General features: G+C 38.5%; 1 protein-coding gene, 1 long non-coding RNA gene and 4 pseudogenes across 2 annotated transcripts; all 6 read left to right on the top strand.

Annotated features, from left to right (window-relative positions):
* OR13H1 (olfactory receptor family 13 subfamily H member 1) lies at positions 8877–9803 on the top strand. The gene has a single exon (NM_001004486.1). It carries the CDS (start codon positions 8877–8879, stop codon positions 9801–9803), a length of 927 nt encoding a protein of 308 aa, NP_001004486.1.
* On the top strand, positions 27533–28616 carry OR13K1P (olfactory receptor family 13 subfamily K member 1 pseudogene; annotated as a pseudogene).
* Positions 52342–76666, top strand: LOC124905218 (uncharacterized). The gene is made up of 2 exons (XR_007068336.1): positions 52342–54069; positions 75847–76666. It is a non-coding gene; the product is annotated as an uncharacterized LOC124905218 (long non-coding RNA).
* Positions 60925–62007, top strand: OR7L1P (olfactory receptor family 7 subfamily L member 1 pseudogene; annotated as a pseudogene).
* Positions 83850–84739, top strand: OR2AF1P (olfactory receptor family 2 subfamily AF member 1 pseudogene; annotated as a pseudogene).
* HDGFP1 (heparin binding growth factor pseudogene 1) lies at positions 111443–113040 on the top strand (annotated as a pseudogene).

A 121896-nucleotide genomic window follows, 5' to 3' on the forward strand; every position in this document is an offset into this window, starting at 1 on the left:
ATTTGTTGCAACTCTTGTGTCAAAGACACAAAAAGCTTTGGAAACTAAATCACATTGCTTGGCTTCTGTTTGCTTAGAACATTTTTTTTTTCACTGTTTTTAAGTCTTTAAAGTTCCTTCACTTTCATCTTAAGGAAGTGTTCTACTTTTTCCCTACTGTTTACAATTAATACATCATTATGGGGCTGGAAGTTTCAGGTGAAGTTAACTGCCAAGTCTGCCAACTTCTTAACAATGCCCAATGTGTCATCTTTGGGGGTTTGCAAGAAACAGTTTTTAATTGCTCAACTTTGAGCAGTGCACTAAAGCTAATCATGCCCCTAGAGCCTGGAAGAATCTCTGAGATACAAAGCTATCAGAAGTGTTCTGTTTGTCCAGCACCAACTAAAAGCAAGGCAGGCAGGAAGAACATTATTTCAACTTAACAGGGGAAACATCATTTTTCAATGTTGAGACAAATTTTTTTAAAAATCTGTTTAAAGGCTGTTAGGAGATGCTTGGCTGGTTAGTCCTCTCCAGCACCTCATCTCCCATTTTTTTTTTCTGCTAACCCATAGATCAGGACTACCTCATAATAGAAGGGCAGACTTGTCACTTGCTACTTTAGGATTATGAATTTGTGCATAACTCCATACAGGCACTCAAAGACTATGACAAGGAATTGTTTAGAGCACAGTTAGACCTTTGGAATAAATTGCACACTCTCTTTTTTGCTCACCCTCTAATAATTTTTCAAGAGTTCACCAAAAGCACATTTATTGAAGGAGATCTTCTACTAGTCACAGTCTTTCCAAACCAGTAAAATATATTCCCACCAGCTGGGTCCCCAACTTCTGCCACTTTCCCTTTGCCCACAGTGCTTCCTCCTATTCAGCATCCTAAGGCCTTAATTTGACTGTTAGGATACATCCCTGCACTAAGCTGAAGAATTCATTAGTGTTTCCGTTTTCCTCTTACTCAGATCTGCTCTAGCACCTTTTAGCTAGGTCCTAACACAACTTCCTTAGTTGTCTTCCATATACAAAAAAGATATTTATGATCTGCTTTCAATAGAAACAATTTCTCTAGAATTACGAATAAAGTAATTGGAATGGGCCTCAGAGATAGTCTATACAGCAAAAGAAACTGAAGCCCAAAAATTTGAAGTGACTTTCCCAAAGCCAGACAGTTTGTGAAGAGTTCATGCTCTCCTTACGTCCTCCCTTCTGGCAAATATGAGAAATGACATATTAGAGATGCATTTAGTGACCATGAGGCTGACTGAAGCTAAGCTATTCTCATAGGAACCAATCCTATATCTTAAATATTACTGTGTTATGATTGGCAGTGAAACAAGCCTTAGCTAAAGACAGATGTCTTAATGTGGTACCCATATCATGTCACTTTGAGTTATCCAAGGACCTGAACAAAATCTTGCTGAGTACAAAATCTGAGAAATTTGTCCTCAAAGCAAGTATCAAGCAAAAGACCATATGTATAATTTCCCAAAAGGCACTGGTCTGGAAGTAAGAAAATGAGTTTTCTATCCATCTCTGTTTCTAATTAATTATGTGACATTTGGCCAACTCACTTGATTGCTTTAGGCTTCAGTTTTCTCAGCTATAAAAACTGTAGGTACTAATTTATGTGAATGCATTGGGAAAAGTAAAAATAGCTAACATGCTAATATTTATTGAGATTTACCATGTGCCAGGCACTGTCCTGGGCATTTTATATGTATTTCCTCACTTCATAAACAAGGAAAATTAGGCCCAGATTATTCAGATTACCTAAAAAAAACTCCACAGAGTTAGTAAGTCCCTGAGTACACAACCTTAGCCATTACCCCAGACTGCCTCTCCTTACCCTATATTGTGTCTACTGCCACTACCACTAAAAGTGTTAAAAAGGCCAGGCATGGTGTCTCACACCTGTAATCCCAGTGCTTTAGGAGGCTAAAGCAGGAGGATCGCTTGAGACCAGGAGTTCAAGACCAGCCTGGGTAACACAGTGAAACCCAAGCTCTACAAAAAAAATAAAATAAAATAATTAATTAGCCAGGTGTGGTGGTGCGTGCCTATAGTCCTAGCTACTTGGGAGGCTAAGGCAGGAGGATCCCTTGAGCCCAGGAATTTGAAGTTGCAGTGAGCTATGATCATGCCACTGCACACTAGCTTGAGCAATAGAGCAAGACACTGTCTCTAAAATTAAAAAAAAAAAAGAGTTGAAGAAGTATAAAAACAATTATCTGTGCGCAGATTACTTATGATATAGTTTAAGGTTCGGGTAACATTGAAACACAAAAGAACCAAAGAATTAAGCTGAGCCTTGAAAGACAGATTGGGTAAGCTTTAGCTTTACAAATTAGTAGAACATTAGAAGCACTGGTGCAAAAGAAGTGGGAGTGAGCATGGGGGTACTCATGGAGCAATGAAGAAACTAACCTGACTCAAGTAGAGAGATTGTATTGAGGAGCCATGGAGACAGGGGCGAACATGGGAATCAATAAAACCCTTTATCACCATATAGTTTGCTTACATAGCACTTATCACAGGTGCATATTTGTATTTTTTTTTTAATTTTTGTGTTTGTACATAGTAGTTGTATATATTTATGGGGTACATGAGATACTTTGATATAGGCATGAAATGCATAATAATCACATCATGGGAAATGGGATATCCATCTCCTCAAGCATTTATCCTTTGTATTACAAACAATTCAATATATTCTTTCAGTTACTTTTAAAGGTACAATTAAATTATTTCGATTATAGTGTGCTAGCAAATACTAGGTTTTAATAATCACATCATAGAGAATGGCATAGGATATATTCTTGATTGTTAGTTAATGTTAATATCAATTTCCCCCAAAAACAGTAAGCTTCCTGAAGGTAAGAACCACTTTATTCAGCATAACACTGGAAGTCCTAGCTAGAGCAATCAGACAAGAGAAAGAAATAAAGGGCATTCAAATTTGAAGAGAAGACGAATGGTTTGTTGTTGTTGTTGTTGTTGTTGTTGTTGTTGTTTTGCACCATTGTATCCTCAGTGCCAAATACATTGCCAGACACATTGTAGGTGCTCATTAAATACTTGTTGAATAAATGTATTCATGTGTGAATGAATGAATGTTAAATAATAGATGAGGAATTGTCATACTTGACCTTGCATGTCAGATGAGGAAATATAGCCTTGACAGAGACTTTGATCAGGCTGGGGTGCTGGAAGTGGAACTGAAAAGCCAAACATAAAGGCTGTTTTAACATGGGGATCAATAACACAGTTGCTCTCTGTTGTGCACTCTCTATACCAGCTGTCCCCTGATAGACATTTCTCTACCAGTTGCAGGCTCTGTCATGACATCAGTTTCATACAGAAAGAATGTGAAGAAACTGTAGGCCAAAATAAAAAAAGAATTATTTCTTAGTTCTCTGGAAAGGCCAGTAGTGGTATACAAAAGTCCCACAGTCTCAAAGGTCTCCTTTCTCTTTTCTTTACTTGTTTTCCCTACACAAAATGCCACTTTGTGTTTTGTTTTGTTTTTCAAACAGCTCTGATTTGGCAAAACTTCATTGCCTGTTTGGGATGAGGTCCCTGAAGCTCTCAGAAGATAATTATTTCTTTCTGGTAAAGATCAGAAACTTTGAACTCTACTTGTGAGATAAATGGTCTGGTGGCACTTTGAAACTTCAACTTATTTAAGTTACTGAGCAGCTCATCAACTTACTTCCTGCATTTGGAATTGAATCTGAAAGAGAATTAGACCCCAGACATCTTGAGTAGGCCAAGTAGGTACAATTTATAGATTTTGTTCAGAGCCAAACATGCTCCCAGAGATAGAGGCCTGGTGACAGCTTCCAGATAAACATATAGATTGATGGAATCTACAAACCAAACTGCTCAATGAAAGGCAGGTTCTGGTCAGTTATATTTTCTAGGTAAATGAGGGGTATCCAGACATTTTTTGTTTCAACTCCATTATAATGCTTTTGAAATGCTGGAGTCTATTCTCCAGCCTTAGTGGGCAGGTAGAGTGACTGATATTCGATCTTTTTGCTGATTGAGGGATGCACAGGACCTTGTGGGTATGAAATTATACATTTTTACTACTGAGCACTGAGAAGAGGTTGTGGAGAAAGAGTAGGAAACTGGTAGGGTATGTACAGAGCCCAGGACCTTTCCTAGGCATCATCCAATTTAGTTTAAAGCCCTGGGTGCAGAATGTTTTGTTATTGTTTTCCTTTTTTTAAGAAAGTGACAATTTGGTTTAGTTGGATTCCATTTCACCAAGATAAGATAATACATAGATAAATATTGCCAAGAGGCAATGGATGTCTAAACTAGAAGGTTGCAAATTGAAATAACCTAAGGGTCTTGATGCAGAGCATTCAAATGACCTCAATCCTGTATATGTCATAACTTTTCTAGGGAAGATTGAATAAGGTTGTATGTAGGTCAAATGCCATTGAAAGAAATGTTTGTCTAAGACATTAAATAATTTAATTAGATACCATTACCAAGGGCTGCAGATCAAAGGGTTTGTTGATTGAGATTTGACCTAATCTAAAAGAATTTTCTTTCTTCAGGGGTTTCTAGGCATTTGTGAGTTTGAGAAGCTGGGAAGGCTTTTGAAATATTGCCAGGAAGTTTGCAGGGAGATCGTCACAGTGCTAAACCTGGCAACTCTTGGAGAATTGTTCTTTTGGGCAGCCCATTCTGTTCCATCTACTGATACTTGAGAGGGACCTCCACTGGTGAGTAGGTAACAGAACAGGTTTTAATTTATTTTCTTTTCTCCTTTCCTCCTCTTCTTGGGTCTTTAACCATCTATCTGGGATGGACAATCTCCAGGAAGACAAGAGGCAGCCATTAGTTAAAAGGAAAGTTATGCTATATCAATAAATAATTGCAGGTAACAGGACTAAGATGGGAAACATGCTGGGTTCAGTTTGCCAGAAATTTTTAATGGTAATTCTAGGATGAGGCAATCAGCACTGTCTCTGGAGGCCAGGGCCTAGACTAAATGAAAAATAGCCCCCCCAATTTAGATGCTGAGTAGCCTTTAAGTGTGAGAGGGAAATTGTCATCAATTTTAGTTCTATGGGTCCAAACATGGTACTAATGGGGGCAAGGTCATGAGTTCAACCCCAATCTCTATCAGCAAGTTTAACCCCATTTAAAAAATAAGTCGATCTCACAGCCATAGACTGATCACCAATTTTTAGTCAAATGGCTCATCAATTTATTCTACTGGGCTCATGAGGGACTGAGGGATAGAAACTTTATAAACCCTCCTTCAATACTGGAAAAACAAAATACATCCTGTGGCTCACTGGGAATGATAGATTCATATAAGGAGGAAAAACGTCTATTTTATCAATATTTAATATTTGACAGCAAAAGCAGTGTGTTTTATAGAGTTCTAGGAGGAACATATAGTTTTAAATGGCATAATAATCAGCCATCCACTTCAATGCAAAATCAGTTCACTCTCCCATCTGTGGCCGGCCCATTATCTCATTAAATATTCCACTGTGAAAGACCCATATGTAGATAATTGGGAGCTAAATATACTCCCAAATATTCAAAAAAAATTTAAGATATGACTATACCAACTTAAATATAAGAGGCTGCGGGTCATTGTTTCATGTAGCCATTTGACTCATATATTTGTATGTTCTCACTCTGTAGAGATGATTTTCTCTATTTTCACTTGGAAAGGTGGAGGCAGGCCAAGGCAAAATCTCTTTCTCGGGGTCCTATGATAAATGAAGACAGCGGCAGCGTTAGGTCTCTCAAGCTCTGAGGGCACTCCTGTGAAGCCAGGTCACCACCACCCTCTCCATCCCTTACATTTGTTTCCCTCTTCACAAATAGCAAACACTTTCCTGGATATATGGATTTACCTTTGTTGTGCACCTAGCCTATCTGATAGGCTGAAAAAGGTAGACAATGTGACACAGGGATAGCTTACTAGAAGGCCATGACATGGAAGGGAAACGTTAGGAAATTTTCTTTCTTAAAGACTTTTAAGGGCCAGGAGCCGTGTCTTACGCCTGTAATCCCAGCACTTTGGGAGGCTGAGGCGGGCGGATCACCTGAGGTCAGGAGTTTGAGACCAGCCTGGCCAACATGGTGAAATCCCGTCTCTACTAAAAATACAAAAATTAGCTGGGCATGGTGTCGGGCACCTGTAATCCCAGCTGCTTGGGAGGCTGAGGCAGGAGAATCACTGGAACCCAGGAGACGGAGGTTGCAGTGAGCCAAGACTGCGCCACTGCACTCCAGCCTGGGTGACAGAGTGAGAATCTATCTAAAAAAAAAAAAAAAAAAAGATACTTTTTAGGACAAGACAAGTGAGAGAGTTTCCCATTTCAGAGATGATTAGGGATACTTCATTTCTTAGAAAACCGCTTCTGTAGCCTACATGTCTCTCCAACAAAGGAGAAAAATGTAACACATTTCAATACTCTGCGGAGTGAGTTCTTTTTTTCTTTATCTGAGGGAAGTCGAGAATCCTAGCTTGTTAAAACTAGACGGGACCTTAGAGATAATTTAGTTTAACAAGATTGGAAATAAAAATTCAGGCACGTAAGGGGAAGAAACTTGTCTAGAGACATAGCAAGTGAGTAGCGGAAGCTGCAAGGAGGGGATTAGAAAGAAAATGGGAGTTAGTCTCATGGAGAAACACATATACATCAAAGGGGTGCTTAGCATAGAAACAGTAATGTCAAGGGAAGAGGCAGATGGAAAAAGAGAGGTTGCCTTTCAATAAGGAACAGCAAAAGAACTCCATTCACACATTCCTTCAGCAAATAATTATTGAGCTCCTATCTAGGTACTATTCTATATTTTGGGCACACAGCAATGAAGAAAACAGAAAAACCCTGACCTCACTGAGCATACATTCTAGTTGATAGAGACAAGCAATAAACATAATTAATAGATAAGCTATACAGTATGCTAGATGTAGTTCTAAGGAGAAAATAATGCAGGAAAGGGGGATATAAAATTTCAATGGCTAGAAATGAACTCCCAGACGAGGTGACCCAGAAAGGATGTAATGCAATTTCAGGGGCTGGAGATGAATTCCTAGATGACGTGACCCAGGAAGGATACACTGAAAAGATGCCTTGTAAGTAAAAACCTGAGGGAATTGAGAAGGTGAGCTGTGCAAGGATCTGGGTTTCATAAATATGGAGCAGAAAGTTTTTACAAATATAGAACAGCAGGATCAAAGGCTCTGTGAAAGGGATGGGCTTTGAGTATTTGAGGAATGGTGAGGAGGCTAGTGTGACTGGAGCAAAGTGAGCAAGGGAAAGGGTGGTAGGAGATGCGTTCAGAGAGGAGGTGATTGGGAGGCAAACCATATAGGGCCTCGTAGGTCATAGTAAGGAGATTGGTGTTTAGAGAGGCTGAAATGAGAATCTATAGTTAACAATATGATACTGTATACTTAAAATTTTATTAAGAGAGTAGGTCTTATGTTAAGTGTTCTTATTACAAAGATAAAAGAGAGAAGGAGGAAACTTTTAGGGATGTTTGTTATATTTACGGCATTATTTATGGTGGCCGTTTCATGAGTATATACTTATCTTCAAACTCAAGATGTATACATAAAATATGTGTACCTTTTTGTATATCAGTCATACCTCAATAAAAATAGAATAAATTTTTTAATGGAAGAGTGACCTGATTTCACTTACAGTTCAACTGAATCATCTGAACTGGATGGGAAGAAGACTAGAAACAGGAAAACCAATGACGAAGTTACTGGAAAAATCCAGGTGAATGATGATGATGCCTTGGAATAAAGAATGGCAGTGCAGGTGGCAAGAGGAGTAGGTAGATTCTGAATAACAGCTCTGAATGCTTAGGACTTTATATATTCATTTACTACCTATTGGGTTCTTGTGATCCCCCAGGTACTGTTCTATGTTCTAGGAATACACCAGTAAACAGCAGACAAGGGCCCTGTTATTAAATTCACATTTGAGTGAAAGACAAATAATAAGCAAGTAATCAAATTATTAATATAACTTCAGGTATTAGAATGTGTTATAAAAAATGAAGCAGGGCTAGGGGAAAGAGATGGGTGAGGATGGGATAAGAGAGCCTTTTCAGTGAGGCTACGTACTCAGACCCTCTCCTTACCACCCACACTTTTAGAAACTTCATGTTCAGTTTTCATACTCCTAACTGGGGCTCAACGACAACAGAATAGAAAATGTAGGAGAAGCTAGAAATGTAACTTCAGCAGGGGATATTAGAAGAGGGTCCTCCCAGACCTCACTACTACATCTACATAATATCAGCTCAGGTCAAAGAGCTACCTTGCACCCACTCTATGTCAGGCACCGTGGTAAATTCTGGAACTATGGAAAAATGAAGGCATGCACAATCTAGGAGTGAGAGACATCCCAAACATAGACAATATTTTAGCTAAGACATGTGTCAGAAGGTACCCTGTTGGTTGAGATTAATAACTCAAGCTAACTGAGATTCAACCATGTCTACATATCAGATTTATCTTGGAAAATGACGTGAGAAAGTCAGGAAGATGGCCTACCTTTCCTGTCTTCTTAGTTAGGAAAAATTATTCAAGAAGACCTCTAGTGGAGGAGGGCTGGAGAAATTTTCATATAACTATTTTCAAAAAGATAAGGAACTTTCCATTTTCTTAGGATTGAGGGAGGATATCTAGCTTTGCCTCTGTTCCCATTATAGATATCTATTCCATTTGTGTCCCATTCTTCTGAAAAGGACAAAGATAATGATCCTGCACACCCTAATTCTTTCCACCTTTCTCACACCCTCCATCTTTATTCCCATTCTTTCAGGTAACACTAAGTAGCCAATTGGCATCCATTTAATGAATAGTGGCAAGAGGGAAAGATGGCCATGGACAATGTCACAGCAGTGTTTCAGTTTCTCCTTATTGGCATTTCTAACTATCCTCAATGGAGAGACACGTTTTTCACATTAGTGCTGATAATTTACCTCAGCACATTGTTGGGGAATGGATTTATGATCTTTCTTATTCACTTTGACCCCAACCTCCACACTCCAATCTACTTCTTCCTTAGTAACCTGTCTTTCTTAGACCTTTGTTATGGAACAGCTTCCATGCCCCAGGCTTTGGTGCATTGTTTCTCTACCCATCCCTACCTCTCTTATCCCCGATGTTTGGCTCAAACGAGTGTCTCCTTGGCTTTGGCCACAGCAGAGTGCCTCCTACTGGCTGCCATGGCCTATGACCGTGTGGTTGCTATCAGCAATCCCCTGCGTTATTCAGTGGTTATGAATGGCCCAGTATGTGTCTGCTTGGTTGCTACCTCATGGGGGACATCACTTGTGCTCACTGCCATGCTCATCCTATCCCTGAGGCTTCACTTCTGTGGGGCTAATGTCATCAACCATTTTGCCTGTGAGATTCTCTCCCTCATTAAGCTGACCTGTTCTGATACCAGCCTCAATGAATTTATGATCCTCATCACCAGTATCTTCACCCTGCTGCTACCATTTGGGTTTGTTCTCCTCTCCTACATACGAATTGCTATGGCTATCATAAGGATTCGCTCACTCCAGGGCAGGCTCAAGGCCTTTACCACATGTGGCTCTCACCTGACCGTGGTGACAATCTTCTATGGGTCAGCCATCTCCATGTATATGAAAACTCAGTCCAAGTCCTACCCTGACCAGGACAAGTTTATCTCAGTGTTTTATGGAGCTTTGACACCCATGTTGAACCCCCTGATATATAGCCTGAGAAAAAAAGATGTTAAACGGGCAATAAGGAAAGTTATGTTGAAAAGGACATGAGCCTTCTTTGCTTCTAAACGTCTAAAATAACACAACGTCCCTGATGGAGAAAATGGTTTAAAGGATCTGACTTTATCTTTGGAAGTGATTGACATATGAGAAGCTTCAGGAAGTGCTCCCACCCCAAATATTATTCCTACTGAGACTTGAATTGCCATTAGAGGTATTATTTTTGCTCTTTCTTTACATAGAATATTGTTAGTGGCTACCCATTAGGTTACTCACCTTCAGGTAAATGAACTTATCAGAGTAATTTTCTCACTGACAGAAGAGACCTATACAGCAAGAGAATCTTCTGTAACTGTTGACAGCAGGTGAGGCATAACTGAAATTGGAAACTAAGACAAAGAATGGTATAATAAAAGGCCAGAAGACAAATGTCAGAAACTTTACAACTTTACTGAGGGTAAGCCCTGTTACGTAAGCACAATCTCCTTGTTTCACTTAATCTTGGAATCATGAGAAAAATTATCATAGCTATTTCCTACATTTGTGTAGAGTGTTTTATTTTTGCTTTTTGTTTTTCAAAACATCTTTCTAATCTATTAGTCTATTTTATATCCCTAATTTTCCTATGGAATTGGTAAAAACACCACCACAATTTCCCTCTGTATTAACAATGAGGAAACAGAGTAGACATTGAGACTCATCTAAAGTCATACATAATTGATAATGGAGTCAAAATTAGAATTTAGATCATATATATGCCACCTCCGAATTTGTAAAAGTAAGTCTGTAAAATTATTTAGAATCATAGAATTATAAATACAGCTACCATTTATTGAGAACTTATGATACGCTAGGGGTTGAGCAAAGCTCTCTATATCTATTATCACATAGAATTCACACAGTGGTTCAATGCCATGGCACTATTTTCCATCCATATTTAGAAGTGTGGAAACTGAGTGATTTGCCCATGGCCACAGAGCCAGTACTTAAATCTAGGTCTGGTTGATTCCAGATCCCACTTACTATATCTAAAGGCATAAGAAACCCTAGAGATGACTAATGTAGTGATATTTTAATCCACTTTATCATGACATAATTTGTATACAATAAACTTTGTCCAATTACAGTGTGCAATTCTATGAGTTTTGACAGATGCTCACAGCATCACCACAACAATCAGCTACCTAACAATTTCATCACCTACAGAAGTTTCCTTTTGCCTTCTTGTAACCCATCCCTTCCTCCCTCTACCCCCAATTCCAACCAGTGATCTGATTTCTTTCACTATATGTTAGTTTTTGTTTTTTTAAATATTGACTATAAATAAAATCATGCAGTCTGTACTCCTTTGTGTCTGGGTTCTCTCACTCAGCCTGCTCTTGAGATTCATCTATATTGTTGCATGTATCCGTAATTTGTTCCTTTTTATTGCTGAATAATATTTCATTGCACACATTTACCGCATCTTAAAACCCATTTTCTGTTGATGGACATAATGCAATGTTTTTCAAATCTTGATTTATATAGTTTTTAGGGACTCAATTGTGGTGCCTGGAGCCTGCTAATGGGGGGTCGTTTCCTGTGAGCTATTTCATTTGAAAAGGGAGTTCTAAAACTAAAAGGAACGGTTTTGATAAACAATGATCTATTACAGGTAACCGATTTTAGATGAGAAATCTAAGGCTCACTGAATGTGGAGTAAATTTCCCAAGATCATGAAACTGTTTGGAAGCAGATCTAGAACGAAGACCCAGATATCCTGTCTCCTGGTCTCACTTTACTTTGGGCCTCCACCACATATGATGAAGTCATCTCCCAAGAAGCCTTTTCTACCTGTTTGTGAGGAACCAGACACAAACAGGTAGAAAAAAATAAAATGCACAGTACCCAGCACTACTGAGCAAACAGATACTCAGTGTGTTCCTCTTACTGTGACTGCTGGGGGGCTGAAGAGACATTGTATGGTGTTGCAAAGGGAGTACCATGGATACAAGGAGACTGTCTTACGTGTTTACTAACTAAATGAAAAATAATTGAGGATGAATAAACTACTTATCAAAACAGCTTAATTTCAAAACAAGTGCAAGATTTATTCAAACCGTATACTTTTTTTTTAATTATTATACTTTAAGTTTTAGGGTACATGTGCACAATGTGCAGGTTAGTTACATATGTATACATGTACCATGCTGGTGTGCTGCACCCATTAACTCGTCATTTAGCATTAGGTATATCTCCTAATGCTATCCCTCCCCCCTCCCCCCACCCCACAACAGTCCCCACAGTGTGATGTTCCCCTTCCTGTGTCCATGTGTTCTCATTGTTCAATTCCCACCTATGAGTGAGAACATGCGGTGTTTGGTTTTTTGTCCTTGTGATAGTTTACTGAGAATGATTTCCAATTTCATCCATGTCCCTACAAAGGACATGAACTCATCATTTTTTATGGCTGCATAGTATTCCATGGTGTGTAAGTGCCACATTTTCTTAATCCAGTCTATCATTGTTGGACTTTTGGATTGGTTCCAAGTCTTTGCTATTGTGAATAGTGCTACAATAAACATATGTGTGCATGTGTCTGTATACATTTTTAAAGGTACATGGTACTCTTCATCTCTGAAATAATGTTTTAATATTGAGAAAGAAAAAAATTCAGAAAAAGGCAAATGAATTCAATCTTTAATTTATCCATTTAACAAACATTAGGTTTGTACTTTAAGGCAGGCACTATGCTAGGTATTAGGGTAAGTCTCATGCTTTGTGCAAAATGTTCCTTACTATCAAGATAAACCTTTCAAGCAAACATTGTGAAATAAACATAAACTGGCACAATCAATGAAATATTAAAAGAATCAAAGAGTGTCTTCGCACAGAGGAAAATTCAGAAATTAGGTGGAATATTAAGAGTATAGGTTTTAATGATTCTGCCTTTGGAGGGAAAAATATTTCACTCTCTATTACAGGTTGGTTTACAGCTTAAAATGGGATGCACATTTTCAATAATGGTCCCTCTACTACAAAATAGTATAGCTATGTCACTAGGTTCTTTCTCCCTTTATTGACTTGTTGGTATGGGCACAGCCTACAGACAGAGTGACATAGTGGAGTCTGGAGATGAAGGTTGTGGAATTGATTCTGCTACTAACAAGCTGTGTAACCTTAGTTATATCTCTCTCTGGCCTTTAAACTTGCTTATCAATATAACAGGAAGATTGTGTTTAGCTACCTAAAGACCTCTCTAGTTCTAACATTCTGCATCCGGGTGTTATTTTATATAGGGCTTGCTCTTATTTTCTTAAAAAATGCAAGCATATCATCAATTTACTCTGCAACTTGCTTTTTCCACTTGACAATATATCATGAACATTCCTCCAGATCAATATATATAGATCTATCTCTCTGACTTTAAATGTTAGCTTTGACTGAAAAAGAAGGCAAACACGGCAGCTAGTTAACACAGCTCTGGCCCTTCCAGCATTAACATTCAGTTTCTAGGCACTAACTCTAGAGGCTATCTAATTTTACATTGATATTAATTTATTTTAAAGATAAAAATGAACTCTGTGAGGGTGTTGTGAAATGAAATCAATGCTGGGCTTTTGAAAATTCCTGAGATTGAGTAGTGCTTCTCTGCCTGATCAATCACAAGGATCCTGTGAAACCTTCCACTGGACTCCTCCCTACTCCCCATCCCCAATGGCTGAGTAGTGAAGCTTACCTTGCTTCACCCTGGAAAGAAAGATGGAAAGACTGTGTTGAAACTAAGATGGTTCTGTCAAAAGTTGAGAAGAAAGTTTACAAACTGAAAAGCAGGCTCCAAATGATCATTTCCATGGAAATATTCATGGAGATTTCAGAAAAAGATACAGTGCCCCATTTATAGGATTTGGGTTTTCAGTTGAAGAGAGGCAGTGGAGTATAACTACTTAGAGCACAAGCCCTGGGGCAAAACTTGTTAGATTCAGTCCTTCCTTCTGCCACTTCTTCACTCAAGTTACCCCCTGCTTAGGTCTCTTCACCTGTAAAGTGTAGCACTCAGTTCGATCAGGCAAACAGAAACTACTCTATAGTTATTTCAGGAAGGCATTTAACACAGAGAATTAGGGGCCTACAAAGCCTTTGGAAGGGCTATGAGAGAAAAGGTAAGGGAACTACCAGCAAAATGAGACAGTTGTAGGAATTGCAGGAATCATGGGAAATTTTAGAGATTGTTAGGAAACTGCTGCTAATGACGTCACTGAAGCAGATGTTTCACAAGAGAATGCTCAGAAATCACTTAAATCTTTTCTGATCAAGCCCACACACCTAAACAAGACGTCAGGAAGAGCAGTGATGGTGTCTACTTCCCTTCTGCTTGCCAAGTTTCCTGCAAGTACCTCTCATGGGTGGAATCCAAAACTGAACTTGACTGACAAATGAGTGTGGGAAATGTAGCTTCCAAGCTTAACAATATAGGTGAGAGCTAGAAAAAGCAGGGATATGACTTAACAATACAGGTGAGAGCTAGAAAAAGCAGGGATATGAATATGACTTCATAGGTTGGTTATAAGAATATATATATGATTCAATTTATGTAAAATAAAACACTTAGAACAATGTTAGCTGTCACGATGGTGTCCAGATTATCTGCACCTAAGATGCCAGGAATTGAAGTGCCTACTTGCTTTTTAAATAGTGCATCCTGAGGCTGCTCCTTCAATTGTCCATTCAAGCATTCATACATATAGCATCCACTGAATACATATTTATCAGCTGTCTACCAGATAGTGGGTACTAAGCTCATCACTAGGGATGCAGTGGTGAAGGAAGGATACTTGTTCCCTTCCCTCAAAGAGTTCACCTCAAAGGTAGAGAGACAAACATGTACACAGGCAACATTATTTTGTAAAGCTATATCTTCCTAATTCTCATGTTGGTAAAGTGCTTTACAAACTTTACAGTTTATTTTATTCTTGAACACGTATTACCTCCTATCCTCAAAATAATTTAATGAGATAAGCAGATCAGATGTTGCTATAAATATTATTAATGTCATTTACAGATGACAAAAAATTTAGAGAGGCAATAATATTATCAAGGTCAACAGTTAGTAACAGGATTGGGGTTGGAATACAATTCTCCTAATACCTAGATTAATGATCTTTCTGATGAGAGCCTGATGCGTTCATGGAGTCCTTGGAAGAGGGGTAGGAAGAAGGCAAGATTGTTGCTGAGCAGAGAGAGGAAGACACTGTAGGTTCAGATTGTCTAGGTTCAAAATAGCTAGGTTCTGACACTTACTAGCTATACGACCTTGGGCAGCTTTCTGCCTCAGTTTCCTCATCTATAACAGGAAGACAATTATAGGACTGACCCTTGTAGGGTTCTTAAGAAGATTAAATCAGTTAATTTATCTAAAATGCTGAGAACTGTGGCTTGGCCATGGTAAGCCCTCAATAAACGTTAACTATTTTTATCATTATTACTGAAGTTGTTGTTATTATTGAATTCCCAATTGACGTAAAAGTAGTTGACCCCCATCTCACTGATCACCTTCTCCCTCTCCTCTTTTTCTCCACTAGTAATGTGCATAGTAACTGTTTCTGGTTAAGTGTGAACAGCAGGTCAAACACTTTTACAGTGCAACATCATGAGAGACTGGGAAAAAAACATGCTCAGGCGTCAGGAAGTCTGGATTCTAGTCTGGGTTCTGCCATTAGTGAGCTATGGAACTCTGAGTGTATCACTTAACCTCTCTGGACTGCATCTGTCATACAGGGGAAAATATATTCCTTAGCCTACCTCACAGAATGGTTGAAAGATCAAATGAGATCATAGATGTTAGATGTTAAAAAGTTAAAAGCACATTACAAATGCTGCATGATGGTATTATCATTATCCTCAGAGTTAATCTCTCCATCTCCTTCTCACTTACCCTTGACAACCACTCACTCACTGAATTTTATTGAGTCTTGTTCTGAAATATTTCCCCAACCCAACCCCTCTTCTCTGTCCTCAATGCGTCTGTCCTAGTTCACTGCTTTATCAATGCTTATCAGGATGACTGTAACACACTCCTAACTATTTTTCTCTAGCCCAGTATTACTTCCTTCTAAACTAGCCATCCAATCACTGTCTCCAGAGTGATTTTTCTAAAGGGAAAATCTCATCAATCTCATCTTGTCACTTCACCCCCTCTATAATCTCACTCCCAGATTAGAAATTTACAGTGGCTCCCTATTGCCTACAGGATATGTGGCATTAATGAAGCCTCTGCTAGTCTCTCCATCCTCATTATCCACCTCATCACCACAGACCCCACGCTCCAGGAAGACAATACTTTCTTTCCCTGAACCTTTTATGTAGCAGTGCTGCTATACACACTGTTCTCTCTGCCTGCAGAACCCTCTCCACTTTCTATGCCTGGGAAAATCTCAGTCCCCCTTCAAGAACAAAATCAAATGTCATTTCCTCAGTGAAGCCCTCCTCAAAGCTCATTCCACCTTGTTTAAGCCTAGGTACATTACGTAATTCCATTTCCTTTGCTTAATAGCATTTTGCTTGACTCGCAATTTGATACATTTCGTGCTGTTTTATAATAATGCTTGTTTTGGAGTGTTTATCCTTAATTAGATCATAAGCTTACTGAGAGCAGGAATTTTGTTTTGTTCATCTCTGTCTCCTTAGCATAGTTCCTGGCACAGAGTGCATGCATAATAAGAATTAATTAAATGTAAGTGCTCACAAATGTTGCTCAAACTATTTGTGGTAAAGGACAGTTTTTTAAAAAATTTCCAAGCTGTTGCAGGCTGATATTTGATAAAATATGATAAACATGTCACAGCAATATCAAATCACTTTGATAGTTACTAAATGTTCACTCTCAATTGTGTCCTTATCTCACTGCAAACATTTTGAGTAGCACTCAGGTAGACTTTTTGCAAAGATGCCTTGCTTCTGCCCCCTAAAATCTGGATAACTAATTTGGGAATTTTAACAAGCATACACATAAAAATAATAAACAAGTGTATCATATATTCAGAGCACAAACTGGGCAAGAAATCAATAAATAAAACTATTGTAATTAGATATATGTATAGATGTAATAAATTAACCGGGCAGTGAATGAAAGGGTGCAGGATTATATTTAGACAGCAACAGTTTGCATGGTACCTCAAAACTAATCTAGGAAAGCTTTAGGAAAAATTGGGATTTCCAGAACCTACTCAAATCAAAGATGGCTGAGATGGAGTGGGGGAAGTTGGGGAAAAGTGGAGAGAAAGAGGAGACCTCCAGTAAACACTGTTTGCAGAATTTTATTTACCTAAATGCTTAATTGAAAGTTTTCATAGAGTCTCAATAGATAGTGGCCACTACACCCACCCCATTCATTTATTACCTTCTTTTTAATTATTATTTCACTTCATGTTCTAGGATACATGTGCAGAATGTGCAGGTTTGTTACATAGGTATACATGTGCCATGGTGGTTTGCTGCACCTATCAACCAGTCATCTAGGTTTTAAGCCCCACATGCATTAGGTATTTGTCCTAATGCTCTCCCTCCACTTGCTGCCCACCCCCCGACAGGCCCCGGTATATGTTGTTCCCTTCCCTGTGTCCATGTGTTCTCATCGTTCAACTCCCACTTATGAGTGAGAACATGTGGTGTTTGGTTTTCTGTTTCTGTGTTAGTTTGTTGAGAACACTCATTACCTTCTTGAGCCATGTTGAGAATGCTCTCAAGAAACAGGGGACTGGGCTGGAGCCAAGATGGCCGAATAGGAACAGCTCTGGTCTACAGCTCCCAGTGTGAGCGACGCAGAAGACGGGTGATTTCTGCATTTCCATCTGAGGTACCGGGTGCATCTCACTAGGGAGTGCCAGACAGTGGGTGCAGGACAGTGGGTGCAGCGCACCGTCCATGAGCCGAAGCAGGGCGAGGCATTGCCTCACTCAGGAAGTGGAAGGGGTCAGGGAGTTCCCTTTCCTAGTCAAAGAAAGAGGTGACAGATGGCACCTGGAAAATCGGGTCACTCCCACCCCAATACTGCGCTTTTCCGACGGGCTTAAAAAATGGTGCACCAGGAGATTATATCCCGCACATGGCTTGGAGGGTCCTACGCCCACGGAGTCTCGCTGATTGCTAGCACAGCAGTCTGAGATCAAACTGCAAGGCGGCAGCGAGGCTGGGGGAGGGGTGCCCGCCATTGCCCAGGCTTGCTTCGGTAAACAAAGCAGCTGGGAAGCTCGAACTGGGTGGAGCCCACCACAGCTCAAGGAGGCCTGCCTGCCTCTGTAGGCTCCACCTCTGGGGGCAGGGCACAGACAAACAAAAAGAGAGCAGTAACCTCTGCAGACTTAAATGTCCCCGTCTGACAGCTTTGAAGAGAGCAATGGTTCTCCCAGCATGCAGCTGGAGATCTGAGAAGGGGCAGACTGCCTCCTCAAGTGGGTCCCTGACCCCTGACCCCTGAGCAGCCTAACTAGGAGGCACCCCCCAGTAGGGGCAGACTAACACCTCACACGGCCGGGTACTCCTGAGACAAAACTTCCAGAGGAATGATCAGACAGCAGCATTCGCGGTTCATGAAAATCCACTGTTCTACAGCCACCGCTGCTGGTACCCAGGCAAACAGGGTCTGGAGGGGACCTCTAGCAAACTCCAACAGACCTGCAGCTGAGGGTCCTGTCTGTTAGAAGGAAAACTAACAAACAGAAAGGACATCCACACCAAAAGCCCATCTGTACATCACCATCATCAAAGACCAAAAGTAGATAAAACCACTAAGATGGGGAAAAAACAGAAACTCTAGAAAAACTGGAAACTCTAAAAAGCAGAGCGCCTCTCCTCCTCCAAAGGAACGCAGTTCCTCACCAGCAACGGAACAAAGCTGGACGGAGAATGACTTTGACGAGCTGAGAGAAGAAGGCTTCAGACGATCAAATTACTCCGAGCTACGGGAGGACATTCAAACCAAAGGCAAAGAAGTTGAAAACTTTGAAAAAAACTTAGAAGAATGTACAACTAGAATAACCAATACAGAGAAGTGCTTAAAGGAGCTGATGGAGCTGAAAACCAAGGCTCGAGAACTACGTGAAGAATGCAGAAGCCTCAGGAGCCAATGCGATCAACTGGAAGAAACGGTACCAGTGATGGAAGATCAAATGAATGAAACGAAGCGAGAAGGGAAGTTTAGAGAAAATAGAATAAAAAGAAATGAGCAAAGCCTCCAAGAAATATGGGACTATGTGAAAAGACCAAATCTACGTCTGATTGGTGTACCTGAAAGTGACAGGGAGAATGGAACCAAGTTGGAAAACACTCTGCAAGATATTATCCAGGAGAACTTCCCCAATCTAGCAAGGCAGGCCAACATTCAGATTCAGGAAATACACAGAATGCCACAAAGATACTCCTTGAGAAGAGCAACTCCAAGACACATAACTGTCAGATTCACCAAAGTTGAAATGAAGGAAAAAACGTTAAGGGCAGCCAGAGAGAAAGGTTGGGTTACCCACAAAGGGAAGCCCATCAGACTAACAGCAGATCTCTTGGCAGAAACTCTACAAGCCAGAAGAGAGTGGGGGCCAATATTCAACATTCTTAAACAAAAGAATTTTCAACCCAGAATTTCATATCCAGCCAAACTAAGCTTCATAAGTGAAGGAGAAATAAAATACTTAACAGACAAGCAAATGCTGAGAGATTTTGTCACCACCAGGCCTGCCCTAAAAGAGCTCCTGAAGGAAGCACTAAACATGGAAAGAAACAACCGGTACCAGCCACTGCAAAATCATGCCAAATTGTAAAGACCATCAAGACTAGGAAGAAACTGCATCAACTAACGAGCAAAATCACCAGCTAACATCATAATGACAGGATCAAATTCACACATAACAATATTAACTTAAATGTAAATGGACTAAATGCTCCTATTAAAAGAAACAGACTGGCAAATTGGATGAAGAGTCAAGACGATCAGTGTGCTGTATTCAGGAAACCCATCTCACGTGCAGAGACACACATAGGCTCAAAATAAAAGGATGGAGGAAGATCTACCAAGCAAATGGAAAACAAAAAAAGGCAGGGGTTGCAATCCTAGTCTCTGATAAAACAGACTTTAAACCAACAAAGATCAAAAGAGACAAAGAAGGCCATTACATAATGGTAAAGGGATCAATTCAACAAGAAGAGCTAACTATCCTAAATATATATGCACCCAATACAGGAGCACCCAGATTCATAAAGCAAGTCCTGAGTGACCTACAAAGAGACTTAGACTCCCACACATTATTAATGGGGGACTTTAACACCCCACTGTCAACATTAGACAGATCAACAAGACAGAAAGTCAACAAGGATACCCAGGAATTGAACTCAGCTCTGCACCAAGCGGACCTAATAGACATCTAGAGAACTCTCCACCCCAAATCAACAGAATATACATTTTTTTCAGCACCACACCACACCTATTCCAAAATTGACCATATAGTTGGAAGTAAAGTTCTCCTCAGCAAATGTAAAAGATCAGAAATTATAACAAACTGTCTCTCAGACCACAGTGCAATCAAACTAGAACTCAGGATTAAGAAACTCCCTCAAAACCACTCAACTACATGGAAACTGAACAACCTGCTCCTGAATGACTGCTGGGTACATAATGAAATGAAGGTAGAAATAAAGATGTTCTTTGAAACCAACGAGAAAAAAGACACAACATACCAGAATCTCTGGGACACATTCAAAGCAGTGTGTAGAGGGAAATTTATAGCACTAAATACCCACAAGAGAAAGCAGGAAAGATCCAAAATTGACACCCTAACATCACAATTAAAAGAACTAGAAAAACAAGAGCAAACACATTCAAAAGCTAGCAGAACACAAGAAATAACTAAAATCAGAGCAGAACTGAAGGAAATAGAGACCAAAAAAACCCTTCAAAAAATCAATGAATCCAGGAGCTGGTTTTTTGAAAGGATCAAGAAAATTGATAGACTGCTAGCAAGACTAATAAAGAAGAAAAGAGAAAAGAATCAAATAGACACAATAAAAAATGATAAAGGGGATATCACCACCAATCCCAAGAAATACAAACTACCATCAGAGAATACTACAAACACCTCTACGCAAATAAACTAGAAAATCTAGAAGAAATGGATAAATTCCTCGACACATACACCCTCCCAAGACTGAACCAGGAAGAAGTTGACTCTCTGAATAGACCAATAACGGGAGTTGAAATTGTGGCAATAATCAATAGCTTACCAACCAAAAAGAGTCCAGGACCAGATGGATTCACAGCCGAATTCTACCAGAGGTACAAGGAGGAACTGGTATCATTCCTTCTGAAACTATTCCAATCAATAGAAAAAGAGGGAATCCTCCCTAACTCATTTTCTGAGGCCAGGATCATCCTGATACCAAAGCCGGGCAGAGACACAACAAAAAAACAGAATTTTAGACCAATATCCTTGAAGAACATTGATGCAAAAATCCTCAATAAAACGCTGGCAAACCGAATCCAGCAGCACATCGAAAAGCTTATCCACCATGATCAAGTGGGCTTCATCCCTGGGATGCAAGGCTGGTTCAATATACGCAAATCAATAAATGTAATCCAGCATATAAACAGAACCAAAGACAAAAACCACATGATTATCTCAATAGATGCAGAAAACACCTTTGACAAAATTCAACAACGCTTCATGCTAAAAACTCTCAATAAATTAGGTATTGATGGGACCTATCTCAAAATAATGAGAGCTATCTGTGACAAACCCACAGCCAATATCATACTGAATGGGCAAAAACTGGAAGCATTCCCTTTGAAAACTGGCACAACACAGGGATGCCCTCTCTCACCACTCCTATTCAACATAGTGTTGGAAGTTCTGGCCAGGGCAATTAGGCAGGAGAAGGAAATAAAGGGTATTCAATTAGGAAAAGAGGAAGTCAAATTGTCCCTGTTTGCAGATGACATGAGAAAAACAAGCAATGGGGAAAGGATTCCCTATTTAATAAATGGTGCTGGGAAAACTGGCTAGCCATATGTAGAAAGCTGAAACTGGATCCCTTCCTTACACCTTATACAAAAATTAATTCAAGATGGATTAAAGACTTAAACGTTGGACCTAAAACCATAAAAACCCTAGAAGAAAACCTAGGCATTACCATTCAGGACATAGGCATGGGCAAGGACTTCATGTCTAAAACACCAAAAGCAATGGCAACAAAAGCCAAAATTGACAAATGGGATCTAATTAAACTAAAGAGCTTCTGCACAGCAAAAGAAACTACCATCAGAGTGAACAGGTAACCTACAAAATGGGAGAAAATTTTCACAACCTACTCATCTGACAAAGGGCTAATATCCAGAGTGTACAATGAACTCAAACAAATTTACAAGAAAAAAACAACCCCATCAAAAAGTGGGCGAAGGATATGAACAGACACTTCTCAAAAGAAGACATTTATGCAATCAAAAAACACATGAAAAAATGCTCATCATCACTGGCCATCAGAGAAATGCAAATCAAAACCACAATGAGATACCATCTCACACCAGTTAGAATGGCAGTCATTAAAAAGTCAGGAAACAACAGGTGCTGGAGAGGATGTGGAGAAACAGGAACACTTTTACACTGTTGGTGGGACTGTAAACTAGTTCAACCCTTGTGGAAGTCAGTGTGGCAATTCCTCGGGGATCTAGAACTAGCAATACCATTTGACCCAGCCATCCCATTACTGGGTATATACCCAAAGGGCTATAAATCATGCTGCTATAAAGACACATGCACACGTATGTTTATTGCGGCACTATTCACAATAGCAAAGACTTGGAACCAGCCCAAATGTCCAATAATGATAGACTGGATTAAGAAAATGTGGCACATATACACCATGGAATACTATGCAGCCATAAAAAATGATGAGTTCGTGTCCTTTGTAGGGACATGGATGAAATTGGAAATCATCATTCTCAGTAAACTATCGCAAGAACGAAAAACCAAACACCGCATGTTCTCACTCATAGGTGGGAATTGAACAATGAGAACACATGGACACAGGAAGGGTAACATCACACTCTGGGGACTGTTGTGGGGTGGGGGGAGGGGGGAGGGATAGATTTAGGAGATATACCTAATGCTAAATGACGAGTTAATGGGTGCAGCACACCAGCATGGCACATGTATACATATGTAACTAACCTGCACATTGTGCACATGTACCCTAAAACTTAAAGTATAATAATAACAAAAAAAAAAAGAAAAAAAAGAAACAGGGTACTCAGTAATTATCCTAGGAATGGCCCTACTCCTTGGTAACTCAAGAGCAGAAACGGAGTTAACAATGTTAGTCAAAAGTTTCATCATATAGTCAGTAATGAAGCCTTGGAATTAGTGAGCAAAAGCTACATGTAATTTAATGACATAAAAATAACACTCCCAAATGAATATACACCTTCAACTCAGTAGTGGGAATTAGTTGCCTTTTAGGGACCTGGTGCCTGAAGTCTCTTCAGTGAAACTGCTTCATTGAAGCCACAATGAATAAACTCAGAAGGTAGCATCAGAAAATGTTTAAGATTGTCCTCGCCTTCCATTGTTCATATTTTGGACCCATTGGTTCCTAAAATGCTGAGCAAAATCAAGACACAATTCACTGTAAAAGCAAGTGAAGAATCGTATGCCCTGGCAAGAAGGAAAGAAGCCATATTTGTTTCTTGGAACAAATCAGCATGAATATGTGGAATGGTCAGTCTTGACATGGATCTCCCACGATGCAACTGCAATTCACTCCCCTTGAAAGACTCTAACACCTCAGTGAGCTGACAATGTTGCAATATACAAAGGGCTATATTAACACAACTCTTAGAGAGCTTAGTAGATTTCGTCATATTTATTTATTTTGCTTTTTGCTATTCAGTTGAGTACAATACATTCAATTCCAAAAATATTTGGTGACTTCCTGCTATGTGCCAGGAAGTGAGCCACGTACTAGAGTTACAGAAATCAATAAAATGTAGGTTCTGCTTTCAGAGGGCTTATAATATAATCTGACCATAGTGCCTTGTTTGTATCCTCATTTATTCTTCTTTCTGCCCTCCAGAAAAGAAAGACAACCAAGGTGTTCACTTTCTCATGAGCGATACTTCCTAAGTGGGGCCTCATTTTAATATAATAATAGATAATACATATATAGCACTAAAATTCTATGATATATATACTGCAATTATCCCAATTTTACAACCGAGGAAACTAAGGTATAAACAAGTGAAACAAACTACCAATGTCACATAGTGTATCAGTGATGGATCCAGGATTCAAACACAGCTGCGGAATCCATTTTCTTAACCACCACTCTATACTGCATGATATGGATAATAGAAATTCCTGCCTGTAAGCACTATCCCTTTCATAAAGTATAGTTTGTGCTTTTGGGAGCTTTCTGAGGAGCTCAGGGAAAAAGGATGATACTCCACATGTCCCTTAATTTTAATATTGAAAATGAATCGAATCCTCCTGGGAAGCACACTCTTGTCTTGCATGGTAGGTGGGACGAGGAATGCCTGTTTTGAGAAACCTGTGTGAAGAAAAGCCATGAAGTGTACCCAAAATATTTCTAAAATTTAAAAAGCTGTGAATTTATGTGTGGGTATCTCTACATATGTCTAGTTAGTTTAGAAAGATTGTGGCTCTCACAGTGCTAAAACACTGAATTATTCAATAAAAAAAATATATGGTTAGTCTGGTGAGATGCATTTAAATCATATATATACAAAAATGTGTTATTTTCCCACTATTTATGCTGGCCTTTTTTTAGTTTGTTTTGCGATCTTTAGGGCTATAAGATGATGAGGACTGTAAGCCTAACTAAGGCTTTATGGTTAAATATGTCGTCATTCTAGTATGAAACTTTAGTACCCCTTGAAAAAGTATGTACCCTGAAAGTCCCATTCTTGTAACACTATTTGGAAACCAGAGTTGTGATGTCTAATGCACAAAGGCCAGATCAGCTGACTTTTGTCTCAGTTTCAGTCTAATAACTCTATTTCAAGAACCATTTTCCCTTCATATTTATTCTGTTTTCTGATTCCAAACCTGGGAATATCTACAGAACAAAAAGGAGCATTCTACTTCTCATTAAAGGACACCAAGGCTCTCCTTGTAGGATGACTCTGTAATGAGTAGAAACAACTTCAGTTAGATGTTGCACAGCAGTTAAGTAGTGTTTTTCAGATTGCCTGGCCTTGGTTCTTGATTCCTATTCAGAGTCTCCTTGTTCTGCATCAAATTTTATTGAGGATCCTGTTACAATCTATTACTTTACTTCCTGAATTACTTGTCCATAAAGGTCTTCTGCCTTCTGAGGCTTGGTGTATGTCTTGAGTAGAGAATCCAAAAAGATTATCTATGCCATTAACCTGGATGATACTTCCTGCTGCCCAGCTCCTAAGACAAACCTTTCCATCCACAGCCTGCTCTCACCAAAACCTGATACTTGCCTCATGAGTCTCTGTAACTATATACCATAAAGACCCAATATTCTGATTTGTGACTAGAACTTGATGGATGGATATTACAGAATATCCAGGAAAAAAAATCTTGACTTCAATAATGAGCTGGTCTGTGATAGGATTCATACTTAATAAAACCAGACCAAACAAAGTAAATAAAAATTTGGATGGATGAAAAGGTGTAAAGACACTTTGTTTCTGGCCGGGTGCAGTGGCTTACACCTGTAATCCCAGCACTTTGGAAGGCCAAGGTGGGCGGATCAACTGAGGTCAGGAGTTCAAGACCAGCCTGGCCAACATGGCGAAACCCCAACATGTAATTTTAGTCTCTACTAAAAATACAAAAATTAGCCATGCATGGTGGCACATGCCTGTAATCCCAGCTACATGGGAGGCTGAGGCAGGAGAATTGCTTGAACTGGGGAGGCGGAGGTTGCAGTGAGCTGAGATCGTGCCATTGCACTCCAGCCTGGGTGACAAAGTGACACTCCGTTTCAAAAAAAAAAAACACTTTGTTTCTGTTTCTAAAATAATCTTCATTTCCTCACTTCACTACACCACCTTCCCTCCATGCAAAGGGCAAACTGTAGGATTTTAAAAAGGCAAAGCATTGAAGTTTATTTCTGAGCTACAAGGCATTCATAAAACTGAAAAACATGAGATCCTGTTTCTTATCATAGACTTTTCACCCTCGAACATTTATTTTCTCCAGCCAATTTAATGCACTTTCAGTCAAATCAATTTCTTGACATTAGGTAAGACAGAAGAGTCAAATAACTGGCACTGATTCATTCCACAAACATGTATTAAACCCATATTTTGTGCCAGGCACTGTGTGAGGTGATGGAAATAAGCCAGTGCACAGGACAGTCGGGGCTTCTTCTGTCCCAAAGTTTATAATTTAGTAAGAATACAGAAATTAAATGTTACATCAATACATAAATACAAACAGTGATAAGGGCCATGCAGGACAAGTTCAGGGTGCGATGAACAATTGTAACAAAAAGATCTGATTTTGATTTCAAAGAAGGGGTGGTGTTAAAGAAGACTTTTCTTAAAAACTTCATTTTCAACAGAAAACCAAACGCTGCATGTTCTCACTCATAAGTGGGAGTTGAACAATGAGAACACATGGACACAGGGAGGGGAACAACACACACTGGGGCCTGTCAGGGTGTGGGGGTTGAGGGGAGGGAGAGCATCAGGACAAATAGCTAATGTGTGCAGGGCTTAAAACCCTATCAAACCATGACGGGTTGACAAGTACAGACGTATACCTATGTAACAAACCTGCACATTCTGCACATGTATCCCAGAACTTAAAGTTAAAAAAAAAGGCCCTTTTAAGCTGAGATATAATATCAAGGATTATTAAGAGTTCACAAAGCAAAAAAAGAGTAGGAAGAATATTTCCAGCACAGAGAACACAATGTGCAAAAGTCCTGAAATGTGAACAAGCTTGGAGTGCCTCATAAAGACAGTATGGCTGGAACACGATGAGAAAAGACAGTGCAAGATAAGGTTGGGGTCAGATCATTTAGAGTCTTGTAGGTTTTGGTAATAAGTTAGATTTTATTCTAAGTACAATTAGAAGCCCTCAAGTGGGTTTTAAGCATAGACAGGATATGGTTGTAATTGTGTTTATTTGTTAAAGTTGATTCTGGCTGCTCTGTGGAAAATAGACTATAGAGAGGCATGAATGGAAGTAGGGAGATCTATTAGGCAACTCATCTATTAGTACAGATGAGAGATAATGGTGGCTCTGACTACATAAGCATTATAGGTAGATTTGAAATATACGTAGGAGGAAGAGCCAATTGGACTTGGTGACTGATTGGATATTCAGGGTAAGGAAGAAGTGAGAGTGAACTGGGCACACATTTTATGTCATGGATGTGAATCAGCTAAAGACAAATATCCATAGTGGGAAAGGATAATTAGCAATTCTGTGATTCGGGAATCTGATTACATTTGAACAATAAGATAGCACCTTTTCTTTAAGAGGAGTGTTCAAAAGTAAAGTCCAACCTCCCTCATTTTAAAGATGAAGAAATTAAGACTCATAATGGATGTGCTACTTAGCAAATTAATCTTATGCTGTATATGAATGTTTTATCTCCCAAATTAAAACATAAAGATCCAAATGACATTACTTGTTTTGTAGACATCTCTTCCTAATAGCACCCAATATAGAGATTGAGGATATAGCAAATACTCAATAATTGCCTCTCAAATTAAAATGAATTGAATTCCTTCTTCTTTCTCGGCAGATAGAACAAAATGGATATTCTGGTTATTGATAATGGCAGTGAAGTGACAGAGTTCATCCTGGTGGGTTTGTACAACCATCCAAAATTTCAGATTGCCTTTTATCGCACCATGGTAGTGGTCTACCTGATCACATTTGTTGGTAGCAGTCTCATTATTGTTGTGGTTAAAGTTGATGGGTGGCTTCACACTCCTATGTGTTTTTTCCTAAGCAACCTGTCCTTCCTTGATATCTGCTACTCCAGCAATTCAGTACCTTTTTTGTTGTTCAATGGCTTAAGAGACTACCCCACCATTTCCTATAACAGCTGTTATGCCCAGATGACCAGTGCTTTTTTTCTGGGGATGACAGGGTGTCTTCTCCTTGCTGTCATGGCTTATGAGAGATTTGTTGTGATCTCCAATCCCCTGCGCTACATCATCATTATGAACAATAAGGTCTGCATACAGTTGGCCATGGTGACCTGGGCCAGTGCCTTCCTTATGTCATTAATACAATAATTGCAATAATACATTGCAATAATACATTAATTGCAATGATTGCATTGCAATTCCTGCCCATTTTTGTGGACACAATGTCATCAACCATTTTACCTGTGAGGTGCAGGAATTGTTGAAGCTTGTCTGCTCAGACATCCCAGGCAGCCTCATCCTCGGTCTAGTCATCGGCATATTCACCTTGTCCCTGCCCTTCACCTTGCCCCTGCCCTTCACCTTCATCCTCTTCGCCTATGCTCACATTGTGGTTGCTGTGCTGAGGATCAACTCTGCAGAGGCCAGACTCAAAGCTTTCTCCACCTGTGGATCCCATCTGACTGTGATCATCATATTTTATGGGACAGCCACCTACATGTACTTGAAACCTCAGTCAAGGGAATCCCAAGATGAGGGTAAAGTCATCTCTGTATTTTTTTTGAAAGTATTTTTTATTATACTTTAAGTTCTGGGGTACATGTGCAGAACGTGTAGTTTTGTTACATAGGTATACACATGCCAGAGAAGCAACATCAAAATGATAGCATCTCTGTATTTTATGGTGTTGTGACCCCTATGTTGAACCCCCTCATTTACACCTTGAGAGACAAGGATGCGAAAATGCTCTAAGAAAAATAATTAGGAAGAAAGAGTCCTAAAAGAATGTGAATATCGCATGGAGGCTCATCTAACCAACAGTTTGATATTGACTTGTAAAAATAACAAGGTAGAAATACTAAACAACATTTTATAAGATAATTAAAGTGTTTTCTCTATTTCCAACAGGCATGTAAAATCTTTCCACTGAGAAAAAAAATGTTAAACTTTTATAGTACCACCATTTAAGTAGTACACAGGGCAGCCTTGAAGGAGAGTTTTAAAATAAAATAATAATTAGTACATTGTAATCCTGAGCAGTTTGATTTTATTTTACTAAATTGGAAATATTCTATTATAATATAATAATAATATGCTGAGATTCCCTTTTTTAGGTGAAAAAGAGCAAAGTTGCAAAATCGACAATTCTTATCTCAATGTTTTTGGTGTAAAATGTGTCATAACCCACACTTTGAAGTGATGGAGGTGAGTAGAGAGAAAAAAATTACTTAACTACTACATAAGTGTCTGCATAGAAGGTCCTCTGCTAAAGCAAGGAGGCCTTCAAGACTGTGAACCTACTGAGAACTAGAACTGATAGACATTATGGAAAATGCAATTACATGTCTTGATCAGTAGATAGGGCTATATTTTCTCTATGAGTGTGCACTATTCCTTCCAACTTCCAAAGGTGATCTAAAGGTGTTGACCTTACAAACACAGCAAATTTAACTCAGGAGGAATGTCTTTTAAAAAGCAAATATATACAGTATTTTTAAATTATAATGTTAATTATTTAAAAGTAGATAAAACGGTAGAGAATAAATTTAAAAATCACCTATAATTCCAACACTCAATGAGGCTTGCATCAGTTTGGGGTTCAGATATGCATGTATTTAAGTCTGCTATGCACAATTATTTCAGATTCAGCTCATCACTTTCCATATTTACACCTCAGTTTTCTCATCTATAAAATGGGGATTATAAGAGTGCCTACCTCACAAAAGTGGTTTTGAAAATTAAATGTGATAATACAAGTCACATTTCTATCACAATGTCTAGCATATGGTGGACATTGAATATGTATCAACCAAAAAAATACCTGTCAATTTGCCCTTTAAAATCCACACCCATTGTATGAGTGGTCATTTGCCTATGTCTATACCAATAATGACTGTATCATTTAAAAATATTCCATGACAATATGACAGACTGAAAATTTGTGTTTATTATCTTATTATCTTTGAGGTTGGGTCAAAATGTCAGTGAGTCAGCCCAACTCTGGAAAAAAGAAAATACTAAACTCAGTAACGTATGACTAATAAAAGCTTCCAAACTTGTTTCAATCTAATTGACTCCACCATTGCTTCTGGATACATCCTGGCAGGTACACCCAAAGTTGGATCTATTCTATTTCACTCTGGTAAGCACTCCTGGAATTAATACTTTATCCATCAACAACAGAAGCTGACTGAAGACTATTGTAAGTGCAAACAAAAATGAGAAAAGCATGGGAACCCCAATAAAGAACTCTTTGGAAAAGAAATCTATGGTGCTATACAAATTTTGTCGTAACATTATCAATTTAATCCTGAAAAAATTCTCATGTAAGTTTAATTTCTGATGTTTTCTAATCCTTCTCATCTAACCTAACGCAACCCTGAAACTAGAAGGAAGGTACTATTAACTAACAAGAAGACACAGTGAGCAGATGAAGTCAAACACTAGAGGATGGAAACAAATATGATTTCTCAGATGTAAGGGGGAAAAAGGGAGGAAAACTGCAAGCCTAATACTTATTAGAGTTTGATCATTTTCATTAGGAACTAAGAGGAGGTAGAGAGGAACAAGAAATGAGATGTGCCTTGTGCTGACAGAGAGAAATTTATCGGGGAGAGGCAGGGACCTTTTTAGCTGTGAGAGAAAATTAGACAGGTAAACTAATTTCTTTCCTTTTGATTACCTCAAGGAGAAGTTAGACAAGACTCTCTCTAGAGAAATGTGTTACATCTGGAAGTGGAGAACAAGCTACAGGAAGCTTTCTAACATGAAGTCAAGACTCTGGATGAGTAGAAAATGTAAGAAATTATAAGAACAACTGTTCAGTTATAGTTGAATGTGTTAGGTGCCTTTATATTAAAAGTTTGCTGTGAAATTTGCCTTCTCCAAATCTTCCTTGTATTACAAAATAAACAAGTCTGAGTCATAATAAATAAGCAATACTTTAGAACTACCCTAAGCCTTGGGAAATTTGTTTAAATTTCTTATCTCTGCCAAACAGCAGTTATGACTCGTAGCTGATAATGGACAACTCTGCGTCTCTGCACACCATCTCCTCATAAGGTGTGCCAAAATCACAAAACAACATCTTAGAAGGTTGAACTGACCCCTTAAAAAATCAACATCGCTGAGAAAAGAGCTTCGTGCTGTGTACTGGCAGCAGCAGAGCAAACAAAATGCACTTGAGCACCATAACCACAACTTTTCCAGGAAGTATTTCACAGAAATAAATTTTAAAATTTGAAAAAAATTAAGAAGAAATCATTGAACTTTTAGTGAATTTGTCAACAATGTCAGTACTAAGTAGTAAGAAAATAAAATTAATTACCTACAGAATGGTCCTTTGGTTTTAACAAGTCATGAAAGCAGAACTAGTCAATCTACCATTTTCATCACGTAGAAAGGAGTACATAGAAAAGTGCTCATTTGTTCCTGCAATTTTTTGTTGTCGTTGGCTCAATTAAAATAATCATCAAATAAAGTTTTTCACTAATGCATTTGAGTCATGGCCCTGTATGCCCATATCTGCTTGTCCACATATATACATGGACATATACACACAAGCTTTATTGTCAGAAAGACCTGAACTTGGGCAATATATTTTAACCCCTCTGAAACCCTCATTATCAGCTATGTAGTATAGAATATAATAACCTCTACTTCATAGTGCTGCTTATGAGCATAAGATAAACAGTGTAAAACACTTAGTACAGTACTTGGCAAATAGTAAGCACCTTAAAATACTTTATTACTTTTACTATTCCCATTTTTATTATTTTTAATTGACATAATAATTGTATATATTTATGGGATACAGTGAGTATGTGATAATCAAATAAGGTTAATTTACATATTCATCACTTCAAACATTTATCATTTCTTTGTGTTGGAAACATTCAAAATCTGTTCTTCTAGCTATTTGAAAATATACAATAAATATTGTTGATTTCAGTCCCTCTTTAGTGCTACAGAACACTAGAACTTATTCCTCTTATCTAGCTGTACCTTTGTACCTGTTGACCAAACTTTGGCTATCCTCTCTTCCTCAAACCTTTCCCCATCTCTAGTAACCACAATTCTAGTGTCTACTCGTATGAGATCAACTTTTTTGCATCCACATGTGAGTGAGGACATGTGGTATTTATTCTTCCGTGCCTGGCTTTTTCCATTTTGCATAATGACCTCTAAACTCATCCATGTTGTTGTGAATTACAGAATTTTGTTCTTTTTATGGCTAAATAGTATTCCATTGTGTATCTATGACACATTTTATTTATCTATTCATATTTTGATGGCCACTTAGGTTGATTCCATACTTTGGCTGTTATGAATATTGCTTCAAGAAAACATGGGAGTGTGGATATCTTTATGAGGTGGTGATTTCATTCTCTTCGGGTATATACCCAGAAGTGAGATTGCTGGCTCATACAGTAATTCCATTTCTAGTTTTGTAAGGAATCTTTATACTGTTTTCCATAATGGCTGTTCTTATCATCATCATTAGTATTATATAACTCTAGTACCAGAGATGCCCTTATATTGAAAGGCTTAATTTATTCTATGTGTAGCAAGGTTATCACACTTTTCTTGACTAAAGCTCATACAGGGAATTATAGAGAGCATATACAGGCATGTGTGTGTGTCAGGATGTAAGTGTTGAAGGATGTTTCACACTTTGCCTCTTTTTGCACCTTACTTCACTTATTCAACCAATATTTATTGAATATATTCTATGTGTTAGGTGATTTGCTAGCACTGGGGATCTACAGGAAAAAAAGACAAATTTCTTGCTATTTGTTAGTAGGGACTAAATGTTTTAAAATACAGACATTAAGCAGGCTATCACATTTATAAGCAAAACAATTTGAGAGCATAAGAAGTACTCTGAAGGAAACAAACAGAAAGCTGGAGCAAAGAGCAATGAGTGAGACTTCCTTATGATAGAATTTTCAGGTAAGAGCTCTCAAAAGAAATTATATTTAAACTGAGACTGAAGGATTCACATTAAATGCTTAGTACAAATATTGAAGAGTGAGGAGATGAGTATACTAGAATGAAGGGGGAAAAAAATGTAAAGGCCTGAAAGAAAGGAAGAACTGAGCATGTTTAAGGAACAGGAAGAAGACAAATAAGTGTAAGTTATGTGAGCAAGGGGGTGGGTAGGTGGTATGTCATCCATTCCTTCATTCATCCATTCAACAAAAATAACAACTAAACACAAACACACAAATAACATGTGTGCATGCGCACATGCACTCACATAGTACACAGAGACAGAAAGAGAAGCCACTATGTGTGCCAAGCACTGTTCTTGGCTTTGGGAATACCTCAACAAATAAAAATGTCTCCAGACTAATGAAGTGGTATGTTATTGAGAAAGAGACTTAAACCATAAATATAAACCATATAGTATTTTTTTAAAATAAAAGCAATGGTAAGATATATAAGGAGAAATAGGTTAGGAGCTTCCATTTTAATTAGGATAATTTAAAATTTCCTACATATGTGAATATGTAGGACAATAATATTCCAGGCAAAGGCACTAAGACAAAAGAATGAAAAATGTATTTGAAGAACACCAGGGAAGCCAGTGTGATTGGAGAGGAGGGAGCAAAATAGAAGAAAGCATCAGATGAGCTGAGAGAGGAATGGGGACCAGATTGTTCAGGTACTTCTAGACCATTGTAGGGTACATCATGCAGGTACTTCTAGACCATTGTAAGGGTTTTAGTTTGTTTTATTTAAAAAAATAAAAAAGCTTCATTGAGATATAATTCACATACCATAAAATTCAGTATTTTAAATTGTACAGTTTAGTGACATTTAGAGCATTCACAAAGATGTGCAATCATGTTATAAATATTATTTGTCTATTCTTCAGTTGCTTGTCCCTATATTTTCAGATATAATAAGCTTTAGGATATAAATACAGATGTGTTTGCAAAACTAGAAAAAAAGAGGAATTCACGCCACAGCAATAGATGAAGTTTCCAATTTCTTCACATCCTAGCCAATGTTTATTATTGTTTGTCAAGTTTATTAGAGCCATCTTAGTGAGTGAAAAGTGGTATCTCATTGTAGTTTTGATGAGCATTTTCCTAACACTAATGGTGTTGCATATATTTTCATGTGCTTATTTGCCATTTGTACATCTTTTTTGGAGAAATGTCTTTGCATATCATTTGCCCATATTTAATTGGGTTATTTTTCTTTTTATTATTGAGCTGTAAGAGCTATTTACATCCTCCAAATATAAATTCCTTATGGGATATATGATTTGCAAACATTTTGTTCCACTTCATGGGTTGTCTTTTCAATTTTTTGGTAATGTCCTTTGAAGCACAAAGTTTTTAAATTTGATGATGTCCAGTTTGTGTTCCACTTCCTTTTGTGGCTTATAATTACGTTGTCATATCTAAAAACCATTGCCTAGTCTGATGTCACAAATATTTATCTCTATATTTTCTTTTAAGAATTACAAAATTTTAGCTCTTTCAGTTAGGTCTTTGATCCATTTTGAATTAACTTTTGTATATGATATGAGATAAGGTTCAAACCTCATCCCCTTGCATGAGGGAATGATGCAGTTCTCCCAGTATCATCTGCTGAAAAAACTATTACTTCCCCCATCTACTTGTTTTGGCACCTTGTCATACCATATGTGCATATTTATTTTTGGATATTCAACTCTACTTCACTCACTAATATGTCTGTCTTTAGGCCAGTACCACACAGCTTTGGTTACCCTATTCTTTTAATAAGTTTTGGAGTAGGGGATTGTGACTCCTCCAACTTTATTCTTATTTTTCAAGATAGTTTTGGCTGTTTTAGATCCCTTGCATTTTATATCAATTTTTGGTTTCTTGCATTTCTATATGAATGTTGTAAATTCCAACAGGGAAATAGATAGAGATTGTGTTGAGTCTGGGGATCAATTTGGTAAGTATTGCTATCTTAACAATATTAAGTCTTCTAAGCTATGAAAATGGAAAGTTTTTCCATTTACTTAGGTCTTCTTTACTTTCTTTCAACAATTTTTTGTAGTTTTCATTGTATGTATCTTTCACTTCATGTGTTAATTTTATTCCTATTTTATCCTTTTTGACACTATTATAAATGAAATCGTTTTCTTAGTTTCATTTGCTGGTTGTTTATTGCTGGTGTATAGAAATAACAGTGATTGTGTATATTGATCTTGTATCCCACAACCTTGTTGAATTTATTAATTCTAATAGTTTCTGTGGACTCTTTATGATATTCCATATACAGGATCATGACATCTGTGAATAGACCTAATTGTACTTCTTCCTTTCCAATCTGGATGCTTTTATTTCTTTTTCTTGCCTAATTGCTCTGGCAAAAAATTGTAGTACAATGTCACAAAAAAGTGGCAAAAGTAGAAATGCTGGTCTTCTTGATCTAGAGGGAAAGTCTTCAGTCTTTCACCACTAAGTTGATGTCAGCTGTGTGTTTGTCTATAATAAAAATATTTATCTTAAAGTCTATTTCATCTAATATTAGTTTAGGTCCACCAGCTCTGTTGTGGGTGCTTTCTACATACTATATATTTTTCCAAACTTTTATTCTCAATCTATTTGGGCGTGTGAATCTAAAGTGAGTTTCTTGCAGATAGCATATAGTTGGATCATGTTTTAATATTTTTTAATCCCTTTGGTCAATTTCTGTCCTTTTATGTAATTATTAATGATAGGATTTAAATATGCCATTTTTTCCTTTCTTTTCTGTATGCTTTATATCTCACTTTTTCCTGTATTTCTCCATTATTATCTTCTTTTGTGTTAGAGAGAAATTTTCCAGTATTTCATTTTAATTCCAATATTGTTTATTTTATGATATTTTTGAGCTATATACTCAGTGGTTGCATTAGAGATTACAATTAACATCTTAACATATCACAATCTACTTTGGATAAGTAACACTTAAATTCCAATAGTTATATATAAACTTAGCTTTTATATTACTCAGTTTCTTCCTCATTCCTTTGTCATAATGATGTCAGATGGATTTTATAAACCCATTAACACAGATTTGTAATGATTTCCTTAGGAAATTGTCTTTTAAATCAGGAAGGAGAAGAAAATAGTTAAAAATCATTTATACATTTTTATTCTATATTTATGTATGCAGTCATTTTAACAGTGTTTTTTATTTCTTCACATGGATTTGAGTTACTGTCTAGTGTTCTTTTATTTCAGCATGAAAGACACCCTTTAATATTTCTTGTAAGTCAGGGTTGCTGGCAACAAATTCTGTCAGTTTCTGATTATCTGGAAAATTTTTTATTTTCTCCTTCATTTTCCATCTAGCAAAGGATAGCTCTGCTAGATATAGAATTCTTCATTGACAGCATCTCTTCTGTATATTTTAAATTTGTTAATCCACTGCCTTCTGGGCTACATGATTTCTGATGGGAATTCACTTGTTAATCTTACTGAGAAACTTTTGTACATGATGAGTCACTCTTCCTCTTGCTGCTATTAAAATTCTCTCTTTGCTTTGGCTTTTGACATGTTGATTATGATTTATCTAGGTGTGGATCTCTTTGAATTTATCCTACTCAGGAAATGTTGAGCTTGTTAGATGTATACATTAATGTGTTTGGTCTTATCTGGAGAGTTTTCAGCCATTATTTCTTTAAATATACTTTTTCCTTTTATTTCTTCTTTTGGAACTTCTATTATGCATATATTGGTATGCCTGATGATGTCTCACAGGTCTCTGAGTTTCTGTTCATTTTTTTTGTTATTTCTTCCTGTTTCTCAGACAGTATACTCTCAATTAACACATATTCAAGTTCATTTATTCTGTCACCTGCTTTCTCAAATATGCTATTGAGTCTCTCTTATAAATTTTCTATTTTAGTTATTCTATTTTCAACTCCAAAACCCCTATATGGTTATTTTTAAATTTTCTATCTTGTTATTAATATTGGCTATTGGGTGAGATATTGTTATTACATTTTTCTTAATTCTTTAGACTTTTTTTATTTCTTTGAACATATTTGCAATAGCTAATTTGTAGTATTATCTGGTAAGTCTAACATCCGGGCTTCCTTTGGAACATTTCCTGTTGATTGCTTTTGTTTGTGTGTATAGAACACACTTTCTTATTTTGGAGGGGCTCATAATTTTTTGTTGAAATATGTACATTTTAAGTGATATAATGTAAAATTCTGGAATTCAAATTCCTCTCATTCACCAGGATTTGTTATTACGGTCTATTGCTTTTGTTCTTGCAGCTATTTTATTGTTAGTGACTTTCATGGATTATTTAAAGTCTGTATTATTTGTGCTGTTCAACTACTGAATTGTCTGCTTGGTTAGCTTAGTAGTCAGCTAATGACTGGACAGAGATTTAATTAAATGTCTTGAACTAATAAGTCTCCTAGCCGTGACAGAGGGGCTCTGTTTGCATATTGTGGCACACATTCAATGCTCTCTCAGGCAGTTTACAACTCCGGCTTAACCTTTATACCCTGCTTGCAGAGCTTCAAAGTGAACGACAGGCAAGAAATAGGATCTTCTCAGGGCTTTCCTGGACATTCACATAGTCTACATGTGTCCATGTGTGGCTTTCTAGATCCTATGAGTGTGCTAAAACTTTTCAAAGCTCTTTATGGCCATCTCGTCCACCAGTTTTTCTTTTTAAGTATTTTAGTCAGTCTTTTGTTAGTACCAACTGGTAACAACACCTCAAGTAGCTGCCCTGTTAAACAACTTCCACTGATTCTTTTGGCAAATGTCCTGGGAAAAGGGTTATTTACACAGTGACTTATTAGTCAGCTCAAATAAAAAGAACCCCAGAAAATGTGCTTTTCAACAATCTATTAGAAAAGTCAAATCGTGGCAATTCTGTGGGGAGGTGGTTTTGGGGAAAATTCAAACCTGTTATACCCTCTCCCATGGTGGCTAAGCTTCTGGTTTTCATGGCTGCTATCATTGTGAGGCTGTTGATTTTCAAAGCTATCATGGATTTAGGGAGAACAAATGGGATTCGGGCAAATTAAAACACCATGAAGGCCACTTCTCATTAAGATGATGTTTTCTTTCTTGAATAAATGCTTCTTAGATTATTGTAAATTTTTGATTAATTTCCAGAGTTCTAAAAAAATTTGCTTTGACAATTGTTGTCAGTGTTTCTATTACTTTTATAGAGAAGGAGATTTTTGGAGTTACTTACGTCCCATTTTGGAGGTTCTTCTCAAAGGCTTTAACTTTTACTTTGAAGGAAATGGTAGGTTTTTAAAGGTATTTGAGAAGTGGAGTATCCTGATTCAACTTACATTTTAAAAGGGTTACTCTGACTATTGTATGAAGAATCAACTTTAATGGGTCAAGGGCAGAGGCATAGAGACTACTTAGAAGAATATTTCAACAGCTTAAGTGAAAGTTGATGGTGGCCTAGAACAAGGTGGTAATAAAAAGTGGTGGGAAGTGACAGGATTTTGAAAATAATTTGAAGGAAGAGTCACTAAGATTTAATGATGGATTGGATCAGGTTGTGAAAAAAAAGAGTCAAAGATGACTCAAATGTTTGTGTTCTAAATAACTGGAATAGAGAATGGACATAATGAAGATGGGGCTATCAGAAAATATTTTGGAGAGAGGAGGTACGAAGACAGAGTGAGAGTTAAATTTTTCACGTTAATTTTGAGATATCCATTAAACCAAAAAAGAAGCAATGTTAGTTAAGAATTTGATTATTTGAGTCTGCATTTCAGGGGAGAGATGTGAATTGGAAATATGAATATGAAAATTGTCAACATATAGAGTATATTTAAAGCCACAGGACTGGATGAGGTCACTAAGGGATAAGTAGCTAGAAAAGACAAAAAGTCCAAGAACTGAGGCCTGAGGAATTCCAATCTTAGGAGGTTATGGAGAAAAAACAACCTTAAAAGAATACTGAAATGGAGGGGCTAGTTAGCGTAGGTAAATCAGGAGAGTGTATTGTTTTGCAAAACAAAGGGTATGAAGAAGAGTGATCAAATCTCTCAAATGCTGCCATTAGGCCAAGTAAGGGAAGAACAGAAAATTGACCAGATAAACTAGCATTTCCTATGAAGTAAAATAGGCATAAACATCATATTGTGTTTTGTTAACAGGTTACTGAGAGGCTAAGTGAGATTACATGGCTGTCCCCCATCCTGAGATAGAGTTATATAATATGTGGGGAGCTGCAGATAACTTTGACATCTTCTATTTTTGCTTGCAAACACATCTGCACATTTTATTCTGTGAGATGTGTCATGAAAAGTTTATTTTTTTCTCTTTTGAATGTTTTTTTAAAAGAGAACCAATTTGAGGTCTGGCAATGGCAGAGTGGCTTGTTTTGGACAATCATCTCACAGATTTACAAAACTCTGTACAAAATATTAAAAATGAGCTACAGTCAACTGCTGCATACCAATGTTTCGGTCAACCTGACTGAATATATAATCGTTGTCCTATAAGATTATAATGACACTGAAAAATGTCAGTGATATCAGAGCTGTCATGATGTAGTGCAACAGATTACTCACATAGTCATGGTGATGTATAAACAAATCTTCTGCACTAACAGTCATATAAAAGTCAAGCACATACAATTATGTGTAGTACATAATACTTGTTAATAATAATAAATGACTATGTTACTGATTTATGTATTTACTATACTATACTTAATTATCATTATTTTACAATGTACTCCTTCTATTTATCTTTGTAAGTTAACTGTAAAACAGCCTCAGGTAGATCCTTCAGGAGGTATTCCAGAAGACATTATTTTCATAAGACACGACAACTTCATGCATGGTATTGCCTCTGAAGACCTTCCAGTTGTCCAGCGGGACAAGATGTGGAAGTGAAGATGGTGATATTGATGATCCTAACCCTGTATAGGCCTAAGCTAATGTGTGTTTGTTTGTATCTTATTTTTTTAACAACAAAGTTTAAAGAGATTTTTTAAAAATTAGGTAGAAAAAAACTCATAAAATAAAAATATAAAGAAAATATTTTGTACAGTTGTACAATGTGTTTGTATTTTAAGCTGTGTTATGAGTCAAAAAGTCTAAAACATTTGAAAAGTTTATAAAGTAGAAAAGTTACACCAAATTAAGTTTGATTTACTATTGAAGAAATAAATTTTAAATAAATTTAGTATACTCTAAGTGTACAGTGTCTATAAAGTCTGCAGTAGTAAACAGTAATACCCTAGGCCTTCACATTCACTCAAAACTCAGTCACAGACTCACCCAGAGCAATTTCCAGTCCTACAAGCTCCATTTATGGTAAGTGCCCTATACAAATATACCATTTTTAAACTTTTATGCCATATTTTACTGTACCATGTCTATGTTTAGATATGTTCGTATGATTACCATTGTGTTACAATTGCCTACAGTATTCAGTAGAGTAACATCCTGTACAGGTTTGTAGCCTAGGAACAATAGGCAGTATCACATAGCCTAGGTGTGTAGTAGGCTATACCATCTAGGTTTGTGTAAGTACACTCTATGATGTTGGCACAACAAAAAAATCGCCTAATGATGCATTTCTCAAAATATACCCCCAATGTTAAGTGACCTATGATTGTATTTGAAGGTACTGGAGAGCACCCGAAAGCAGACAGAAACTGGACTGCATTCAACTGCTAATAGAAAGAAACCACACTGAGTAAGGTCCATATCTATGTAGTTTTCTCCTAAGGGCACTACCCAGGAAATTTGATGTGAGGTACCTAGAACGCAAGGAGAAATCTCAAGTCATATTGGTTTGAGGTATTAGAAAATGGGATTGGGACTTGCCAGAGCAGCTAAAAATTGAAGAGGAAAATCCCAGAAAGGGGAGTGTCACAGAGAAGTGAGTTCTAATTTTTATGTAAAATACCCTAACACAAATATGTACAGAAAAAACAATAAGAAAGCTTACAGAAAGCAACAGAAATAAGGCAAAAAAAAAAACTGAAACAGATATTTCAGTGTTTGCTCACCATAGGGAGACAGAGCCTAGTGTGAATTCCATTAATTTAGGAGACCTTGATAAATATCTTAATTGAAACAGGGTCTTGCTCTGTCACCCAGTCTGGAGTGCAGTGGCATAGTCAGAGCTCACTGCAGTCTCAAACTTCCAAGCTCAAGTGATCCTCGCACCTCAGCCTCCTGAGTAGCTGGGACCACAGGCAAGCGCCACCATGCCCGACTAATTTTTGTATTTTTTGTAGAGATGGGATTTTGCCATGTTGCCCAGGTTGGTCTCCAACTCCTGGACCAAAGGGATCCTCCTGCCTTTGCCTCCCAAAGTGCAGGGATTAAACAGGCATAAGCCACTGCGCCCAGCCTATAAATGTATTAGACTTTCTGTTAAAATTCTGGAAAGACCATACCTTAAGAATAAGGACTATCTCCAAAGGTTAAGGATCCCCTGTAAGCAAAACTAGTCAGATCCAGACTAACAAAGTATCAAATGAAGGCTCCAAAAGTTTAAGATAATCAGCCTATGATTTAAAAGTCAGCTGGAGTGAAAATCAAAACACTCTTAGAAGAAAATATAAGAATCAATAATCTCTAAAAAATATTATCAAGTTTCCACTACGCAACCAAATATCACTAGAGATGAATTTTCAAAAACATAAAATCATAAGAAAAAAGTTAATACAATGAATCTGTAATAATCCAGATGTTAAATTAGCAGATGACATTTTAAAAGCTATTATAAATATGTTCAAGAACTTTAAAAAGATAAGGTGGTCAAAACAGGTGGACAAATGGGTATACCAACAGATAAATCAAAATTATAAAAAAGACCAAATGGAAATTCTAGGACTACAACCTATGACATTTAACATGAAAACTGGCTGGCAGATAACAGGGGGAAAAAATTGGTAGTAAACTTGGAGACAGAGTGATACAAATTATCCTATGTGGGAAAAAAGTAAAGAAGATTTTTTAAAACATAATTAACCACATTGACTGAATTCACATTTCTAAAACACTGCTGGGTCATAAAATATGTCTTAAAAATTTCAAATATGGAAATCTAAATAATATGTTTTCTGACCACAAAGGAAATAAAATTAGAAATGAACAGCAGTAGAACATCTCAAAAAAACTCACATATTTGGAATTTAAATCACATACTAATAAGTAACACATGAAGAACTCACAAGAAAGATTAGAGAATACTTCAAACAATGAAAATGAAAATACAATACAAAAATTTGTAGGATACAGCTAAAACAGTGCCTCGAAGAATATTTATCACTTTAAATGCTCATGTTTAAAAAGAAGAAAGGTTTAAAATCAATTATCTACATTTCAACTGTAGAAAAGTAGGAAGAGACAAGCAGATTAAACCCAGTATGAAAAGAAGGGAAGAAATAATCTAAATAAGAATAGATACACATAAACAAGAAAACACAAAATGAGTAAAGCTAAAAGTGTGTTCTTTTAACATATTTATTAAATGGTTAAATCACAAGCAAATCTGATTGATTAGGGGAAAAAGAGACAGAGATGACTTTCACTTTTGGTAATAGCTGAGTAAGATCTTACTAGACCAACACTCCTGCAAGTAACAGCTACAAATTCCAGACATAATACAAAATACAGCCAACTGGAGACACTGGGGAGAAAATAGAAAAGAACAGAATCTAATGAAGAGGCTATACTTGGAAGAGAGGAGTTGCACAAAATGAGTTCCCATTTTCATGGTTTTAGCTTAAGGCTATGTGTAGGTAGCAAGGTGGGCAGAGTGGTAGTGGTTGGGGGAAGGCAGTCTTTCTCTTCTGGGGATACAGAAAACTGAATCTGGAGAAACAACAGTGCTGTAGAAAGAGGGAATATCCCACAAGGAAAACACCAAGGGAATGAATCCCTAAATTCTGTCTGACCATATGTTTGGGTGATGCTGAATCACGCAGCAGGTTTAAAGAAGTTCAGTTGAATATAAAAGATATGAAATAAGACTGAAGATTCCACCCAAAAAGCAGATTTTGCAGTCTGAATATAACTGACATAATTGCCAGTTAAAACAAAAGAAACGCTCATCAGAAAAAAGTAACAGAATTTATATACTCTACAATTTAACATTTATCATGTCTGTGATGCAATCGAAAATCATTCAACGTATAAAGAAACAGGAAAATGTTATACATTCTCAATACAAAAGAAAATCAACTAATACTCATCACTAGCTGACACAAATAACAGAATTGGCAGACGTATTTTAAAGCATTTTTCTAGCTATTCTTAGTGAAGTAAAAAAAAAAATACAGTCATGCATCGCATAATGACGTTTCAGAAAACAACAAACTGCATACATGATGGTGGTCCCATAAGATTATAATGGAGCTATATAATGGGGTAGGCTATACCATCTAGGTTTGTGCAGGTACACTCTGATGTTTGCACAATAAGGAAATGCCTGACAACACATTTCTCAGAATGTATCTCCATCATAAATGGCGTAGGACTATATTTGAAATGAATGTAAAGACAGAAAATCTCGCCAAGAAAAAAAAAGAAACAAAGAAAAAAAAGCCTAAATGGAATTACATAACTGAAAATACAATCTCTGAAATTAAATACACTGGACTTACTTAAAAGCAGAATGGAGGAGCCAAGATGGCCGAATAGGAACAGCTGCGATCTACAGCTCCCAGCGTGAGCGACGCAGAAGACGGGTGATTTCTGCATTTCCATCTGAGGTACCGGGTTCATCTCACTAGGGAGTGCCAGACAGTGGGCGCAGGTCAGTGGGTGCGCGCACCGTCCGCGAGCCGAAGCAGGGCGAGGCATTGCCTCACTCGGGAAGCGCAAGGGGTCAGGGAGTTCCCATTCCTAGTCAAAGAAAGGGGTGACAGACGCACCTGGAAAATCGGGTCACTCCCACCCGAATACTGCGCTTTTCCGACGGGCTTAAAAAACGGCGCACCACGAGATTATATCCCACACCTGGCTCGGAGGGTCCTACGCCCACGGAGTCTCGCTGATTGCTAGCACAGCAGTCTGAGATCAAACTGCAAGGCGGCAGCGAGGCTGGGGGAGGGGCGCCCGCCATTGCCCAGGCTTGATTAGGTAAACGAAGCAGCTGGGAAACTCCAACTGGGTGGAGCCCACCACAGCTCAAGGAGGCCTGCATTCCTCTGTAGGCTCCACCTTTGGGGGCAGGGCACAGACAAACAAAAAGACAGCAGTAACCTCTGCAGACTTAAATGTCCCTGTCTGACAGCTTTGAAGAGAGCAGTGGTTCTCCCAGCACGCAGCTGGAGATCTGAGAACGGGCAGACTGCCTCCTCAAGTGGGTCCCTGACCCCTGACCCCCGAGCAGCCTAACTGGGAGGCACCCCCCAGCAGGGGCACACTGACACCTCACACGGCAGGGTACTCCAACAGACCTGCAGCTGAGGGTCCTGTCTGTTAGAAGGAAAACTAACAAACAGAAAGGACATCCACACCAAAAACCCATCTGTACATCACCATCATCAAAGACCAAAAGTAGATAAAACCACTAAGATGGGGAAAAAACAGAACAGAAAAACTGGAAACTCTAAAAAGCAGAGCGCCTCTCCTCCTCCAAAGGAACGCAGTTCCTCACCAGCAACAGAACAAAGCTGGACAGAGAATGACTTTGACGAGCTGAGAGAAGAAGGCTTCAGACGATCAAATTACTCTGAGCTATGGGAGGACATTCAAACCAAAGGCAAAGAAGTTGAAAACTTTGAAAAAAATTTAGAAGAATGTATAACTAGAATTACCAATACAGAGAAGTGCTTAAAGGAGCTGATGGAGCTGAAAACCAAGGCTCGAGAACTACGTGAAGAATGCAGAAGCCTCAGGAGCCGATGCGATCAACTGGAAGAAAGGGTATCAGCGATGGAAGATGAAATGAATGAAATGAAGCGAGAAGGGAAGTTTAGAGAAAAAAGAATAAAAAGAAATGAGCAAAGCCTCCAAGAAATATGGGACTATGTGAAAAGACCAAATCTACGTCTGATTGGTGTACCTGAAAGTGACGGGGAGAATGGAACCAAGTTGGAAAACACTCTGCAGGATATTATCCAGGAGAACTTCCCCAATCTAGCAAGGCAGGCCAACGTTCAGATTCAGGAAATACACAGAATGCCACAAAGATACTCCTTGAGAAGAGCAACTCCAAGACACATAATTGTCAGATTCACCAAAGTTGAAATGAAGGAAAAAATGTTAAGGGACCAGAGAGAGAGACCAGCCAGGAAAAAATGTTAAGGGACCAGCCAGAGAGAAAGGTCGGGTTACCCTCAAAGGGAAGCCCATCAGACTAACAGCGGATCTCTTGACAGAAACCCTACAAGCCAGAAGAGAGTGGGGGCCAATATTCAACATTCTTAAAGAATTTTCAACCCAGAATTTCATATCCAGCCAAACTAAGCTTCATAAGTGAAGGAGAAATAAAATCCTTTACAGACAAGCAAATGCTGAGAGATTTTGTCACCACCAGGCCTGCCCTAAAAGAGCTCCTGAAGGAAGCGCTAAACATGGAAAGGAACAACCGGTACCAGCCACTGCAAAATCCTGCCAAAATGTAAAGACCATCGAGACTAGGAAGAAACTGCATCAACTAATGAGCAAAATGACCAGCTAATATCATCATGACAGGATCAAATTCACACATAACAATATTAACTTTAAATGTAAATGGACTAAATGCTCCAATTAAAAGACACAGACTGGCAAATTGGATAAAGAGTCAAGACCCATCAGTGTGCTGTATTCAGGAAACCCATCTCACGTGCAGAGACACACATAGGCTCAAAATAAAAGGATGGAGGAAGATCTACCAAGCAAATGGAAAACAAAAAAGGGCAGGGGTTGCAATCCTAGTCTCTGATAAAACAGACTTTAAACCAACAAAGATCAAAAGAGACAAAGAAGGCCATTACATAATGGTAAAGGGATCAATTCAACAAGAAGAGCTAACTATCTTAAATATATATGCACCTAATACAGGAGCACCCAGATTCATAAAGCAAGTCCTGAGTGACCTACAAAGAGACTTAGACTCCCACACATTAATAATGGGAGACTTTAACACCCCACTGTCAACATTAGACAGATCAATGAGACAGAAAGTCAACAAGGATACCCAGGAATTGAACTCAGCTCTGCACCAAGCGGACCTAATAGACATCTAGAGAACTCTCCACCCCAAATCAACAGAATATACATTTTTTTCAGCACCACACCACACCTATTCCAAAATTGACCACATAGTTGGAAGTAAACCTCTCCTCAGCAAATGTAAAAGAACAGAAATCATAACAAACTATCTCTGACCACAGTGCAATCAAACTAGAATGCAGGATTAAGAATCTCACTCAAAACCGCTCAACTACATGGAAACTGAACAACCTGCTCCTGAATGACTACTGGGTACATAACGAAATGAAGGCAGAAATAAACATGTTCTTTGAAACCAACGAGAAAAAAGACACAACATGCCAGAATCTCTGGGACGCATTCAAAGCAGTGTGTAGAGGGAAATTTATAGCACTAAATGCCCACAAGAGAAAGCAGGAAAGATCCAAAATTGACACCCTAACATCACAATTAAAAGAACTAGAAAAACAAGAGCAAACACATTCAAAAGCTAGCATAAGGCAAGAAATAACTAAAATCAGAGCAGAACTGAAGGAAATAGAGACACAGAAAACCCTTCAAAAAATTAATGAATCCAGGAGCTGGTTTTTTGAAAGGATCAACAAAATAGATAGACCGCTATCAAGACTAATAAAGAAAAAAAGAGAGAAGAATCAAATAGACGCAATAAAAAATGATAAAGGGGATATCACCACTGATCCCATAGAAATACAAACTACCATCAGAGAATACTACAAACACCTCTACGCAAATAAACTAGAAAATCTAGAAGAAATGGATAAATTCCTTGACACATACACTCTCCCAAGACTAAACCAGGAAGAGGTTGAATCTCTGAATAGACCAATAACAGGATCTGAAATTGTGGCAATAATCAATAGCTTACCAACCAAAAAGAGTCCAGGACCAGATGGATTCACAGCCGAATTCTACCAGAGGTACAAGGAGGAACTGGTACCATTCCTTCTGAAACTATTCCAATCAATAGAAAAAGAGGGAATCCTCCCTAACTCATTTTATGAGGCCAGCATCATTCTGATACCAAAGCCTGGCAGAGACACAAACAAAAAAGAGAATTTTACACCAATATCTTTGATGAACATTGATGCAGAAATCCTCAATAAAATACTGGCAAAACGAATCCAGCAGCACATCAAAAAGCTTATCCACCATGATCAAGTGGGCTTCATCCCTGGGAAGCAAGGCTGGTTCAATATACACAAATCAATAAATGTAATCCAGCATATAAACAGAGCCAAAGACAAAAACCACATGATTATCTCAATAGATGCAGAAAAGGCCTTTCACAAAATTCAACAACTCTTCATGCTAAAAACTCTCAATAAATTAGGTATTGATGGGACCTATCTCAAAATAATAAGAGCTATCTGTGACAAACCCACAGCCAATATCATACTGAATGGGCAAAAACTGGAGAAGCATTCCCTTTGAAAATGGGCACAAGACAGGGATGCCCTCTCTCACCACTCCTATTCAACATAGTGTTGGAAGTTCTGGCCAGGGCAATTAGGCAGGAGAAGGAAATAAAGGGTATTCAATTAGGAAAAGAGGAAGTCAAATTGTCCTTGTTTGCAGACGACATGATTGTATATCTAGAAAACCCCATTGTCTCAGCCCAAAATCTCCTTAAGCTGATAAGCAACTTCAGCAAACTCTCAGGATACAAAATCAATGTACAAAAATCACAAGCATTCTTATACACCAACAGAAGACAAACAGAGAGCCAAATCATGAGTGAACTCCCATTCACAATTGCTTCAAAGAGAATAAAATACCTAGGATGTGAAGGACCTCTTCAAGGAGAACTACAAACCACTGCTCAAGGAAATAAAAGAGGATACAAACAAATGGAAGAACATTCCATGCTCATGGGTAGGCAGAATCAATATCATGAAAATGGCCATACTGCCCAAGGTAATTTACAGATTCAATGCCATCCCCATCAAGCTACCAATGCCTTTCTTCACAGAATTGGAAAAAACTATTTTAAAGTTCATATGGAACCAAAAAAGAGCCCGCATTGCCAAGTCAGTCCTAAGCCAAAAGAACAAAGCTGGAGGCATCACACTACCTGACTTCAAACTATACTACAAGGCTACAGTAACCAAAACAGCATGGTACTGGTACCAAAACAGAGATATAGATCAATGGAACAGAACAGAGCCCTCAGAAATAACGCCGCATATCTACAACTATCTGATCTTTGACAAACCTGAGAAAAACAAGCAATGGGGAAAGGATTCCCTATTTAATAAATGGTGCTGGGAAAACTGGCTAGCCATATGTAGAAAGCTGAAACTGGATCCCTTCCTTACACCTTATACAAAAATCAATTCAAGATGGATTAAAGACTTAAACATTCGACCTAAAACCATAAAAACCCTAGAAGAAAACCTAGGCAATACCATTCAGGACATAGGCATGGGCAAGGACTTCATGTCTAAAACACCAAAAGCAAAAAGCAATGGCAGCAAAAGACAAAATTGACAAGTGGGATCTAATTAAACTAAAGAGCTTCTGTACAGCAAAAGAAACTACCATCAGAGTGAACAGGCAACCTACAAAATGGGAGAAAATTTTTGCAACCTACTCATCTGACAAAGGGCTAATATCCAGAATCTACAATGAACTTAAACAAATTTACAAGAAAAAAACAACCCCATCAAAAAGTGGGCAAAGGATATGAACAGACACTTCTCAAAAGAAGACATTTATGCAGCCAAAAAAACACATGAAAAAATGCTCATCATCACTGGCCATCACAGAAATGCAAATCAAAACCACAATGAGATACCATCTCACACCAGTTAGAATGGCAATCATTAAAAAGTCAGGAAACAACAGGTGCTGGAGAGGATGTGGAGAAACAGGAACACTTTTACACTGTTGGTGGGACTGTAAACTAGTTCAACCATTGTGGAAGTCAGTGTGGCAATTCCTCAGGGATCTAGAACTAGAAATACCATTTGACCCAGCCATCCCATTACTGGGTATATACCCAAAGGACTATAAATCATGCTGCTATAAAGACACATGCACATGTATGTTTATTGCGGCACTATTCACAATAGCAAAGTCTTGGAACCAACCCAAATGTCCAACAATGATAGACTGGATTAAGAAAATGTGGCACATATACACCACGGAATACTATGCAGCCATAAAAAATGATGAGTTCATGTCCTTTGTAGGGACATGGATGAAATTGGAAATCATCATTCTCAGTAAACTATCGCAAGAACAAAAAACCAAACACCGCATATTCTCACTCATAGGTGGGAATTGAACAATGAGATCACATGGACACAGGAAGGGGAACATCACACTCTGGGGACTGTTGTGGGGTGGGGTGGGGGGGAGGGGGGAGGGATAGCTTTGGGAGATATACCTAATGCTAGATGACGAGTTAGTGGGTGCAGCGCACCAGCATGGCACATGTATACATATGTAACTAACCTGCACAATGTGCACATGTACCCTAAAACTTAAAGTATAATAAAAAAAAAAAGCAGAATGGAGGTAACAGATGAAAGGTTAATTTAACTTGACGACTGACCAATGGAAACAACACAGAAAAAAAAAAATCACTGGTTAAAGAATGTATAAAGCCTCAGTAACCAGTTAGAGAATACGCAACAGTCTAACATAAGTGTAACTGTAATCCCAAAATAATAAAAGACAGAAAATGGGAGAGAAAAATAGTTGAAGATAAAGTGGCTGAAATTTCCCAAATTGAAACAAAAGCATAAATTTTACAAATTTAAGATGTCCAAATCATCAAGTAAAGTAAGCATGAAAAAGGCCATTCCAAGGCAAATCATAGTCAAATTATTGTCATCCAAGGATAAAGACCAAATCTCAAGAGCAGTAAGAGACAAGCAATATTATATGTATGTGTGTATATATGTATATATATATATATGAAATAATTATATTAATTCTCATCAGAAAATATAGAGGCAAAAATTGAGTAGAAGAATATCTTTAAAGTACTGAAAGAATAAAGCAAAACATTAACCCAGACTTCCACATGCAGTGAAAATATTCTTTAAGAATTAAAGAAAAATAGTGACATTTCAAGTAAAATGAAATAGAAGCTACAAAATTTGTCAGTTGCAGAACGTCATTATAAGAAATGATAAAATGAGTTCTTTATGCTGAAAGGAAATTTTGACAGATGAAAACTGAGATTTTCAGAATAGAATAAAAAGATTGAATATTATACATATCTGAATAAGTATCAAAACATTTTTTGCTCTTTTCACTGTAATTTTTTTGTAATTCATGCGATTGCTAAAGTAAAAAGTATGGCATTGTCTTATGGGATTAATATCACATTTAGGTGTAATAAATGTAACAATAATAGTATAAAGCAGGGGTAGGCAAACTTATTGTATAAGGGACCAGATAATAAATATTTTAGGCTTTGCAAGTCACATGGTATCCCTGTCACATGTTCTTTGTTTTTGTGTTTATAATCCTTTAAAAACGTATAAACATTCTTAGCTCAAGAATTATACAAAAACTGGTTGCAAGACAGATTTGGCCTATAGGCCACAGTTTGCTAACCCCTGGCAGATACCCATATGGAAAACCAAAATGAACCTTTACTATTACCTCACATGATACTCGAAAATTAATTGAAGATAGATCATAAAGCAAAAGTATACACTAAAACTACAAAGCTTCTAGAAGAAAATGTAGGAGAACATCTTTATGACACTGGCAATGACAAAGATTTCCTGGACAGAACACAAAATGCACTAATCATTTAAACATGGATAAACTAAACTTTATGAAATTTAAAAATGCCCTTCGAAAACACCATTCAGGAAATGAAAACACAAATCAGTAACAAAAAAAAATTCACGATGTTTATATTTGACAGAATATTATATTTGGAATATATAAAAACTCTTAAAAATCAATAACAAAAAGACAATCCAATAAAAATAGGCAAAGACGAGCATATACTCCACAGAGGAAGAAATATGAATTGACACTATACACTTGTACTCAGCATTATTTGTCATCAGGGAAGAGCAAAGTAAAACCACATTAGGAGGGTTGTTTGTTTGTTTGTTTTGAGATAGGGTCTTGCTCTGTCACCCAGGCTGGAGTGCAGAGGTGGGATCATAGCTCACTGTAACCTCAAACTCCTGGGCTCAAGCCATCCTCCCACCTCAGCCTCCTGGGTAGCTAGGCCTACAGGCTCATCCCACCATGACCAGCTATTTTTTTTTAATTTTTGTGGAAACAAGTTATCACTCTGTGGCCCAGGCTGGAAGGGGGTGATCTTAAGATGAAAAGTGAATGAGAACTCTCTGTACTATCTTTAAAATTTTTATCTAAATCTAAAGTTATTTCAAAATAGTTTTTAAAATTATATTCTACCATATACTCACCAGAATACTGAAATAAAAAATACCAACAACACCAAATATTGGCAAGGACATGGAGCAAATGGAGCTCGACTTTCCTATGTCACAGGTGGGCATGTAAAATTGTACAAACCTCTTCAGAAAACATTTGAAAACTTCTTAAAAATTAAGCCTATGCCTACTCTCTGACCCAGCAGCTAGTTTCCTAGATATTCCCCACTAGGAACTAAAAACATTTGTCCACAAAATGACTTGCACGTAAATGTTCATAGCAACAATATTCAACATAGCCCCAAATCAAAAATAACCAAGTGTGGCATATTCATACAATGAAATGTTACTCAGTAATAAGAAACAATAAATAACGAATATATACAATGACACAGATAAATCTCAAAAATGTTATGTTAAGTAAAAAAAAAAAGATAGACACAAAAATGCATAGTGTATGCTTCCATGCATAAGAAGTGCAAGAACTGGCAAAACTAATCTGGGGGAATAGCAAACAGAACAGTGGTTGTTGATGGGTGTAGAGATTGACCGGGAGAAAACACAAGATAACTTTTCAGAATTGTAGTCATGTTCTATATCTTTACTGAGGTTGTGGTTATATAGTTATATACATTTTTGGAAATTCATATATTTTACACTTAAGATATGTATATTTCACTATATGTAAATTTCACTTCAATATTAAAAAGACAGAAAACATAATCTCAAGGAGGCAAAATGGATTCCTCACAGTTGTATTTTAAATCCATGCAGGTGCCTTCAGATCTAGATTCCACTGTCTCAACAAACACCTTTATACTAGATAACTGATACTCCAACAATAAAAATGAACAATTCCATACTCTTAGCACTTCAAGTTCAGTATCAAATGTATGAAAGACCAACTCACTGTATCTGTTTCTCTTCTTCTTTCTTCAGATGCAGATCTCAGATATATTTTCAACTACGAATAGAATGTGAGTTCTTCATGGAACACTTCGACTTTGCTCTCCAACTTATCCAGGCCATATTCCCAATGGCAAGAATTATAAATGCATTTCAACCACCGCATTGGGTTTATAACATTTGAAGGAAAGGCCAAATAGGGAACTGTCAAGCTTTTGCTGGAGAACCAAAACAGTAAGACAGGCACAAGATATTGTACCCCAGTGCTTAGCCTGTCGTGTTGTAACATAACTAAAAGCTATTTTTCACTCGCTTTGCTTTAATTACCAAGGGTTTTGGTGTTCTAAATTGCTACTGTCCAAGCATCCCCTGATATAGCTGTAGTCCAAGAAGTTGAAGGGGTCCTAAGGGAATTAAGGGAATACAGCTGCAGCCCCCAACAAATACCTCAAATCCTAAAATATGCAAACTCTACAGAATGATTGATGGTATATTCTCAGTATTACTTCAAACTTCATAAAGTGCTTGCAAACACAATTATCACTTCAGCTACATCCTCCCTGCTTGTGAACTTGCTGAAAAAATCTGCTTCTTAATAATAGCAGCTACCATTTGTTAAACACTTTAATCAAGCACTGCTGTGTGTTGTTTTGTTTGATCCTCCCACAATAACCTTATTACATAAGCATTACTACAATCATATCCACTGCCAGATGAAAAAACTGAGATACAGAGAAGTTAGAAGTCACACAATTAGCAAGTGTCAGAGCTGAGATTTCAACTGATTGCCTGACAGCGGCACTCTCACTCAAACAGTAAGCTATGCTGCTTTCTTGCTAAATCTTTATCATGCCCATAGCTTGGGTTTGCCTACAAAAAAAAGTTTGAGCCATGAATACAGCCCTTGACATTTTATTGACCATGACAGAGGAAAAAAGGTGGCACATGATCACACTTACGAAATTGTTTCAAGGAAAGAAAAAGTAGAGAATCACAAGGACAATCTAGTTATGAAAATATTTACCTGAATAGTCTCTGTAATCATTGTAGAGCAGGCAAGAGAAATAATAAGTTATTGCCCAGGGACTCCATCCCCTGAGCATTCAAAAAGACAAGAACTCCTTCACAATTGAATTTATAGCCATTAAATGTTTTCATTGCAATGTTTGCTTTCTTATTCAAGTGACTGACTCCAGTTGGAAATATTTGGGGACCTCAAGATAAAGCCTTGATGGGAATGTGGCATGCCTTACAAAGTGTTACAAAAAGCAGGTCCAGGATATGAGACTTTATTTCTTCTTAGGCAATACACTGAGGTACCTCTGGGTCCAGCTCTTAAAAGCTAATGCTTCCGTTCTCAAGTAGGCAGTGGAGCCACTGTTTTCTCAGAATAAGAAGATACTTCTTTCAGTTTGTGTGACATTTGTGAAGAAGAATTTTTCAAGTTTTCCTGAACACTTTTCCATATTTGTTGCAATAATAGAAGACTATTCAAATTAACCTCATCCATTCAGGTATTTAACATCAATATATTCACATTCAGAGATAAAAGGAACTTTTCTATCTGGAGAGCTTCTTATTAACTGTTCTTATCTGGTCAAATTTCACTAGTCAGACCACAGGAAGTTGTAGATCCTAGCACTGCCCGGATATTGGACTTTCTCCCACATCTCTGCCTGGGAACTGCCAGCTGAGTTATTGCTGTCGGAGAAGTATGCAGTGTGTCTGGGCTTTGGGGTTATCTGATCAGCAGAGGCATCGGTGAGTAAAGTTTATTTTTTCCCCTAGCCAAAGAATTATAAACTCTGAGTATTAGGCCCGGAATAACCTAAAAGGTCATCTTGTCCAACTTCTAGTCAATGTCTGCATCACTTGAACAGCACATTTAGGCTCCTGGAATAATAATAGAGTAGAAATAAACTTGAGTGCTTACTGTATACCAGAGATGATGCTTTATACATAAACTCATTTAATATTCATAATATCAATCTGAATCAGAAATTATTTTGTAGATAAGAAAACTAAAGCTCTGAAATGTTAGACGTTTTGACCAAGTCCACATGGAAGTGGCAGGGCCAAGATTCAAACCCAGGTCTGTCTGCAGAGCCCACACTTTTAAACACCACATTGTTCTTCATAACTCAAATATCTGGGAAAACTCTGTCTAATATTCCATCGTGTTGTTTCTAAAAGTTGACTCATACTTGTCAGAATACTCATATCAGTGTCAGATTCAGAAAATTTAGTTACCATGCTTCTTCCTTCTTATTTAACCCCTTCCTCTCCCACCAATAGCAACAAATCTACTTTTATTTTTAATATTAGCCCTGTATTCCATGGTGAGAAAAAAAACTGTTGGTTAGCAGAAACATAAACCTGGTCATCAAATCATGAAATTCAAAGACAAAATAAAAGCCTTTCTTGAAAGAAAACAGGAAATTAAGAACTAAAGATAAACCTGCAATAACCATTAATAAGTAAGCAGCAGCTGGGCATGGTGACGTGCATTTATAATATCAGCTACTTGAGAGGCTGAGGTGGGAAGATCTCTTGAGCCCAGGAGCTCCAGGCTGCAGTGAGCTCTGATTGTGCCACTGTACTCCTGCCTGGGCAACAGAGTGACACCCTGTCTCTAAAAATAAATAACTAACTAAATAAAATAAGCTAGCCCCAAAAGTTCCACTGAGTTCCAATTTAAATAGACTAAAGATCCCCTGGTCAAAATGCATCTCTATTGTTCACTGGGTTCCATAACAGAGAGTGACAAGAATTATTTGTCTGGCTTGTTTAAAGTTATTTGTCTTCAGGCCGGGGGCGGTGGCTCACGCCTGTAATCCCAGCACTTTGGGAGGCCGAGGCGGGCGGATCACGAGGTCAGAAGATCGAGACCATCCTGGCGAGCACTGTGAAATCCCGTCTCTACTAAAAATACAAAAAAAATTAGCCGGGAGTAGTGGCGGGCACCTGTAGTCCCAGCTACTCGGGAGGCTGAGGCAGGAGAATGGTATGAACCCGGGGGGCGGAGCTTGCAGTGAGCGGAGATGGCGCCACTGCACTCCAGCCTGGGTGACAGAGCGAGACTCCATCCCAAAAAAAAAAAAGTTATTTGTCTTCAGAGCTCATGTCCCCTTCTGCTTGTTAGATGGTGGCCTCTTCTAGGGCAGGAAGTATGTCTTTATCTCTGTTTCCTTTCAAGTATCTATACATTTCTCTTTCCAACATTTATTGTGCACCCTTACTGTTCTTAATACTGTACTGAGTACTGGATACACATGAAAAAACACAGTCTCTGACTCAGTCTGGTGGCAAAACAGATCTCTAAACCAATAGCTGCAATTTAATAAAGAGTGTTCTAATATCCAATAAAAGTACGCTCAGAGTGTTGTAAGAACATAGCAGATAGCACAATGTCATGTCATGCACATTGCAGGTGCTTAATATCCATTTGTCCAATTTAATTTACTCAAAGAGAAGAAGAGCTTAGCTCAATAGAAGGGAACTATGACCTACGTGATAGATCAAGGCCACGACAAGTATCTAAAACCAACTCTCTCTCAGTTCAAGTTCCTTTATGTCTCACACTTAATTCCCCAAATTAAGACCAGCATACACAGAGTGTTCCAGCTATTAAAATGCAGAACCCAATTTTCTATCCTTAAATGTTTTTACTCCAGGATTTCACTCTGCAAGTGTAATATTGTATTATCATATGTCCCAGAAATAAGTTGTAAGTGGGTTGGAACTGACAACAGTGATAGAAGTGATGGAACCCAAACTTTCCTGTTAATACCGGTTAAAGTTTCAGAGTTAGAGAGGGTGTGGGCAGGGGATGTTTACCATGGGTAGATGAAAACTGACAAGATAGAAGATATATGCAGTTAAGAGCCTCTGAAAACAGGGAATAGACAGTTGTGTAATGCTGGCTGGCTGGAAATAGAAAGTAAATAACTGGTGTTGCCAGCACAAGTAAACAGCAAACAGGAATAAGTCATCAGTGAGCATTTGATGAAAACCAGTTATGGAAGTAGATTAGGGGTTATTTTGAATAGTTATTAGGAAAAATGTCTGGGTGAGGTACCAATGGGAAAAGAAAAGATCTGGAATCACTGCAGGAAAAAAGAACTGGACACGCATGTGATCTTTTTATCTCCGCTCTCTGCCTCCCTCTGTACCCGCTCTGTGCTCATGTTTCTTTCCTTTATTGCCCTGATCCTTCTCTTTGCGTCATAATTTCCATCAAACAAGTATTTATTAGTGCCTCCTATGAACGGAACATTGTGCCATATAAGGAGATAAATGATACAGGGTTCCTGCCCTCAAAGAACTAACAGTCTAGAGAGGCAGATAAATATGTACTTTTTATATGGAATTAACTACAATTTAATGATGAAAGTGGCATGTGCTCTAACAGAGGGGAAAAGAAAAACAAAATACTGTGAAAGAACATTGGTGAAAGATATTAATTCTGACTCGGGAGAAGGGCATCTTGAGGAGATTAAGCAAAGACAAAGAATGGCTAGAATTTTAATAGAATAAAGGTAGGTAGTCATTCTTGTCAGAGGGATTTGAGAAAAGTCATAAAACGTGGCATGTTTGAGGAATGGTGGGAATGGAATATGTAGGGAGAACAATGCATCCTAGCTTGCCAGGGATTTCCCAGGTTTTAGCACTGAAAGTGCTGTATCCTGGAAAACTTCTTAGTCCTGTGCAAACAGGGATGATTGGTCACCCTAAATATGCATGGGACATTGGGCATATGCATCATAGGGAGTAAAAAAAATGAAGGGAAAACCAAGGATCAGTGAAGACAACCCATAGGAAATTAGGTTGAAGACAGGACATGAAGAGTACCAAATGTCAGGCTAAGAAGTCATGACTTGTTTTTACAGGCAGTTGACAATGAAACAGAGGTTTTGGATAGGGGAGTAGTATAATGAAAACATAAGATTACTCTGGCAAAAATGTCCAGGGCAGATGAAAGGGGTAAAAAACTAGTTTGGAGCCTATTTTGAAAATCCTTGCAAAAGACACACAGAAGACTTTGACAAGGAAATCTACAATGGGAATGGAGCAGAGGAGCCATAGCGAAGAGACAGTGCAGTGGCAAAAATCACTGAACCTTACTGACTAATATGGGAAATTGTAGAAAGGAGGGATGATGACAATGTTTTCCAACCTGGTTTATTGGGAAAATTGAGGTGCCATTAGCAGGAATAGGGAAGTAGCAATGATAGTTTTAAATGGAATGGTGACAAGTTTATTTTAATTTAGTTTCCAACAATCTGGGGTTGGGAAGCCAAATAAACACGTGATTCATGAGCTAAAGAAGATGTCTGACCTCTAGTTATAAGCTTTGGGAGACATGAGTATAAGAATTAGACTCAGATATAAGTTTAATTATATATGAGAGGTCAGATATGACCATCTATGGAAAGAGTAAAGTTACAGAAATTAGTAAGAAATACATGGTGGTCATTAGAGCCTGTTACAGGTACTCCAGTTCTCACCTCCTTCCAGGTACATAACAACATTGCCATGTGATTGCTTTTGCCAACTAAATGTCAGTAAAAGTGACTTATTCACATCCAGGCAAAAGCTTGAAGAAGCCATACAGAATTCACTGTGCTTCTTTTATCCTGCTTCAGCAATCATTAAAGCAGGTGTCAAGAAGAATCCCCTATTCAGTCTGGGTCCTTGGGTCACTTCAATGAGCGGAGACAAATGTCATTACTATGTAGCATGAGCAAGAATTAAACCTTTGTTGTTTCAAGCCCCTCAAAGTTTAGGGGCTGTTTGTTGCTATAGAGTAAGCTAGCTTATCTTGAATGCCACTGAAAACTTAGAAATACATACATTTAGAAGTTAGAAGAAAGAGGGAACTGACAAGTGACTCTTTCATGGGGATGGCGTAGAAGAGCCATACTGAAGAGAGAGTGCAGTAGCAAAAGTCACTGAACCTTGGTGATTTTACAGTAAAGTATACAATTTACAGTAAAAGAATAAGCAGAGGTGAGAAGTACATAAAGCGAAAATGAATCTTAGAAGACAAAAGAAGAAAAATATTCAAGAAGTGAAGGTAGTAAGTAGTGTTAGATGAAATGAATCAAAGACTGAAAAAGAACATTGGATTTGGTCATTAGTAGTACATTGGGTTACTTTCTAATAAGTTCAGTTGTGTGACAGAAACAAGCAAGGGATTGAGAAGTTAACAGGGAGTGTGTAAATGGAGTTAATTAATGAGGGTAATCATTTTTAGAAATTTGGTAAAGAGAGAAAATTCCTTAAGCAATGTCCTACCTTCCGTTGGATAAGCATGGTTTTTTCTCTCTCTTTCCATCTCTTTGCTTACTCTGCTTCCTCCATATTATCCTGGTTCTCTTCTTCTAGATCTGCCTCTTCTCTGTCCTGCCTTCTCTATGCCCCTGTGTCTCTTTGCCTCTTTTTCCCTATGATGGCATGATAACTCTTACAGCTGAACAGAGTGGGCCTAGTTCAGCCTGTGGTCCAATACAGGAGACCCCTCTATTTTACTGCTGATCAGACTGAAATTAAATGTTGTATCACTGAAGGAGTTAGCTCACTAATTCATGGAACTGCCTATCCCGTAATTGTCAGATAAATCTAGCTATCTAGACAGAAAACTTGTCTCCTACTCAGCTGAACTCTGCCTCCCTTTAACTTTTTCTCAGTCCTAATTCTACGCTCCCTATACCACACCAGAAATGTTACTCTCTTTTGTACCTTGTACTTGATATTCATGCTCTCTTTTCTCTTTGCCCATTCCTTATCCTCACCTTTCCATTGTCTCAGAGATGACCCTCAACTATAAAGAAAATATTAATTTTCTTATTAATAGCCTCAGTTTCATCAAGTGGTTGAATAAATGGGCCTTCTAAAAATATACATAATTTAGATATAGATATATAGATATACTTTTATGAAGAACACTAAATTTGTAACATTGCAAACAACTTACGTTAAAGTGTATTTTCAACTATTCTGTGTATGTGTGTGTGTGTGTGCAGTGAGTCATATAAAGAAGTGCTAGCCTTCTTGTTTTGAAAAAAGAAGAATTTTTAAGTTTACAAGGAAAGAGTTAGATTGAGTATTTTAAAATCATCATATTCTTTTCTTCACAAACAAAACAATTAAGTTTTTAACTTTTTTTTACTTATATATGTCCACTGACTTATATGTGGGAGTTGGGTCAGTTATGCTCAGTAGTAAAAAGCTTCTTATACCTAATTTAGATAACTTCTAGAATGATAAATCCATATGGCTCAATTAAGAAAATAAAGGAGCTTGGCGGACATCACTCAGCCATGCACCCTCTTAAACTTTCCTTTGTATTTCTGTCCAACACTGAATCCTTAGCTTGAATAGGCTATTGCAATGCTCTTATGAGGGCTTATTGTCAAGAATACAGAGATGGTGGGAAATCAGTTCCAATGCTTAAAAACACTGTTTATAAAGCACTTCTCTGACTGAATGTTTTTCCCAGCTTTGGAGAGTAAGGAAAGGTGTAAAAATGCAACTACTGAATTCCTAGGCTCCCTTACACCTTAAAGAGAGGCAACAAGCTTGACTTCGGTGAAATCTTAGTTGTATTCCTTCTTCCAGAAACAACAGTCTTGTGTTTGCATATCTTTATAATTTTCACAGCATTTCCCCGACCATTATCTTGTTGGAATTTCACAATTCTATGAAGTAAGAAAGGCACGTAGTTTTCCTTATTCTATAGATTACGAAACTGCTGCTCCCTTGGGCCACATAGCAAGCAAATGGTTAATCCAAAACTAAAATGTCCTTACTCATTACTCATTCCTATGATTCACACTGGTTCTTTGAATAATAATTCAGTTACATGGTAGTATAGTTATGCTTGGCAAGGATTGCATGTGATTCCACAAAAAGCAAGACCCTTAGATGGCACAGAGCTGCCCTTGGCACATCCCTGACTCCTCTTCCTGGTCACATCCCTTTCTAAGTTCCTTGAGTTTTATGACTAGATCTTTGGTTTCTGCTGTATCTCTTACCTTCTTGTGCCAAAGAAACTGTTCTCTAAAAACAGCAGATGCTCAAGACCTGAAGTACAACTGGAAGCAAAATAATTTTGATTTTGTTACCTAGGCAAAGACAAGGGAAATGTTCTGTTTAGAATTTGAGTTACTTGCCCTTGTATCTAACAGCTTATAACATCATTCTGGGCCAAGTAAATGCCTTGGCAGGTGTGGAAATTTCTTTGAAGAGCTCTACCTCACCTGAATCTCTTATTATCGATATGGAATCAGGTATAGTCACGCAAACAAATCTCGATTTTAAAATGCCCCTTTTAATACAAAGAGTCTGTAGGAGGGTATGGTCCTACCTTTTCAAGTATGACTATTATGAGTAAGAGGAGGAGCTAAAAACAAGGTCTCTTTGACAATAAAGTTTTCCCTAACCACAACTATGAGAAGATTCAAAGGAATACAGTTAGACTAGCATAAAACATGTCTTCCTTTCCTGCCCTGGTGAAGTTCCCCCTTATCATTCAGCCCTGAACTTTCTCCAGTCCCATCTTAGGATTACATCACATTTGTCATACCTTTCCTTTTATCTTTATAGAAAGGATGATGATTTCCTCAGATGAAGAAAATGATACAAATATGATGGAATTTATTCTGGTAGGACTGTCCAGACAGCCTGCATCTCAGCTACTCTTCTTTTAGGCAATATTGTTCATCTACTCTGTCACCCTGGTTGGTAATATTCTCATCATTGTTATTATCCAGATTGATTCCCATCTTCAAACCCCCATGTACTTCTTTCTCATACAAGTATCCTTCTTAGATATCTGCTCCACACCCACGGTTCTGGTGAACTGCTAGAAGGACTTTCCAAGTGTATCCTATAGTGGCTGCTTATTCTAAATGACTATCTTTCTTTACTTAGGGGTGACGGAGTGTGTTTTTTTTTTGTTCTGTTTTGTTTTGTTTTTTGAGTCGGAATCTCACTCTGTCACTTAGGCTGGAGTGCAATGGCACAATCTTGGCTCCCTGCAACCTCCACCTCCTGGGTTCAAACAGTTCGCCTGCCTCAGCCTCCCGAGTAGCTGGGATTACAGGTGCCCGCCACCATGACCAGCTAATTTTTGTATTTTTAGTAGAGACGGGGTTTCACCATATTGGTCAGGCTGGTCTTGAACTCCTGACCTCATGATCCGCCTGCCTTAGCCTCCCAAAGTGTTGGGATTACAGGTGTGAGCCACCATGCCCAGCCGAGTGTTTTCTTATTGCTGTTATGGCCTATGACAGGTTTGTTGCCATCTCAAAACCCTTGTGTTACCCATTCATTATCAATAGCAATGTTTGCATCTGGATGGTGGCAGGAGTTTGGGCCCATCCTGGTCGCACCAATCCAATTCTGTGGCCACAATGTAGTCAACATTTTACATGTGAGCTCCAAGTAATTTTCAAACTCACTTGCTCTCCTGTACTAGTCAAAGAGATCCAGTGATTCATGATTCCAGGTTGTACATTATAGGCATTGTATCAGCATTAAGTGTGCTCCTACAGTTAAGCTCGCCAGCAAACCCATCCCAGGAGCTGAGAGGCATACAATTAGGGCATAAGGTGAGGTATTATCGGGGTACACTTACACAAAGTATGTTGAAACTCACACAGCCAATTGCCATAATGACCATTGAATTAGCACATAGGTAAAGCTGAGATGTGCAAACAGATACCTAATACATTTCCAGCACCTGAAGATGGTCTTTTGTCCTTGTGCCAGATCCACCCAAATGTCTAGGTATTCTAAGTCTTTTCCTTTTATTGCTTCTATCTGACATCTTTAATGAGCCCATGTCAAGACATATCAAATATCTATATGTCATGGGGATGGCTGGTTACAAATGAAAAAACATATGGAAAAATATTTCAACAGAGGGGAAAAGCAGTATGAAAAAAAGCAAGTTGGAAACAGAAACTCAGGCCCTACATACTGAGGTAGAACCACCTTTTTGGATGGTATCACGTTTTTATCAAGGAGGTACCTGGCAGCCAGAAATAAATAGCCCATTTTATAAGCCTGAATGACTTCCAGGATGTGGAGAACTGTAGAAAAGAGTTTTGCAAAGACAACTATATAAGCTGGTGCTGGTAAAATTTTTACTAGTTCATGTTGAAATGAAAAGAAATGAAGGTAAAGTAATGAACTGTTCATAGTTTAATTCAATCACAAAGAGTATTCTAAGGTAATTCAATGAAACACTATTTGCAGTATCAAAAGGTTGGAAATAATGGAAATGCCTATTAATAAGTGACTGTTTAAATAAATTTGATATATCCGTACAACAAACTACTATACAGCTGTAAAAAGATTTAAAAAGCTCTTCATGCACTGACATGAAACGCTTTTCAAGATAACCTTTTTGGAAAAAATGTGAACGGAATGCTACACACATACATACACTCCTCCACACAGACAGACTTATTTACTTATTTATACATAGAATATCTTTGGAAGAATGCCCAAGGAACAAATAACAGTGGCTGCCTGCAGAAAGGGAAACTGGGTGTTGAAGGGGCAGGGTAAGAGGGAGCCTTTTAATTGTCAATTCTTTTTTGTTTTTATTGATACATAATATTCGTAGATATTTATGGAGTACATGTGATATTTTGGACATGCATAGAATGTGTAATGGTCAAGTCAAGGTATTTAGGATATCCATCACCTTGAATATTTATCATTACTATGTGTTGGGAATATTTCAAGTCCTCTCTTCTAACTATTCTTTATGGTTTTGTACATTTTGAATTTTGATTAGGAATTGTTCTTTCCTTCTAATTTGTTGCCTAATTTTTGCCTTAAAATAGTATTTTAAAAGAAATAATAGGGTTAATACATTGTAGATATTTTGTTATTTCATTTTTAATTCTGTATATATTTACATAGCAAAATGAAAAGTTGGTGTATTAGTCTACTCTCATGTTGCTAATAAAGATATACCCAAGACTGGGTAATTTATAAAGGAAAGAGGTTTAATTGATTCAAAATTCCATATGGCTGGGGAGACCTCACAATCATGGTGAAAGACAAAGGAGGAGCAAAGGCATGTCTTACATGGTGGCAGGCAAAGAGACCATGTGCAGGGGAACTCCCCTTCATAAAACCACTAGATCTCATGAGACTTATTCACAATCATGAGAACAGCATGGGAGAAACCCACCCCCATGATTCAATTGCCTCCCACTGGGTCCCTCCCACAACACATGGAAATTATGGGAGCTACAATTCAAGATGAAATTTGGGTGGGAACACAGCCAAACTATGTCAGCTGACAAACTCACTTAAAAAAATAGGTACACATACGTAAAATCCAAAATGTTGGAACCACTGCTTTAAGGTCCCTTCTCTGGAATTCAACAACCAGTCTGTCTCATTGCTGTTCCCCTCTGACCTTGTGTCCCAGTCCTGAACCAGTGTCTCTGCCTTAGACACCTGCTTAGTATCCCACTCCCTCAAGGAATCAGACCTCACTATGCTATTGTCACTCAATGTCCTTCACCATCACCACCACCCATGGATTAGCATCCTATCCCTGAAATGGGAAAATGTGATGGGGGCCCTTCTACCAGCTGCTGGACCTCCCTGCTGGACACAACTTGATTCATTTGCTGGAGTGGAATGCTAAGAAGAGATTGCATCCCTGCCAAATTCATGTTAAAGCCCAAATCTCCAGTGGGATGGTATTTGGAGGTGGAGGCTTGGAAGGTAATTAGGTTTAGATGAGGTCATGTGGGTGAGGGCTCCCTTATGGGATTAATGACCTTATACAAAGAGAAAGAGACATAAGATTTCCCTCTGTATGTGTGCATCCACCAAGGAAGGCCAAGTGAAGACACAACCAGGAATAAGGCCTTCACCAGCATGCAATCATACTGGCACTTATATCTTGAACTTCCAGCTTCCAGCACAGCAGGAATTAAATTTCTGTCTTTTAAGACAATCATTCTAGGATATTTTTTATAACACCCTGAGTTAAGATAGTTTACTTTCTTTTTATGCTTAAGGAAGTAGGATTTTCTTTTTTTGTATGTCTTTTCCCACCCAGGTTTATTGAGGTATAATTGACAAATAAAAATATATATATTAGGGTGTACAAAGTGATGTTTTGATATATGTGTATACTGTGAAATGGTTACCACATCAAGCTAATTAACATATCCATCACCTTATATGGCTACTTTTTTTGTGGTGAGAGCACTTGAGATCTACTCCCGTGGCAAACTTTAAGTATACAATACAGTGTTATTGACTATAGTTACCATGATGTACATTAGATCCCCCAAAATTACTCATTTCACAACTGAAGATTTATACCCTTTGACCAACAACGCCCCTCTTACCCACCCCTTAGCTCCTGGTAACCACCATTCTACTCTCCATTTCTATCACTTCAACTATTTTCAAGATGGCGCATATAAGTGAGATCATGCAGTATTTGCCTTTCTGTGTCTGGCTTAGTTCACTTAGCATAATATCCTTCAAGCTCATCTATATTGTCACAAATGGCAAGATTTCCTCCTTTTTGAAGGCTGAATAATACTCCATTGTGTAAAGATATATATATACATGTATGTATATATATACACACATATGTATAGATACATATCTGTGTGTGTATGTGTATACATATATATATATATATAGTGTGTATATATACATATACACACAAACACCACATTTTCTTTTTCCATTCGTCTCTTGATGGACACTTAGGTTGTTTCTATATATTGATTACTGTGAATAGGGCTGCAATATGCTTGGGAATGCAGATAATTCTTCAGATAATGATTTTATTTCCTTTGGATATATACTAAGTAGTGGAATTGCTGGATAATATAGTAGTTCTATTTTGAATTTTTAAAGGAATCTCCATACTATTTTCCATAATGGCTGTGCCACTTTACAGTCTCACTAACTTTGTACAAGTGTTTCCTTTTCTCCATATCCTTGCCAATACTTGCTATCTTTTGGCTTTTTGGTAATAGCTATCCTAGCAGGTGTCAGGTGATATCTCATTGTGATTTTGAATTGTATTTCTTTGATAATTAGTAATCTTGAGCACCTTTTCATATACCTCTTGTCCATTTGTATATCTTCTTTGGAAAACTTTCTACTCAGATCTTTTGTCCATTTTTAAATTGGGTTGTTTCCTTGCTATTGAGTTGTATGAGTTCCTTATATAGTTTGAATATTAACCCCTTTCAGATATATGTCTTACTAATATTTTCTTCCATTCTGTAGCATGCCTCTTCATTTTGTTAATCAACAAAATTTTTTCTTTTACAACTTTTGTTTTGGATTTGGGAGTACATGTGCAGATTCGTTATAAAGGTATATTGCATGATGCTGAGGTTTGGGGTTTGACTGAACCCATCACCCAGATAGTGAGCATAGTACCCAATAGGTACTTTTTTCAGCCCTTGCCCGCATTCTTCTCTCCCACCTCTAATAGCCCCCAGTGTCTAATGTTCCCATCTTTATGTCCATGTGTATCCAATGTTTAGTTCCCACTTACAAGTGAGAACATGCAGTATCTGGTTTTTTGTTTCTGTGTCAATTCACTTAAGATAATGGCCTCCAGCTGCATCTATATTGCTGCAAAGAGCATGATTTCATGTTTTTTTATGGCTGCATAGTATTCCATTGTGTTTTTCTTTATCCAGCCTACCATTGATGAATACCTGGGTTGATTCTTTGTCTTTGCTATTGTGAATAGTGCTGCGAGAAGCATACAGGTACATATGTCCTTTTGATAGAACAATTTATTGTCCTTTGGGTATGTATTAGTCTGTTTTCACACTGCTATAAGGAACTACCTGAGACTGGGTAATTTATAAAGAAAAGAGTTGTAATTGACTCACAGTTCTGCATAGCTAGGGAAGCCTCAGGAAACTTACAATCATGGTGGAAGGTAAAGGAGAAGCAAGCACCTTCTTCACAAGATGGCAGAATAGAGATAGTGTGCAGGGGAAGCTGCCACTTATAAACCATCAGATCTCATGAGAACTCCCTCACTATCATAAGAACACATGGAGACTGCCTCCATGATCCAATCACCTCCCACTAAGTCCCTTCCTTGACATGTGGGGATTTCAATTCGAGATAAGATTTGGATGGGGTCACAGGACCAAACCTTATCAAGGTATATACCCAGTACCATTACTGGGTACTCGTGCTGGGATTGCTTGGTCAAATGATAGTTCACCACTTAGTTCTTTGATAAATGATATTTCACCACTTAGTTCTTTGATAAATCACCAAACTGCTGTCCATAGTGGCTGAACTAATTTATATTCCCACTAACAGTGTATAAGTGTCCCCTTTTCTCCAAAGCCTCGCCAGCATCTGTTATTTTTTTTGCTTTTAAATAGTAACCATTCTAACTGGTGTGAGTTGCTATCTCACTGTGGTTTTGATGTGAATTTCTCTGATGATCAGTGATGATGAGCATTTTTTCATACATTTGATAGCGACTTATATTTCTTCTTTTGAGAAGTACCTATTCACATCCTTTACACACTTTTTAATGGGGTTATTTGTTTTTTGTTCATTGATTTAGGTTTCCTATAGATTCTGGATATTAGACCTTTGTCAGATACCTAATTTGTAAATATTTTCTTTTATTCTATATGTTGTCTGTTTATTCCTTTGATAGTTTTTCTTGCTGTACACAAACTCTTTAGTTTAATTAGGTCCCACTTATCAATTTTTGTTTTTGTTCCAGTTGCAATTGCTTTTAAGGACTTAGTCATAAATTATTTCCTAAGGCTGATGTCCAGAATGTTATTTCCCAGATTTTTTTCTAGGATTCTTATAGTTTGAGGTTTACATTTAAGTTATCAATCCATCTCAAGTTAATTTTTGCTTGTGGTACTAGATAGGGGCCCAGGTTCATTCTTCTGCATATGGATAACCAGTTATCCCAGCACCATTTATTGAATAGGGAATCATTGCCCCATTGCTTATTTTTGTCAGGTTTGTCAAAGTTCAGGTGGTTGTGGATGTATGGCTTTATTTCTGGGTTCTCTATTCTGTTCCATTGGTCTATGTGTCAGTTTTTCCCCCAGCACCATTCTGTTTTGGTTACTATAGCCTTGTCATACAGTTTGAAGTTGGGAAATAGCTATTTGGGGACTTTTGGGGTTACATAAATTTTAGCACTTTTTTTTTTTTTTTTTTTTTTTTGGAGATGGAGTCTCGCTCTGTCGCCCAGGCTAGAGTGCAGTGGCATGATCTCGGCTCACTGCAAACTCCACTTCCTGGGTTCAAGTGATTCACCTGTCTAAGCCTCCTGAGTAACTGGGATTATAGGCGCCCGCCACTGCGCCTGGCTAATTTTTGTATTTTTAGTAGAGATGGGGTTTCACCATGTTGGCCAGGCTGATCTCGAATTCCTGACTTCATGATCCACCCACCTCGACCTCCCAAAGTGCTGGGATTACAGGCGTGAGCCACCATGCCTGGCCAGCATTTTTATATCTCTATGAAAAATTCTATTGGAATCTTGATAAGAATATTAATTTTTCAATCTATGAACACAGAATAGCTTTCCATTTATTTTGGGTCTCCTACAATTTCTTTAATCTATTTTTTTTTTTAGTTTTCATCTTCACCTCCATGGTTACATTTATTCCTAAGTATTTTATTGTTCTTGATGCTATTGTAAGTGGGATCATTTTTGGATAGTTTGTTGTTAGTGTATAGAAACACAGTTGATTGTTGCATGTTAACAAAATTCAATATCCTTTCATGATAAAAAAAATAATAAAACTCTTAACAAAGTGAGTATAAAAGGAATGTACCTAAACATAATAAGAGCCATCTATGGCAAGCCTGCAGCTAACATACTGAATGGTGAAAAGCTAAAAGCTTTTCTTCTAAGAACAGAAGCAAAACAAGGATGCCCATTCTTACCCCATCTATTAAACATAGAACTGGAAGTCCTAGACAGATCAACTTGGCAAAATAAAAGGAATAAAAGCCATCCAAACCAGAAATGAAGAAGTAAAATTGGCACCGTAGCCAGGGTGACAGAGAGAGACCCTGTCTCTAAAAATATTTTTAAATAAATAAATAAAAATAAAAATAAAGTTGTACAAGCATCTCTATCATTTTAAAAAAGGGAGTGAAACTGTCTATGTTTGCAAATAACATAATCTTATATATTGAAAACTCTAAAGATTCCACCCCAAAATTAATAAATTCAGTAAAGTTATGGAATACAAAATTAACATTCTTTCTTCCAGCTTTATTTATTTATTTATTTATTTTTTGAGACGGAGTCTCGCTCTGTTGCCCAGACTGGAGTGCAGTGGAGCGATCTTGGCTCACTGCAAGCTCCACCTCCCGGGTTCACGCCATTCTCCTGCCTCAGCCTCCCGAGTAGCTGGGACTACAGGTGCCCGCCACCATGCCAGGCTAATTTTTTGTATTTTTAGTAGAGACGAGGTTTCACCGTGTTAGCCAAGAAGGTCTCAATCTCCTGACCTCGTGTCTGCCCGCCTAGGTCTCCCAAAGTGCTGGGATTACAGGCGTGAGCCACCATGCCCGGCCTCTTCCAGCTTTATTGAAATATAATTGGTAAACAAAAACTGCACATAATGAGTGTATACAACTGACTGAGTTAATATCTATATATATGTATATAGATATATATACACATAAACATATACATATACATATATTCATGTTATCATCACTACAATCAAGGCAATAAACATATCTTTACCTCCAAAAGTTTCCTTCTGTTCCCTTTTTGTTGTTACTTGCTTGTTTTTGTTAAGAACATTTCACATGAGATCTCCCCTATTCACAAAATATCAAGTGCACAATACCTTATTGTTAATTATAGGCACTATATTATACAGCAGATCTCTGGAACTTATTCTGTATAACTGAAACTTTACGCCCATGAAAAAATAGCTCTCAGGCTGGACACGGTGGCTTACAACTGCAATCTCAGTGCTTTGGGAGGCTGAGGAGAGAGAATCACTTGAGGTCAGGGTTCAAGACCAGCCTGGCCAACATGGCAAAACCCCGTCTCTATTAAAATACAAAAATTAGCCAGGCATGGTGGCACATGACTGTAATCCCAGCTACTTAGGAGGCTGAGGCATGAGAATCACTTGAACCTGGGAGGTAGACGTTGCAGTGAGCTGAGATCGTGCCACTGCACTCCAGCCTGGGCAAGAGAGCAAGACCTTGTCTCAAAAAAACAAAAACAAACAAACAAAAAAACAGAAACTTCCCTCTGTTCCCTCTCCCCCTTGCCTGGTAACCACCATTCTATTGTCTACTTTTACCTGTTTGACTATTTTAGATGCCTTATATAAGAGAAATCTTGCAGTATTTGTCCTTCTGTGACTGACTCGCTTCACTTAGCATCATGTCTTCCAGGTTCATATATGTTGTTTGAAATGGTAGAATTTCCTTCATTTTTAAGGCTAAATAGTGTTCCACTGTGTGTGTATATATATATATATATATATACACACACACACACATACACATATATATACACACACAATATGTATACACACATATATAACTTTTTTTGTCTGTAGTATATATAAAGAAAATGCAATAAAATATTATACTACATATAAAGAAAATATGATACTTTATTACATTTTCTTTTTTAAAATAATTTTACTTTAAGTTCTGGGATATATGTGCTGAACGTGCAGGTTTGTAACATAGGTATACATGGTTATACATGCCACGGTAGTTTGCTGCACCTATGAACCCGTCATCTAGGTTTTAGGCCCCACATGCATTAGGTATTTGTCCTAATCCTCTCCCTCCCCTTTCCCCCTATTCCCTGACAGGCCCTGGGGTGTGATGTTCCCCTCCCTGTGTCCATGTGTTCTCATTGTTCGCCAATATTCTACATTTTCTTTATCTATTTATCTGTTGATGGACATTTGGGCTGTTTCCATATCTCGGCTGTTGTGAATAATACTGCAATAGATATGAGAATGTAGATATCTCTTTGCAATCCTGTTATCAGTTCTTTTAAATATATACCCAGAAGTGGAATTCCTGGATCATAAATACAGTAGTTCTATTTTTAATTTCTTGAGGAACTTCTATACTGCTTTCCATAATAGCTGCACCATTTTACATTCCTACCAACAGTGTGCAAGGGTTCACTTTTATTCATATCCTCACCAACACTTACTATCTTTTGTTTTCCTTTCTAATAGCCATTCTAACAGATGTGAGATGATATTGTGATGTTGATTTGCTTTTTCCTGATGATTAGCAATGTTAAGCATCTTTTCATATACTGTCAGTCAGGTACTGGCACAAAAATAGGCATATAGACCAATGAAACAGAATGGAGAGCCTGGAAATAAATACACACATATAAGGACAACTAATCTTTGAAAAGAGTACTAAGTATATGCAATAGGGAAAATTTGTGTCTTTTCAAAAAATGGTGTTGGGAAAAGTGGCTATCCCATTCAAAAAATAAAATTGGTCTCTTATCTTATACCATACACAAAAATTAGCTCAAAATGGATTAAGGACTTAAGTGTAAGATATTTTAACTCTAAAATAGTTAGAAGAAAACATAGGGAAAACGCTTCTTGACGTTGGTCTTGTCTATAGTTTCTTAGATATGACACCAAAAGCAGAGACAACAAAGGCAAAAATAGACAAGTGGAACTACATCAAACTAAAAAGCTTCTTTACTGGGAAGAAACGAAAGGCAACAGAATGAACAGAATGAAAGGCAACCTACGGTATGGAAGAAGTATTTACAAACCATATATCTGATAAGGGTTTAATTTCCAAAATATATAAGGAACTTCTACAACGCAATAGCTAAAAAAACAAAATAACTGGATTTTTTAAATGTCTGAGAGATTTGAACAGACGTTTCTCCAAAGAGAGTTTACTTTCTAAAGTTTACTCATTCCTGCATTTTTCTTTACTTTTCTGTAAGTGCCTGTGAAGCTTTCCTTGCCAACTCATACTTATTTGGTCCCTCTGATGTCCAGGGTTTGCATTAGAAAACCTCCCTTAAAATATCATGTTCTGCTTGCCAGATTGGAAGTCAGCCCAAGGATCTTCAAGACGATTCTTCTTTTCAGCTCTTCTTTACACCAAATGGCCCATATTGAGATTATGTCCTGTGGCAGAGATTGCTTGTTATCTACCCCATTATCCATTTTCTCGATCTTCTTTGGTAACAAATCACTGAATTTTATTCAGGTGGTAACATATCTAGCTAAAAGAATACAATTTTCAGCCTCTCTTGAGGCTAGGTGTGTTCAGTGACTAAATTAGTATTAAAATATAAGTCAAAATATTATGAGAAATTTCTAGAATGTCTTAAATAGAAGCAAATCAGTCCCCCCACCACCACCCCTTATTTTCCCCTTTCTCTATCCTGATGCCTAGAATGCAAATGCAAAAAGGACATGTATCTATCTGAAATGTTCATAGAAAACATATCTGGAACTCTACCATCCTTCTTGTTCTATGAGAATAAGGGCAGAATAGTTAACTGGAAATAATGTGAGTCTGTGAATATCAGAGAATTATCATAGCTGTTCTACACTTCTCATCTTCAGTTAAGTGATGTACAAAAATCATCCATCTTGTTTAAGCCACAATTATACTAGGTTTTCTGTCCCTTACAGCTGAACTTGATTCTAACTGATATATCTTACCTGTTATGTTTCCATGTCCCATTGAAGGTGACTAAGCCATGCCCCACAGTGTTTCAACACCCGACATATCTGAGTAATAACACCTCCCTACATATGTAAGGGACATCAGTATGAATAGAATTTTAAACCCTGCTCCTACTGTTGATTCTTTTGCTGCCTACATACCAATTTATTGTTATTATTTTGTATACTTGGTGATGATTGCTTTACAGTTGATTTAATTCTCACTCCAAACCATGAGGGGAGAGGAAGTCCCATGGCATGAGTGAGACATGCTGCTCTAAGACAATCAAAAGAGAAGACGTTGGACATGCCGAGTTCAAACTCATGAAACTGTCAAATCTTATTTAGAGTAATGACAACCAAAGTTCTATCTACAGCTCAGACATCTCTTCTCAGTTCCAATTACATGTGTTTGTGTAAAAAGTACATGTATCTATCTGAAATGTTCATAGAAAACATAGATTGAGATATTCTGAAACAGAAAGCTTCATCTTCATCCTAAAATCTCCTCTTCCTCCTGTTTATTGCATCAAATGGAGCCACCATCCACCTTGAAGACATCCCCTAATCCTCTTGTTCCCTTACTGCAACTTCCAATCATCCTCCAGGCTTTGCCTATCCTATTTCTGTGATAAATCTCATCCATCCCTAGACTCTCATCCCACTGCCTCTCCCTTAACTCTGGCCCTCATCATTTCTTGCTCTGACCACTGCAGTGACTTGAGATCTGGTATCCTTAGCAACACAGTCTAACACAGGCTTCACATTACGGTGCCACCCACTTTTATGAGACATGTCAGAGCATGTCACTCCCTTGTTTAAAAGTTCTTCATGATGTCCAGTCATGAAGGCAAAAAGTTCAACTCTTCAATGTGACATTTAAGACCTTCCAAGATCTGGACCCAGCCTATATGGCTTTTCTGACTCTTGCTGATTCAGCAATACAAACTTATTAACATTCCCATTAACATCTCCTTCATTTCCAATTCTGAGCACAGGATTGATGTGGTGTCTGTAAAATGCATGTGGTTCTCAACTAGTTAATCCAACCCAGGAAACCCAGCAAGAATGTTTCTAATATGAGCCTCCTTCGACCATCTTTTATCTCTGGGCCTAAAGAGTAAGTCCCTCCTTTATCAATGTCCCCCTGCACAAGTTTATATGTGCCTCCTTTGTACATCCCTTATACTTTGTACATGGCTGTACAATGTAATATTTCATGCAGCTAAACATCTTGGAAAGCAAGTGAGAGCGGCATCCATCTGGAACAGCACTAGGGTATATCCATGCTGCTGTGTGAATTTCTCCACATGTTTGCATAGATGTAGCGCCTTCAGAAGTCAACAGACCTGCTACCATCAAAAAGAATTCAACCTTTATGCTCATGCTCTTTTCATTCTACTAACTTCAGGGATGTTCTACATCCCCAAAACCCCAGCAGCCCCTTTGCCTCCTCTTCATGCCTGGTATCACCCAAGCTTTGTGCCTAGACTTTCTAGCAGGACCCAGGCTGTTCTTTCTGGACGTCCCTCTAAACCAGTGACTTTGTCTCTGAAGATATAAAATGAGTTTGAGCAGCCAGGCCCCTCAACATAACTGACCATTCCCAACTACTGAGGACACCCTGTCCACCTTTGCTTGGCCTGAATACTCTCATGTAGCTAGAACCTACTCATTGTAGCTAAATTCAAGATATCAGAGGAAATATTATCTGGAATTTCTTGTCTTCGTTTTTTTTTTTCTTTTAGAAAATATAATATCTCTGTCTGGTAGCCCTGCTTCCCTCAAAGCTTACAGTGAACTGAAATAAATGCAGGGAAGTGGTCCTATATTCTGTACACTTAAGAAATGGGAAATTCAATATTTGTTTACAATAACGGCAAAGTTAAAATAGCTCATGCTACATTGCCAAATGAAGAATAGCAGAGACATAAACACTGTCCTTAAAAAGATTTTTTTAGAAGAAAAGTATGAATCGAATCATTTACTGAAGTACTGTTTGAACAGATGGTGTGATTAACAGCTAACATGTAAGCCATCTTGGGAGTTTATGGAAAAGTAAACACGTGCAGCTAAAAAGAAATCACTTTATTCCCCAAAAGGTTCTTTCATTCATTTTACTAAGTAAATTGGAAAGCCTGGGTTTTGAAGGCTGCATTTCCTTGGGGGATGTTAGGAAGGAGCAGAGGAGAGTCTCTTCAGAGCAAGACCATGTCGATGCAGGGTCGAGCTCCAAACTCGCCTCCTGAGGGATGAAATGATCTGAGGACCTGGCCCCTCCCGTCAGCTGGCCCTTGACAACAACTGAAGATGCTCTGTTCAGCTTGCTCATCTCCAGTGGCTTCACGTGCCTGAGAGGAGGGGAAAGGAGTTAAGGTTTGGGAATCAGTTCCTGGCCCTCTGCTGGGCACTTTGCATGGACTGTTTCCTCTAACGCTAACATCCCTGGGGGTCACGTGTTATAAGGCCAACTTACCCAATAGGGAAAATGGGGTTTAAAAAGGAGGAAGTGGCCTGCCAAGGCTGTATAGATACTTCCTTCATGGAGCTGCCATTGAAACCCTGGCCTGTTGAGTGGGTTGTCAAGGAGAGTGTGGAACAGGATATCAGGGGACATGGGTATGAAAGTCTGCTCTGCTAGCGTGTGCTTTGGGGAAAACTGCTGTTCCCTTATGCGCCACAGCTTCTACATCTGTAACATGTGGGTGCCATACCGGATGGCCTTAAAGGTCCTCATTTGGATACAGAAATGGCATCAGGATATTAAGTTGGCTTCCAGCCCCATTCCTGATCATCCTCAACTGACATTAGGAATACATCCTTGGACACTTCTGTAGCTGAAGCCATGGTGCCACCTACTTAGGCAAACCTCTGAAGGACTGGCTGATCCTTGGCAGAGCTTTCTTGCCACTGCCTACACCACAGCACACCCCAATTGGTAATGGCTCATCCCCAAATTGCCCTGGTGTTCATTTATTCACCTAATATTTATTGAGTGTGCACTAACACTCCAGGCAAGGAAGTGTGGAAACATTGTGAGCAAGAGGGATTTGGTGTCTCTCCTTCCAAAATTAGACCCAGTAAGGAGACACAGAAGTGAACAGATAATTGAAATATAGAGGGATAAATGTGAGTATAAGAAAAGGGAACTTGACCTCTACCTGTGGAATCAAGGTATGCTACCTTGTTGATGGTAGTGATGATGACACCAAACTAATTTTTTAGTGGATTTTTTCTTTTCCCCTTCTTTTTCTTAGATCTACCTCATTTGTCATATACCAAACTAAACAATTTTTATCAAACATCTAGATATTTAGAATGATCCAGTTGACCGTTATAGATTTGCTTGCCTTTCATTCTGATATTGGTACTACTTAGATGCCCATGTTGGTTTCCCAGGCCATTTAGAGTCAAAAGTTGCCAGGAAGGCAATGAAATCACTTATGTTTCCAAAGATAGAGTGGCTTAATTAAAGAGGAAAGCAAATTTTCATGTTAATAATCTAGAAATAAAGCCCTTCTCTTGGACACGTCCCTGTAAATGCTTCTGAGCTCTTTCATGTGAAGGGCCTTCTAATTGCTTCTCTGGGACTTAGTCCTGGAAGCTTTGAAAGGGTTTCCCATTGCAATATTAGAACCACTGATACTGTGTCCCCTAGCAGGTGTGATTCCACTTCCTTTTGTGTGCATGTGTGTGTGTTATTATTATTATTTCTTTTTTTTTACAAAATCAACTTTGAGAATATTCTCCCCATTTAGTAAAGGGAATGCACCTTTTGAGTTACATTTGAATTTCACTCCAGGTCTCTACTAAATGGAATGAAAAAGCCTACTGTGCATTCTGTGCTGATATGTGACAGTCTTCAGAGAAAGGACTCCTTTCTTAGATGGCATGACCCATTAAATATTGCTCCAGGTCAACAGAAGAAGGAAATTGCTGTCCCGCCTCAGGTACCCATCTGCTATAACCCTTGGCCCTTTGCACCTCACTTTATAGCCACTTGAATCTAAGTGTCATCCTCACCAGTCCTATCCTACTGTGTGTTCCTGCAGATAACAATAGTGTCTTGGGCTTCCTGAGATGCCACTTGCTAAAGGCCAATGCCTTATACTTGGTGCTCATTCCATATTTGGCCAATGTCAAAACTTTCAACATTGCTTTATTGAGCTCTCGATACTGTTTTATTGGCATGTAAAGCCTGTCATAATTCATCTTCGAAGGCAGTCATCTTCATTCCTTTCCACATGGCACCAATGTCATTTCATTAATTTACCAGGTGGTAAAAACATACTCAAAACCATTCATTCTGAGGATCTTTTAGATTTTTAAATCTTTATATTTGTTCACCTCCAATAATATGTCATGAAAGCTAATTTCTGGCCTTACAGACCGTATGCTACTCCTAGGGGAGAGAAAAATGGCAAAATAAGTCCTTCAATTCACCATGCTGGACTTTTCCTTGGACAATAATCTAATAAAAGAACAACAAATGTCAATAAAGGATTGTAATATTTTTTCTAAGTCTATAATTATTTACTTGCACAGTTGTTCTATTTCGTTTTCACTGAAAGCTTTATCTTAAATTGTTTATTTGTTAAAAAATAAAATATTGTTCATCATGAGTTTTGATAGTCTCTGTATATTGACCGTGGGAAACCAAACATACTTGAAATCATAGAGCTTAGAAGAGTCATTAAAGATTTTCTGTTGCCATGGAAAAACGCTTGAGTGGGAAAGCAGGTCACAGCATTCTCTATAAAGTGACATAATGACTGCAGAAATAAGCATAAGAATGGGAAAAGAACCCAAATATTGTTTATGGTCATGGCTAACGAGTGGCATTCTGTTTGGCTTCGCTTCCATTACTAACAGTTTCCCGTGGCTTCCACGTTTTACTTCTGATTGAAAAAAAAAACCATACATTTAAAATAGTAATTGTCTAGTAAGATTCATTTGCTTCATAGATAAGAAAACAAAAGTCCGGAGTGTGTGGGAAAACGAGGAGCGGAAATCTTGCCTCAGGACTCTAAGTCTAACTTGTACTTTGAATTCTGATTTGGGAGAGACATTGATTTATAATTTCATTTGTCAATTCATCCAAAAGTTTGGGTACAATAAGAATCCTATGCATTTTAAAACCTGGCACACATTCTAAAGTTAAGTGGGAAACTATGGTTGTACATGAACAAGGGATGTGTTGACTAAGTTTCTTCTTTCTTTGAGATGGAGTAGCCATTTGGACTCATCGTCTTGTGGCAATGCCCCTTGCCCTACTCCCTAGTGCCTCCTCTCAGTCATCTCCTCTTCCCAAGTGCACATTGCCAATAGTAGCTTCAGTCATCCAGAAATGCTCATAACCTCTGGTGCAAAAGGAAATTAGACTGCTCTGGCAAATGGCTGTCACTGTGTCTGAGTATGAGTTGTTTTCACTAAAGGAAACCTGAACTTTTTGGTGCTAATTCCTGCTAATTGCTGACACCTCATAATTAAATTGGCAGAAATTTCACTCCAGGGTCATGGCATATAAAAACTGGCAGGCTTCTTTAAAGATGACTTTCTCAAAGGACTCTGAGACTGGGGACTGTGGGATCAACAGAATGTTTCCAGGACTTCATTCTATGAAGAATTCAATGGGCACAGAGGGCCACAAGGGAATGCTGTTTAAGGTAGGGCATAAGACTTGTGGATACCTAAGGAACTAGGGTTCATAGCGGCCAGTAGGGCATGGGTGGTCTCCAATTATTATAATGCGAAATGCAAATACAAAGTGGTATTCAGGCTCGGGCATATGATTTCAAGAATAATCACCATCCCTTCTAGATCAGCATTTGACAAACTACAACATGAAGGCCAAATCCAGCCCCCCACTGCCTGTTTTTACAGATAAAGTTTTGTTAGAGTACAGCCATACCCATTCATTTTCATGATCTTTATGGCTGTTTTTGTACTACAAGAGCAGAGTTCAGTAGTTGTGACAAAAATCAATGGTCTGCAAGAGCAAAAATATTCCTGAATACGGAAAAACTTAGCTTACCCTGTCCTAGATCATAAAAGAGAAAAGTTAGAAGAAATAATCCTAAAAGGAAACAAGTATAAAAGAAGAATTAAAGAGACTCCCAATCTATAGTGTGGAAGCTTAGCAATGAAACAGCTTGAAATAGAGATGAACGGATGGGAGAAAACTGTATTCCTGGAATAAAATATGCATGTGTGTGGACAGTTCTTTAAGGGCGGTTATGAATCATCTAAAGCTGGTGTTGACAAACTACAGCCTCCTGGTCAAAACTGGCCCACCATGTGTTTTTATAAATGACATTTTATGGGAATACAATCACACCCATTTGTTTATGTATCTTCTATGGCTGTAGCGTTACTACAAAAACCTTTAATAACAGAATGAGACATTTAACTCTTATGGCCTCAAGTGCCCTCCTCTTTTGGTCTTCCCCAACTTGCAAGACCTCTGAATCAGCTTTGCAGGCTCCTTTTCTTTCTCTAAGATTTGCTTATTGTTCTCCACCCATTCTGGCCACATTTCCAGTCTTATTACCCATTATCTGCAAGAGCAAATGGGAGAAACTTTACCTGGAGGCAGTATTTTGGCCCATGATTACATGTCATATCCCAAATCATGGGTAAAACACAAACTTGGAATTTTAGGACTTGGTATCTGCTTAAATAAATTCCTCCTAACATATTGATTAATGGATCAATGTTATGTTGGAAGAATGTCTCCAGTGACATACCCAGGGCCCTGTTCTGTTTAACATTTTTATCAAATGACTTAGATAAAAAGCCAGAAGGCAAATTTATCAAATTTTTGTTAACACAAAGAAAGCAAGAAGCAATAAGTAAAGTTTGGGATACCAGAATTAACATTCAAAAAGACCTCAGTGGACTGGAGCTCTGAGTCAAACTGAACAAGATGAAGCATTGCTTGGCAAATGGTAAAGCTCAGCCTTGAGGTTAAAAGAAAATCAATTGTGCAGTTACTGGAAGTGAACTAAATGGTTTGAGAGTAGTTTGTGTGCAAAATTCAATGTCAGTGGCCTTACTTCCCTGCTAAGTAAAATGCTAGTAAAAATAGCTGATTATCCTAAATGGCTTAGTACAGGAGTACCGCCACAGTCTGTCTCAGGAGCAGAACTGGGTTTGTGGTTGAGATATCTTGGAACTATATCATCTAAAATGAGGTGGAAAGACTATAGCATTCCTAGCATAGAGAAACATACTCTGACTCTGAGGTTAATTTTATTCACGAGTTTCAGTGGTAATCCCAAATCACATGCAGAGATTGCAAGGTTTCCCCTTACACATGACTTATTATGCTAACACTAGGAAAGTCCTGGACAAACTAAGACATTTGGTCACACTACATTATGCTTCAGCCACACTTAACTCCTATCTATTCAGCAAACAGTTTCAACTTGTTCTTGCCTTGGGGTCCGAGCACTTGCTGTTCCCTCTGCCTGGGAATATCTTCCCCTAGATTTTCACATGGCCGTTGGGACATTTTGGTCCCAACTGAAATGCCACCTCCCTTGAAACCTCACATTTATAATAACGATTTTGTTTCACCACTATCTTTCAAATTGCTCTGTTTTATTTTCTTCATAACAGTTCTTACTATCTGAACTTATTTTATTTGTTACTTGTTATTATCTTTCTCACCACATTAGAATATAGGTTAAAAAGAAAAGTTTTACCTCTTTTGCTCATTGCTCTACCCTCAGCAACTAAACCAGAACTGAACACATAATAAGAACTCAATAAATATTTGTTGAATGGATAAATGAAAGTGAATGATTCTGCATGGTATATATTCTGCATATATACACCAAAGTGCTCTGAAAAAAAAAAACCATAGGATAAGTCAAATCCAGAGAGCTGGCAAACTTTCAGATGAGGTCGCACAGGTCAGTATGCTACGGGGATGAGTCTAGTGTACTTTTATTACAAGCTGGGAAAGCTGATGTCAATTGGGACTTACGAGATTGCTATGTAAGTACTGTCTACACCCAGGAGAGCAAAGTCTGGGCCGTTTGCATGCTCTGTGCTGTGGTCTTGAAGTGAAAAATGTCTATTTTCATCTTAAATTTCTTGAGGCTCTCTAGCTCTGGTCAAATTATCATCAGAGTTTTAAGAAATTTCAAATTAGAATATTGAGAGAAAAATATCTATGGCCTCACAGCCAATTTTCCTTTTAGAAATATTGGCCATACAGTTTCTTTCTATTATGAACTCCCAGAAGATGTGGTTATTTTCTCCCAACATTCCAGTCCATTCCATCATAATTAGGTCCATAGCATCATTTCCCCTCAATGCTTCTTTAACCTTCTGAGAAATGAAATTGTCAGCAAGGCAAATCCCAAATTTATCAGATGCTCTGCTTTTAACAGAATGAGACTTCCATCAGATGCCTGGACAGCTAAATCCTTCCATTCCTGCTGTAGCTTCCCTCTATGCCAGTTCTGTAATCTTCATTATGGAAGCATCAACCATGTCCTCTGTGAAATATTTCCTTGATTGCACTGCAATTTCTCCCTATTTGTATGCTCCTGCAAATGTTCACCATCTTATTCTCCTTTACATTTTGTGTGAATTTTCACGGAGGTTTAATATGTTTTTAACATGCAGGATGAGATGGTCCCTAGGACAGAACCAGAAAGAAAGGGCAAATCTTAGTACCAACCCTCTATGGACAGATAAAAGGAGTGACTCACAAAAGTCCAATGTGAACTGACTATCTGGCTGAAAGTTCTCTTCTGCTGTCTTTCAACAGACCATTGCTCTATCAGTCAACATTTTTTGTACTAAGGAACTGAAGATTTAAAATTTCAGAAAAAAATGTTATTCAGAGTCCAATGGTCAAAAACAGTATGACTGAATGTAGCACAAAACTACTTGAATGGAAGAATCCATTTAGTCAAAGTGACATCAAGAGGATTTATTTCAGCAAGCATCTTTTAAGAGTTTCTTCTGTGCAAGGTAGAATACCAGAGAAAACAGATGACCTAGATTTGTTTGCAAAAATCAGGGGCTTACAGCCCCCAAAGTGTACACCCAGCTTTAAGTTTAGTTATATAGGGTCTAAAGTCCCTAAAGTTAACAAACAACTAAATAAAAATTAAATGATGCCCAGTCTCTGTTGGACTCACAATCATACTTGGGAGAGAACTTGACTGATCAACATAGCATATCATTCAGAGGACCCAGCAGACACAAAAGGTGTCACACAGTCCTACTGTGATATATACCTTGGTCTTCAAAATTCCTCAATATTAAATCTTCATAGTACTACTTGAACATTTAACTTGCAAGAAGAAAAAAAAATGAAAGAATGAAGAATTGCCCAGACAGAAGGAAGTCTCACTTTCTTCACCACAACCATGTTTACTGACCAGAATCATTGCTATCAGGAACATTCACTGAAATTCTCATTAACCAATTTGGAAGGAAAATGAACTTTATTTTAATGAGCTAAACATAGCAGATGTCTCCTCCTTCTTTGTTTTCTCTCTCTGTGTGTTTATATTGGGAGAGTTAATTGCAAAGCAGGGACATCCTATAAGTCCCCAAAGTGGAAACTTTTCTTCAAGACTGAGGTTATCAATTCTTAAACCACCACATGATTATCTACATTTCTAAACATTGTCTTACTCTTGCATTTGAATCCTGGCTTCTTTTAATGCTGCTGAAGTATTTTTGGTCTTGTACTTAGACTATACTTTGGCAAACACCAACATTTTTAAAAGATTTCAGTGTATTCAGAAAGGATATCTCCTCAATTTATTTTTCTGTAGCTGGGAACAAAGTAACAGAATTTAGAACACTAGAAGAAGAAATATCATTTTAATATTTGTACAGGCAAAGAAAAACTGCATGTCACGAACTGGCATCTATATTAATATTATATATGCGAGAAAATGAATTTTTTATTGTTTCTTGGACACCAACCTATCATGGTCGCCTTATTACATGCCACCTCTGTGTAAATAAAAGAAAAGGATATTTAAACAAGTAGAAATAATTGTGCATGATTCACCAGCACAGTTAACTTAAGATTTTGGAGCCTTATAACCACAACTGATAGGAAGATTTATTACCACAGCTGCTTGTATTAAACTTCTTTTCCTTGCAGTTGAAGGAATCAAATTTCTTCTTGGAGATTAGTCATTTGTGGGGGTGTCGCCAACTGCAAAATGCTTCTGTTATGAATGAGGTGCACTTCTCTGTTGCTGTCCTCCAGCCCTAAGTCAGTGAGTAATTTTCATCTCTTTATGTGTCTTTCCCGCCTACTATCAGGAACAGATTTTAATGACTTACACAGTCAAACTTTCTTTAGTTGTTGCTCAAACCTAAAACTTAAGATTGTATTGTTTCTGGTAATGTGATAACCTCACAAGGAAAGGTAGGATGGAATGACATTTTGGCACATGTTTACAAAATGAAGTCCAAACTGTAGGGAAGGTCTACATGGGGCATGAAAGCAGGAGTTAAGGTATCTTGGGTGGCTATAAATGTGCCGGGCACATTTACTTATTTATTTATTTGTAGAAATTATCTTATCTAATTCTTGGAACAATCCTGCAAGAGGCTGGGTGGTATTCCCATTTCACATATGAGAAAACTGACTTTCTCAAGACTGTGCAGGTTTTAGTGGCTAAACCAAAAGTTAAGCTTAGGTCCAGCTGGCACCCTTGCTTTCTTTCTGTATGTCAACAGTTTGCCTTTTAGTTATAAAGTTATAAAGAATTACACAATTATATACGGCACTAATATAACTATACAATATGGTGAGATTGACGCTGTGTCTAAATACGAAAATTCTAAAGCCAACAGACACTTCAATTGGTCATATCTTTCACTCCCTACTAAAACCATGTAAAACTGAAAAGGCTCTGTCTTTTCTTATTGAAAAATCCTGGAAACATGCATTCAAAATTTGCCTTGTCCCTTTTCACAATTGCTAGTAACTGTTTTCCGCATGAAATCCTTTTATCTATTAAGATATCCCCATCACCCTTTAAGCTCTTGTTCGAAACTATATGGAGATGATAGGATCTGCACATAGTAAGCTTCTGTCAGCCGAAGATAGATGTCAGAACAATTGAGCAAAGAGTAAGATTTCAGCAAATCCACCAATTGTTTGGTTTATTGCATGTCAATTTGGCTACTGGTGTTTTTCCATTGAATTGACTAGATGGTTTAGCTACATATACACTTTCTAATTCACCATATATAGGTGGTTCTAATATGACATATAAGGGGAAAAGAGGGTTGAAAAGTAAAGAAGTATTTCAAGCATTCAAAAGTGTATCCTTGAGTTTAAATTTAAAAATTATTATTAAAGAGGTGAATCAACTTAAATAAAGCTGGAAAACATTTTTATTGGGCAGATGTAGCTTATTTGCCCTTTTTTTGGTCAAGGGTAAAATCAATCATGTAGCTAAACCCCTTTATGAGAGTAATAATTCTATTTGACTCAATGTCAATGTAAGTACCTCTATTTGGGTTTTAACAGTCCATTCAACTAAATCAGTCTGTCCTAGGTCATATAAGTTTCTATAAGACAGAAAAGCAAAGAGAACATATATTTCCACCACTGGATACTTGAACAGTTGAACCTAACCCAGTAAAATAAATGGCATACAGCAATTAATTAGAGCTCCAGAACATGAACTATAACAGGCTACTGAGATGCTCTTCCTCTTCTTTCTTCATGTAGATGACATTGTTTTGTCTCTTTTCCCAACACTTGAGACAAGTAAATGGGTGGTCTAAAAAGAGACAATGCCTCTGAGATGACTGAACTCATCCTTGTTGGATTTGCCCAACACCCTGAAATCCAGACTGCCTTCTTCTTGGAACTACTGTTTTTCTACTAGTCACAGCGTTTGAGAACATCCTTATCGTTGCTGTAGTGAGATGAGATTCTCGACTTCATACTCCTATGGGATTTTTTTTTCCTCAGTACCTTATCCTCCCTTGAAATGTGTTACTCCATCAGCTGGGAGCTATAAGTCTTGGCTCAATGCATCAAGGACTTCCCCACCATCTCCTATAACAGCTGTTCTGTTCAGATGATCACACACCTCTTTCTGGGGATGACAGTGTCTCCTCCTTGCTGGCATGGCTTACAACAGGTTTGTTGAAATCTCTTATCTCCTCCATTACACTATTATTATGAGCAATCGGGTCTGTATACAGTTGGCCTTGGGAATCTGGACCCATGCCTTCTTAGTAGCAGTCACACTAATCATTGCAATTCCTGCTAGTTATTATGGACACAATGTCATCAACCATTTTACCTTGAGATCCAGGCCCTGCTGAAGCTCGTCTGCTCAGACACCCTTGTCAGCCTGATTCAGGGTCTGGTTATCAGTGTGTTCACACTGCCCCTGCCCTTCACATTCATCCTCATCTCCTAATTTTGCATTTTTGTTGTGCTGTGGAGGCTAGGCGTGAAGCTTTCTCCACCTGTGGATCTCATCTGACTGGAGTCACCATATTTTATGGGGCAGCCATCTGCATGTACTTGAAACCTCAGTCAAAGGGAACCCAGGAAGAGGATAAAGTTGTCTCAAAACTTTATGGAGCAGTTACTCCCATGTTAAATCCCCCAATTTACATTCAGAGAAATAAGGATATAAAAGGTGCACTTAGAAAGTTAGCCAAAGGAAATGAAAAATCCTAACAGTTCTCTTTAAACGTCTCCAAAGTGCAGGAAAAACAGTGAAAACTTGGCCTATTATTTCAATTTATATTTCTTTAAAGCAAACAACAAAATTTTAGTGAGCATTCTTTCCATGGTCCCCACTAGGCATTCATTAACAATTTACCATAAATATTATCACAAAATTTACCATAAATATTAACACTTTGTCAAGCCCCACATTAAGACCTAAAGCCATGAATGTGCCCAAAGTAGTTCACAGAGAGAATAATGGTAGTAGGTATGTGGAGGCAGGCGCAACAGCCATAGTAGCCTATCAGGGAGAGCCCTTTCTCTTGGGTATAAGCCATAAGATTTTTGTAACCAAACATCTTTGTACTTGCCACACAAAGTGGGAAAAATTCATATACAAGACAGTGGTTATACAACCACAATACAGCATTTGCCTCTCATAACACATTTTATAGGTGTGTACACCAATTTGAACCTAATGGACAAATGGCCCCTCAATTCTCCCATTTAGGTGATAACATTCCATGGCAAGAAGTGTCTTTTGTATGTAAAAGCACTTATCTTTTAATAAGTGCTTTTAAATTATATTTATAATTTCTTATTTTAAAGTAATCTTCTCTCAACCAACATTGTTTCTACAAATATTAAATTTCCATCGTATCAATTTCTTATAAAAATGTCTATACTGAAGTTGTTATTCTTTTGCCTTCTCCTGTTTCTCTGTCTCCTCTTCCATGATATGCTTTAGCGACCCTCTGGCCATTTCAACCCCCCATTTCTCATACACATTTATGAGCTTTAGTATTTCTGCTCTTCCCAAGAGTCTTCATGACCAAGATTGTGATTATTTTTCTCCTTTTTCTCCATTTAATAAGATGCTATATGCACTTTCTGTTATAGGCAGGCAACATTTATTATATACTTTGTGTCATAATAACTTGTTATTCTTTTTCTCATCTTAACTTTGACCAACTGACTCTAAAATTCTGCCATAGCACATTCAGAAGGTGGATATATATGTCTTCTTACTTCTAAAACCTTCTTTCCTCCCATGACTTTTCTTGGGTAGATGGCTTTCTGGTCACAATATTTTCTATCCTTGGCTTTTTTATTTACTTTCTTTCTGAGGATTGATCCTTTCTGGGTTCTTAAAAATACCTTACAAAATTGTCTCTTCCCATAAGTTTTCTGCCATTATCATGGGCAAATGGAGTGTGATGCTTACTCCTTGATTGCTGTGATTTGCTGCCAGAGATCAAGAGGCAAATTCATTGGGAAGAACAATTGTCCATTGATTCTGCCTGACGCTCCTTCATTAGGGATTTTCTTCTGAATCAGTTTTTCTAGGTTTTAAGAGGGCCAGGAAAAAGTCCCTGTCAGTTCCACACTGCACTTTGTTTGTGGTACCATGTATATATAATCAGAATATACATGCTTGGATGGTGGGCAAAGGAATCAGAAAACTTGAGTTTGAATTCGAGCTCCACATTTACTAGCTGTTCCATTACAGCTTAGGCAAGTTACTTAATTGCTCTGTGCATCACTTTCCCCATCCACAAAATAAAAATAGTAATAGTATTCCTCTTATAGTGTTGCTGGAAGGATTAAATTTATGGTTCATGTAAGGCCCTTATAACAGCCCTTGGCACAGGGTAGTCATTCAATAAATGTTAGATACAATTGCTATTTTCTATATTTCATCCAAATGCTCCTGTTCTTTTTTTTCTAAAGTCTATTTCCTTTATGAATCTTTCCCTCCAGACTTCCCAATGAGGAGCTTTGCTAGCCCATTCTCTAATTTTAGAAACACTGTAATATCATATTTCCCTTTGGCTTTCATTTTTATGGCTTTGCTCTTAATCTGGGTGACTCCTATTCCAGTTCCTCTGACCTATGCTTGATATATTTTAAGTAGAGACAGCCCCAAACTTAGGAATGAGTTATGTCCAAAAGCTAACTCATAAGTCATCAGCTTGGAACTCAGAGCACGTTTTCTCTACTGAGATAGGGTGGCTACATTCCAAGGGCAGCTCACCAACACCTATTTAGGTCATCACTTTATCATTAATAATACTAAAAGTCCTAGGACCATACTTTTTAAAGTATGTTTATTGGAAGATAGGTGTTGAGTCGCAATGTAGCATTCTAAAAACACTGACACTGTTAGATGGGATTTCTGATCCCCAAAAAATATTCCATGAGGGTCTCTGCCACCACACTCATGTCCTAGCGGGTATATGAGGAATTCTCACAGCAAGTTATAAGAGTGGGACTTAGAGAGCTTCTCTAGAGACTATGAAAATAATAACTCACTTCTGTGTATAAGTCATTCACAAGTCAGAGGACTTCTGATCCTCTCTTCATTTCTTTTTATGCTATTTATTACTTGTTTGGGATGACTTGATAACACTGTACCTCGGGCCAATCATTCCACAAACATTTACTACGTGTCTACTATGTGTTAGGGATGCAAATCCAAATAAGACATTTTTTACCTTTGAGATGATCACATTGGAGCTGGGAAGCAAATATGCACCAGTGAAGAACTACAGATACTGTGATCCACATTATTTATGAGGTACAGGCACCAGCTATAACTGGGCCAGTCAAGAAATATTTAATATTTTAGCAGTCTTGAGAGAGAGTTTGCCAGTTGGATAAGGGAGGACAATTTTAGTGGACATAATGTGAACAAGTACAGAGGTACGAAACCCAGCTTGGTGTACTTTCAGATACTGCCAACAATTCAACATTACTGCAGCAGAAGGTGTGGGAAGTGTTTCTGGCAATATGTACGACCTGAGAAAAAATCAGTAAGCCAAATTAGGGGGAGACTTGTTATTCTCTATTAAAGAGCTTGCACTTTCTTCATCCTAGAGATCAACAAATTACAGCCTGAAGGGCCAAATCCAGCCCTTGGCTTGTACAGCCCATGAGCTAAGAATGGTTTGCAAATTTCTAATGGATGTAAAAAAGGCAAAGAAAAATGTTTTTACAAAGACTGTATGTGTCATACAAATCCAGAAATCTTTACTATCTGGCCCTTTACAGAAAAAAAAATTGCAGACTCGTGCAGTAAGTAAGTGGTGGGTAATCACTGAAGGTTTTGAGCAAGTCAGTAAAATGTTCAGAATTGTGCTTTAGAAAGTTCACTTTCACAACAAGTGTGAACAATTGATTGAAGAGATGTAAGACTGGACATAGGGTAATATGATTCGAGCAATAATCTGAGAGCTGATGTGGACCTGAACTGTGCTATAGCAATAGAGATTTGGAAAAGACCTGTATCATAGAGTACCCCTTCCTTTTTTATTTTTACATGCAATTTCATGCACATTCCAGATACGTTTTCTCAAAAGCAGCACAGATATAATAAGGAGCTTCAGGGATAAGGCAATCTCACCTTCAACATCACTCATTTCTTTCCTAAAACTAAATGAGCACAGAGAGATATGGAGGGGGATAGGGTCTAAAGGCACATAGCTGTGTTTTATTCACATAGTGCAGCCCCTTTTCTATTCCAGAATAGCTCTGCATGAGTTATAAAATTGCATTTGGTTAAAACAGAGTGTTTTTGTCGAAAGATAATAAATATCCTCTGGCTTCTTACATAATCTCTGAAGTTCACTGATCACCTGTCACTCCTTTAGACATCGTTTAGATGCGTTTCATGCATTATGAATCATGCCACTATGAGTCTTTAATAGGAAGATTTCTAAAAGCATTGTTTAGAAATGTCAGTGACGTTCAGTTTCTAAGTTTTTCATTTCTCAAACATCACTCCCTCTCCTTGTTTTATCACATTGGTCATTTCCTTCTTAACCCATATACCAGAGAAATCCACAGATAAATGTTTGCTCAGCCTACCCCAAAAAGTCTTGGAATAATAATATCTAAATGTTGTTCAAGATATTTGCATAAATGTTATCTCATTTGAGCTTCATAAAAACGTGAAGTGTCTTTACAGATGCGTAATTTAAGAATCTGGAAGCTAAAAACATTTGTCCAGAGTCACATGGCTGTTTAGGTAGTAGAAGCAGGACTAAAAGTCACCTCTGACCACAAAGCTGGTAGATTTATCACTGTGCTGCATCTACAAGGGTTGCAGATCCAGATTTTCTCATCAACACCTTGTTCATGATGTTCACTCACATTTTCAGCTGTGAAGTCTGTTGCTGAGTCATTCCTTGATTTTCTGCATGGTTTTGCGTACCCCAGTATTAGCCTACATCCTTTCCTGTATTACAGCTCCATAAAGAATTCTCATAAATGACTTGAAGTCACCTTAACCTAACTGTCTAAAATCTCTCAAACACATGACAACTTTCTTCTCTTCCTGAACATGAGAAAATGTCAGTAGCCGTCCTCTTTGCTGCTTCCCACTGTTACCTTGACTCTTTCAGTCTACTGCAGATATTTGTCATTTGCCCTTTGATTTTCCCTATTTTGATTTTATTTATCTATTTATTTTTTTACTGTGCTCTCCATCAGTTTGTTCTGAAATTGAAAAATATCTATTTTTCTCTTCAAAGTATTTGGCTTCATTTCTTTCCTTGAGAGCTTTCCTCAAATTATTTTCTCATCTGTACCAATCCTCTCTGACAGCTTGGAATGAAAGTTGGGCTTCTCTCCTTGACCATTCCTCATCATTTTCTATGCCTTCTCTTAGTTACATGAATTTGCTCATCCTCCATTTACTTCTGCCAAATTTCCAAGCTTTTAAGAAATTAATTTCAGCTAGTACTATTGCATGATCAGAAAAAGCGCTATCTTTCATTTCATGTGTCGGACCTCTACTCTCTCTTGCATATAAATCCTGTCAGCCCTACTGGATCACTTCTTTTTTTATGTAAGCATATTGCAAACTGTTAGTATGCATTTCCAAATAATCTTCTTTCAAGTCTACATTTTTGCACACAATTTTCTAAATATTCAGCTTCACTGGTCAATTTCCAATTCTCTCTGGCTCTATTCCCTTTTCTGAGATGCAATTGAAATGTCTCTACTCCAACATAAAATAGAATGGTTTACTCTATTTTATGAAGAATGAAAAAACCACATCCTTAATTTACAAATCTGAGCTGTTCTCTTCCCTAATTGTCATCCTTGATCAAGTCTTCCAGTTGAGATCTCCTATCTATCATCAGACCTTTGCATGATAATGTTTAACCCAAAATCTTACCCCATTGTTGTACTCTCTTCCTCCTTTTCAATAACAAGAAACTTAAACTTAGCCGTTTCATTTGAATAATTGGCAAGTAGTATAAGCAAGCACTCTATGTTGTAAACATAAAGGAAATAGATAAATTATTTGTAGGTAGGAAGAAACGTGGAATACTTCTTTAAAATAGAAGAACTTGAGCAAGGTTAATGGAATATTTCTTTTAAGAGAGAAGAACTTGAGCACAGGTAGGATTATAATAATCAAAATGTAGTGTGGGATATGACTCTATTCCAAGTGGCAGGAAAAAATGTGCACAAGTTTAGGGGCATGCCATGGAGTTCATTTTCAGAATGGCTAGCTCCTGTTGGCTGAAAGATAGCCTGCAAGTGATATACATCAGGAAAGATAAGGTGGGGGCATGTTGTAGAGCATATTGCTAACCAAAGTAGTTTAGACTTTATTCTTTAGTAAAGAGTAAGCCATTGGAAATTTTAAAAACAAAAATAACATAGTAGACTCCAAAATCTTTACTGAAGGAGTAGGTGGATGAGTCAAAGATAAATCCAAAATGTTTCATTTGGGTGACTAGGAAGAGAGCAACACTCTAAACAAAGAAGGAAAGGAGGGGGCTTGCTGGCTTTGGTAAAAAGAAAATGGGTTCAGCTTTGGATATTACTGAACATAAGGTGTTAAAAAGCCATTCAAGTTGAGATAGTAATCAAATACATGGATATGCAGGTCTGAGAATTTAGATACACAGATAAATTTTGGAAGTCAACCACACAGAGGGGATAAGAAATGTTGTAGGTGTATGTAAAATCACCATGCCTGAAGTCAGAGGCAAGATCAGAAGGAGTGTCCATGGAGAATACCCACGCTTACAGGGTAGGAAGGGAAAGGGGCAGTTTAAAGAGAAGAAGTGGTTGTATGGAAGTTAGTGGAAGAACCCAAAGACTGAGCCAAAGGAAGAGAGAATTTAAAGAAGGAGGAGGGTGATTACCAATGTCAAATATTTCCAACATATGGAGGAGGAAAAGTTCTGAAAAGCATTCAATTTGACAATTAGAAAGTCATTAGAAACTGTCAAACAAGATGTGTGAGTAAAATGGAAGGTTCAAAAGCTAGAAAGTAGGCGTGAGAAAGCATAGGCAACAATGTAAACTACTTTTTTTTTTTTTTTTTTTTTTTGAGACGGAGTCTCGCTCTGTCGCCCAGGCTGGAGTGCAGTGGCGGGATCTCGGCTCACTGCAAGCTCCGCCTCCCGGGTTCACGCCATTCTCCTGCCTCAGCCTCCCAAGTAGCTGGGACTACAGGCGCCCGCCACTACGCCCGGCTAATTTTTTGTATTTTTAGTAGAGACGGGGTTTCACCGTTTTAGCCGGGATGGTCTCGATCTCCTGACCTCGTGATCTGCCCGCCTCGGCCTCCCAAAGTGCTGGGATTACAGGCGTGAGCCACCGCGCCCGGCCTGTAAACTACTTTTTAGTAAAGTTTGGTGATAAAAGAAGGTGAGAAATGAGATAGCTTATGAATTTATCAGGATTAAGAAATGCATGCTTTTAGAATTGAAGAATCATCTGTATGATTGCAGGCATAAGGAAAGGAGCTTGGTACAAAGTAGGAAATATATACATTTATGTATATATGTATATATTTTTTCATTAGAAAGGGAGGCAGGGAGGCAGGGAAGGGAAGGGAAGGGAAGGGGAGGGAAATATAGGGTAAAATATTTGTAGCATAGAAAACAAGGACAACTACTGAAGCAAGACCCTGAAAAAGCAACAGGTGGAATTAGCTAACCATGCACATGCTATGGGTAGCTCTGGCAAGAAGGGAGGTGGGGGCTTCTTTCTCAGAAGCAGAAGGAAAGGATAAGTCCAGATACAGAAAAGAGTTAAAGTTGAAAGGAGAGAAAGGACCAAACAGATTTTATTCCTCTCTGATCAATCTAAATTTCTATTACGCACGTTTCTATTCCTCCAACTTCTGTGACTGGGACTCCACCTTCAGGAAGCCTGTAGCATTTGTTTCCTTGCGTGTGTCTCTTTCATTCCTGTTCTGCAGATGTTTTCTGTAGCAAGCCTACATCACCATTTCTTTCAGTAGCCATTAGTTTACCCCAGCTGTTTCTTGCTGCCCCCTCAGTTTTACTATATTCTTTTATTCCTTTCTCTACCCCTACCTAACATCTATTTTTATTCTTCTCCATCACGTAAACCTCTCATCCACACATTTTACTGCCTGAATCTCTTAACTCCCTTTCATATAGACCCTTCCTGACTAGTAAATACTATAGCTAGCGATGACTACATTTTTCAGGAGGTTGAACTGTGATAGGAAATGATAGCCAGAGAAGGGATAGCATAGTGGGGGGAAAAAACCTTGAACAAGTTTACAATATAAAGAAAAGGAGTCAGTAGAAAAAAAAGAGGGAGATGTTAAAAACAAAATAAAGGAAATAATTTGATTCCAGAGCAGGTAGGAAGAAATGGAATCCAGAGCACAGGTAAAATGATAATCTTAGGCATAGAGACACTCCTGCTGAGGCGGGAAGGAGGAAGTAATAATAGGTCAAGTGCATACACATTTGTAGGAGGAGACATGAACTTTAAGAATTCCAACCTGATGACTTCTATTTCCTGGAGTAGTAGGGAGGCCAAGTACTGAGAATTAAAGTGGAAATGATGGAGTACTGATGGGAGGAGGCTCATGAAAATTTCAACATGCTTTTGTGGAAAATGGAAGAGAGAGTAGTCTAGGAAAAATTGAGATTATCAAACAACGTAGAGGATCCAAGCAAAATTGGAAGCAATAAATATGTAGAGGCATAAATCCACATGGATGTGAGACTGTTATCTTAGTAATACTTAGCAGTCTACATGTAGGGAAATATGGCCCAAATAAGATCTACATAGAGGAAAAGAGTTGAATTAATGTAGGTAAAATTGAAATAGGAATGGATTCCAATGTCCCAGGGGAGCATGCCATGCTTGAAAAACTATGGTAGTTTGCTATAGCTGGAAGCATAGTATATAAGACTAAAAAGTTAATCAAGGACCCAACAAATGATGTTTTTATACGCTTTGGCAATGGAAATCCACTGAAGGGTTTTGAACTGGAGAATGACTTGATCGCATCTGTGTTTTAAAAGCATTACTAGAAAATATCTATGGAGGGGGGAATAGAAGGAATAGACAAATGGCAAAGAGGCCATTTAAGAGGTTATTTAACAGTATAGATGGGAAGGCTTGAACAAGGGCACAGAAGTGGACATGAAAGGAAGAAATGGATTAGAGAGACCTACAGAGATGATTAGTTGAGGATAGATTTGTGAAAACTTGGTGACTAAATGGGATTTTAGGTTATTTGAATTTCATTTCTTCCTCACAGATTCTTCTTCCTTACTCCCCTCTGCAGATGACCCTTCCTTTGACAGAAGCCAAAAAGCTAGTACTAATTGCATATAAAACTCATAAAGTATTATTGAAAGTTGAACAGTATAATTGAAAGAGTATGGACTTAGGAGTTTCATGTTCTAAGCCCTACTCCACCACTTAATATCTTCATGATTTGGCACAGTTAACCTCACTGAGCTTCAGTTTCTTCCTCTGTAAAATGAGGATCATATCTATTTTCCAGAGCTATTGTAAGGTTTAATGAAATACTGCAAACACGTATAGAAAGTAGTTTGCTTGAATGCTTCCTGGTACGTAATAGATGTTCAAATGGTAGTTAGTTCTGTTTCCATTATTTTTATTACTCTTAGTATCTTTGTTATTATCTCAGTGTCCATGGAGTGCTTTTTCCAGATTCTGCTGTCCCCTCCAAGGCTGGTTTCATCATGTTTCATCCTGCCCCTGCCTTCTCTTCACTGAAGTCATACCAAGTCACACTGTAGATAGGTGACTCCCTAAATATTGCCCAACAAGCCACATAGTGTCAGGAACCCTCCCTGACTCCAGTCCAATCATTGAGCCAGCTGGCCCTAGGTTCACACCAATGGCAGAGGCTGTCCCTCAAATCAGGTCGAATTTGGCTGGACAAGGAAACCAACCACACAAAGATGGCCTCTCAGATCATTCGTTTAACTATTGCCATAAATGGACACATAAACCTCCTATCATTGCGTGTGTCATAAGTGAATATATTATATTCTCATATGCTATGTTCTCATACATTATATTCTCCCAGGCATGCCTCATGTCCAACTACCTGAAAACATGCCAACTGGAAGAAGCCCCTCAAATCTCAACACATAAGGAGTGCAAAACACAAAAACAAAATCTTAGCAGCCAAGGCCCCTCTGACTGAATCATGGCCAGCTGTCTTTAAAATAACGTATGCCAATTTTATGACTGCCTACAGAGATTGCCCTGCAAATAACCTTGGGTAGGTGGTTGTGCCTCTAATTATACCCCGTAAGTGACAGAAATCATGCTGCATCATGACTGTCTTCAAATTGCAGAAAAACAGACCTAATTAAAAGAGTTTCCTGATGGCCGGGTGCAGTGGCTCACGCCTGTAATCCCAGCACTTTGGGAAGCCAAGGTGAGTGGATCACCTAGGGTCAAGAGTTCGACACCAGCCTGACCAACATGGAGAAACCCCATCTCTAGTAAAAATACAAAATTAGTCAGGCATGGTGGTGCATGCCTGTAATCTCAGCTACTTGGGAGGCTGAGGCAGGAGTATCGCTTGAACCCAGGAGGTGGAGGTTGCAGTGAGCCTAGATCGCACCACTGCACTCCAGCCTGGGCAACAAGAGTGAAACTCTGTCTCAAAAAATATTAATAATAAAATAAAATAAATTTTTAAAAAAAGTTTCCTGTTTTCCTCTGAATAAGTCCAGTATGGTCCTTTTAACAGAAGCAGCATGTTTGAGGTTCTCTCCTCAAGAATCTACCAAGTTGTTGTTCAAAAGGATTATTTTCCCAGAACTAAGGATCAACTTTTAGTGATAACCTGACATGGGGGTACAAAACAAATCGTGCACAAAAGGAGACCAAAATGTCAGGCATTTTCCAGAATTTCCCTTTGGCATCAGCCCTATGGTCTTAAATTGATAAGAGCTCTAGTAAGACCTTTTTGGGTGCTCTTTACCCTACAATCTTCCTTTGCCCAAGCTAGAACTAGGGTCAGTGGCATTCTTCATGCTCACGTTTTCCTAATTATACTGTAGAACCACTACCAAATTGCTAGAATTGGGACCAAGTGGAATAGTGAGAAGAGGGGAGAAAAGTGGTCTATTTAACTTCATCTCACCCTTCCAAAATCCACAAGGCTTCTCTCATGGACAAAGATTTCACATAATGGGGACCTTTACAAAGAGTGAGCAGTCTGCTTGGCTATGATAGGAGCAAAGAGTTTTAAGCAACAGATTAGGAATTCACATTTGGGTAAAAGCAGGTAGAACCTCTGTTAGCCTGGAGACTTCAAGGACGTTGATGACAGCAGTACACATGCCTCTTACTATTTGAAAGGGAGCCGAATGTCTACGGAATGTAGTATTAAAAGAAACTATTTAGTAATTTTAATACATCTCTGTAAACACACGTAATTCCACAAGGCTACTCTCAGAGGCAAGGACGGGAAGCCGTAGCAAGGAATGTCTCTATTCTAGTCCTAAGAAGATTTGTGTCGCTTTCCCATAACCTCAAGTGTTTACTTGCTCTTGTAATAAATCAGGCCTAGACTATCACTGCCTAACAATTTTCCAGTACGCGTCACTTTCATTTCAGCTCCTGCTAGTGTACCATGCAAAGCACCTGTGCATAGTAATTAATTTTAAGCATTTATGCATGCTAGTAAACAATTCTAGCACAACTTTGTGGTTGTGTTTCACTATTAAATTAGCCCTTTTTGTTTTGCTGAAGTCCACATGTGTGTTTATGTATGCATGTGTTTACATGTATCTGTGTAAACAATAAGTAACAAGCAAAAACAAGCCAGTGTCCTACAGGAACGAGAGCAGTGAGTTTTTTACTATGTGTACCTGTTTACCCTCACTCCAGGCTAAATTGTGTGCCCCTGTGTTTTAAAGTTAAATAACTATAACTACCTATGAAATCACATAGCACTTCCACTTTAGGATTATCAAACGTCTGCTAGCATTTTCTTAATATATTCGATGCAGTAGCTGGATCCCAGGAATTCACCTATGAACACTGAAAGATTACTTCTGATGGCAGACATGAAATTAGTTGCTCCAATTTTTGAACTAGATGGAACCAACTGGAATAGACTACAGGGTGAGAATATACATGTGAGTTTGAGTGAATATGTCATTTAAACCTAATTTTTGTCTCATTTTCAGGCAGTTATATAGAATTTCGCTTAAGAAATACTGGAACATAACTGGGACCTTGAAGAAACTAAAGGGTTTGACAGCATAATTGAAATGGCAAAGTCTGCTTTCATCTTTAGTTTCTCTAGTGAAAGAAGTGACTCTATGTCTCCCTGAAAGCCCAAATTGGAGAACAACTAGGTCCCCCAGAACTGGTCCAGAAAATTAGGGATAAAGAAGTGCCATTTTTCAGTCCTACATCACCATTATTCAATTTCTAGTGGTTAGACAAAGTGTACCCAGCATGGAATTTTGAAAGGCAGGCAGATGAGCCTCCTCCACAGCTTTTTGTTGGTCTACCTCTCGTCTTCTAAAGAATAGTGTGCTGGGGGAAGTAGCTAAAAATGAAAAACATTGAACAAAGGGTCACAAGTTACAATTGTATTAAAGACTTTGAGTCAGATAAGGCCACTTTGAGTCAGATAAGGCCAAGTACTAGCTGGAAACAAAGAAAGTAAGAGACTGACAACATGAGCAGTTTACCATGACCTTCTACTTAGACTCTGGGATAAGGTCTCTGTGACGGGTACTCACTGAAAATTGAGAGACAAAGAAGTAAACAGTTATAATTTGGGGTGGAAAATGCTGTGAAGGAGGTAAATGCAGGATTCTACAGGATTACATTGACACCTACCACCAACTTAAAGAATAACGGTAAGCAGGGAGGGCTTCTTTTAAGATACGACATCTGAAATGAGTTTCTAAAGACAAATAGGATTTTTCCTGATGAAGCAGTCATTGCAGGCATTACACCTGGAGAGAAAATATTCTGTCCAAAGGCATGAAGGTATGAAAGAGGAGAAGCATGTGCTAACTGCAAGTAGCTCTGTTTGGCTGGACTGTAAGGTCTGAAGTGGTGAGGAAGAGATGGAAAGATAGGGAGGATAGTGCATAGGAAGGTAACAGGCTGCAGCAGTGAGCCAGAGCCGGATCATGAAAGGCCTTCTGTGACACTATACTGGGAGCTGCGTATAGGCCATGACTCTTAATAGCTAAGCTTCATGGGAACAGAAACTATGTATATTTCATTTGTGGGTTCATCCCCAATTTCTCTAACATTGTACATAGCACAAAATAGAGGTCCCAATAGCAGCATGAATGAATTCCATGCCAAAGCATTTAAACATCATCCTGAAGGCTAAGAAGATCATTCAATGGTTTCAAGCATCTAGGGACATCGCTAGATTTCAATTTTATATAGGCTGTGGTTGAAGGGTGGAGAATAAATGGGAGGGGTTAACACTGGATGTGAGAAGCAGGTCTATAAGGCTATTGTAGTAATCCAGGCGAGAGAAGATGGTGGGCAGGGATGGGGGATTTGGAAAATTGGGTAAATTTAGGAGGCATTTAGCAAATTGCATTAACAGGACAGGGTAACTGATGAGAAAGAAGATGGAAAGAAGAATGTGTCAAAGATGATACTACCAGTTTGATGATTTGAACAACAAGGTGGTACTATTTACTGAAATTGGGAATATTGGTAAATGAGTGAGTTTGTGAGGCAGAGAAGGGTATCATTGGTGGGGCTATGGCATCGGAAAGGGGTGTGGGAAAATTGGAGGCAAGGAGAGTAAGGAAAATATCAGTTTCATTTTGGAAACATTGAGTTTAAGGCATCTGAAGGATATTCAGATTACTGTGTATTCAGTACCCAGTTGACTATATATCTGAGGCTCAGAAGAAAAATCTGGAAATATAGATACGGGAGTTGCATATAGATAGCAGTTGAAAGTATATGTCCCTTTTGGTTGGCTCCTTTTTTGTTGCTGTTGTTTGTTTTGAGAAGAAGTCTCACTCTGTCACCCAGGCTGGAGTGCAGTGGTGCGATCTTGGTTCACTGCATCCTCCGCCTCCCAGGTTCAAGTGATTCTCCTGCCTCAGCCCTCCAAGTAGCTGGGATTACAGGCGCGCACCACTACGCTCGGTTAATTTTTGTATTTTTAGTAGAGACGAAGTTTCGCCATTTTAGCCAGGTTGGTCTCGAACTCCTATTCTCCTCCCAAAGTGCTCAGATTACAGGGGTGAGCCACTGCGCCTGGCCTGGTTGGCTCCCTTAATGACTCCTTTTATACCCCGGCCCAGTGAGCTCTGCCTAAAAGCTAATTCACCACAACTTGAATTCCTAATGAGTATTTAATCTTCTTCCTAATGTCTTGTAACCCAGCCCAGGCCCCAGCGGTACCATCTAATGAATCCCTCAGGAGACTAAGATTCCACATCCTAAAGTTAGTGCCGCTTGTAGCCACAGCTCTCAGCTTCTAACAGCACAAGGGTGCCCTCTAGTGTTCAGCATGATGCATACAGGGGCACAGAGAACTCTGAATTGTGAACCTCGCCTTTCAACCAGGATCACTGCCCTGCCACCTTCACTTCTGGGGAAATTCACTAGCCACATACAACCTCAAATTTGGAGGGACTCTAAGTACTTCAGATTCTAGCAGGGCATGAAGAGAGTCAGGCAAGCCGTACTCTCTTAAGGCAATGTATTTTTTCAGTTGCCCATCACAGTTAGGGAGTAGCCTGTAGTGTCATCTCTTGAGTAGAACCGTCTAGGTTCTCAGTAAGCCTCAGGGGGAAAACTACAAGATAGATTGGTCAGAGTTATACTATTATTTCAGAAATAATAAGCCACAGAGTGTAGATACATATGTGTCTACCAAACTAGAGAAACACAAGGACCCATGCCACAGGCCTCCTGGTTGCACTAGTCTCTTAATATATCCTACAGCAGGGTTAACCACTTTGTCCACAGGTGCCACTCCCATCACTAGAAACTTTTGTATACTAACCAGGGAGCCAGGGTGAAAGTGGAAGGATCATCTTTTACCCTTACCTACAAAGGGCTGTGGGAAGGGCAGTACATCATAAGGAATTCTGGGTGGTACACTCACCTTTACACTAGTGAAGAGATCCCCTTGTTCATATAGCAGATTAGGAAGAATAGAGATCCTCCTATAGGATCGGTGTGCTCATGAGATAACATGCAATAGGAATCGGCGTGCTCATGAGATGAGATAACATGCAACAAAACCCCAGTATTACTACTGTGTTACTGCTTCTACTCAACCCTCTACAGAGTGGAGATCCAAGTGCCTACCTCACTATAGCCTAAGAAAACCTATGCCCTAAAAAAGAACAAAATCATGTCCTTTGCAGCAACATGGATGCGGCTGGAGGCCATCAGCCTAAGTGAATTAATGTGGGAACAGAAAACCAAATACCGCATGTTCTCACTTATAAGTGGGAGCTATGCATTGGCTATACATGCACACAAAGATGGGAACAATAGATACTGGGGATCCCAAAGTGGGGGGAAGGGAGGGGGCAGGGGTTGAAAAACTACCTATTGGGTGCTATGTTCACTACTTGGGTGAAGAGATCATTAGAAGCCCAAACCTCAGCATCACGCAATATACCCATGTAACAAACCTGCACATGTACCCCCTGAATCTAAAATAAAATGTTTTTAGAAAAGAAGAAAAAAGAAAACCTATGCTTTTCATCTTATTTTGCAACTCTGCCTTAAGTTCTAATATGGCCCTCCACCATCTGTCATTTCCTTACCTAGGATTCCAAACAAATATGCCAATTACCAGAAGACATTTTCAGAACTGAAGGCAGAACTGAAAGTATGATTAACCTGAGTATGATGTCAAGCACTTGAATTGTTTCGCTAAGGCTAAGGTCAAGTCCTTTCAACAATATGTAGATAATAACTATGGCAAACTTACATCATGTCCCAGTACTAGACATATTTATTTATGAAATGGCTGCCTATTCCAATCATTACCTCAGCATCACAACAATAAAACTTTGCCCATACCTATTGACTCAGGGCCTCCCAGATCATCATGGCAAACCATAAGTTTGTTTTTAATCATTTTTGGAGTTTGTTTGCATATAATAACATTTACCCATTTTGAATGGACTTTATAATAAGCACTGACAAATTTATATACCTCCTGGAAATAACAACTGCCATACTCAAAATACAAAACACTGTCATCACCTCCTCCCAAAATTCACTTCTGCCCATCCCAGTCACCCAGAGACCCACTTCAAGCCTAAGGCAAGCAGTATTTTTTATTTTGTCATCAAGAATAGATTTGCCATTCCTGAAGTTTCATATAAACAGAAGTATACATGATATCCTCTTTTGTGTCTATCTTAATTTAACAAAATGTTCTTGAATTTCATGTTCAAGTTAAAGTTATATCCCACTGTGGTTTTAATTTGAATTTCCCAAATGACTGATGACGTTGAGCATCTTCTCATGCTCTCAGTGCACATTTCTATTTTTTTTTTTTTTTTGAAATTTTGAACCATTGTTTTTATGAAATGGATTTGTCTACAGCATGAATGAGACTGATGTGTGGAAGATGGTAGCTCACATGTGCCACAAGCAATATTTTTTTGCTGTTTGTCTTATTCAGTACCCTATATATTTTCAGAAACAGATGAATTAAATCCCATATGACCTCATCATGAAATCATGGTATCCTTTTTTTTTTTTTTGAGACAGAGTTACTCTCTTGTCACCCAGGCTGGAGTGCAATGGCGCGATCTTGGCTCACTGCAACCTCCACCTCCTGGGTTCAAGCAATTCTCCTGCCTCAGCCCCCCAAGTAGCTGGGATTACAGGTGCCCGCCACCATACCCGGCTAGTTTTTGTATTTTTAGTAGAGACGGGGTTTCACCATGTTGGCCAGGCTGGTCACAAACTCCTGACTTCAGGTGATCCACCCACCTCGGCCTCCCAAAGTGCTGGGATTACAGGCATGAACCACTGTGCCCGGCCAATGATATCCTATATTCTATTCCTTATAATGAGATTACAGAGTTTCCTGGCCACTTGATATAGCACCACTTTTGGAATAACCCTGCAAAAGGCCTACTTAAAAGTTGAAAGATAGAATTATTGGACCATGTTCTATATATTCCATATGATGAAGGCACATAATTGCCTATTATGCATCAATCACATTAAACTTAGGAACACTCCAGGTAAATGAAGTTTGTCCTGAGATTTCTGGCATTTATCAGGTTCTACCCACAGTTCATTACTTATGTTATTTTTCTAGTTAGCCTGATAACTGATTTCAAGAAAGGGACAGAATTTGTTTCATTGGCAATTTTACTTACTGGGCTGTAGGTTTGTGAAATAGTGATCCTCTCAGCCCTTAGAACGGCCATGAAGACCTATGGCATTCAGAGCATGGGGTAAGTTGCCTTCAACTTTGAATAATCTTGCCCATTTCCTTAGTATACCATGTACACACCATTTTCTATAAGTGTTAAAACATGAAATTTTGGGGAGCACTAATTTAGTCCTCTGTCATAGATGTAGCCATCCAGCACATGAAGGTACTATTTTCTACCCTAATTCTCTCTCCTACACCTAATCCTCCCTGGCCCTAAAACCAGCCTACTCCAACCTAGCAAATTCTTTATTTATTTAGTTTTTTTTTACTATTATACTTTTTAAGTTCTGGGATATATGTGCAGAATGTGCAGGTTTGTTACATAGCTATACATGTGCCATGGTGGTTTGCTTCACCCATCAACCCGTCATCTACATTAGATATTTCTCCTAATGCTATCCCTCCCCTTGCCCCCACCCCCTGACAGGCCCCAGTGTGTGACGTTCCCCTCCCTGTGCCCATATGTTCTCATTGTTCAACTCCCACTTATGAGTGACAACATGCAGTGTTTGGTTTTCTGTTCCTGTGTTAGTTTGCTGAGAATGATGGTTTCCGGCTTCATCCATGTCCCTGCAAAGGACATGGACACGTTCTTTTTTATGGCTACATAGTATTCCATGATGTATATGTGCCACATTTTCTTTATCCAGTAAAATATTGATGAGCATTTGAGTTGGTTCCAAGTCTTTGCTATTGTGAATAGTGCTGCAATAAATAGACGTGTACATGTGTCTTTATAGTAGAATGATTTATAATCCTCTGGGTATATATGCAGTAATGGGATTGCTGGGTCAAATGGTACTTCTAGTTCTAGATTTTTTTTTTTTGAGATGGAGTCTTGTTCTGTCACCAGGCTGGAGTGCAGTGGCGGATCACTGCTCACTGCAACCTCCGCCACCCAGGTTCAAGTGATTCTCCTGCCTCAGCCTCCCAAGTAGCTGGGACTACAGGCATGCGCCACCATGCCCAGCTAATTTTTGTATTTTTAGTAGAGATGAGGTTTCACCATGTTAGCCAGGATGGTCTCTTGACCTTGTAATCCACCCACCTCAGCCTCCCAAAGTGCTGGGATTACAGGCATGAGCCACCATGCCTTGCCTGTTTCCTGACTTTTTAACGATGGCCATTCTAACTGGCATAAGATGGTATCTCATTGTGATTTTGATTTGCATTTCTCTAATGACCAGTGATGATGAGCTTTTTTTCATATGTTTGTTGGCCGCATAAATGTCTTCTTTTGAAAAGTGCCTGTTCATGTCCTTTGCCCACTTTTTGATGGGGCTGTTTGGTTTTTTTCTTGTAAATTTGTTTAAGTTCCTTGTAGATTCTGGATATTAGCCCTTTGTCAGATGGATAGATTGCAAAAATTTTCTCCCATTCTGTAGGCTGCCTGTTCACTCTGATGATAGTTTCTTTTACTGTGCAGAAGCCCTTTAGTTTAATTAAATGCCATTTGTCAATTTTGGCTTTTGTTGCCATTGCTTTTGGTGTTTTAGTCATGAAGTCTCTGTCCATGCCTATGTCCTGAATGGTAATGCCTAGGTTTTCTTCTAGGGTTTTTGTGGTTTTAGGTCTTATGCTTAAATCTTCAATCCATCTTGAGTTAATTTTTGTATAAGGTGTAAGGAAGGGATCCAGTTTCAGTTTTCTGCATATGACTATCCTGTTTTCCCAATACCATTTATTAAATAGGGAATCCTTTCCCCATTGCTTGTTTTTGTCAGTTTTGTCAAAGATCAGTTGCCAACCTGGCAAATTCTTATACTGTGATGAAAAATGTCTCCAACTACATAGTGATGACCATCATATCCTCAGAAAATCCCTGATTTGGGGAACATCCACCTAAACACCTATTTGTTTAAGAAGTTAGCAAGACACAAAGTCAACCATATTTTATGGGAATGAGAATACTCACCACCAAGGCCTTCTTTGGGACTTAGAGGTGATACTACACTCAGAACTCCATAGCTAAGAGCAGCTAAGGCAAACCCAGAAGCTCAGTTTGTACCAGGTATTCATTCTAGAAGTATTACTAAGCGCTTAGAGTGTATCAGGCACTGGTGCAATGCTTGATGGACCACATTCACAGAATTTTTTGGTCTTACTAGGCTGCCCAAATCACCAGGTCTTGAGGGCAGATTATCTCCTTTAGCAAGTCCTCCCTGGCAGATTATCCAAACTATGAACTTTAAGGCCATCTATTTCCAACTATAATTAATCAGAATAATCTGGCAGAGGAAGTAGGCAAACACACAGGCATACTGATGCCAGACTGAAAGTCAAATATACCCAGAAACGATAATGTAAAGTACAGAATAACAGGCTGACTCCCATTTAGGGAGGCCTGTCCTTAAATACTGTGCCTATGCAAAGACATTTATGTCTGGTGATTATTCAAGATATTGATTAAACTCTACAGAGACTTTTGAAGGATTCATGTTTATTACTGCATCCTCCAATAGAATAGCATCTAGAAAACCTGTAGTTAGAACAAGAAATACCTTTAGCAATTCAGAGAAATAATACACCACTCACTGTCCCTATATGTGTCTCTAGGATTCCAGAACATTAAAATGTATCTTTAACTTGCTCCCTTTCCACTGCCATAACTTCAACCTGGTGATTATGTAATTATTCACTAAAATGGCACATTTTATCCATATGCTGGTTCTTTATCCATTGACATTAACATAATACTACAACTGAAATTAGTGAGCTATTTTGTTTTCAGAAACTCTGATGTTTTCAACTATGACACCAAGATTGAAGAATAATATTGAAGGCCTTTTGTAATTGCATCTACTATACATGGCTAAATGCAGCACAACCAGTTTTTTGAGGAATACTTCTTCTGTTCTGCTTACAGACAACTCAATAGTTCAACCTACTTCGTAGAGTTTGGCTGCAACATAAAACATTCACATGAAACATCCTCTTCAAAGAAACCATTATTATACTAGAAAAGAAAAAGAATCTCAGGAAAATAGAAATGGACAGGAACTTCCTTAACTTGCCAAACAATATCTTTGAAACATACAGGTCATATTATTCTTAATATTGAAAGACTGAATGCTTGTTCTTAAAAGCAACCTCAAAAGAAGGATAACTATTCTTGCCACACCTATTCAGCGTAGTATTGAAAGTTTTAGATAGTGAAATAAAGCACGGCTAGAAAATTAAATTTATGCATAGGAGAAAGAAAGAAACAAAACAGTCCTTGTTTGCAGATAATATGATTGTCTACATAGAAAATACCAAGGAAACCATAAAAATCTCCTAGTTAGTAAGTTGCAGGATACAAGATCAACCTACAGAAATCAATTGTATTTTTATATGCTAGATAAGAACAGGTGGATACGAAAAATAAAAAACATAATGCCATTTACAATTGCTCAGAAAGTGGAAGACTTAGGGGTAAATCTAACAAAACTTGTAAAGAAATTACAAGCTGAAAACTACACAATGCTGATGAAAGAAATTTTAAAAATCTAAGTGGATAAATGGAAAGACATAGTATGTTCATGGACTTGAAGACTCAAAGCAGATGTCAACTCTACCCAAATTGACACACATATTTAATGTAATTCCTGTCAAAATCCAAGCAAAATTTTGTATATATAGGTTATGCATATATATATGTATATACAATAGATAAGTAAATATGTGATAGAGATAGACAATATACCTACAAAAATGCCTGGATTTTGGTACGAATTATTGCAAAATTTGTATGAAAAGTCAAAAGACTCAAATAGCTAAAAACAGTTTTTTAAAAGTACAAAATGGGAAGACTCAGTGTACCCAATTTCGAGTTTATTATATAACTACAGTAATCAAGACTGCATGATATTGATAGAGTGATAGACACATAGATCAATGGTGCAGCACACAAAACCCAGAAATAGACACACACAAATATGACCATTGATTTTCGGCAAAGGTGCAAAAGCAGTTCAATGGAGGAAAGATAGCATTTTCAACAAATGGTATTAGAGCAATTGAAAATCCATAGGGTAAAAAGTGAACCTCAACCAAAGACTCATACCCTATACAAAAATTAACTAAAAATGTATTATGGACTTATGTAAAATGTAAAATTGTAGAACTTTTAGGAAAAAAGCACAAGAAAAGCTTTGGCATATAGGGTTGGGCAAAGAGTTCATACACTTGATACGAAAAGCACAATCTATAAAAGAAATTAAATGATAGTTTGGACTTCATCAATATTAAAAACTTTGGCTCCATGAAGAAGGATAAAAAAACTTTGGCTCCATGTTAAAAGGATAAAATACAGTCTATAGAGTAAAAGAAAATATTTGCAAATCACAAATCTGACAAAATACCTGATATCTATAGTATATATAGAAAAAATAAGCAATCCAATTAGAAAATAATGAAAAGACATAGACCTTTCACAGACAAGGATATACAATGGTAAATAAGCACATAAACAGATGTAAAACATCATTAGTCGTTAAGGAAATGCAAATTAAAAGCACAATGAAGTATCATTACACACCAATAAGAATAGATAAAATAAAAATAATTACAACTCCAAAAGCTGGCAAGGATATAGAGGAATTGGACCTCTCATGCATACTTGATGGGGATATAAAACAGTAGAGCCACTCTGAAATAGAATTTCAAAGTTTCTTAAAAATGAAACACAACCCAGCAATTGCCCTTCTGGGCATTTATCCCAGAGAATGAAGCCTTCTGTTATGTAGACACACACATGCACAGCTACTTGTACACAGGTGTTTGTAGTTAATTTGTTCATAATTTTTTAAAAAACTGAAAACAACCCAAATGTCCTTCAATAGGTGAATGCAATGAGTCAATGCAACGGGTTATGTGACTGTGGTGTATCCATAACATGGGATATTTCTCAGCAATGGAAAGGAACAAACTGATACACACAACCTGGATTAGCCTGTAGATAATTATGCCGAGTGAAATAACCATTCCCTAAAAGTCACATACTGTATCACTCCATTCATACAACAATCTTGAAGTGACAAATTATAGAAACGGAAAACAGATTAGTGGTTGCCAGAAGTTAAGGAGCTGATGAGAGCAGGACGGAAACTAGCATGACTACAAAAAGACAACATGAGGGATCCTCATGGCTATGGAAATGTTTCAAATCTTTACTATATCAATGCCAATATCCTGTTTCTGATATTATACTACAGTTTTGCAGGTTGTTACCATTGGAGAAAATTAGGTAAAGGATGAATGAGATCTGTATGTATTTTATTTTGCCACTGCATGTGAATCCAAAATTATTTCAACATAAATGACTTAATTAAAAATAAAAGTATCCATTAAATATCCATAAAATTGATACACCTTTAGCTAGACTGATCAAAAAAGAGATAATTCACAAATCACCAATGTCAGGAGTAAAAGAGGGAATATCTACCACAAAGGCCACAGACATCAAAAGGATAATAAGAAATATTATTGTCTCAGTAAGATTGGTTGAGCTACTATAACAAATTACCATAGACTGGATGGCTTACGCAATGAACATTTATTTCTCATAATTCTGAAGGCTGTAAGGTCCAAGATCAAGGTGCCAGCAGATCCAGTGTCTGCTGAGGGCCAGTTTCCTGGTTTGCAAATGGCCACTTTCTGCATATACCCTTATGTCTTGTCTTAGAAGAACACTAATCTTATTCAGAAGGACTCCACCCTTATAATTTAATTACTTCCTAAAAGCCCCACCTCCTAATATCAACACATTGGGGGTTAGGTTTTCAATATATTGATTTGGGCAGGACACAAACATTTAGTCTATAATATTCTATTCCTGGCTTCAAAAAGTCATGCCTTTCTGACATGCAAAATATATTCATTTCATCCCAACAACCCCAAAAGTCTTAACTCATTCCAGTGTCAACTCTAAAATCTGGAGTCCAGAGTCTTGCCTAAATATCATCTAAATCAGTTACGGGTGAAACTTGAGGTAAGATTCATCCTGAGGCAGAATTCTTCTCCAGGTGTAAACCAGTGACACCAAACAAGTTATGTGCATCCCAAATACAATGGTAGGGCAGGCATATGATAGACATTGACAAAATAGAAATTTGGTGGGGGCGAGGAAAATAAGAAGGAAGGAGTGATGGGCTCCAGGTAAGTCAAAAATCTAGCAAAGAAAACTCTATGAAGTCTTAAGGCTTGAGAATAATCCTCTTTGGTTTGATCCTCTGTCTTCTGGACCCACTGCAGCAATAGCCCTGCCTCCACAGCTCTGCTGAGTTGGAGTTAAGTGCCCATGGCTCTGCCTAGCAGATGTTATGAGCCCACAGTGAGATTATACGAACATTGGTTCAGCCCTTTGGGACTGAGGTGAAGAAGACCTGCCTCCCAGGCCTGTGCATTCTGGGCCTGTAGTGGGAGTCATAGCCCTGATGATCTCTGAATCACCTTTTGGGGTTTCTTTCCTTGTCTGAAGAATAATGCATGTCCACAGCTGGAAGAGATGTGTGATCTGGGTCTGTAGGCGCTAAGAAGTCTGACAGTCTTCTTTTACTTGGTCCTATTTTCTGTTTTCTTCAGTCAAAGCTGGCAGTGTTTCTGCTAACATAATGCCATCTCTATTCCTGGCTTCTGCTGAGATTGCTGAATAGGTCCATGTTTCACACCTGCACTAATCTCCTTAATAAATGATTGGTCTACCACACCTGTAGTGTTTTCTTCTGAACTCACTTTCTCATTTTTTGTTATGCACAGGCTGACAATTTTCCAAATCTTTAAGTTCTGATAACTTTTTGATAAGTAATTGTGTCTTCAATTCATTTCTGTCCCCTTGCATTTTACTATAAGCAATCAGGAGGAACCAAGCCACTCCTTAGACGCTTTGTTTAGAAATTTCCTTGGCTAAATATCCAATTTTATTGTTCACAAACTCTACCTTCCACAAAACGCTAGAACACAAACATAATTCAGCCAAGTTCTTTGCCACTTTATAACAAAAAAAATCACCTTTCCTCCTGTTTCCAATAATGTGTCCCTCATTTCCATCTCAGACCTCATCAGAATGGCCTTTGCCATCCACATTTCTATCAATATTCTGTTCATGATTATGTATACATTCTCTAAGAAGACAAAAGTTTTCTCTACAGATCTCCATTTTTCTTTCTGAGCTATCACTGGAATCATCTTTAAAAATCTCTTCACAGCAATTCTGGCTTCTTCTAGCATGTACCTCTAAACCATTCTATCCTCAACCCATTACCCAGTTGCAAAGCCACTCCACATTTTTAGGTATTTGTTACAGCAGCAGAACCCCACCTCTTAGTACCAGTTTCTGTCTCAGTCAGTTCAGACTTCTATACCAAATTACCATAGACTGGATGGCTTAAGCAACAAACATTTATTTCTGACAGTTCTGGAACCTGGAATGTCCAAGATCCAGGTGCCAGCAGAGCTGGTGCCTGGGCCCACTTCCTGGTTTGCAGACAACTGTTTTCTTTTTAGATCCTCACATGGCTAAGAGCAGAAAGTAAGAACAAGCTCTCATGTCTCCTCTTATAAGGGCACTAATCCCATTCAGAAGGACTCCACCTTAATGACCTAATTAGTTTCCTAAGACACCACCATCAGATAAATAGCAATCCCCCATGAAATGTTTCAAAAAAATTAGAAGTGCATGCTTTGAAATAATTTTATGAGTCCAACATAACACTGCAACTAAAATCAGAAAAAAAGGTATTTAAAAATGAATAAAACTGTAGATCATTTTGCACTTATCCCCATGTATACAATACTTTTTAAATACTGGCATATTATATACAAGAAGAAAGATAAATTACCAAATGAAGTATATTCAAGAAATGAAATATATGCTGGTAAGCAGGCTCTCTGGCTTTCAGACTTTGTCTTTATTTACTATCTAATCATGTTCAGTTTTTCAGTATCTTTCTCCAAAACATCAATAACCCCAATAATAATAATCCAATTTCTTAGCCTTCATGTTTATTATGTCCCCCGTGCCTCTCAAACATCAAAGACATTGTACCTACTAGTATATGCCTTGCATTAATGCTCCATCCCAGTTCACCACCAGTACAAGTTTCAACAAATGCATGACAGAGGATATTAGTGTTTTACCTACCATCAGTGAAGGGTCCTTCTTTGTCAGAAGGTCAGCAAGAATTAAGTTGGAAATCCCATTACAGTGCTGCTTCCCAAGTCTAACCCCCACAAGATGGGTGCCTCAAAAAACAGAATCTGAAAAAAGAATTTGCATATAAGAAATGTATTGGTGGCCAGACGCAGTGACTCACACCTGTAATCCCAGCACTTTGGGAGGCCGAGGTGGGTGGATCACTTGAGGTCAGGAGTTCGAGACCTACCTGGCCAACATGGTGAAACCACTTTCCTACTAAAAACACAAAAACTAGCCAGGCATGGTGGCGGGTGCCTGTAATGCCAGCTACCCAGGAGGCTGAGGTGGGAAAATTGCTTGAACCCCAGAGGCAGAGGTTGCAGTGAGCTGAGATCCTGCCACTGCACTCCAGGCTGGGCAACAGAGAGAGATTCCATCAAGGAGAAGAAGAAGGAGAAGGAGAAGGAGAAGGAGAAGCCTATCAATCCTATGGAGAGCTCTAGAACTGGGATGAATCTGGAAAGGTGACCCACATTGAGACAAGGGGGCTGGGCCTTTATACTTTTATACTCCAACTTGAACCAGTGAATGGATACAGGCTTCCCCTGAAAGGGAAATCATAATATTTGAAGAAGTGGCTCCAATTGTCTCAAGGAAATTTTTGAGGAGAGATTCAGAGATTCATCTATGAGCTGTCAGCATGCAACACTATTGGCAGCTGGGGTGATAGGTGTCTTAGTCCTGAGAGGGAAGAGAGGGCATATGGGCAGTACACACAGCATCCACTACTACTACTACACACACACACACACACACACACACACACGCACACACACACATATACACTGTATATACATAGTATACATATAATCATTGTATATGTATATATGTATACAATGTCTGTATGTATCACTGTGTATACTGTATATATATATACACACTGTATGTATAAATATAAACATATACTTTGTGTGTATATGTATATATTCAACAACATGCTTATTAGTGTAACAACCTGCTTCATCCCTTCTTCAATACACTTTTGCCCCACTTTCATTCATGTCCATATTTCTAGCCTCATATCCTGTTCTAATTCCTTGTTTATGAGCTAGTTCTGACTGCTTCCACATCAGATCTAAGATATCTCTGATTAATTGGGATCCATGGAGAGGGTGTCATCATCATTCTCGGAAGCCTTAGTAACATAGATAGGAATAACTCAAGTTTACATAAACCCCCCAAGATAGATGTCTACCAAAGTCCTGCCTTTACAAGTGCTCTATATGGGTTTGGAGTGAATCTAACAGAGGCCATATCCAAGAGACAGTATGTTTAATTTGTAGAGTTTTGAGACTTGTCTGGATCCAATGAGAGATTTACTCAGGGCAGCCTGAAGGAGAAAAGTGAAGAAGAGTTTAAACTATGGTCAATGAGAGAAGCTGGAAATCAGAAAAGCCAGAAAAAGCAGCACCCATAATTGAAACTGAGGAGTAAGGCAAGGTCACAAACATGAAAACAAAGGAAAAGTTTCTTGCAGTAACACCAGTTGGAACTTCTCATCATTAACTGTATTTTTCCTAGAAATTTCTACAGAAAATAAAATAAGAATGCTGTGGTCAAAAGGGCAGAGTATTCAAACAGAAAGCAGAAGAAAACTGCTTTCTCTGTCCAGAGAAACTAAGCTCCGTCACTTACTAATTATATCACATATGGCAAATCACTTAACCTATCTGAGGCCCTCATATTTTCTTCATATCTAAAGTGAGGATATGAATATAGGTACCCATTTCCTGAAAAATTTTTTTGAGACTCAATGAATTACCAAATATGAAGATTTTGGCTTCATAGTAATGTCTGCTTTCAGAGAGATCTATAAGATGCTTCTCGAGCAGGGGACCTGCTGGAGGACTCCCCTAAATGTCCCAAGGAAGCAGAAAACCCTGAAGGGGAGAAGAAGGAGGCAGCCACCTTGGAAGGTGAGAAGACACTTCTTGTGGAGGTGGAAAAGAATAGCACCCTCTCTGAGCCCGGCTCTGGCCGGGGGCCTCCCCAAGAGGAAGAAGAGGAGGAGGAAGAGGAAGAGGCTGCCAATGAAGATGCTGAGACCCCAGGCATCAGAGATCATGAGAGTCTGTAGCCACCAATGTTTCAAGAGGAGCCCCCACCCTGTTCCTGCTGCTGTCTGAGTGCTACTGGGGAAACTGGCCATGGCCCGAAAACTGGGAACCCCTTTCCCACCCCAACCTGCTCTCCTCTTCCACTCACTATTCCCACTCCAAGCCCAGACCATGGAGATTGACCTGGATGAGACAGGTCACCTGGCCCTCCCCTCTAGGTCCCCATACCCCTATTATCAGAGTCAGAGCCATGTCTTCTGCTCCCTGGGAAGAAATGAGGCTATTATGTTCCTTCCACTTGGAGCTATTCTCCAGGCTTCTGCTGGGGCCTGGGCCAACTGTTTCCACCTCCTGACATCCTTTCCCCACTCTCTTAGTCATTCTGGGACTCTGGGTTGGGATCAGGGGTGGGAATAGAAAAGATGGAGCATAAACAGCAGTGTGGGCTTGTGGGGCCTGGGAGGGGCAATCCTCAAATGGAGGATAGGGGTAGCACAGGAGGGTGGCATCTTCCTGAGCTCCTGTCCCCTGCTACACCTATTATCCCAGCTGCCTAGATTCAAGTAAAGTGGGACAGCTTGTAGGGGAGGGGCTCCTTTCCATAAATCCTTGATGATTGACAACACCCATTTTTTCTTTTGCCAATCCCAAGAGTTCCGGGAGTTGTAGTTTATCATCAAAAGATTTTGGGGCTTCCAAGTTGTTTGGGCCAAGGACCTGAGACCTGAAAGGTTGACTTTACCCATTTGGGTGGGAGTGTTGAGCATCTGCCCCCATTTAGATCTCTGAAGCCAGAAATGGGATGCTTGGGAAGGCCCCTAGCTGCCCTTTTCCCTCTCTGCACAGTGCTGAAGGCCAGCTTATAGTCATATATATCACTCAGATGTAAAGGAAAAGATACATTTTTTAGGAAATGTTTTTAATAAAAGAAAACTACCAAAAAAAAATGTAAAGACCCCTAACCCTTTGTGTGCTCCGCATTCTGCTCCTTCCTTCCCCATCGTTGCCCACATTTCTGAGGTGCACTGGGAGGCTCCCCTACTATTTAGGGCTTTATGACTTTCTTTTTGTAGCTGGGGCTTTGGTGTTCCTTCCAGTGTCATTTCTCATCCACATACGCTGACCTGTTCCCCTTAGTGTTGTCACCAGATCCGATTTGTAATCAACTGAGAGGACAGAGGGAAATAAGTGCCCTCTCCCACCCTCTTCCTAGTGGTCTCTCTATGTCTCTCTTCAGTATCTGGTCTCTTTTACCCTGGCACCTCTCCCTTGGGCTCTGATGAAAAATTGCTGACTGTAACTTTGGAAGTTTAGCTCTGAGAACTGTAGATGATTTCAGTTCTAGGAAAATAAAACCCATTCATTACCAAAAAAAAAAAAGAAGAAGAAGAAGATGCTTCTCAGCACATCGAATCACCCTGGGCCATCCACAAAAGGCACACCTTTTCAGTTTGCATTCATAAAAATTAATTCCTGAATGACTTCTATGCCTTTTTTTTTTTTTACTTTATTTCAGGTTCAGGGATACATGTGCAGGTTTGTTAATACAGGCAAACTTGTGTTACAGAGGTTTGGTGTACAGACCATTTCATCACGCATGTACTAAGTAGAGTACTCGATAGTTATTTTTCCTGATAGTTATATCTCCCTTCTGCCACCCTCCTCCCTCAAGTAGGCCCCAGTGTCTGTTGTTCCCTTCTTTGTGTCCGTTGGTTCTCATTATTTAGCTCCCACTTAATAAGTGAGAACATGCAGTATTTGGTTTTCTCTTCCTGAGTTCGTTTGCTAAGAATAATGGCCTCCAGCTCCATCCATGTTCCTGCAAAGAACATGATCTCATTCTCTTTTATGGCTGCATAGTATTCCATGGTGTATATGTACCACATTTTCTTTATCAAGTCTATCATTGATGGGCATTTAGGTTAATTCCATGTCTTTGCTATTGTGAATAGTGCTGCCGTGAACATTCGCATGCATGTGTCTTTATGGTAGAATGATTTATATTCCTTTGGGTATATACCCAGTAATGGGATTGCTGGGTCTAATGGTAGTTCTGTTTCTAGTTCTTTGAGGAATCATCACACTGCTTTCCACAATGATTGAACTAATTTACCTTCCCACCAATCATGTATAAGCATTGCTTTTTCTCTGCAACCATGCTAGCATCTGTTATTTTTCTACTTTTTATTAATAGCCATTCTGACTGGTGTGAGATGGTATCTCATTGTGATTTTGATTTGCATTTCCCTAACGATTCATGATATTGAGCATTTTTTCATATGCTTGCTGGCCACATGTATGTCTTTTTTTGAAAAGTATCTGTTCATGTCCTTTGACCACTTTTTAATGGGGATGGGTTTTTTTTTTGTAAATTTGTTTAAGTTCCTTATAGATTTTGGATTTTAAACCTTTGTCAGATGCATAGTTTGCAAATATTTTCTTCCATTCTGTAGGTTGTTTGTTTGCTCAGTTCATAGTTTATTTTGCTATGTAGAAACTCTTTCGTTTCATTAGATTCAATTTACCAATATTTGCTTTTGTCACAATTGCTTTTGGTGTCTCTGTCATGAAATCTTTGCCTGGTCCTATTCCAGAATTGCATTGCCTAGGTTGTCTTCCAGGGTTTTATAGTTTTGGGTTTTATATTTAAGTCTTTATTCCATCTTGAGTTTTTTTGGGTTTTGTTTGTTTCTTTTTGTTTTTGTTTTTTGAGATGGAGTCTCACCCTTGTCGCCCATGCTGGAGTGCAATAGTGCAATCTCAGCTCACTGCAACCTCCACCTCTTGGGTTCAAGCAATTCTCCGGCCTCAGCCTCCCGAGTAGCTGGGACTACAGGTGCCTGCCACCATGCCTGGCTATTTTTTTTTTTAATTTTTAGTAGCTACAAGGTGTCACCTTGTTGGCCAGGCTGGTCTCGAACTTCTGACCTCAGGTGATCCACCCACCTTGGCCTCCCAAAGTGGTGGGATTACAGACATGAGCCACCACAGCCAGCCCGTCGTGAGTCGTCTTGAGTTGTTTTTTGTATGTGGTATAAAGAAAGGGTCCAGTTTCAATCTTCTGCATATGACTAACCAGTTATCCCAGCCCCAGTACTTTCCCCATTGCTTGCTTTTGCCAGCTTTGTCGAAGATTAGATGGTTGTAGGTGTGTGACCTTATTTCTGGGATTTCTATTCTGTTCCATTGGTCTCTGTGCCTGTTTTTGTACCAGTACCATATTGTTTTGGTTACTGTAGCCCTGTAGCATAGTTTGCAGTCAGCTAAGGTGATGCCTCTAGCTTTGTTCTCTTTGCTTGACTTGTGTATCTCTTGTAGTAGCTTGGTCTCATGGTTCTATTAATTAACTCTTGTGGTGCTCTCATGAGGTCTTTTTCTGCTCAACTGCCTCCTCCCAGGCTCAGGCTGAATTTCCTTCTTTGGTGAAAGACTCTAGGAATCTCAGCCTGTTTTCTCATGTTCTCTCTCTCTCTCTTTCTCTCTCTCTCTCTCTCTCTCTCTGCTTCTATCTTCTATTTTCATGTTTAGAGTTCTACTGCCTTCCCTCCAAGTGTGGCTTTGATGCTTCAGTTTTCCCCTTTCTTGAATACAGGATCTTACTACTGTAAATGTTTTACTGAAGATCAGTGCAGAAAAATAAAAGACATGAAACATAATATAACTCGAGGAGTATCAGTGGATTACAAGCCACAGAATTCTAATAATCATTTCTCTATCATTCCAAACTCCCTTGTGGGTTGGGTGTTTTCTCCCAGTAAGTGGAGTTTCAGAGGTGCTTCCATCCTGATTGCCTGATTGCCACTTGAGGGTGCATCCTATGATGCTTGAAACCCCATCTTCTCATCTTGAATATGGAACACAAGCGTGTTCCCGAAACAAGATATCCTAAATATCCCTTTCTGCAGTAGGCAGCAGGTATCTCTGACCTCAGAAATATCACACAAGTAACCCATTGCTGACTAAGCCTGTAAGTATTTTATTGCTCACACTGCTACTCATAGCATGTGGCTTCTCTGCTGCTCAGTTTTTCCATTTTATAATAAAATTTACTCTTCTTTCTAGCTTTCAATCTTCCTGCTTTATTTTTTTATTCTGATTGGTGTCCTACTTCAATTCAGAAGAGGCTTGGCCATTTCAAAGACCAAGGCAAGCCCTTTGGCCTTTTCCATTCCTCTAGGTATTGTAGCACCAAAGAACAATTGGTCACAAACACAATTCTAATACATTCTCTGGGCACAGCCATGTACAAGACTTGAGCTGGCCTCACTGCAGCCATCTCCAGGGAAACCAGAAAAAAAATGTGCATTTTGAGAAGCTGGAGGTCAAGTCCCTCTGGCACATATTTTTTCCACAACGAATGACACAGGTGGAAGTGACCTAAGCAAAAGTCATATAAACTAAGTCTTAGATGGACCTGCTTCTCCCCAGCCTACGATCAAAGGTCACCCTGAGCTTTTTCAACTTCCCACACTACTACCAACTGACAGAGAGCTATCACAAACTTTCTTAGCCTCACTGCCCAGCTATCTAACTTTTTAAATTGAAATAACAGGTCTGCAGAATTGATGGACTTTTTTCTCCATCACCCAAGCATAAAATTCTCTGACCCAAGGGTCCATTCATACTTTCAAAACCAAAACAATATTATACCAAAAGAATTCACAGAATTGTGCACTGTTATGTTGTACTTGCCCCATCATATGTAAATATCCTTGGGATTGAGCTACAAAGTGCTATAAAAAGATACACTATTTGCAGACACTACATATGAAAATGCAATCAGAGATTCTTTCTTATATTTTATTTTTAATTTTTGTGGGCACATAGTAGGTGCATATATTTATGGGGCATGTGAGACATTTTGATACAGGCTTGCAATGCATAATAATCACATCATGGCAAGCGGGGTATCCATTCTGTCAAGCATTTATCCTTTCTGTTAGAAACAATCCAATTACACTCTTTTAGTTATTTTTAAATGTACAATTAAGTTATTGGCTATTTAGTCATCCTGTTGTGCTATTAAATAGTAGATCTTATTCATTCTTTCTATTTTTTTACCCATTAACCATTCCCACCTGCCCCCAACCCCAGCCCCCTATTGCCCTTCCCAGCCTCTGATAACCATCCTTCTACTCTCTATGAACAAGAGACGAATTTTGATTTTTAGATTCCACAAGTAAGTGAGAACAGGCGATGTTTGTCTTTCTATGCCTGGCTTATTTCACTTAACATAATGATCTCCAATTCGATCCATGTTGTTGCAAATGACAGGATCTCATTGTTTTTTATGGCTGAATAGTACTCTATTGTGTATATGTACCACATTTTCTTTTCTTTTTAACAGATAGTTTGAACTTTTATTTATGTTTAATTTTAATTTTTACAAGATGTCGATAGTAGCTGGCTTATTAATGTACATTATTCTTTGATATTTCAGGAAGGCACAGTGTTCAACTGTGAACTACAGAGTCCTGAAAGTTTAAAATCAGTTTGTTTCTCAACCATGTGATATCCAGGATTTTTTACAATTACTTTGAGATTTTTCCTCATCAGTAATGCAAAGAAAATTGCAATATGATTATACAATTTTTTTTATTTTTTGAGACAGGTTATCACTCTGTAACCCAGGCTTGAGTGCAGGGGTGTGATTGTAGCTCACTGCAGCCTCAAACTCCTGGGCTCAGACGATCCTCCCCCAGCTTCCCAAGTAGCTGAGATTACAGGCACGTGCCACCATGCCTGGCTAATTTATTTTTTGTAGAAAGAGGGGTCTCACTTTGTTGCCCAGGCTGGTCTCCAACTCCCGGGCTCAGGCAATCCCCTGCCTGGGCCCCCCAAAGTGCTGGAATTACAGGCATGAGCCACTGTGCCCAGCCTGATATACAATTTCTTTCTGAGACAGAGTCTCGCTCCGTCGCCCAGGCTGGAGTGCAGTGGCACAATCCTGGCTCACTGCAACCTGTACCACATTTTCTTTATCCAGTTATCTGTTGATGGAAATTTAGGTTGTTTCCAAATCTTACATAATGTGAACAGAGCTGCAACAAACATAGAAAGTCAGATATCTCTTTGATATAGTGATTTCCGTTCCTTTGGGTACATACTCAGTAGTGGGATTGCTGGATCATATAGTAGCTCTATTTTTAGTTATTTGAGAAACCTCCAAACGCATCTCCATAGTAGTTGTACTAACTTACATTCCCATCAACAGTGTTTGAGGGTTCCCTTTTCTCCACATCATCACCAGCATTTGTTATTCCCTGTCTTTTGGACTTAAGTCATTTTAACTGGAGTGAGATGATATATCCTTGTAGTTTTGATTTGCATTTCTCTGATGATCAGTTATGTTGAGCACCTTTTCATATACCTGTTTATTATATGCCTTCTTTTGAGGAATGTCTATTCAAATCTTTTGCCCATTTTTTGAAAGGATTATTATATTTTTTTCCTGTAGAGTTGTTTGAGCTCCTTATGTGTTACTGGTTGTTAATCCCTTGTCAGATGGGTAGTTTACAAATATTTTCTCCCATGTTGTGGGTTGTCTCTTCGTGTTATTGATTGTTTCCATTGCTGTGCAGAAGCCTTGTAGCTTGATGTGATCTCATTTGTCCATTTTTGTTTTGGTTGCCTGTGTTTGTGAGATATTGCTCAAGAAATTGTTGCCGAGACCAATGTCCTGGGAAGTTTGGCCAGTGTTTTCTTGTAGTAGTTTCAGTTTGAGGTCTTAGAATTAAGTCTTTAATTCATTTTGATTTGATTTTTATATGTGGTGAGAGACAGGGGTCTAGTTTTCTTCTTTTGCATAAAGATATCCAGTTTTCCCAGCACTATTGTATCAAAGAGACTATCTCTTCCTCAGTGCATGTTTTTGGTGGCTTTGCCAAAAATGAGTTCATGGTGGCTGCATGGATTTGTTTCCAGGTTCTCTACTTTGTTCCATTGGTCTATGTGTCTGTTTTTATACCAATACCATGCTGTTTTGGGTACTAGAGCTCTGTAGTATAATTTGAAGTCAGGTAATGTGATTCCTCCAATTTTAGTTTTATTTGCTCAGGATAGTTTAGGTGGTCCTGGGTTATTTGTGGTTCCACATAATTTTAGGATAGTTTATTCTATTTTTGTGAAGAATGTCTTTGGTGTTTTGATAGGGATTGCATTGAATCTATAGATTGCTTTGGGTAGTATAGATATTTTAACAACATTGATTCTTCCTATCCATGATCATGGAATATCTTTTCATTTTTTGGTGTCCTCTTCAATTTCTTTCATCAGTGTTTCATAATTTTCATTATAGAGATCTTTTACTTATTTGGTTAATTCCTAGGTATTTGATTTTATGTGTGGCTATAGTAAATCAGATTACTTTTTTATTTCTTTCTCAGATTGTCCACTGTTGGCATATACAAACGCTACTGATTTTTGTATGTTGATTTTGTATCCTACAACTTTACTGAATTTATTTATCAGTTCTAATTTTTTTTGTGGAGTCTTCAGTTTTTTCCAAATATAAGACTATATCATCTGCAAACAAGGATAATTTAACTTCTTTCATTCCAATTTGGATACCGTTTATTTCTTTCTCTTGTCTGGTTGCTCTAGCTAGGAATTCCAGTACTATGTTGAATAACAGTGGTGAAAGTGGGCATCCTTGTCATGTTCCAGATCTTACAGAAAAGGCTTTCAGTTTTTCCCCATTCCATGTGTTACTAACCGTGACTCTGTGGTATATGACTTTTATTATGCACAGAAATTCTGAGTGGTTTGCACCTAGTGCAATATGTTCAAGTATGTAGAAATTTATTATCCACATACCAGGAGGGTAAAGAAAGTCTATTGAGAACCAAAGACCTATGATACTCTCTTATGATCCCCAAGGGTTCCTGCATTATCGTTTCACTGGACTCTCTATTTTAATTCAGTCTAGGGCTATGTTCCACTTTTTCATGGCACATACACTGGTAAAGACTACGCTTTGCCTTTGTGTGTTATTTTATTAGCCAGGATCCTTGAGGAAAACAGATGCCACACATAGACTGGGTAATTTGATAACAGTTTAATAAAAAGACTTTTAAGGTAATTAATAAAAGTGTGGGAAGAATTTCTAATTAAGTATTCTGTTACGGACAACAGGGAAGAGCCATTACCATGCCTAGTTTGGAAGGGTTGGGGGGGGTGGTCACTGGAATCCAGAGAGGATAGCAAAAATGTAGGTAACATAACAAGAGCCATGACAGTCACCAGGCAAAATAAAGTCAACAATGATGACCCTTTAGGGAAGAATCCAGAAGAATAAATACTCTGACTTTAATTTTTCCCCACCTCCCAATATTGTCCCCATGGCTTCTGTTGGCCAAACCCAACCAGGGACAGAAAACCAATGAGGAAACATTGGACTTAAACTGTATTTTAGACCTAATAGATTGCTATGATTTCAAAGCCCCCTCCAAAACTCATGTTGAAATTTAATTGCCATTGTAACAGTATCGAGAGTAGGGGCCTTTAAGATGTGATTAGGCCATGAAAACTCCACCCACATGTGTGGGTTTAATGCCTTTAAAAAGAGGGCTTTTGAGAGTGAGTTCTTACTCCCTTGTTCGTCTGCTTTCCACCATGTGATGATGAAGCAATAAGGCCCTCACCAGATCTGAGCCCCTCAACCTTGAATTTCTCAGCCTCCAGAACTATAAGAAGTAAATATCTGTTTTTAAATAGATTACCCAGTATCAGATATTTTGTTATAGCAGCAGAAAACTGACTAAGACAGAAAATTGGTACAGACAATTTTATGTCAACAAAGTTAAGTTGTTATCATCTAAAAATACCCTGTTATAAGGTTTTTTATGTAAGGCTTGTGGTAACCACAAAGCAGTGTATTTTATGTAAGCCTTGAGGTAACCCAAAAGCAAAATCCTATAGTACATACCCAAAAGATAAAAAGTAATGAATCACAGCATACTACTAGAGAAAATTATTTAATTGTGAAGGAATACATCAAGATATGAAGAAAGAAATAAAGAATCTGCAAAACAACAAGAAAAAAATTGACAAGAGAGCGGCTGGCAATATGGCCAAATAGGAAGAGCTCCGGTCTGCAGCTCCCAGCAAGATCAACACAGTAGGCGGGTGATTTCTGCATTTCCAACAGAGGTACTAGGCTCATCTCATTGGGACTGGTTAGACAGTGGGTGCAGCCTACGTAGGGTGAGCAGAAGCAGGGTGGGGCATTGCCTCACCCAGGAAGCACAAGAGGTCGGGGAACTCTCTCCCCTAGCAAAGGGAAGCAACGAGGGACTGTGCCTTGGGGAACAGTGCATTCCTGCCTAGATACTACACTTTCCCATGGTCTTCAAACCCACAGACCAGGAGATTCCCTCAAGTCCCTACACCACCAGGGCCCTGGGTTTCAAGCACAAAACTGGGTGGCTCTTTGGGCAGACTCTGAGCTAGCTGCAAGAGTCTTTTTTTTTTTTTTTCGTACACCAGTGGCTCCTGGAATGCCAGCAGGACAGAACCGTTCACTCCCCTGGAAAGGGGGCTGAAGCCAGGGAGCCAAGTGGTCTAGCTCAGTGGATCCCACAGCCATGGAGCCCAGCAAGCTAAGATCCACTGGCTTGAAATTCTCGCTGCCAGCACAGCAGTCTGAAGTCAACCTGGGACACTCAAGCTTGGTGGGGGAAGGGGCATCCGCCATTACTGAGGCTTGAGTAGGCAGTTTTCCCATCACAGTGTAAACAAAGGCACCAGGAAGTTCAAACTGGACTAAGCCCACCACAGCTCAGCAAAGCCTCTCTAGATTCCTGCTCTCTCAGCAGGGCATCTCTGAAAGAAAGGCAGCAGCCCCAGTCAGGGACTTATAGATAAAACTATCTACAAGTTTATCAAAAAGTTTATTTAAAAGTTCCTGGCTGCTGGCTCTGAAGAGAGCAGCAGATCTCCCAGCATAGTGCTCAAGGTCTGCTAAGGGACAGACTGCCTCCTGAAGTAGGTCCCTGACCCTTGTACCTCCTGACTGGGAGACACTTCACAGCAGGGATCGACAGACACCTTACACAGGAGAGCTTGGGCTGGCATTTTGCAGGTGCCCCTCTGGGAAGAAGCTTCCAGAGGAAGGAACAGGCAGCAATCTTCACTGTTCTGCAGCCTCTGTGAGTGATAGTCAGGCAAACAGGGTCTGGTGTGGACCTCCAGCAAACTCCAGCAGACCTGCAGCAGAGGGGCCT

Source organism: Homo sapiens, chromosome X, assembly GCF_000001405.40.
Source record: "Homo sapiens chromosome X, GRCh38.p14 Primary Assembly".
NCBI classification, from domain to species: Eukaryota; Metazoa; Chordata; class Mammalia; order Primates; family Hominidae; genus Homo; species Homo sapiens.

Excerpts from the sequence above, each read along its gene's own strand:
- OR13H1 (NM_001004486.1), top strand. The coding sequence starts at position 8,877 with ATGGCCATGGACAATGTCACAGCAGTGTTTCAGTTTCTCCTTATTGGC.